The following is a 144,179-nucleotide window of genomic DNA, read 5'->3' on the forward strand; positions in this document are numbered from 1 at the left end:
TTCTTCTTCATCATATTCTTGTTTGTGTCAGGCATTCCTGTAGTTGTTATCTAGAAAAGTTAGAAGTTTACACCTTCCGTTCTGCCTGTCACAAAAGATTTACAACAGGATTTGTCCGCGTTCAGTTTGGCCTGCAGAAGCAGGCCTTTTCCAGGGGCACCACGAGGAGGAACGGACTCACCCCCATACACTGCTTAGTCTTCTTCTGCTTATAAATAAGATAATATCATTTGCTCAGAGTATTAGTCTTATGCTTAATGTTCTTCTGCTTTGTTTTTTTTATGCTTCTTTGTCTTCTCTCTCTTGTTGTTCTGCATCTTGGTGGTTGTCTTCCTGTTCTTTGTCCTCTTGAACCAGCTGACGGTACTGGCACCCGGAGGGGCAGCAGAAGGAACAAGAGCCAATGGCACTACCGAGGACCAGCTGACGGTGCTGGAACCCGGTTACTAAGCAGGAGGTACCTGTGCTACAAAGCACTACCAAGGACCAGCAGACGTTGCCGGAACTCGGATACCGAGATGGAGGCACCTAGGCCAAACGCTCTGACGAGAACCAGCTGACGGTGCTGGAACCCGGAGGGGTAGCATAAGCTGCAAGAGCAAATGGAAATAGCGAGGACCAGCTGACAGTGCTGGCACCCGGAGGGGCAGCAGAAGGAATAAGAGCCAATGGCACAACCGAGGACCAGCTGACGGTGCTGGAACCCGGTTACTAAGCAGGAGGTACCTGTGCTACAAAGCACTACCAAGGACCAGCAGACGTTGCCGGAACTCGGATACCGAGATGGAGGCACCTAGGCCAAAGGCTCTGACGAGAACCAGCTGACGGTGCTGGAACCCGGAGGGGTAGCATAAGCTGCAAGAGCAAATGGAAATAGCGAGGACCAGCTGACAGTGCTGGCACCCGGAGGGGCAGCAGAAGGAATAAGAGCCAATGGCACAACCGAGGACCAGCTGACGGTGCTGGAACCCGGTTACTAAGCAGGAGGTACCTGTGCTACAAAGCACTACCAAGGACCAGCAGACGTTGCTGGAACTCGGATACCGAGATGGAGGCACCTAGGCCAAAGGCTCTGATGAGAACCAGCTGACGGTGCTGGAACCCGGAGGGGTATCAGAAGTTACCCCTGAAAAGCAAAGTTGGCATGCCGCAAGCTGGCCGCAGTTACCGAATCACACAGTCCTACAGGGGGTGCTTGTCCTACTGGCACTATGGAACAAACCTTTCTTACCAGAACCCGCAGTCCACATAGGAAGCACCTAAACTGCTGGCACCCTAGCCTCGGCTAACCCAACCGCAACACGACATGGCAACTTGGGGTGGCAAACTGACATTGACACTTCCCGGAAACAGCAGGCAGGGCTGGAACCAAGCTGGGCAGGAGGGAGTACCCGTGCCAAAGTCAGTTATGAGCAGCAACTGGCGATGTTGGAGCCCAGGACAAGCACTTAGCAGGCTGAGGCCTGATGTGCTGTCAATTGGGAGGCAGCAGGACAGATTGCCATCAAAACAGCAGGGGAACAGCTGACGTTACTGAACCCCACAAACACAGGAGCTAGTGTTTTACTCTGTGAAGACGGCACTTCCGAGCAACAACTGGCTGTGTTGAAGCCCAGGGACAAGCACGGAGCAGGCTTAGGCTGCATTGAAGAAATTTTAAGATCGGTTGTAGACTACTAATTTGAACCAAGCTCCACTTAGGCCTGTGGATTCACTGATTTTCGTATTTCCCCTGTCCTCCAACCCCGCCAGTTACAGCTCCGAAGTGGCGTCTGCACAATCCACACTTGTTCCTGTGTTACAGGTGTTCAGTCCGGTCAGTTAATCCCCTGATGTGTGTCCGGCAATGTCGCCTGCTCTGTCCACATTCCGATAATGGGAATGTGGACAGAGCAGGCGACATTGCCGGACACACATCAGGGGATTAACTGATCGGACTGAACACCTGTAACACAGGAACAAGTGTGGATTGTGCAGACGCCACTTCGGAGCTGTAACTGGCAGGGTTGGAGGACAGGGGAAATACGAGAGACAGTGGAGCCACAGGCCTAATTGGAGCACGGTTAAAAATCAGTAGTGGTACGACTGTGTAGGCAGCAGGAGACTTTGCCATCCACACAGCAGGGGATCAGCTGACATTACTGAACCCCACTGAGACACGGGAGCAAGTATCTCTTTCCGTGTGGACGGCACTTCCGAACTACAACTGGCTGTGTTGAAGCCCAGGAAATAGGAGGGTGTAGGCAGAGGCCTACTGTATTTTGAATGAGTTTACAGCAGGAGAGACTGCCATCCACACAGCAGGGGATCAGCTGACGTTACTGAACCCCACTGAGACACGGGAGCAAGTATCTCTTTCCGTGTGGACGGCACTTCCGAACTACAACTGGCTGTGTTGAAGCCCAGGAAATAGGAGGGTGTAGGCAGAGGCCTACTGTATTTTGAATGAGTTTACAGCAGGAGAGACTGCCATCCACACAGCAGGGGATCAGCTGACGTTACTGAACCCCACTGAGACACGGGAGCAAGTGTCTCTTTCCGTGTGGACGGCACTTCCGAACTACAACTGGCTGTGTTGAAGCCCAGGAAATAGGAGGGTGTAGGCAGAGGCCTACTGTCTTTGTAATGCGGAGACAGCAGGAGAGACTGCCATCTCCACAGCAGGGGAACAGCTGGCAGTGCTGAACCCCACTAACACTTGAACGAACGTGTTTGGTTCTGTGGAGACGACACTTCTGAACACCAACTGACGCTGTTGGAGCCCAGGATTAGGCGAGGAGCAGGCTGGGGCCTACTGGATTTTGGCAGGTGAATGCAGCAGGAGACTTGCCATCTCCACAGCAGGGGAACAGCTGGCAGTGCTGAACCCCACTAACACTTGAACGAATGTGTTTGGTTCTGTGGAGACGACACTTCTGAACACCAACTGACGCTGTTGGAGCCCAGGATTAGGCGAGGAGCAGGCTGGGGCCTACTGGATTTTGGCAGGTGAATGCAGCAGGAGACTTGCCATCTCCACAGCAGGGGAACAGCTGGCAGTGCTGAACCCCACTAACACTTGAACGAACGTGTTTGGCTCTGTGGAGACGACACTTCTGAACACCAACTGACGCTGTTGGAGCCCAGGATTAGGCGAGGAGCAGGCTGGGGCCTACTGGATTTTGGCAGGTGAAGGCAGCAGGAGACTTGCCATCTCCACAGCAGGGGAACAGCTGGCAGTGCTGAACCCCACTAACACTTGAACGAATGTGTTTGGTTCTGTGGAGACGACACTTCTGAACACCAACTGACGCTGTTGGAGCCCAGGATTAGGTGAGGAGCAGGCTGGGGCCTACTGGATTTTGGCAGGTGAATGCAGCAGGAGACTTGCCATCTCCACAGCAGGGGAACAGCTGGCAGTGCTGAACCCCACTAACACTTGAACGAACGTGTTTGGCTCTGTGGAGACGACACTTCTGAACACCAACTGACGCTGTTGGAGCCCAGGATTAGGCGAGGAGCAGGCTGGGGCCTACTGGATTTTGGCAGGTGAAGGCAGCAGGAGACTTGCCATCTCCACAGCAGGGGAACAGCTGGCAGTGCTGAACCCCACTAACACTTGAACGAATGTGTTTGGCTCTGTGGAGACGACACTTCTGAACACCAACTGACGCTGTTGGTGCCCAGGATTACGCATGCCGCATGCAGAGGCCAATGGGCAGCGGTTTTTATGGAGGTTGTGGACTACTACTGATTCTAACCATGCTCCACTTAGGCCTCTGGCTCCACTGTCTCTACTATTTACCCTGGCCTCCAACCCCGCCAGCTACATCTCTGAAGTGGCGTCAGCACAATCTACACTTGTTCCTGTGTTACTGGTGCTCAGTCCCATCAGTTGATCCCCTGATGTTTGTCCGGCAAGTTCGCCAGCTCTGTCCTCATTCCCACTACTGGTTATGGGAATGTGGACAGAGCAGGAGACCTTGCCGGACACACATCAGGGGATAAACTGATGGGACTGAGCCACAGGAACACAGGAACAAGTGTAGATTGTGCTGACGCCACTTCAGAGATGTAGATGGCGGGGTTGGAGGTCAGGGGAAATAGTAGAGACAGTGGAGCCAGAGACCTAAGTTGGGCACGGTTAAAAATCAGTAGTGGTTTGAATGTTGATGGAGCTGGTGACTCTGCCGTCCACACAGCAGGGGATCAGCTGGCATTACTGAACCCCAGTAACACAGGAGCTAGTGTGTTTCTCTGTGCAGACGACACATCTGAGCGACAACTGGCTGTGTTGAAGCACAGGGATTATAGTTCAGGTGGTAGAAAAATGAACACACCAGCAGACCTGGATACAGTTGCCAACCACTAATTTAGTCTGTAAGAGGAATGGCAAAGTCTTTGGAGATCCAGGCCTTGTTCATTTTCAGAAAAGTCAGCCGGTCAACATTATCGGAAGATAGTCGCGTGCGACGGTCTGTTAGTACACCACCTGCGGCACTAAAGACACGTTCCGATAATACACTGGCAGCAGGGCAAGCCAGCACCTCCAATGCATACTGGCTAAGCTCTGGCCATGTATCCAGCTTAGAGACCCAAAACTTGAAGGGGGAAGAGCCATCTGGGAGTACAGCGACAGGGCAAGACATGTAGTCTGACACCATCTGACGGAAGCGTTGCCTCCTGCTGACTCGAGGCGTCGCTGATGGTGTAGACAATTGTGGTGGACACACAAAACTTTGCCACATTTGGGCCATAGTGGTCTTGCCTTGTGCTGCGGCACTGCCTCTGCTCCCTCTTTGTGCAGAGTTTCCTCCACTGCCTCGACGCACAGAGCTGCTTTGTAAAGCACTTGCAACAATGCTGTCGGGTGGAATGGAAAACATTATGGACTGCACCAGTGACTCTTCGTACTCCCGCATTTTACGCTCCCGGTTCAACGTTGGTATGAGCCTTTGTACGCTGTCCCGGTAGCGAGGATCTAGGAGGGTGTACACCCAATAATCAGCCGAGACGAGAATGTGGGCGATGCGGCGGTCGTTTCTCAGGCACTGCAGCATGAAATCAACCATGTGCTGCAGACTCCCAACTGCCAAAGAACCGCTGTCCCCTGTTTGAGGCGTGACCTCGACCTGCTCTGCATCACCCCACCCTCGCTGTACATACTGAGTAGAGGTTTGTGTACCTCCCTCCTCTGGAGAGATGTCTTCCTCCTCCATCGACTCCTCCTCATCCTCCTCACAAAGTGTCCCCTGCCTAGGCCTTTGTGAGGAAACACGTAGCGCAGACTGTCCAGAAGCAGATGGCATTTGGGACTCCTCATCCTCCACCTCTTCTGAAACCTCATCCCTTAGTGCTTGCAGTGTTTGTTGAAGCAGGCAGATAAGGGGGACAGTCATGCTGACTAGTGCATCATCTGCACTCGCCATCCGCGTGGATTCATCGAAGGCACGCAAAACGAGGCAGATGTCCTTCATAGAGGCCCACTCAATGGTGCTGAAGTGTGAACGGCGCACAGTGCGACTTGTTTGCGCCTGATGCAGCTGGTACTCCATGACTGCTGCCTGCTGCTCACACAACCGCTCCAACATATGTAACGTTGAATTCCACCGGGTGGGTAGGTCACATATGATGCGATGTTCTGGAAGGCCAAATCGTCGCTGCAGAGCAGCGAGGCGCGATCTTGCCGTGCTGGAACGTCGCAAGTGAGCGCACTCTATGCGGACCTTGTGCAACAGTGCATCAAGATCCGGATAGTCCCTCAGAAAGCTCTGCACGACCAAGTTAAGAACATGTGCCAGACATGGGATGTGTGTGAGGTTGCCTAGGCCAAGAGCTGCCACCAGATTTCGGCCATTGTCACACACTACCAAGCCCGGCTGGAGATTCGCTGGCCCAAACCACACATCGCTCTCCAGCTTGATAGCATTCCAGAGCTCCTGCGCTGTGTGGCTTCGATTCCCCAAAGAAATTAATTTGAGTACAGCCTGTTGACGTTTGGCCACGGCTGTGCTCATATCGGTCGTAACAGGCTCCTGCTCTGCTGTTTCTGAGGAACTTGAGTAGGAGGAGGAGTCTATGTGTACAGACTGGAGTCCTGCAATCCGTGGCGTTGGAAGAACACGTACAGCGCCACTCTCCAGATCCGTACCCGGCTCCACAACATTGACCCAGTGGGCAGTGAGGGAAAGGTATCGTCCCTGTCCATGGTTACTGGTCCACGCATCGGTGGTCAGGTGGACCTTGCTACTAACGGCGTTTAGTAGCGCATGTTTTATTTTGCCCTCAACATGTTTCTGCAGGGCAGGGACGGCTCGCCTGCTGAAATAAAAGCGGCTGGGCACGTTGTATTGGGGGACTGCCAATGCCATTAAGTCCCGGAAGGTGTCAGTGTCCACCAGCCTGAATGACAGCATTTCAACTGCCAGAAGTTTGGCAATGCCAGCATTCAGAGACTGTGCTCTGGGATGGTTTGCTGAGTAAGGGCGCCTTTTATCCCATGCCTGTGCTACCGATGGCTGTGATGGATGGGAACGTGCTGTTATGGGTGGAATCTGACAGGGTCTCCGGACAACAGTGGCAGAGGTTCTTCCTTGGCGATCCTGTGAGGAAGCCGAACCAGCAGTGTGTGAGCTGGAGGAAGAGGGCCCAACACGAACTGAAGAGGTGGTAGGTGGTGCTGTACGTTGGCCTACGTCTTGAGGGTGTCTCTGCAACTCCAACTCGTGCTTGGTGCGCACATGTTTCCACATATTTGTGGTATTGAGGTTGCTGACATTTCTCCCTCTTTTGACTCTCTGATGACACAGCTTGCATTTGACAAAGCAAATGTCATCTGCAACTGTGTCAAAAAAGGACCACGCACTGCAACTCTTGTGAGCGCCCGGTTTGCCTTTGGAAGGAGGAATGCTCCTAACGGGTGCCGAAGTGGAGGGTACAGGCAACCAAGTCTTCCCCCTCCCTCTGCCTCCTGTTTTGGCCGGTAGGGGAATCTCTTCCTCCGAGCTGCTCCCACCACCTTCCTGTTGCTCACGCCATGATGGGTCAAGGACCTCATCATCTTCCCTCCCCTCTTCAAACAGCTGCTTCTCCGGGGTTGTCTCGCCAGCACCGTACGCACCAGAAAGTGGCAACTGAGTCTCGTCATCATCTGATGCGTACTGAGGTGTGCTGACCATAGGCACTGGCCCACTCGCCTCTTCAGATTCAGAGGGACAAAGAAGTTGCGCATCACTGCATACTCCCTCTTCTTCACATTCAGGAATGCTGCTTGGCTGGCCCCCTCTTTCCAAGCCAACAGATTCCGAGAACAGAAGTAGAGATTGTGATGGCTCCTGTCCATGTCTCTCTGACTGCCTGGGCACTTTGGCAGGTGGTGAAGAGACAGATGGTTGCTCTTCGGTGCTCTGACCCTGAGAGGATGCGGAAGTAATTGAAGTCGATGCGTTAGCTGCCATCCATCCGACAACGGCTTCAATTTGTTCCTCCCGCAGCAGTGGGGTACGTTGAGGTCCTACAAAGCTGCGCATAAAGGACTGTTGCCTGCTAAAACTGGGGGATGCTGATCCACTGGTGCCCGCAGCAGGCCCAGAATCCCCACGTCCTCTACCTGTAGAATCCCCACGTCCTCTCCCTGCAGAATCCCCACGTCCTCTCCCTGCTGAAACTCCACGCCCACGCCCACGCCCCCGCGCCTTACTCCCTGCCTTCTTCATCTTGCAAGACTGCTTAAGATAGGCAAAAAAGGACAAAGGGGGGCCTTAGTGTGCTTATTCCTGAACAGCTGGTTACAGGTACAAGAAACACTAATTTTATGAAGTGTGTGTGTGTGGACTAGACTTTAATAGGAGCTGATGTGGCCTACACAAGTTCAAAATGTAGTGTTTGGTGAACTTTTTATGTGGTTTCTTTGTTTGAAACAAACTCAAAGTATGAGAACAAAGAATTGAAACTGATAGTATCACCAACTTTTTGGAGCTATTACAATGCAGGCAGGTAACCTACAATGCAAAAGATGAGGCTCCAAAAAAATTGGGTAATACTAATCTGGCTGCGCCGGCAGGGCACAAGCCAGAAAAAAAGGCTCCTCTATCTACTCCTATATAGTGTTTGCAACCAACCAATGTTGATGGATACGGATGGATGCACACTAATAGGAGAAGAAAAAATGAGCTGCACTCAGAGACAAATATGTGTGAGGCAGTGACGCACGTTGAGCGTCCTACAACCAGACGTAGCTGCAGGACACTCTACTCAGCGTGAGCTGCACTCACACACAGTCAGAGACCTCTCAGACAGCCGTCAACAGTGCAGCTAAGTGGGCACTGGCACTGACAGGCTGCAGAAAGGCTCCGCTGTGTACTCCTATATAGTGTTTGCAACCACCGTAGATGGAGACGGATGGATGCACACTAATAGAAGAAAAAATGAGCTGCACTCAAATAAAAATATGTGTGAGGCAGTGACGCACGCTGAGCGTCCTACAGCCAGACGTAGCTGCAGGACACACTACTCAGCGTGAGCTGCACTCACACACAGTCAGAGACCTCTCAGACAGCCGTGAACAGTGCAGCAAAGTGGACACTAGCACTGAAAGGCTGCAGAAAGGCTCCGCTGTCTACTACTAGTGTTTGCAACCAACGTATATGGATACGGATGGAAGCACACTAGATTGAAATTATTTAAAAAATGCAGCTCAAAAAATAAAAGATGTATGAGGCAGCAGTGATCACACTGGGTGGCCTACAGCCTGACGTGGCTGCAGGACCCACTCCACAGCGTGAGCTGCACTCACACAGCCCTTGCAGACAGCTGTGAAAACAGCGCTGCTAGGGAAAAGCAAGCTACAGTGGTGGTTTATGTAGCCTGGATAAAGCACAATATTGTTTTTAGAATCGCTATTTCTAACTGTCCCTCACAGTCTTCTACAGCAGCCTGTCCCTAACTGAATTCACAGCAGAGTGACCAGAAATGGCGGCTGCGGTGGCTTTTATAGTGCATCATGACATCATTTCGGCAGCCAATCACAGCCATGCCAATAGTTAACATGCCTACATGCCTAACAGGATGTGCCCACACTTCGGAGGATTCCCATTGGCTTAATCAAAGCAAGCAGGCTCATAGCATGATGGGAACTTCCTATTCCGATTCCGATCCCGGAATCCGATATGAAAAAAGTATCGGAATTAAGTATCGGAATTCCGATACCGCTGATATCGGCCGATACCCGATACTTGCGGTATCGGAATGCTCAACACTAGTGGTAAAGGAGGTCATTATGTTAACGTTTGCCCGGTACTACCTAAGAGGGTCACACCGGCGGAAAACTGTTAAGCTCAGAGGGTATGGAGGAGACCCAACTGAGCGTATGCATATCCTCCATGATGGTATCTCAATGTATGCTTCCTGCCAAGGTTATTATCGCCGGCAGAGAGCTACCTATATCAGTGTTTGTGGATAGCGGTTCCGCCACCAATCTCATAGATGAGGAGTTTGCACACACCGCCGGGTTTAAGATCGAAAAACTTCCTCACCCCATACAGGTGGTGACCATTAATGCTGTTCCCCTCCCTCAAGGGGAGATTACTGAGTTTGTGGCAGAGGTGAAACTCCACATTGGGGTCCTACATTCTGAGTCGGTTACATGTAGGGTCCTCCGTAATCTCCCAGCTCAAATGGTCCTGGGTTTTCCATGGCTGTCCAGGCACAACCCGGTAATTGATTGGAAAACTCAGGACATAGTACAATGGAGTGGTTTCTGCCAAGACAATTGCTTGGCCATATGTGTGTCCGCCGTGACGCCCAGCCTGCCGGAGGCTTTGCAGGATTTCGCGGATGTTTTCTCTGAGAAGGGTTGCTCAGAACTGCCTCCACATAGAGCCTATGACTGTGCTATTAGGTTAAAACCCGGGGCCAAATTACCTAAGGCCAGGATGTTTAATATTTCTGGTCCTGAGAGACAAGCTCTTAAAGACTACATCGCGGAGAGTCTGAGCAAAGGTCACATCCGGCCTTCGTCCTCGCCTGTAGCCGCGGGGTTTTTCTTCATTAAGAAGAAAGATGGGGGGTTACGCCCGTGTCTGGATTTCCGAGAGTTAAACCAGATTACGATCCGTGATCCCTACCCAATGCCGTTGATCCCGGATTTGTTCAACCAGGTAGCGGGGGCGAAATGGTTTTCCAAGCTGGACCTCAGGGGGGCGTATAACCTCATAAGGGTCCGTCAGGGGGATGAGTGGAAAACGGCGTTTAACACTCCTGAGGGTCATTTTGAGAGTCTGGTTATGCCGTTTGGGTTGACCACCGCGCCTGCCGTTTTCCAACATTTTATTAATGATGTATTTGCTCATGTCCTGGGGAGATTTGTGATTGTATACCTGGATGATATCCTCATTTATTCTAGCGATCGGGACACTCATTTGGAGCATGTTAGGCAGGTGTTACAGTTGCTCCGGGAGAACCAGCTCTATGCTAAGCTGGAAAAATGTTTATTTTTTGTCCAGGAGTTGCCCTTTTTGGGATATATTGTGTCCGCAGCCGGTTTTAAAATGGACACCGCTAAGGTGCAAGCGGTGTTGCAATGGGAGAGGCCGGAGAGTCTGAAAGCACTCCAGCGGTTCCTTGGGTTTGCAAATTATTATAGGAAATTTATAAAACACTTTTCGACTGTCGCCAAACCGCTCACGGACATGACAAAAAAGGGTGCCGATCTGGCGAACTGGCCTGAGGTGGCTATACGTGCATTTGAGCGTCTGAAGAATAGTTTTGCTTCAGCCCCCATTCTGGTGCAACCAGACGTGTCTAAACCTTTTGTGGTAGAGGTTGATGCGTCGGAGGTGGGAGTGGGGGCAGTACTGTCTCAAGGCTCGTCCTTGAGCGAGATGCATCCATGCGCCTACTTCTCCAAGAAGCTGTCGCCGGCCGAACGGAATTATGATATCGGCAACAGGGAGTTGTTGGCCATCAAACTGGCTTTTGAGGAATGGCGACACTTCTTGGAGGGGGCGGCTCACCAGGTCACAGTTATCACCGACCATAAGAATCTGCTCTATCTGGAGTCGGCCAAGCGTCTGTCTCCTAGGCAGGCTCGCTGGGCATTGTTTTTTACTCGTTTCAATTTTCTTGTGACGTACCGTTCCGGGGCTAAAAACACCAAGGCGGATGCTTTGTCTAGGTGTTTTCCGGGGGGAGAACCGCGGGAAGAGCCGGTACCCATCCTCCAGAAAGGGGTAGTGGTCTCGGCTCTCACGACTGAGGTAGAGGCGGAGATTGCCGAGGCCCAAGAGGAGGTACCACCAGGACTTCCCGCCAACAAATCATTTGTACCCCTGCATCTTCGGCCTAAGGTGTTGAAGGAACACCATGATTCGGTACTGGCTGGTCACCCAGGGGTGAAGGGCACCTTAGAGCTGGTATCGCGTCGTTTCTGGTGGCCCAAAATCCGGCAGGATGTGGTCTCGTACGTGGCAGCTTGCATCACGTGCGCTAGGGCTAAGTCACCCCGAACCCGTCCTGCTGGCACGCTACAGCCTCTGGGGGTACCCAATAGGCCATGGACAGAAATCTCCATGGATTTTATCACTGACTTGCCAGCCTCGGCAGGGAACACGGTCATCCTGGTGGTGGTTGACCGTTTTTCAAAGATGGCGCATTTTGTGGCGTTGTCCTCTTTGCCCAATGCTAAGACGTTGGCTCAGGTATTTGTGAAGGAGGTGGTCAGACTCCACGGAGTACCGTCTGACATAGTATCTGATAGGGGTATGCAATTTGTGGCGAGGTTTTGGAAAGCTTTTTGCTCAAGGTTGGGGATCAAGTTGTCACATTCATCGGCGTTTCATCCACAGTCTAATGGACAAACTGAGCGCATGAACCAAAATCTAGAACAGTATTTACGATGCTTTGTGTCCGACAACCAGGAGGAGTGGTCTACTTTCCTTCCTCTGGCCGAATTCGCATTAAATAATCACCGCCAAGAGTCATCAGGAGAGTCTCCATTCTTTTGTGTGTACGGTCAACATCCTCAGTTTTGTACCTTACGTCAGGGTGACTCCGGGGGTGTCCCGGAGGAGGATCAGCTAGGAGCCCAATTGTCATCAGTCTGGAGGCGGGTGAAACAGCGTTTGTTGAGCATGAGTGCCAGGTACAAACGGGTGGCTGACAGTAGACGCGTGCCAGGTCCGGACCTGTGTGTGGGTGAATGGGTGTGGTTAGCTACGAAGAACATAAAACTCAAAATCCCATCTTTAAAATTGGGTCCAAGGTTTATTGGGCCTTTTAGGATTTCTGCCATCATTAACTCAGTGGCTTATCGGTTGGAACTTCCTGCGGTGTACAGAATACATAACGTTTTTCACAGGGCTTTATTGAAAAAGGTGGTAGGCTTGGTGGACACGACGCCGATGCCACCTCCAGTCATGGTGGATGGCGAGTTAGAGTTCGAGGTCGCCAAGGTAGTGGACTCTCGAGTAGTACGCCGTACTCTTCAGTATTTGGTGCACTGGCGGGGGTATGGTCCAGAGGAGAGGTCTTGGGTTCCAGCCTCAGACATACATGCGGATCGGCTGGTCAGTTCTTTTCACCGTCGTCATCCGGACAAGCCAGGTCCTATGAGTCTTGAGGGCCCTGGGGTCCCTCGTAGAAGACGGGGTACTGTCATGTCGGACGCTGTTCACACCACAGCATCCGGCAGGCAGAGGTAGTTCCACCTCCAGCCACTATAGCCTCAGTGGCGCCGGTTTGATCTTCAGGCTCTCGGGGGTTAATCCTGCTGGAGACCAGGTTGGAAGGTTAGTCACGCCCACGGTCTTTAAATAGTCATACTGGCATATGGGCGTCGCCGATTATAGCTTGTGTTTCATACCAAGTGGTTCCGGTCTGGAGTGGAGGTGTTCAAGAGAGAGAGATTCATATCTGGTGTCGTATGATCCGTCGTTATCCTTTCTCCTTCCCATATTTGTGTTTAGTTGTGCCCTGTTCACATTACTGTTTATTCCTGTGTGTGTGCGGCGCAGTGCAGTTTAAGTTCTCCCTGTCTGTCATTATTTGTGTGGGAGCTTTGGTGGTGTGACTCCTCACTGGGTGGAGGGTTAAGTGCAGGGCTGAGCAGGAGATAAGGAAAGGTCGGAGGCTCAGGCATTTGCACCTTCAGCAAAAACCCTGGGTTGAGGGTCAGACAGGGTTTTCCCTAGTAAAAGGGACACCACAGGGGCCCCGGGTATTTCAGCCTTAGTTGAACTAAGCCCCCGTGACAATCGCTTCCTTAAAAACCCTCCCTAAGCATTTTAAGCATTTTATTGACACCATTATTAACCCAGGTTAATGTCACCTTTCAATAGCAAGGTGACATTAACCCATTATTATTAACCCATTAGCCACTGTTAAAGGCAATGGGAATAGAGAGGCTAAGTGCCAGAAAAGGCGCATCTTATAGATGCGCCTTTTCTGGAGTAGCTGGGGGCAGATTTTTTTTGTGAGGGGGGGCAAAAACAATGGTCCCTCTCTAGGCTATTAATATCTGCCCTCACTCACTGGCTTTCCCTCTCTGGTTGAGAAATTACCGCGGGAGCCCACGCAATTATTTTCAACGAATTAACCCCTTATTTTAACACCTACATGTCTCAAATTTTACACACAAACCCTAATCTAATTATTAGTCATAGACATATGAAAAACTAAATGAAATGGTTTACTGTATGTAACCATGTGTCATTTCATGTCGGGTTTTGTATTGATTTTACAGAAGCCGACAATTGATTTAGTGGCTATTCTGCTATGTAGAACTATATGAAATATATATATATATGTGTGTGTGTGTTTCAATGACATGTATGTATATATATATATATATATATGTATTCTATGTGTCTATATCTATTCTTTCATTTGTGTTTTAACCTGTCATTGGGATCCATTATATGTCCATTTTGCAAGCCGGCAAGAAAATCTCGTCATACGGATGCCATACGGATGTCACACGGATGCTTAGATGCGAGAAAATCGCATCCTTGCATTCCAGTCGGATGACATACAGATCACTGTTCACGAAACATATGTGCGATTCTGGTCCGTTAAAAACGGACCGATTTTTTTTATAGCTTGTGTGTGACTCCAGCCTAATGAAGACTTACAAAGCCATACGTTATCTGTCTCCTCCATATATCCCCAAACTAATCTCCCAATACCTCCCAACATGTCTGTGCCAGGTCGTCTCATTCGCACATTTTGCAGGCAGTGCACGGCGCCGCTAAGCCCCGCCCCCTGCCCGCCCCATCCGATCATCGCTTCCTACTATCACACATGGCTGCATGCGATCTGCGCACCCTATCTTTAGCATAGGGTGCACAGACCGTGCGCTGGCCGTGCGCTAGTAGGATTTTGGCGACATGGTGCGTTCGGTGCACACCGGCGCACCTTCAAAAGTGCCCTTCAAAAGGGATTTGCGGCGCCGTGCGCTGCATGTAAAATGCGCGAATGTGAAACCAGCCTAAGGATCAGCAGACAGTTTTAGTATTTACAAAGTCACCCAGGCTTTACAGAAATGCACTGTCCTTGCTTCTACTTTATGTGGCATCTCTTTCAGAGCTTAGAAGAATTTCGATGGAAAACTTCATTTGCATAAGTCTTGAAATGTAAAAATTGTGCAGAGACCTTAATTTTAAGAACACTACACTAGATATAACATGATGCACACATTTTTTTCTCAGAAAGCTGTTGCATGCTCGTGACTCAGAATATGAGGGCCATACAAAGGAAATATGAATTCTTTTTGGAATTCTGGGGAAATCTTACTCAGGGTGGATATTAATTATAATTCTTCATAGTAGAGGGGAGGTAACGGTTTACAGGCACACAGCTATGACACAGTTCTGAGCTGAAGTTGATCACAGGGGTTTTATTCAAGCTTCTTTTCATCACTTCTGTTCATGCAATGCTTCATCAACATTTATGAAAGTCTCTTTACAGATAATAACTTCTCTTCACACACAGTGTCTTAACCTAAGCAGAACTGTCCCTTGCTCGTGCAGTGAGGTGTAGGGAGCGGGGATGAGTCCAGTGCTGTAGCTCTCTCACTTCTATCTTGAGAAAATAAAAATGCCCCTGTCTGCCCTGACAATCACTTCCTAGGAAGAGCTGGTCTATACAGTCTGACAGGAGACTCTCTAGAACACGCCTTACTTTTGAATGTCCAGAACACAATGACAGCTTTCCATTTGCTATAATAAATTTAACCCCTATAGTTGTGGGATGATTCTAAATTAACAGTGCAGCTTATATCTGTCACAAATTCCCCTTTATTTCTACTAGGCTGAATATACATGTAAAAGTCACCAAATTGACTTTAGATCTCCTGCAAGCACCTGAGCGTCTCAAAGAACCCAGCTGTGACCTTGGCTTTTCTTCACGTCATGCGCCCGTCCTGTCATTGTCAGATGCACTTAACATAAGGTGAGGAAGTTACAGCAACATCAGCTCTTTAGGGAAAAACACAGAATCAATCTCTTCTTACAGATATAGTAGAGAAGACGGAGCCCAGCAATAACATTTGAGCAGATTTCGATCCTTAATATAATTAAAGTCCGATGAATGAAGCTTCTTATTATCAAGCCAGTAATTGTATGACCCAAATCTAGTGGAATGGAGTTAATTAGAAATTTCCTCTATGGAGATTATCAGGTTTATCTTTCTAGGTGCTACAGTGTCATATACACAGAGGCAACTCAGCCAGAGAATTATAAATCATCTCTGCTACCTATATCATGGCTCCATCTGGAAAATTGTATTCAGTCTTCTTTATAATCTGAGATTGTTGTCATTGCTGATGTCAGTCATAGTCAGAGACAAAGTTTCAGAGAAAATGGGGCACGTGTTACCCAAATACGATTCTTTTCTAACAATCTATACTCAGAATTATCATTCAGTGCCCAAATAATACTGCCATACTATGCATTATCCTCTACTAATGCTTCCATACACTTTCCAAATAATACCGCCTTATAACTAAACACTACACCTATACAATAAGTGCCTGTGCATATATTGAATATAAGTATGTGCATGTGTATAGATATGTGTGTATGTCCACATATATATATATATATATATATATATAGTGTCTGTGCCTCTGTGTATATAGTATACAGTATGTGTGTATGTGCCTATATAGGTGATGTATGTGTCTATGTATATATAGTATGTGTGCATGTGTATATAGAATGTGTATGTCCCTATAGATACAGTATGGTGTATGTGCTTGATTATATATAGTATATGGGTGTATGTGCCTATATACACACTGCTCTAAGAAATACAGGGAACACTTAAACAACAGAATCTAACTCCAAGTAAATCAAACTTCTGTGAAATGAAACTGTCCACTTAGGAAGCAACACTGACTGACAATCAATTTCACATGCTGTTGTGCAAATGGAATAGACAACAGATGGAAATTATTGGCAATTATCAAGACACCCTCAATAAAGGAGTGGTTCTGCAGGTGGGGACCACAGACCACATCTCAGTACCAATGCTTTCTGGCTGATGTTTTGGTCACTTTTGAATGTTGGTTGTGCTTTCACACTCGTGGTAGTGGGTCGCCCTCCCAGGGCCGTGGGGTACTCGGTACCGGGCCGGTATCAGTGGGATGTGTCACAGCAGCGGTGACCCAGACCGTGGCCCTTGGTGCCCAAGTAATAGGAAGATGTGAATGGTGGAATGTAGTTAGATGAATAGTTTGTGACGCCACCTGTGGTGTTCGGCAAGGGAGGTGTTAAGCCGACGCTGCAGACAGATCCTCCGGGACAGATGGTGTGGTGCAGCAATGATGTTATAGCCCTCCACAGGCAGGGCTGTTGTCCCAGGGCAGGATAGGTGAAGAGACACTTAGATGGTGTAGTGTCTGGCGCAGGGGATGTAGCAGTGCCAGGCGGACGGACGCAGGAAGGAATGGAGGACGCCAGGGCATGTAGTTCCAATGCTTTACTCACAGTCTGTAGTGCCCGCTTCTGTGCCATGTCCTCCGGGTCAGGGACTCAGTCAACCTCCAGGCAAGATGGAATGGTCCCTTCCAACACTCCGCCAACTTATGTGCCTTTTCTGAACGTCTCCTCTATAGCGCCTTTAATTGTGAAGATCTCCTAGTACTGAGTTACACTGGAGTTCCTCCTGACAGATGTTCCCAAGAACTCTACTTGTATGGCAATACAAAAAGGGTGGGGGAACAAGAGGTGCAATAGTGCCCTATCACTAGTGACACTACGATGTGAGTGGTGTAATGCAGTTCCACTCACCTATTCCGGTTGTGTGACCCACAACTGGCTTGAAGACATAACACAGTATCAGCTGCTGCAGGACCTCCACCGACCACTCCAAAGTGGAAAAACTGCCAGAGAATATGGGAAGCAAGATGTGCCACAGTCCGCGCTGCTGAATCCACAAAATCACCTGGGATGCAAGATGTAGTAACAAAGTACTGCTTTATTCCTTCCTACGCGTTTCGGCGCCCTTCCTGGCACCTTCCTCAGGGATATCCCTGAGGAAGGTGCCAGGAAGGGCGCCGAAACGCGTAGGAAGGAATAAAGCAGTACTTTGTTACTACATCTTGCATCCCAGGTGATTTTGTGGATTCAGCAGCGCGGACTGTGGCACATCTTGCTTCCCATATTCTCTACTTGTATGGCAGACAGCTGTAGCCTCCTTCGGGGACTCTCTACTCCTGAGTCCCGGCTCTCTATCCGTGTTGCTGTTGTGCCCTCAAGTCTTAGATGGGAGTAGTGCATTTACAGCCCACTACTCCACCGGTGTCTGCTGCAGAACCATTAGTGTCCATAAAACCTCGGGGACCGGGCCCCGGCCTTGCGCTTAGAACTTCTAGGCAGGGTTCTTCCTCTAACCCAAGTCCTCTGTGTTCCCTTTCTCTCCTACGTTCCGTACTTGTCTTTCCCTCCTATGGAAGCTCAGGCTTCGGTTCAAAGTCTTTCTCCTTCCTTCCTTTCCCGTGCCAGCTGGCTCAGATCACTGAGGCAGCTGAAGCACTCCTTCCTCCATCCCTCTTCCAGGGATCTCCACTCCTCACTCCTCTCTGAGTGACTTCCTCCCTCAGACTGACCTGTAATCCTAAACCATCCCGCTCTTTTATATGTATTCTCAACTCCACCCGCCTCCCAGCACGTCTAGTGTTCCAAGCAGGGAACCACCAAAGGTGCTCTGCTTCTCTCTAAGCAAGGAGCCGCAATGTGGTTTTACTGAACTACTCTATTGTGTGGGGTGCGAGTGTTGGAGTGTGGTCAGGAGCCTCCAACTTACCTGGATGGTGGGGCACCACACCTTAGGAGAAGGTGCAGTACCTCTGTGGCAACTGAGCCTCAGGGGCGCCACAGTAGCATGAGACGGACTCTACAACCCGCTCATCCAGGATGGCACATCAATGCGAGCTGTGGCAAGAAGGTTTGCTGTGTCTGTCAGAGTAGTGTCCAGAGGCTGTAGTCGCTATCAGGAGACAGGCCAGTACACCAGGAGACATGGAGGGGGCCGTAGGAGGTCAACAGCTCAGCAGCAGGACCACTACCTCCGCCTTTGTGCAAAGAGCAACAGGAGGAGCACTGCCAGAGCCCTGCAAAATGACCTCCAGCAGGCCACAAATGTGCATGTGTCTGCACAAACAGTTAGAAACCAACTCTATGAGGATGGTCTGAGGGCCCGACGTCCACAGATGGGGCTTGTGCTCACAGCCCAACACCATGCAGGATGCTTGGCATTTGCCACAGAACACCAGGATTGGCAGATTCGCTACTGGCGCCCAGTGCTCTTCATAGATGAAAGCAGGTTCACACTGAGGACACGTGACAGAGTCTGGAGATGCCGTGGAAAGCGATCTGCTGCCTGCAACATCCTTCAGCATGACCGGATTGGCAGTGGGTCAGTAATGGTGTGGGGTGGCATTTCTTTGGACGGTCGCATGATGTTGGGCTGTGAGCACAACCCCCATGTGTAGACGTCAGGCACTCAGACCATCCTCATGGAGTCAGATTCAGATGTGTAGAATGTGTGCGCTGTGCTTGTGTGATGTGTAGAATGTGTGCGCTGTGCTTGTGTGACGTGTAGAATGTATGCGCTGTGCTTGTATGATGTGTAGAATGTGTGCGCTGTGCTTGTGTGATGTGTAGAATGTGTGCGCTGTGCTTGTGTGATGTGTAGAATGTGTGCGCTGTGCTTGTGTGATGTGTAGAATGTGTGCGCTGTGCTTGTGTGATGTGTAGAATGTGTGCACTGTGCTTGTGTGATGTGTAGAATGTGTGCGCTGTGCTTGTGTGATGTGTAGAATGTGTGCACTGTGCTTGTGTGATGTGTAGAATGTATGCACTGTGCTTGTGTGATGTGTAGAATGTGTGCACTGTGCTTGTGTGATGTGTAGAATGTGTGCACTGTGCTTGTGTGATGTATAGAATGTGTGCACTGTGCTTGTGTGATGTGTAGAATGTATGCACTGTGCTTGTATGATGTGTAGAATGTGTGCACTGTGCTTGTGTGATGTGTAGAATGTATGCGCTGTGCTTGTATGATGTGTAGAATGTGTGCGCTGTGCTTGTGTGATGTGTAGAATGTGTGCCCTGTGCTTGTGTGATGTGTAGAATGTGTGCGCTGTGCTTGTGTGATGTGTAGAATGTGTGCACTGTGCTTGTGTGATGTGTAGTGTGATGTACAATGTCTGTGAGGTATGGGGTTTTGTCTACAAAATATGATGTTTTCTGTTGTAACTTTCCAGAAAGATCCGGCACATATGACAATCCAGGCTGCTAGCTCTGCAGCTTCACCCCTCCTCCCTTCACACACACACAGAGCAGTGCCACCCCCCTCCTCTACAGCCTGTGTTCGCACTAGTAATAGGAGACCCCCTGCTGTTACAACCATTTGTTTCCTCTCCACAGCTGAGAGAAAAAAGTGCGGGATGGTTCTTTGTTTGAAACAAAGAGGTTTGAATAAAACTATAAGAGCCTGCCCTGCGAAAACCGTACCAAGCAGAGATATAAAAATCATATTTCTGCGATCCGAGCAGACCCAGCTTCGCTGTGGTGCCTGTTGCAAAACTCTCGGATGTCCAGAACCTGAGATATGATTTGCGCCCAAATGGACGGTCATATCGCATAGATGTTTGATGTTTTCTTGATGGGCTCATTACGCTGGGAAACATGATACCACTGATGAGTCCATACCAGCTTCTCCCATAAAGTTATAGCTAATCTAAGTTTTGTAGCCAAAACATAACTTGGATAAGAGAGGTGGGATCAACCCAGAATGCACCTCTCTGTGATGTCACATAGGAAAGTCTATAAGGCATTCCCTGGCAGAACCAGCTCAGAACAGCTGCAGAGTCGGTGCTGACAAGAACTCCAGATGAATGGAGACGTGTGGCTCCTCCCCCCTTAAAGCCGCATGGTCTGCCTAAGGAACAATATGGAACTGTGAGTGTAATCTCTTTGTTTTCTCCACTTTTATTTTATACCTGTACTGTACATATTTTATGTCTCAATTTTATAGCAACTTTTATCTGTAATCACTGTCCTCTTTCGGAAAATAAATGAAATTATTTAGATCTGTCTCCATGCTCTAAGAATCGAACTATACGCCTTTGATAGATAATCGCTACTAATTCAAGGGGTTTGCCACGGACCCTCTTAATTTAACACTGTGAATTAAGTAACCGTGACTGGTGGCAGCGCGTTGTGTACGGCTATTACGGCTTGCTGGCAGTCTAGAAGGGTCTTATATTGCTGAGTAAGGGGCTTCAGCCACAGCATGGATAATTCCCTTACTGCAGAAGCCTAATTGCCGGTTCACAACAGGCAGCCCGTCCGGCGACTAATTATCCTAGGTGCAGTTCCCTGACTGACCTGAGGGTAAGGGGGGCGCCGGAGAGCTGCGAGTTCCAAAGTGGAACTGAGAAAGTGGGATATACATAAATCCCCGCAGAACTTGGAAGATTGATAGCAGTGGTGGGGCATCCAAATTAAACTCCCCCTGCGGCCAATTGTAGAGCGAGATTAGCTTGCTGGATATTTTTAGTCACATGGTGCCAGTGGTGGGATAACTAAGATAAGCCCCACTGCGCCTGTGATAGCCGTGTGCCGGCATTGTGTCACGTCCCTCCGTCCGCTGATACACCGGTGTCAGTGGTGGGATCGTGACATAGTGGTGACACAGGGTCCGCTGTCCGTCGCGTTTTGGTGGCAGCGGGACCCCCGTTAGTCGTCGCCCGTAAGTGGACGAACGGCCGTGGGCTGTTCGTCACATATTGGTGGCAGAGCGGTGGGATAATCCTAGAGCATTAGTGATTTGGTTTGAGCAATCATTCCTCTCACTAAAAACCTGCACGGTTCCTGCTGGAATCCTGCATCATAGGTTTTGGAGAACAGACTCAGTGGTTACTAGTTCTGAGACATTTGTGTGTACATACAAGTATTCCCTCCCATTTCTTCGTTTTTCTTTTTCTATCTTTTATTTGGCAACCATGGCGGCAAAAGGAGAACCTTGGTACAACCGGCAGACAAAGGAAGTTCTTGCTGGGTTATGCACGTACCAAGGCCTTGACGCCACGAACAAAAACAGAGCTCAAATGATCGCGGCTCTAGTGCAGCTGGACAACGACCAGAATCCAGCGAGCGCAGAAGTTGGCCCAAGTGGCAATGGGGCTGCAGCAGAGGCTCCACTCCTGAGCGCTGGCCCCACATTCAACCAGGACGGGGTGGACCCCTATCTGCAAATGGCCTTGGACGCACTCCCCGCCGAAGACAGTGATGGGCGGGTGAGGCTGATCCAGCAATATCGGCAGGAGGCCCAAGCCGAGCGTCAAGCCCAGGCTGAGAGAGCAGAGCAGCGAGCCGAGAGGGAGGCGCAGAGGGCCCATGAACTGGAGGTACTCCAGCGGGGATGGAATGCCCCCACAGCCCGAAGCCGTGAGCCCAGCAGCGTCCAGACTCCTAAACCCCGGCCAGAGCATTTTCCCGTGATGGAAAAGGATGGGGACTTGGACACGTTCCTGCGAGCCTTTGAGAAAGCCTGCAGACAGTACCAGCTGCCTAGAGACCAATGGGCAAGGTACTTGACCCCAGGGCTAAAAGGCAAAGCCCTGGAGGCATTTGCTTCTCTTCCGCCAGAAGCCGATGACGACTATGACGCCATAAAGCAGGCGCTGATCGCCAAATACCGGCTGACACCTGAGGTATACCGAAAGAAGTTCCGACACCTCCAACGTGGCCCACACGATAGCTACAGTGATGTGGTGCAAGGACTCAGGACCCACTTTGACCAGTGGATCCATGGACTGTCCGTTGAAACCTTTGAGCAGCTACGGGACCTGATGATCAAAGACCAGTTCCTGCATCTCTGCCCAGCTGAGGTCCGACAGTTCATCCTGGACCGCGAACCAACGAACGCGGACAAAGCGGCGCAGATCGCCGACAACCACGAGGCCAACCGGAAGCCCGAGACGCGGAGGCCAGTCGCCACCAGCTGGAAAGGGGGTAAGCCAGCAACCAACCCCAATGCCCCAGCTAGCCGTCCCTCCGGAGGCCCAGTCCCTGTTGCCAACAGCAGGCCGGCTACTGACAGTCGCCTGTGTCACCACTGCCAGCGGCCTGGTCACTTCTTTTACACCTGTCCGAATAGGCCGAAGAACCCCCCAGCCAAGGCCCCCGGGCCCAACGCCTCTGTTCTTTTGGTGGGAGGTGTGGTTGGGAGGGCTGACGACAACGTTCAACCTGTTCAGGTGGGGGCCCGTCTTGCTACAGGCCTCAAGGACACCGGGGCTGAACGAACCCTCATCCGTCCTGGACTGGCGGCCCCTGAAGAGTTTGTTGAGGGGAAAACCCTGACTGTCACCGGGATTGGAGGCACCCGTTGTCCCTTGCCAGTGGCACGAGTTTTTCTTGACTGGGGTGCCGGGAGCGGGTTGAGGGAGGTGGGAGTGTCTGAAAATTTGCCCACTGATGTTTTATTGGGGACTGACTTGGGGAGGATGGTTGCATACTATGTCCCTGACACCCTTCCCCAAACTGATAATAAGGGTAACGTTAACCCTGATGATGTTGATGATGGGAAACTGAATGTGTTACCTGCTAATGCCTTGATGAGTAATGATGCAACTAACAACCATTCTTTCCCCAGGTACGATGCTGATGCTGATGTGAATGTACCAAAGCAAACTGATAACCATTCTTCTCCTAGGAAGGATGATGATGATGTTGATGTATCTGTGCCGACTGAACCCGTTAACCCTTTCTTTGAAGCGGTAGATGTGTCCACAGGTACCGAAGTGCTCAGCCCCATCACTCTGCGGAGTGAGACGGCTGAGGAACCCCTGGCAGGAGTAAGCAACGGTGCTCAAGGAAATGGGGAGGTGCATGGGGACCACGAGGAAGGTAATGCCATGCAGCTGACCAGTGCCACCGAGGAAGGTAACTGGCCCATAAGTAGCACTGCTCCTGAAGTGTTGGGGGTGGATGGGGAGGTAGAGCCCAGGGCAGCACCAGCTGGTGGGTCTGCAGAAATCCCCAGGGAGACAGCATACATAGCAGCTGTCACACGCAGTCAGAGTGCCCAGATCGCAGGTAACGCACTGTCTTCTGGACCCTCTGCTGCTACAGGAGAGACTGAACCAGAGGTGAACCCAGAGCCGGTTCCAGAGGGTCCCAGTAAAGAGGGGACCCTGACGTCATTTCTGGCAGCCTCCAGCATGGAGTTCCAGGCTGCTCTGCACTCAGATGCCAGCCTGGAGAAATTGAGAGGTCTCGCCGAGACGCCCACCTCCGAGTCTGATAAGGAGAGGGTGTTCTGGGAACGAGGAAGGTTGTACCGGGAGACAGTACCCGGAGATCCTAAAAAGGAGTGGTTGAGGGAAAGACAGCTGGTCGTCCCCTATCAGTTCAGAACTGAGTTGTTGCGGATTGCCCATGAGATTCCACTCGCTGGACACTTGGGGATCAGCAAAACAAAGGCACGGCTGTCTCAACACTTCTATTGGCCCAAGATGGGGACAGATGTAACACACTACTGCCGCTCCTGTGCCACCTGTCAAAAAGTGGGTAAGGCGGGGCCTGCTCTTAAGGCTCCCCTTATTCCTTTGCCGGTGATAGAGGAGCCTTTCCAGAGAATCGCGGTGGACATTGTAGGACCGCTGTCCGTCCCCAGCAGCTCCGGAAAGCGATACATTCTCACCGTGGTAGACTACGCTACCCGGTACCCAGAGGCAGTAGCTCTGTCTTCAACCAGGGCAGATAAGGTGGCTGACGCACTGGTGACCATCTTTTCGAGAGTAGGATTTCCCAGGGAGATGCTTACCGATCAAGGGCCCCAATTCATGTCTCGCCTAATGGAGGCTCTCTGTGAGAAAATGCAGGTGACGCAGCTGGTATCGAGTCCGTATCACCCACAGACTAACGGTTTGTGTGAACGTTTCAACGGTACCCTCAAACAGATGCTCCGCATACTGGTTGAGACCCAAGGGCGCGACTGGGAGCGGTACCTCCCACACCTGCTGTTCGCTTACAGAGAAGTTCCGCAGGCTTCGACCGGGTTCTCCCCCTTCGAGCTCCTGTATGGCAGGCGAGTCCGGGGACCCCTTGGGTTGATAAGAGAATCCTGGGAAGATGAGCCAAACCCCACAGAAGTGTCCATCGTGGATTATGTCATGCGCTTCCGTGACAAGATGCAGACCTTGACGCAGTTGGTGCATGACAACATGACGCAGGCTCAGGCTGACCAGAAGCGCTGGTACGACCAGAACGCCCGGGAGCGGACCTACCAGGTGGGTCAAAAGGTGTGGGCGCTGGTCCCTGTACCAACGGATAAGCTTCAGGCAGCCTGGGAAGGCCCGTACGTCGTCCACCAACAGCTCAACCCGGTCACCTACGTGGTCACGCTTGACCATGCTCGGGGTAGGCGCAAGGCCTTTCACGTCAACATGCTGAAGGCGCACTACGAACGTGAAGCTTGCATCCTACCGGTCTGCAATCTGCCAGAGGATGGGGAGGAAGATTCCCTCCTGGACATGCTGGCCCAGGCCAAGGCCAATGGGTCCATTGAGGACATGGAGATAAGTGGTTCGCTCACCGTGTCCCAGCGGTTGCAGTTGATGGCCACCCTGGAACTCTTCCGGCCCGTGTTCACCAACCGTCCTGGGAGGACGGAGTTAGCGGTTCATGAGGTGGACACCGGGAATCACGCCCCATTACGGCGAACACCTTATCGGATCTCTGAAACGGTGCAACAAGTCATGCGCCGAGAGGTCGATGAGATGTTAAGGCTGGGAGTGATTCGACGGTCAAAAGGTGCGTGGGCTTCACCTGTAGTCCTCGTGCCTAAAAAGGATCGAACCACCCGGTTCTGCGTGGACTACAGGGGGCTCAACGCCATCACAACCTCTGATGCCCACCCGATGCCGCGCATCGAGGATCTGCTCGAGCGGTTGACAAACGCCAACTACATATCCATCATGGATTTGAGTCGGGGATACTGGCAGATTCCCCTGAGCCCTGAGGCGCAGGAGAAATCCGCCTTTATCACCCCCTTTGGACTGTACGAGTCCACGGTCATGCCCTTCGGCATGAAGAATGCCCCTGCCACTTTCCAGCGGATGGTCAACCACCTGCTTCGGGGACTGGAGGAGTACGCCGTGGCGTACTTAGACGATATTGCCGTCTTCAGTTCCACCTGGGAGGAACACCTTCAGCACCTAGGAGGTGCTCAAGCGTCTTCACCAGGCAGGCCTGACCATCAAGCCGGGGAAGTGCCAGATAGGCATGCGCAAGGTCCACTACCTGGGGCACCGGGTAGGCGGGGGTTCCATGAGTCCGGAGCCAGGAAAAGTGGACGCAATCGTGTCCTGGCCCACCCCCAGGACCAAGAAACAGGTGAAGTCCTTCTTGGGCACTGCAGGGTACTATAGGCGGTTCGTACAGGACTATAGCGCCCTTGCCAAACCCTTGACTGACCTCACCAAGCAGAGGCTACCCCAAACAGTCAACTGGACAGATGACTGTGAGGCGGCTTTCCAAGCTTTGAAAGCAGCCCTGTGCAACTCTCCAGTGTTGAGAGCAGTCGACAGCAGTCGCCCGTTTCTGGTACAGACCGACGCCAGCGAGTTTGGCCTCGGTGCTGTGCTTAGCCAGGTCGACTCGGGGGACCAAGAGCACCCCGTGTTGTACCTGAGCCGGAAACTTTTGCCGAGGGAAGTGGCATACTCGACCATCGAGAAGGAGTGTCTGGCCATGGTGTGGGCACTGCAGCGTTTGCAGCCCTACCTGTATGGGCGCGCCTTCACGGTGGTAACCGACCACAACCCACTGAGCTGGTTGCACACCGTGTCGGGAACCAATGGAAGATTGCTCCGCTGGAGCCTTGCCCTTCAACAGTACGATTTTACTGTAAAACACAGGAAGGGCAGTGAAAACGGCAATGCCGATGGGTTGTCCCGCCGGGGCGAACCCGCTGAGGTGCGCATGGCCGATTACCGAGAGGTAATGCCTCCTTAGCGCCCTCTTAAGGGGGGAGGTGTGATGTACAATGTCTGTGAGGTATGGGGTTTTGTCTACAAAATATGATGTTTTCTGTTGTAACTTTCCAGAAAGATCCGGCACATATGACAATCCAGGCTGCTAGCTCTGCAGCTTCACCCCTCCTCCCTTCACACACACACAGAGCAGTGCCACCCCCCTCCTCTACAGCCTGTGTTCGCACTAGTAATAGGAGACCCCCTGCTGTTACAACCATTTGTTTCCTCTCCACAGCTGAGAGAAAAAAGTGCGGGATGGTTCTTTGTTTGAAACAAAGAGGTTTGAATAAAACTATAAGAGCCTGCCCTGCGAAAACCGTACCAAGCAGAGATATAAAAATCATATTTCTGCGATCCGAGCAGACCCAGCTTCGCTGTGGTGCCTGTTGCAAAACTCTCGGATGTCCAGAACCTGAGATATGATTTGCGCCCAAATGGACGGTCATATCGCATAGATGTTTGATGTTTTCTTGATGGGCTCATTACGCTGGGAAACATGATACCACTGATGAGTCCATACCAGCTTCTCCCATAAAGTTATAGCTAATCTAAGTTTTGTAGCCAAAACATAACTTGGATAAGAGAGGTGGGATCAACCCAGAATGCACCTCTCTGTGATGTCACATAGGAAAGTCTATAAGGCATTCCCTGGCAGAACCAGCTCAGAACAGCTGCAGAGTCGGTGCTGACAAGAACTCCAGATGAATGGAGACGTGTGGCTCCTCCCCCCTTAAAGCCGCATGGTCTGCCTAAGGAACAATATGGAACTGTGAGTGTAATCTCTTTGTTTTCTCCACTTTTATTTTATACCTGTACTGTACATATTTTATGTCTCAATTTTATAGCAACTTTTATCTGTAATCACTGTCCTCTTTCGGAAAATAAATGAAATTATTTAGATCTGTCTCCATGCTCTAAGAATCGAACTATACGCCTTTGATAGATAATCGCTACTAATTCAAGGGGTTTGCCACGGACCCTCTTAATTTAACACTGTGAATTAAGTAACCGTGACTGGTGGCAGCGCGTTGTGTACGGCTATTACGGCTTGCTGGCAGTCTAGAAGGGTCTTATATTGCTGAGTAAGGGGCTTCAGCCACAGCATGGATAATTCCCTTACTGCAGAAGCCTAATTGCCGGTTCACAACAGGCAGCCCGTCCGGCGACTAATTATCCTAGGTGCAGTTCCCTGACTGACCTGAGGGTAAGGGGGGCGCCGGAGAGCTGCGAGTTCCAAAGTGGAACTGAGAAAGTGGGATATACATAAATCCCCGCAGAACTTGGAAGATTGATAGCAGTGGTGGGGCATCCAAATTAAACTCCCCCTGCGGCCAATTGTAGAGCGAGATTAGCTTGCTGGATATTTTTAGTCACATGGTGCCAGTGGTGGGATAACTAAGATAAGCCCCACTGCGCCTGTGATAGCCGTGTGCCGGCATTGTGTCACGTCCCTCCGTCCGCTGATACACCGGTGTCAGTGGTGGGATCGTGACATAGTGGTGACACAGGGTCCGCTGTCCGTCGCGTTTTGGTGGCAGCGGGACCCCCGTTAGTCGTCGCCCGTAAGTGGACGAACGGCCGTGGGCTGTTCGTCACATGTAGAATGTGTGCGCTGTGCTTGTGTGATGTGTAGAATGTGTGCACTGTGCTTGTGTGATGTGTAGAATGTGTGCGCTGTGCTTGTGTGATGTGTAGAATGTGTGCACTGTGCTTGTGTGATGTGTAGAATGTGTGCTCTGTGCTTGTGTGATGTGTAGAATGTATGCGCTGTGCTTGTGTGATGTGTAGAATGTGTGCACTGTGCTTGTGTGATGTGTAGAATGTGTGCACTGTGCTTGTGTGATGTGTAGAATGTGTGCGCTGTGCTTGTGTGATGTGTAGAATGTGCGCGCTGTGCTTGTGTGATGTGTAGAATGTGTGCACTGTGCTTGTGTGATGTGTAGAATGTATGCGCTGTGCTTGTGTGATGTGTAGAATGTGTGCGCTGTGCTTGTGTGATGTGTAGAATGTGCGCGCTGTGCTTGTGTGATATATAGAATGTGTGCGCTGTGCTTGTGTCATGTGTAGAATGTATGCGCTGTGCTTGTGTTCTTGTGTGATGTGTAGAATGTGTGCGCTGTGCTTGTGTGATGTGTAGAATGTATGCGCTGTGCTTGTGTGATGTGTAGAATGTGTGCGCTGTGCTTGTGTGATGTGTAGAATGTGTGCGCTGTGCTTGTGTGATGTGTAGAATGTATGCGCTGTGCTTGTGTGATGTGTAGAATGTGTGCGCTGTGCTTGTGTGATGTGTAGAATGTGTGCGCTGTGCTTGTGTGATGTGTAGAATGTGTGCGCTGTGCTTGTGTGATGTGTAGAATGTGTGTGCTGTGCTTGTGTGATGTGTAGAATGTATGCGCTGTGCTTGTGTGATGTGTAGAATGTATGCGCTATGCTTGTGTGATATATAGAATGTATGCGCTGTGCTTGTGTTCTTGTGTGATGTGTAGAATGTGTGCGCTGTGCTTGTGTGATGTGTAGAATGTGCGCGCTGTGTTTGTGTGATGTGTAGAATGTGTGCGCTGTGCTTGTGTGATGTGTAGAATGTGTGCGCTGTGCTTGTGTGATGTGTAGAATGTATGCGCTGTGCTTGTGTGATGTGTAGAATGTGTGCGCTGTGCTTGTGTGATGTATAGAATGTGTGCGCTGTGCTTGTGTGATGTGTAGAATGTGTGCGCTGTGCTTGTGTGATGTGTAGAATGTATGAGCTGTGCTTGTGTGATGTGTAGAATGTATGCGCTGTGCTTGTGTGATGTGTAGAATGTGTGCGCTGTGCTTGTGTGATGTGTAGAATGTGTGCACTGTGCTTGTGTGATGTGTAGAATGTGTGCGCTGTGCTTGTGTGATGTGTAGAATGTGTGCGCTGTGCTTGTGTGATGTGTAGAATGTGTGCACTGTGCTTGTGTGATGTGTAGAATGTGTGCACTGTGCTTGTGTGATGTGTAGAATGTATGCGCTGTGCTTGTGTGATGTGTAGAATGTATGCGCTGTGCTTGTGTGATGTGTAGAATGTATGCGCTGTGCTTGTGTGATGTGTAGAATGTATGCACTGTGCTTGTGTGATGTGTAGAATGTGTGTGCTGTGCTTGTGTGATGTGTAGAATGTATGCGCTGTGCTTGTGTGATGTGTAGAATGTGTGCACTGTGCTTGTGTGATGTGTAGAATGTATGCGCTGTGCTTGTGTGATGTGTAGAATGTATGCGCTGTGCTTGTGTGATGTGTAGAATGTATGCGCTGTGCTTGTGTGATGTGTAGAATGTGTGCGCTGTGCTTGTGTGATGTGTAGAATGTATGCGCTGTGCTTGTGTGATGTGTAGAATGTATGCGCTGTGCTTGTGTGATGTGTAGAATGTATGCGCTGTGCTTGTGTGATGTGTAGAATGTGTGCGCTGTGCTTGTGTGATGTGTAGAATGTGTGCGCTGTGCTTGTGTGATGTGTAGAATGTGTGCGCTGTGCTTGTGTGATGTGTAGAATGTGTGCGCTGTGCTTGTGTGATGTGTAGAATGTGTGCGCTGTGCTTGTGTGATGTGTAGAATGTGTGCGCTGTGCTTGTGTGATGTGTAGAATGTATGCGCTGTGCTTGTGTGATGTGTAGAATGTATGCGCTGTGCTTGTGTGATGTGTAGAATGTATGCGCTGTGCTTGTGTGATGTGTAGAATGTGTGCACTGTGCTTGTGTGATGTGTAGAATGTATGCGCTGTGCTTGTGTGATGTGTAGAATGTGTGCACTGTGCTTGTGTGATGTGTAGAATGTGTGCACTGTGCTTGTGTGATGTGTAGAATGTATGCGCTGTGCTTGTGTGATGTGTAGAATGTATGCGCTGTGCTTGTGTGATGTGTAGAATGTATGCGCTGTGCTTGTGTGATGTGTAGAATGTATGCACTGTGCTTGTGTGATGTGTAGAATGTGTGCGCTGTGCTTGTGTGATGTGTAGAATGTGTGTGCTGTGCTTGTGTGATGTATAGAATGTGTGCACTGTGCTTGTGTGATGTGTAGAATGTATGCGCTGTGCTTGTGTGATATATAGAATGTATGCGCTGTGCTTGTGTGATGTGTAGAATGTGCGCGCTGTGCTTGTGTGATGTGTAGAATGTGTGCGCTGTGCTTGTGTGATGTGTAGAATGTATGCGCTGTGCTTGTGTGATGTGTAGAATGTGTGCGCTGTGCTTGTGTGATGTGTAGAATGTATGCGCTGTGCTTGTGTGATGTGTAGAATGTGCGCGCTGTGCTTGTGTGATGTGTAGAATGTGTGCGCTGTGCTTGTGTGATGTGTAGAATGTATGCGCTGTGCTTGTGTGATGTGTAGAATGTGTGCGAAGTGCTTGTGTGATGTGTAGAATGTGTGCGCTGTGCTTGTGTGATGTGTAGAATGTGCACGCTGTGCTTGTGTGATGTGTAGAATGTGCGCGCTGTGCTTGTGTGATATATAGAATGTATGCGCTGTGCTTGTGTGATGTGTAGAATGTGTGCGCTGTGCTTGTGTGATGTGTAGAATGTATGCGCTGTGCTTGTGTGATGTGTAGAATGTGTGCGCTGTGCTTGTGTGATGTGTAGAATGTGTGCGCTGTGCTTGTGTGATGTGTAGAATGTATGCGCTGTGCTTGTGTGATGTGTAGAATGTGTGCGATGTGCTTGTGTGATGTGTAGAATGTGTGCGCTGTGCTTGTGTGATGTGTAGAATGTATGCGCTGTGCTTGTGTGATGTGTAGAATGTATGCGCTGTGCTTGTGTGATGTGTAGAATGTATGCGCTGTGCTTGTGTGATGTGTAGAATGTGCGCGCTGTGCTTGTGTGATGTGAAGAATGTGTGCGCTGTGCTTGTGTGATGTGTAGAATGTGTGCGCTGTGCTTGTGTGATGTGTAGAATGTATGCGCTGTGCTTGTGTGATGTGTAGAATGTGTGCGCTGTGCTTGTGTGATGTGTAGAATGTATGCGCTGTGCTTGTGTGATGTGTAGAATGTGTGCGCTGTGCTTGTGTGATGTGTAGAATGTGTGCGCTGTGCTTGTGTGATGTGTAGAATGTGTGCGCTGTGCTTGTGTGATGTGTAGAATGTGTGCGCTGTGCTTGTGTGATGTGTAGAATGTATGCGCTGTGCTTGTGTGATGTGTAGAATGTGTGCGCTGTGCTTGTGTGATGTGTAGAATGTGTGCGCTGTGCTTGTGTGATGTGAAGAATGTGTGCCCTGTGCTTGTGTGATGTGTAGAATGTATGCGCTGTGCTTGTGTGATGTGTAGAATGTGTGCTCTGTGCTTGTGTGATGTGTAGAATGTATGCGCTGTGCTTGTGTGATGTGTAGAATGTGTGCGCTGTGCTTGTGTGATGTGTAGAATGTGTGCGCTGTGCTTGTGTGATGTGTAGAATGTATGCGCTGTGCTTGTGTGATGTGTAGAATGTATGCGCTGTGCTTGTGTGATGTGTAGAATGTATGCGCTGTGCTTGTGTGATGTGTAGAATGTATGCGCTGTGCTTGTGTGATGTGTAGAATGTGTGCGCTGTGCTTGTGTGATGTGTAGAATGTATGCGCTGTGCTTGTGTGATGTGTAGAATGTATGCGCTGTGCTTGTGTGATGTGTAGAATGTATGCGCTGTGCTTGTGTGATGTGTAGAATGTATGCGCTGTGCTTGTGTGATGTGTAGAATGTGTGCGCTGTGCTTGTGTGATGTGTAGAATGTATGCGCTGTGCTTGTGTGATGTGTAGAATGTATGCACTGTGCTTGTGTGATGTGTAGAATGTGTGCGCTGTGCTTGTGTGATGTGTAGAATGTGTGCCCTGTGCTTGTGTGATGTGTAGAATGTATGCGCTGTGCTTGTGTGATGTGTAGAATGTGTGCCCTGTGCTTGTGTGATGTGTAGAATGTATGCGCTGTGCTTGTGTGATGTGTAGAATGTGTGCGCTGTGCTTGTGTGATGTGTAGAATGTGTGCGCTGTGCTTGTGTGATGTGTAGAATGTATGCGCTGTGCTTGTGTGATGTGTAGAATGTGTGCGCTGTGCTTGTGTGATGTGTAGAATGTGTGCCCTGTGCTTGTGTGATGTGTAGAATGTGTGCGCTGTGCTTGTGTGATGTGTAGAATGTGTGCGATGTGCTTGTGTGATGTGTAGAATGTGTGCGCTGTGCTTGTGTGATGTGTAGAATGTGTGCGCTGTGCTTGTGTGATATATAGAATATGTGCGCTGTGCTTGTGTGATGTGTAGAATGTATGCGCTGTGCTTGTTTGATGTGTAGAATGTATGCGCTGTGCTTGTGTGATGTGTAGAATGTATGCGCTGTGCTTGTGTGATGTGTAGAATGTGTGCACTGTGCTTGTGTGATATGTAGAATGTGTGCTCTGTGCTTGTGTGATGTGTAGAATGTGTGCTCTGTGCTTGTCTGATGTGTAGAATGTATGCGCTGTGCTTGTGTGATGTGTAGAATGTATGCGCTGTGCTTGTGTGATGTGTAGAATGTATGCGCTGTGCTTGTGTGATGTGTAGAATGTATGCGCTGTGCTTGTGTGATGTGTAGAATGTGTGCGCTGTGCTTGTGTGATGTGAAGAATGTATGCGCTGTGCTTGTGTGATGTGTAGAATGTGTGCGCTGTGCTTGTGTGATGTGAAGAATGTATGCGCTGTGCTTGTGTGATGTGTAGAATGTATGCGCTGTGCTTGTGTGATGTGTAGAATGTGTGCTCTGTGCTTGTGTGATGTGTAGAATGTGTGCTCTGTGCTTGTGTGATGTGTAGAATGTATGCGCTGTGCTTGTGTGATGTGTAGAATGTGTGCTCTGTGCTTGTGTGATGTGTAGAATGTGTGCGCTGTGCTTGTGTGATGTGTAGAATGTATGCGCTGTGCTTGTGTGATGTGTAGAATGTGTGCTCTGTGCTTGTGTGATGTGTAGAATGTGTGCTCTGTGCTTGTGTGATGTGTAGAATGTATGCGCTGTGCTTGTGTGATGTGTAGAATGTGCGCGCTGTGCTTGTGTGATGTGTAGAATGTATGCGCTGTGCTTGTGTGATGTGTAGAATGTATGCGCTGTGCTTGTGTGATGTGTAGAATGTATGCGCTGTGCTTGTGTGATGTGTAGAATGTATGCGCTGTGCTTGTGTGATGTGTAGAATGTATGCGCTGTGCTTGTGTGATGTGTAGAATGTATGCGCTGTGCTTGTGTGATGTGTAGAATGTATGCGCTGTGCTTGTGTGATGTGTAGAATGTATGCGCTGTGCTTGTGTGATGTGTAGAATGTATGCGCTGTGCTTGTGTGATGTATAGAATGTGTGCGCTGTGCTTGTGTGATGTGTAGAATGTGTGCGCTGTGCTTGTGTGATGTGTAGAATGTATGCGCTGTGCTTGTGTGATGTGTAGAATGTATGCGCTGTGCTTGTGTGATGTGTAGAATGTATGCGCTGTGCTTGTGTGATGTGTAGAATGTGTGCGCTGTGCTTGTGTGATGTGTAGAATGTATGCGCTGTGCTTGTGTGATGTGTAGAATGTATGCGCTGTGCTTGTGTGATATATAGAATGTATGCGCTGTGCTTGTGTGATGTGTAGAATGTGCGCGCTGTGCTTGTGTGATGTGTAGAATGTGTGCGCTGTGCTTGTGTGATATATAGAATGTATGCGCTGTGCTTGTGTGATGTGTAGAATGTGCGCGCTGTGCTTGTGTGATATATAGAATGTATGCGCTGTGCTTGTGTTCTTGTGTGATGTGTAGAATGTGTGATGTGTAGAATGTGCGCGCTGTGCTTGTGTGATGTGTAGAATGTGTGCGCTGTGCTTGTGTGATATATAGAATGTATGCGCTGTGCTTGTGTGATGTGTAGAATGTATGCGCTGTGCTTGTGTGATATATAGAATGTATGCGCTGTGCTTGTGTGATGTGTAGAATGTGTGATGTGTAGAATGTGTGCACTGTGCTTGTGTGATGTGTAGAATGTATGAGCTGTGCTTGTGTGATGTGTAGAATGTGTGCACTGTGCTTGTGTGATGTGTAGAATGTGTGCGCTGTGCTTGTATGATGTGTAGAATGTGTGCGCTGTGCTTGTGTGATGTGTAGAATGTGTGCGCTGTGCTTGTGTGATGTGTAGAATGTGTGCACTGTGCTTGTGTGATGTGTAGAATGTATGCGCTGTGCTTGTGTGATATATAGAATGTATGCGCTGTGCTTGTGTTCTTGTGTGATGTGTAGAATGTGTGCGCTGTGCTTGTGTGATGTGTAGAATGTGTGCGCTGTGCTTGTGTGATGTGTAGAATGTGTGCGCTGTGCTTGTGTGATGTGTAGAATGTGTGCGCTGTGCTTGTGTGATGTGTAGAATGTGTGCACTGTGCTTGTGTGATGTGTAGAATGTGTGCGCTGTGCTTGTATGATGTGTAGAATGTGTGCGCTGTGCTTGTGTGATGTGTAGAATGTGTGCGCTGTGCTTGTGTGATGTGTAGAATGTGTGCACTGTGCTTGTGTGATGTGTAGAATGTGCGCGCTGTGCTTGTATGATGTGTAGAATGTGTGCGCTGTGCTTGTGTGATGTGTAGAATGTATGCACTGTGCTTGTGTGATGTGTAGAATGTGTGCACTGTGCTTGTGTGATGTGTAGAATGTGTGCGCTGTGCTTGTGTGATGTGTAGAATGTATGAGCTGTGCTTGTGTGATGTGTAGAATGTGTGCACTGTGCTTGTGTGATGTGTAGAATGTGCGCGCTGTGCTTGTATGATGTGTAGAATGTGTGCGCTGTGCTTGTGTGATGTGTAGAATGTGTGCGCTGTGCTTGTGTGATGTGTAGAATGTGTGCACTGTGCTTGTGTGATGTGTAGAATGTGCGCGCTGTGCTTGTATGATGTGTAGAATGTGTGCGCTGTGCTTGTGTGATGTGTAGAATGTGTGCACTGTGCTTGTGTGATGTGTAGAATGTGTGCGCTGTGCTTGTGTGATGTGTAGAATGTGTGCGCTGTGCTTGTGTGATGTGTAGAATGTGTGCACTGTGCTTGTGTGATGTGTAGAATGTGTGCACTGTGCTTGTATGATGTGTAGAATGTGTGCGCTGTGCTTGTGTGATGTGTAGAATGTGTGCGCTGTGCTTGTGTGATGTGTAGAATGTGTGCGCTGTGCTTGTGTGATGTGTAGAATGTATGCTCTGTGCTTGTGTGATGTGTAGAATGTGTGCGCTGTGCTTGTATGATGTGTAGAATGTGTGCGCTGTGCTTGTGTGATGTGTAGAATGTGTGCGCTGTGCTTGTGTGATGTGTAGAATGTGTGCACTGTGCTTGTGTGATGTGTAGAATGTATGCACTGTGCTTGTGTGATGTGTAGAATGTATGCTCTGTGCTTGTGTGATGTGTAGAATGTGTGCACTGTGCTTGTGTGATGTGTAGAATGTATGCTCTGTGCTTGTGTGATGTGTAGAATGTGTGCACTGTGCTTGTGTGATGTGTAGAATGTGTGCGCTGTGCTTGTGTGATGTGTAGAATGTATGCTCTGTGCTTGTGTGATGTGTAGAATGTGTGCGCTGTGCTTGTATGATGTGTAGAATGTGTGCGCTGTGCTTGTGTGATGTGTAGAATGTGTGCGCTGTGCTTGTGTGATGTGTAGAATGTGTGCGCTGTGCTTGTATGATGTGTAGAATGTGTGCGCTGTGCTTGTGTGATGTGTAGAATGTGTGCGCTGTGCTTGTGTGATGTGTAGAATGTGTGCGCTGTGCTTGTGTGACGTGTAGAATGTGCGCGCTATGCTTGTGTGATGTGTAGAATGTATGCGCTGTGCTTGTGTGATGTGTAGAATGTGCGCGCTGTGCTTGTGTGATTTGTAGAATGTATGCGCTGTGCTTGTGTGATGTGTAGAATGTGTGCGCTGTGCTTGTGTGATGTGTAGAATGTGTGCACTGTGCTTGTGTGATGTGTAGAATGTGTGCACTGTGCTTGTGTGATGTGTAGAATGTGTGCACTGTGCTTGTGTGATGTGTAGAATGTGTGCGCTGTGCTTGTGTAATGTGTAGAATGTATGCTCTGTGCTTGTGTGATGTGGAGAATGTGCGCGCTGTGCTTGTGTGATGTATAGAATGTGTGCGCTGTGCTTGTGTGATATATAGAATGTGTGCACTGTGCTTGTGTGACGTGTAGAATGTGCGCGCTATGCTTGTGTGATGTGTAGAATGTGTGCGCTGTGCTTGTGTGATGTGTAGAATGTGTGCGCTGTGCTTGTGTGATGTGTAGAATGTGTGCGCTGTGCTTGTGTGATGTGTAGAATGTGTGCGCTGTGCTTGTGTGATATATAGAATGTGTGCACTGTGCTTGTGTGACGTGTAGAATGTGCGCGCTATGCTTGTGTGATGTGTAGAATGTGTGCGCTGTGCTTGTGTGATGTGTAGAATGTGTGCGCTGTGCTTGTGTGATGTGTAGAATGTGTGCACTGTGCTTGTGTGATGTGTAGAATGTGTGCGCTGTGCTTGTGTAATGTGTAGAATGTATGCTCTGTGCTTGTGTTATGTGTAGAATGTATGCGCTGTGCTTGTGTGATGTGTAGAATGTGTGCGCTGTGCTTGTGTGATGTGTAGAATGTGTGCACTGTGCTTGTGTGATGTGTAGAATGTGTGCGCTGTGCTTGTGTAATGTGTAGAATGTATGCTCTGTGCTTGTGTGATGTGTAGAATGTGCGCGCTGTGCTTGTGTGATGTATAGAATGTATGCGCTGTGCTTGTGTGATGTGTAGAATGTGTGCGCTGTGCTTGTGTGATGTGTAGAATGTATGCGCTGTGCTTGTGTGATGTGTAGAATGTGCGCGCTGTGCTTGTGTGATGTGTAGAATTTGTGCGCTGTGCTTGTGTGATGTGTAGAATGTGTGCGCTGTGCTTGTGTGATGTGTAGAATGTATGCGCTGTGCTTGTGTGATGTGTAGAATGTGCGCGCTGTGCTTGTGTGATGTGTAGAATTTGTGCGCTGTGCTTGTGTGATGTGTAGAATGTGTGCACTGTGCTTGTGTGATGTGTAGAATGTGTGCGCTGTGCTTGTGTGATGTGTAGAATGTGTGCACTGTGCTTGTGTGATGTGTAGAATGTGTGCACTGTGCTTGTGTGATGTGTAGAATGTGTGCGCTGTGCTTGTGTGATGTGTAGAATGTGTGCGCTGTGCTTGTGTGATGTGTAGAATGTATGCTCTGTGCTTGTGTGATGTGTAGAATGTGTGCACTGTGCTTGTGTGATGTGTAGAATGTATGCTCTGTGCTTGTGTGATGTGTAGAATGTGTGCGCTGTGCTTGTATGATGTGTAGAATGTGTGCGCTGTGCTTGTGTGATGTGTAGAATGTGTGCGCTGTGCTTGTGTGATGTGTAGAATGTGTGCACTGTGCTTGTGTGATGTGTAGAATGTATGCACTGTGCTTGTGTGATGTGTAGAATGTATGCTCTGTGCTTGTGTGATGTGTAGAATGTGTGCACTGTGCTTGTGTGATGTGTAGAATGTATGCTCTGTGCTTGTGTGATGTGTAGAATGTGTGCACTGTACTTGTGTGATGTGTAGAATGTGTGCGCTGTGCTTGTGTGATGTGTAGAATGTATGCTCTGTGCTTGTGTGATGTGTAGAATGTATGCGCTATGCTTGTGTGATGTGTAGAATGTGTGCGCTGTGCTTGTGTGATGTGTAGAATGTGTGCGCTGTGCTTGTGTGATGTGTAGAATGTGTGCGCTGTGCTTGTGTGATATATAGAATGTGTGCACTGTGCTTGTGTGACGTGTAGAATGTGCGCGCTATGCTTGTGTGATGTGTAGAATGTGTGCGCTGTGCTTGTGTAATGTGTAGAATGTATGCTCTGTGCTTGTGTGATGTGTAGAATGTGCGCGCTGTGCTTGTGTGATGTGTAGAATGTGTGCGCTGTGCTTGTGTGATGTGTAGAATGTGTGCGCTGTGCTTGTGTAATGTGTAGAATGTGTGCACTGTGCTTGTGTGATGTGTAGAATGTGTGCACTGTGCTTGTGTAATGTGTAGAATGTATGCTCTGTGCTTGTGTGATGTGTAGAATGTGCGCGCTGTGCTTGTGTGATGTATAGAATGTATGCGCTGTGCTTGTGTGATGTGTAGAATGTGTGCGCTGTGCTTGTGTGATGTGTAGAATGTGTGCGCTGTGCTTGTGTGATGTGTAGAATGTGCGCGCTGTGCTTGTGTGATGTGTAGAATTTGTGCGCTGTGCTTGTGTGATGTGTAGAATGTATGCGCTGTGCTTGTGTGATATATAGAATGTATGCGCTGTGCTTGTGTGATGTGTAGAATGTATGCGCTGTGCTTGTGTGATATATAGAATGTATGCGCTGTGCTTGTGTTCTTGTGTGATGTGTAGAATGTGTGATGTGTAGAATGTATGCGCTGTGCTTGTGTGATGTGTAGAATGTATGAGCTGTGCTTGTGTGATGTGTAGAATGTGTGCGCTGTGCTTGTGTGATATATAGAATGTATGCGCTGTGCTTGTGTTCTTGTGTGATGTGTAGAATGTGTGCGCTGTGCTTGTGTGATGTGTAGAATGTGTGCGCTGTGCTTGTGTGATGTGTAGAATGTGTGCACTGTGCTTGTGTGATGTGTAGAATGTGTGCGCTGTGCTTGTATGATGTGTAGAATGTGTGCGCTGTGCTTGTGTGATGTGTAGAATGTGTGCGCTGTGCTTGTGTGATGTGTAGAATGTATGCGCTGTGCTTGTGTGATGTGTAGAATGTGTGCGCTGTGCTTGTGTGATGTGTAGAATGTGTGCACTGTGCTTGTGTGATGTGTAGAATGTGCGCGCTGTGCTTGTATGATGTGTAGAATGTGTGCGCTGTGCTTGTGTGATGTGTAGAATGTGTGCGCTGTGCTTGTGTGATGTGTAGAATGTATGAGCTGTGCTTGTGTGATGTGTAGAATGTGTGCACTGTGCTTGTGTGATGTGTAGAATGTGCGCGCTGTGCTTGTATGATGTGTAGAATGTGTGCGCTGTGCTTGTGTGATGTGTAGAATGTGTGCGCTGTGCTTGTGTGATGTGTAGAATGTGTGCACTGTGCTTGTGTGATGTGTAGAATGTGCGCGCTGTGCTTGTATGATGTGTAGAATGTGTGCGCTGTGCTTGTGTGATGTGTAGAATGTGTGCACTGTGCTTGTGTGATGTGTAGAATGTGCGCGCTGTGCTTGTATGATGTGTAGAATGTGTGCGCTGTGCTTGTGTGATGTGTAGAATGTGTGCGCTGTGCTTGTGTGATGTGTAGAATGTATGAGCTGTGCTTGTGTGATGTGTAGAATGTGTGCACTGTGCTTGTGTGATGTGTAGAATGTGCGCGCTGTGCTTGTATGATGTGTAGAATGTGTGCGCTGTGCTTGTGTGATGTGTAGAATGTGTGCGCTGTGCTTGTGTGATGTGTAGAATGTGTGCACTGTGCTTGTGTGATGTGTAGAATGTGTGCGCTGTGCTTGTATGATGTGTAGAATGTGTGCTCTGTGCTTGTGTGATGTGTAGAATGTGTGCGCTGTGCTTGTGTGATGTGTAGAATGTATGCACTGTGCTTGTGTGATGTGTAGAATGTGTGCACTGTGCTTGTGTGATGTGTAGAATGTGTGCACTGTGCTTGAGTGATGTGTAGAATGTGTGCGCTGTGCTTGTGTGATGTGTAGAATGTGTGCACTGTGCTTGTGTGATGTGTAGAATGTGTGCACTGTGCTTGTGTGATGTGTAGAATGTGTGCACTGTGCTTGTGTGATGTGTAGAATGTGTGCACTGTGCTTGAGTGATGTGTAGAATGTGTGCGCTGTGCTTGTGTGATGTGTAGAATGTGTGCGCTGTGCTTATGTGATGTGTAGAATGTATGCTCTGTGCTTGTGTGATGTGTAGAATGTGTGCACTGTGCTTGTGTGATGTGTAGAATGTATGCTCTGTGCTTGTGTGATGTGTAGAATGTGTGCGCTGTGCTTGTATGATGTGTAGAATGTGTGCGCTGTGCTTGTGTGATGTGTAGAATGTGTGCGCTGTGCTTGTGTGATGTGTAGAATGTGTGCACTGTGCTTGTGTGATGTGTAGAATGTATGCTCTGTGCTTGTGTGATGTGTAGAATGTGTGCGCTGTGCTTGTATGATGTGTAGAATGTGTGCGCTGTGCTTGTGTGATGTGTAGAATGTATGCTCTGTGCTTGTGTGATGTGTAGAATGTGTGCACTGTACTTGTGTGATGTGTAGAATGTGTGCGCTGTGCTTGTGTGATGTGTAGAATGTATGCTCTGTGCTTGTGTGATGTGTAGAATGTATGCGCTATGCTTGTGTGATGTGTAGAATGTGTGCGCTGTGCTTGTGTGATGTGTAGAATGTGTGCGCTGTGCTTGTGTGATGTGTAGAATGTGTGCGCTGTGCTTGTGTGATATATAGAATGTGTGCACTGTGCTTGTGTGACGTGTAGAATGTGCGCGCTATGCTTGTGTGATGTGTAGAATGTGTGCGCTGTGCTTGTGTAATGTGTAGAATGTATGCTCTGTGCTTGTGTGATGTGTAGAATGTGCGCGCTGTGCTTGTGTGATGTGTAGAATGTGTGCGCTGTGCTTGTGTGATGTGTAGAATGTGTGCGCTGTGCTTGTGTAATGTGTAGAATGTGTGCGCTGTGCTTGTGTGATGTGTAGAATGTGTGCACTGTGCTTGTGTGATGTGTAGAATGTGTGCGCTGTGCTTGTGTGATGTGTAGAATGTATGCTCTGTGCTTGTGTGATGTGTAGAATGTGTGCACTGTGCTTGTGTGATGTGTAGAATGTGTGCGCTGTGCTTGTGTGATGTGTAGAATGTATGCTCTGTGCTTGTGTGATGTGTAGAATGTGCGCGCTGTGCTTGTGTGATGTATAGAATGTATGCGCTGTGCTTGTGTGATGTGTAGAATGTGTGCGCTGTGCTTGTGTGATGTGTAGAATGTGTGCCCTGTGCTTGTGTGATGTGTAGAATGTGTGCGCTGTGCTTGTGTGATGTGTAGAATGTGCGCGCTGTGCTTGTGTGATGTATAGAATGTATGCGCTGTGCTTGTGTGATGTGTAGAATGTATGCTCTGTGCTTGTGTGATGTGTAGAATGTGCGCGCTGTGCTTGTGTGATGTATAGAATGTATGCGCTGTGCTTGTGTGATGTGTAGAATGTGTGCACTGTGCTTGTGTGATGTGTAGAATGTGTGCGCTGTGCTTGTGTGATGTGTAGAATGTATGCTCTGTGCTTGTGTGATGTGTAGAATGTGCGCGCTGTGCTTGTGTGATGTATAGAATGTATGCGCTGTGCTTGTGTGATGTGTAGAATGTATGCTCTGTGCTTGTGTGATGTGTAGAATGTGCGCGCTGTGCTTGTGTGATGTATAGAATGTATGCGCTGTGCTTGTGTGATGTGTAGAATGTGTGCGCTGTGCTTGTGTGATGTGTAGAATGTGTGCGCTGTGCTTGTGTGATGTGTAGAATGTGCGCGCTGTGCTTGTGTGATGTATAGAATGTATGCGCTGTGCTTGTGTGATGTGTAGAATGTATGCTCTGTGCTTGTGTGATGTGTAGAATGTGCGCGCTGTGCTTGTGTGATGTATAGAATGTATGCGCTGTGCTTGTGTGATGTGTAGAATGTGTGCGCTGTGCTTGTGTGATGTGTAGAATGTGTGCGCTGTGCTTGTGTGATGTGTAGAATGTATGCTCTGTGCTTGTGTGATGTGTAGAATGTGTGCGCTGTGCTTGTGTGATGTGTAGAATGTATGCGCTGTGCTTGTGTGATGTGTAGAATGTATGCGCTGTGCTTGTGTGATGTGTAGAATGTGTGCGCTGTGCTTGTGTGATGTGTAGAATGTATGCGCTGTGCTTGTGTGATGTGTAGAATGTGTGCGCTGTGCTTGTGTGATGTGTAGAATGTGTGCGCTGTGCTTGTGTGATGTGTAGAATGTATGCGCTGTGCTTGTGTGATGTGTAGAATGTGTGCACTGTGCTTGTGTGATGTGTAGAATGTATGCTCTGTGCTTGTGTGATGTGTAGAATGTGTGCGCTGTGCTTGTGTGATGTGTAGAATGTGTGCGCTGTGCTTGTGTGATGTGTAGAATGTATGCTCTGTGCTTGTGTGATGTGTAGAATGTGTGCGCTGTGCTTGTGTGATGTGTAGAATGTATGCGCTGTGCTTGTGTGATGTGTAGAATGTGTGCGCTGTGCTTGTGTGATGTGTAGAATGTGTGCGCTGTGCTTGTGTGATGTATAGAATGTATGCGCTGTGCTTGTGTGATGTGTAGAATGTGTGCGCTGTGCTTGTGTGATGTGTAGAATGTATGCGCTGTGCTTGTGTGATGTGTAGAATGTGTGCGCTGTGCTTGTGTGATGTGTAGAATGTGTGCGCTGTGCTTGTGTGATGTGTAGAATGTGTGCGCTGTGCTTGTGTGATGTGTAGAATGTGTGCGCTGTGCTTGTGTGATGTATAGAATGTATGCGCTGTGCTTGTGTGATGTGTAGAATGTGTGCGCTGTGCTTGTGTGATGTGTAGAATGTATGCGCTGTGCTTGTGTGATGTGTAGAATGTGTGCGCTGTGCTTGTGTGATGTGTAGAATGTGTGCGCTGTGCTTGTGTGATGTGTAGAATGTGTGCGCTGTGCTTGTGTGATGTGTAGAATGTGTGCGCTGTGCTTGTGTGATGTGTAGAATGTGTGCGCTGTGCTTGTGTGATATATAGAATGTGTGCACTGTGCTTGTGTGACGTGTAGAATGTGCGCACTGTGCTTGTGTGACGTGTAGAATGTGCGCGCTGTGCTTGTGTGATGTGTAGAATGTGTGCATTGTGCTTGTGTGATGTGTAGAATGTGTGCACTGTGCTTGTGTGATGTGTAGAATGTGTGCGCTGTGCTTGTGTAATGTGTAGAATGTATGCTCTGTGCTTGTGTGATGTGTAGAATGTGTGCATTGTGCTTGTGTGATGTGTAGAATGTGTGCGCTGTGCTTGTGTGATGTGTAGAATGTGTGCTCTGTGCTTGTGTGATGTGTAGAATGTGTGCATTGTGCTTGTGTGATGTGTAGAATGTGCGCGCTGTGCTTGTGTAATGTGTAGAATGTGTGCACTGTGCTTGTGTGATGTGTAGAATGTGTGCACTGTGCTTGTGTGATGTGTAGAATGTGTGCGCTGTGCTTGTGTAATGTGTAGAATGTATGCTCTGTGCTTGTGTGATGTGTAGAATGTGTGCATTGTGCTTGTGTGATGTGTAGAATGTGTGCGCTGTGCTTGTGTGATGTGTAGAATGTATGCGCTGTGCTTGTGTGATGTGTAGAATGTGCGCGCTGTGCTTGTGTGATGTGTAGAATGTATGCTCTGTGCTTGTGTGATGTGTAGAATGTGCGCGCTGTGCTTGTGTGATGTATAGAATGTATGCGCTGTGCTTGTGTGATGTGTAGAATGTGTGCGCTGTGCTTGTGTGATGTGTAGAATGTATGCGCTGTGCTTGTGTGATGTGTAGAATGTGTGCGCTGTGCTTGTGTGATGTGTAGAATGTGTGCGCTGTGCTTGTGTGATGTATAGAATGTGTGCGCTGTGCTTGTGTGATGTGTAGAATGTGTGCGCTGTGCTTGTGTGATGTGTAGAATGTGTGCGCTGTGCTTGTGTGATGTGTAGAATGTATGCGCTGTGCTTGTGTGATGTGTAGAATGTGTGCGCTGTGCTTGTGTGATGTGTAGAATGTATGCTCTGTGCTTGTGTGATGTGTAGAATGTGTGCGCTGTGCTTGTGTGATGTGTAGAATGTATGCGCTGTGCTTGTGTGATGTGTAGAATGTGTGCGCTGTGCTTGTGTGATGTGTAGAATGTGTGCGCTGTGCTTGTGTGATGTATAGAATGTGTGCGCTGTGCTTGTGTGATGTGTAGAATGTGTGCGCTGTGCTTGTGTGATGTGTAGAATGTGTGCGCTGTGCTTGTGTGATGTGTAGAATGTATGCGCTGTGCTTGTGTGATGTGTAGAATGTGTGCGCTGTGCTTGTGTGATGTGTAGAATGTGTGCGCTGTGCTTGTGTGATGTATAGAATGTGTGCGCTGTGCTTGTGTGATGTGTAGAATGTATGCGCTGTGCTTGTGTGATGTGTAGAATGTGTGCGCTGTGCTTGTGTGATGTGTAGAATGTATGCTCTGTGCTTGTGTGATGTGTAGAATGTGTGCGCTGTGCTTGTGTGATGTGTAGAATGTATGCGCTGTGCTTGTGTGATGTGTAGAATGTGTGCGCTGTGCTTGTGTGATGTGTAGAATGTGTGCGCTGTGCTTGTGTGATGTGTAGAATGTATGCGCTGTGCTTGTGTGATGTGTAGAATGTATGCGCTGTGCTTGTGTGATGTGTAGAATGTGTGCGCTGTGCTTGTGTGATGTGTAGAATGTATGCGCTGTGCTTGTGTGATGTGTAGAATGTGTGCGCTGTGCTTGTGTGATGTGTAGAATGTGTGCGCTGTGCTTGTGTGATGTGTAGAATGTGTGCGCTGTGCTTGTGTGATGTATAGAATGTATGCGCTGTGCTTGTGTGATGTGTAGAATGTGTGCGCTGTGCTTGTGTGATATATAGAATGTGTGCGCTGTGCTTATGTGATGTGTAGAATGTGTGCGCTGTGCTTGTGTGATGTGTAGAATGTGTGCGCTGTGCTTATGTGATGTGTAGAATGTGTGCGCTGTGCTTGTGTGATGTGTAGAATGTGTGCGCTGTGCTTGTGTGATATATAGAATGTGTGCGCTGTGCTTATGTGATGTGTAGAATGTGTGCGCTGTGCTTATGTGATGTGTAGAATGTGTGCGCTGTGCTTGTGTGATGTGTAGAATGTGTGCGCTGTGCTTATGTGATGTGTAGAATGTGTGCGCTGTGCTTGTGTGATGTGTAGAATGTGTGCGCTGTGCTTGTGTGATATATAGAATGTGTGCGCTGTGCTTATGTGATGTGTAGAATGTGTGCGCTGTGCTTATGTGATGTGTAGAATGTGTGCGCTGTGCTTGTGTGATGTGTAGAATGTGTGCGCTGTGCTTGTGTGATGTGTAGAATGTGTGCGCTGTGCTTGTGTGATGTGTAGAATGTGTGCGCTGTGCTTGTGTGATGTGTAGAATGTGTGCGCTGTGCTTGTGTGATATATAGAATGTGTGCGCTGTGCTTATGTGATGTGTAGAATGTGTGCGCTGTGCTTGTGTGATATATAGAATGTGTGCGCTGTGCTTATGTGATGTGTAGAATGTGTGCGCTGTGCTTGTGTGATGTATAGAATGTGTGCGCTGTGCTTGTGTGATGTGTAGAATGTGTGCGCTGTGCTTGTGTGATGTGTAGAATGTGTGCGCTGTGCTTGTGTGATGTGTAGAATGTGTGCGCTGTGCTTGTGTGATGTATAGAATGTATGCGCTGTGCTTGTGTGATGTGTAGAATGTGTGCGCTGTGCTTGTGTGATGTGTAGAATGTGTGCGCTGTGCTTGTGTGATGTGTAGAATGTATGCGCTGTGCTTGTGTGATGTATAGAATGTATGCGCTGTGCTTGTGTGATGTATAGAATGTGTGCGCTGTGCTTGTGTGATGTGTAGAATGTGTGCGCTGTGCTTGTGTGATGTGTAGAATGTGTGCGCTGTGCTTGTGTGATATATAGAATGTGTGCGCTGTGCTTATGTGATATATAGAATGTGTGCGCTGTGCTTATGTGATGTGTAGAATGTGTGCGCTGTGCTTGTGTGATGTGTAGAATGTGTGCGCTGTGCTTATGTGATGTGTAGAATGTGTGCGCTGTGCTTGTGTGATGTGTAGAATGTGTGCGCTGTGCTTGTGTGATATATAGAATGTGTGCGCTGTGCTTATGTGATGTGTAGAATGTGTGCGCTGTGCTTATGTGATGTGTAGAATGTATGCTCTGTGCTTGTGTGATGTGTAGAATGTGTGCGCTGTGCTTGTGTGATATATAGAATGTGTGCGCTGTGCTTATGTGATGTGTAGAATGTGTGCGCTGTGCTTATGTGATGTGTAGAATGTGTGCGCTGTGCTTGTGTGATGTGTAGAATGTGTGCGCTGTGCTTGTGTGATGTGTAGAATGTGTGCGCTGTGCTTGTGTGATGTGTAGAATGTGTGCGCTGTGCTTGTGTGATGTGTAGAATGTGTGCGCTGTGCTTGTGTGATATATAGAATGTGTGCGCTGTGCTTATGTGATGTGTAGAATGTGTGCGCTGTGCTTGTGTGATGTGTAGAATGTGTGCGCTGTGCTTGTGTGATATATAGAATGTGTGCGCTGTGCTTATGTGATGTGTAGAATGTGTGCGCTGTGCTTGTGTGATGTATAGAATGTGTGCGCTGTGCTTGTGTGATGTGTAGAATGTGTGCGCTGTGCTTGTGTGATGTGTAGAATGTGTGCGCTGTGCTTGTGTGATGTGTAGAATGTGTGCGCTGTGCTTGTGTGATGTATAGAATGTATGCGCTGTGCTTGTGTGATGTGTAGAATGTGTGCGCTGTGCTTGTGTGATGTATAGAATGTGTGCGCTGTGCTTGTGTGATGTGTAGAATGTGTGCGCTGTGCTTGTGTGATGTATAGAATGTGTGCGCTGTGCTTGTGTGATGTGTAGAATGTGTGCGCTGTGCTTGTGTGATGTATAGAATGTGTGCCCTGTGCTTGTGTGATGTGTAGAATGTGTGCGCTGTGCTTGTGTGATGTGTAGAATGTGTGCGCTGTGCTTGTGTGATGTGTAGAATGTGTGCGCTGTGCTTGTGTGATGTATAGAATGTGTGCGCTGTGCTTGTGTGATGTGTAGAATGTGTGCGCTGTGCTTGTGTGATGTGTAGAATGTATGCGCTGTGCTTGTGTGATGTGTAGAATGTGTGCGCTGTGCTTGTGTGATGTATAGAATGTGTGCGCTGTGCTTGTGTGATGTGTAGAATGTGTGCGCTGTGCTTGTGTGATGTGTAGAATGTATGCGCTGTGCTTGTGTGATGTGTAGAATGTGTGCGCTGTGCTTGTGTGATGTATAGAATGTGTGCGCTGTGCTTGTGTGATGTGTAGAATGTGTGCGCTGTGCTTGTGTGATGTATAGAATGTGTGCGCTGTGCTTGTGTGATGTATAGAATGTGTGCGCTGTGCTTGTGTGATGTGTAGAATGTGTGCGCTGTGCTTGTGTGATGTGTAGAATGTGTGCGCTGTGCTTGTGTGATGTATAGAATGTATGCGCTGTGCTTGTGTGATGTGTAGAATGTGTGCGCTGTGCTTGTGTGATGTGTAGAATGTGTGCGCTGTGCTTGTGTGATGTATAGAATGTGTGCGCTGTGCTTGTGTGATGTGTAGAATGTGTGCGCTGTGCTTGTGTGATGTGTAGAATGTATGCGCTGTGCTTGTGTGATGTGTAGAATGTGTGCGCTGTGCTTGTGTGATGTGTAGAATGTGTGCGCTGTGCTTGTGTGATGTGTAGAATGTGTGCGCTGTGCTTGTGTGATGTGTAGAATGTGTGCGCTGTGCTTGTGTGATGTGTAGAATGTGTGCGCTGTGCTTGTGTGATGTATAGAATGTGTGCGCTGTGCTTGTGTGATGTGTAGAATGTGTGCGCTGTGCTTGTGTGATGTGTAGAATGTGTGCGCTGTGCTTGTGTGATGTGTAGAATGTGTGCGCTGTGCTTGTGTGATGTGTAGAATGTGTGCGCTGTGCTTGTGTGATGTGTAGAATGTGTGCGCTGTGCTTGTGTGATGTATAGAATGTGTGCGCTGTGCTTGTGTGATGTGTAGAATGTGTGCGCTGTGCTTGTGTGATGTATAGAATGTGTGCACTGTGCTTGTGTGATGTGTAGAATGTGTGCGCTGTGCTTGTGTGATGTGTAGAATGTGTGCGCTGTGCTTGTGTGATGTGTAGAATGTGTGCGCTGTGCTTGTGTGATGTATAGAATGTGTGCGCTGTGCTTGTGTGATGTATAGAATGTGTGCGATGTGCTTGTGTGATGTGTAGAATGTGTGCGCTGTGCTTGTGTGATGTGTAGAATGTGTGCGCTGTGCTTGTGTGATGTGTAGAATGTATGCCCTGTGCTTGTGTGACGTGTAGAATGTGCGCGCTATGCTTGTGTGATGTGTAGAATGTGTGCGCTGTGCTTGTGTGATGTGTAAAATGTGTGCGCTGTGCTTGTGTGATGTGTAGAATGTGTGCACTGTGCTTGTGTGATGTGTAGAATGTGTGCGCTGTGCTTGTGTGATGTGTAGAATGTGTGCGCTGTGCTTGTGTGATGTGTAGAATGTATGCGCTGTGCTTGTGTGACGTGTAGAATGTGCGCGCTGTGCTTGTGTGATGTGTAGAATGTGTGCGCTGTGCTTGTGTGATGTGTAGAATGTATGCGCTGTGCTTGTGTGATGTGTAGAATGTGTGCACTGTGCTTGTGTGATGTGTAGAATGTGTGCGCTGTGCTTGTGTGATGTGTAGAATGTGTGCGCTGTGCTTGTGTGATGTGTAGAATGTGCGCGCTATGCTTGTGTGATGTGTAGAATGTATGCGCTGTGCTTGTGTGATGTGTAGAATGTGTGCGATGTGCTTGTGTGATGTGTAGAATGTGTGCGCTGTGCTTGTGTGATGTGTAGAATGTGTGCGCTGTGCTTGTGTGATGTGTAGAATGTGTGCGCTGTGCTTGTGTGATGTGTAGAATGTGTGCGCTGTGCTTGTGTGATGTGTAGAATGTATGCCCTGTGCTTGTGTGACGTGTAGAATGTGCGCGCTGTGCTTGTGTGACGTGTAGAATGTGCGCGCTGTGCTTGTGTGACGTGTAGAATGTATGCGCTGTGCTTGTGTGATGTGTAAAATGTGTGCGCTGTGCTTGTGTGATGTGTAGAATGTGTGCGCTGTGCTTGTGTGATGTGTAGAATGTGTGCGCTGTGCTTGTGTGATGTGTAGAATGTATGCGCTGTGCTTGTGTGATGTGTAAAATGTGTGCGCTGTGCTTGTGTGATGTGTAGAATGTATGCGCTGTGCTTGTGTGATGTGTAAAATGTGTGCGCTGTGCTTGTGTGATGTGTAGAATGTGTGCACTGTGCTTGTGTGATGTGTAGAATGTGTGCGCTGTGCTTGTGTGATGTGTAGAATGTATGCGCTGTGCTTGTGTGATGTGTAGAATGTATGCCCTGTGCTTGTGTGACGTGTAGAATGTGCGCGCTATGCTTGTGTGATGTGTAGAATGTGTGCGCTGTGCTTGTGTGATGTGTAAAATGTGTGCGCTGTGCTTGTGTGATGTGTAGAATGTATGCGCTGTGCTTGTGTGATGTGTAAAATGTGTGCGCTGTGCTTGTGTGATGTGTAGAATGTGTGCACTGTGCTTGTGTGATGTGTAGAATGTGTGCGCTGTGCTTGTGTGATGTGTAGAATGTGTGCGCTGTGCTTGTGTGATGTGTAGAATGTATGCCCTGTGCTTGTGTGACGTGTAGAATGTGCGCGCTATGCTTGTGTGATGTGTAGAATGTATGCGCTGTGCTTGTGTGATGTGTAGAATGTGTGCGCTGTGCTTGTGTGATGTGTAGAATGTGTGCGCTGTGCTTGTGTGATGTGTAGAATGTGTGCGCTGTGCTTGTGTGATGTGTAGAATGTATGCGCTGTGCTTGTGTGATGTGTAAAATGTGTGCGCTGTGCTTGTGTGATGTGTAGAATGTGTGCGCTGTGCTTGTGTGACGTGTAGAATGTGTGCTCTGTGCTTGTGTGATGTGTAGAATGTGTGCGCTGTGCTTGTGTGATGTGTAGAATGTGTGCGCTGTGCTTGTGTGACGTGTAGAATGTGCGCGCTGTGCTTGTGTGACGTGTAGAATGTGCGCGCTATGCTTGTGTGATGTGTAGAATGTATGCGCTGTGCTTGTGTGATGTGTAAAATGTGTGCGCTGTGCTTGTGTGATGTGTAGAATGTGTGCGCTGTGCTTGTGTGATGTGTAGAATATGTGCGCTGTGCTTGTGTGATGTGTAGAATGTGTGCGCTGTGCTTGTGTGATGTGTAGAATGTATGCGCTGTGCTTGTGTGATGTGTAAAATGTGTGCGCTGTGCTTGTGTGATGTGTAGAATGTGTGCGCTGTGCTTGTGTGATATATAGAATGTGTGCGCTGTGCTTGTGTGATGTGTAGAATGTATGCGCTGTGCTTGTGTGATGTGTAGAATGTGTGCGCTGTGCTTGTGTGATGTGTAGAATGTGCGCGCTGTGCTTGTGTGATGTGTAGAATGTATGCACTGTGCTTGTTTGATGTGTAGAATATGTGCGCTGTGCTTGTGTGATGTGTAAAATGTGTGCGCTGTGCTTGTGTGATGTGTAGAATGTATGCGCTGTGCTTGTGTGATGTGTAGAATGTGTGCACTGTGCTTGTTTGATGTGTAGAATATGTGCGCTGTGCTTGTGTGATGTGTAGAATGTGTGCGCTGTGCTTGTGTGATGTGTAAAATGTGTGCGCTGTGCTTGTGTGATGTGTAGAATGTGTGCGCTGTGCTTGTGTGATGTGTAGAATGTGTGCGCTGTGCTTGTGTGATGTGTAGAATGTGTGCCCTGTGCTTGTGTGACGTGTAGAATGTGCGCGCTGTGCTTGTGTGATGTGTAAAATGTGTGCGCTGTGCTTGTGTGATGTGAAGAATGTGTGCGCTGTGCTTGTGTGATGTGTAGAATGTGTGCGCTGTGCTTGTGTGATGTGTAGAATGTGTGCGCTATGCTTGTGTGATGTGTAGAATGTGTGCTCTGTGCTTGTGTGATGTGTAAAATGTGTGCGCTGTGCTTGTGTGATGTGAAGAATGTGTGCGCTGTGCTTGTGTGATGTGTAGAATGTGTGCGCTGTGCTTGTGTGATGTGTAGAATGTGTGCCCTGTGCTTGTGTGATGTGTAGAATGTGTGCGCTGTGCTTGTGTGATGTGTAGAATGTGTGCGCTATGCTTGTGTGATGTGTAGAATGTGTGCTCTGTGCTTGTGTGATGTGTAAAATGTGTGCGCTGTGCTTGTGTGATGTGTAGAATGTGTGCACTGTGCTTGTTTGATGTGTAGAATATGTGCGCTGTGCTTGTGTGATGTGTAAAATGTGTGCGCTGTGCTTGTGTGATGTGTAGAATGTGTGCGCTGTGCTTGTGTGATGTGTAGAATATGTGCGCTGTGCTTGTGTGATGTGTAGAATGTGTGCGCTGTGCTTGTGTGATGTGTAGAATGTATGCCCTGTGCTTGTGTGACGTGTAGAATGTGTGCGCTGTCCTTGTGTGATGTGTAGAATGTATGCCCTGTGCTTGTGTGACGTGTAGAATATGTGCGCTGTGCTTGTGTGATGTGTAAAATGTGTGCGCTGTGCTTGTGTGATGTGTAGAATGTGTGCCCTGTGCTTGTGCGACGTGTAGAATATGTGCGCTGTGCTTGTGTGATGTGTAGAATGTGTGCGCTGTGCTTGTGTGATGTGTAGAATGTATGCCCTGTGCTTGTGTGACGTGTAGAATGTGTGCGCTGTCCTTGTGTGATGTGTAGAATGTATGCCCTGTGCTTGTGTGACGTGTAGAATATGTGCGCTGTGCTTGTGTGATGTGTAGAATGTGTGCGCTGTGCTTGTGTGATGTGTAGAATGTGTGCGCTGTGCTTGTGTGATGTGTAGAATGTGTGCGCTGTGCTTGTGTGATGTGTAGAATGTATGCCCTGTGCTTGTGTGACGTGTAGAATGTGTGCGCTGTGCTTGTGTGATGTGTAGAATGTATGCCCTGTGCTTGTGTGACGTGTAGAATATGTGCGCTGTGCTTGTGTGATGTGTAAAATGTGTGCGCTGTGCTTGTGTGATGTGTAGAATGTGTGCCCTGTGCTTGTGTGACGTGTAGAATATGTGCGCTGTGCTTGTGTGATGTGTAAAATGTGTGCGCTGTGCTTGTGTGATGTGTAGAATGTGTGCCCTGTGCTTGTGTGACGTGTAGAATATGTGCGCTGTGCTTGTGTGATGTGTAAAATGTGTGCGCTGTGCTTGTGTGATGTGTAGAATGTGTGCTCTGTGCTTGTGTGATGTGTAGAATGTGTGCGCTGTGCTTGTGTGATGTGTAGAATGTGTGCGCTGTGCTTGTGTGATGTGTAGAATATGTGCGCTGTGCTTGTGTGATGTGTAGAATGTGTGCGCTGTGCTTGTGTGATGTGTAGAATATGTGCGCTGTGCTTGTGTGATGTGTAGAATGTGTGCGCTGTGCTTGTGTGATGTGTAGAATGTATGCCCTGTGCTTGTGTGACGTGTAGAATGTGTGCGCTGTGCTTGTGTGATGTGTAGAATGTGTGCGCTGTGCTTGTGTGATGTGTAGAATGTGTGCGCTGTGCTTGTGTGATGTGTAGAATGTGTGCGCTGTGCTTGTGTGATGTGTAGAATGTGTGCGCTGTGCTTGTGTGATGTGTAGAATGTGTGCTCTGTGCTTGTGTGACGTGTAGAATGTGTGCGCTGTGCTTGTGTGATGTGTAGAATGTATGCCCTGTGCTTGTGTGACGTGTAGAATGTGTGCGCTGTGCTTGTGTGATGTGTAGAATATGTGCGCTGTGCTTGTGTGATGTGTAGAATGTGTGCGCTGTGCTTGTGTGATGTGTAGAATGTATGCCCTGTGCTTGTGTGACGTGTAGAATGTGTGCGCTGTGCTTGTGTGATGTGTAGAATGTGTGCGCTGTGCTTGTGTGATGTGTAGAATGTGTGCGCTGTGCTTGTGTGATGTGTAGAATGTATGCGCTGTGCTTGTGTGATGTGTAGAATGTGTGCGCTGTGCTTGTGTGACGTGTAGAATGTGTGCGCTGTGCTTGTGTGATGTGTAGAATGTATGCGCTGTGCTTGTGTGATGTGTAGAATGTGTGCGCTGTGCTTGTGTGACGTGTAGAATGTGTGCGCTGTGCTTGTGTGATGTGTAGAATGTATGCCCTGTGCTTGTGTGACGTGTAGAATATGTGCGCTGTGCTTGTGTGATGTGTAAAATGTGTGCGCTGTGCTTGTGTGATGTGTAGAATGTGTGCCCTGTGCTTGTGTGACGTGTAGAATGTGTGCGCTGTGCTTGTGTGATGTGTAAAATGTGTGCGCTGTGCTTGTGTGATGTGTAGAATGTGTGCGCTGTGCTTGTGTGATGTGTAGAATGTGTGCGCTGTGCTTGTGTGATGTGTAGAATGTATGCCCTGTGCTTGTGTGACGTGTAGAATGTGTGCCCTGTGCTTGTGTGACGTGTAGAATATGTGCGCTGTGCTTGTGTGATGTGTAAAATGTGTGCACTGTGCTTGTGTGATGTGTAGAATGTGTGCGCTGTGCTTGTGTGATGTGTAGAATGTGTGCGCTGTGCTTGTGTGATGTGTAGAATGTATGCTCTGTGCTTGTGTGATGTGTAAAATGTGTGCGCTGTGCTTGTGTGACGTGTAGAATGTGTGCGCTGTGCTTGTGTGATGTGTAGAATGTATGCTCTGTGCTTGTGTGATGTGTAAAATGTGTGCGCTGTGCTTGTGTGATGTGTAGAATGTGTGCACTGTGCTTGTTTGATGTGTAGAATATGTGCGCTGTGCTTGTGTGATGTGTAGAATGTGTGCGCTGTGCTTGTGTGATGTGTAGAATGTATGCGCTGTGCTTGTGTGATGTGTAGAATGTGTGCACTGTGCTTGTTTGATGTGTAGAATATGTGCGCTGTGCTTGTGTGATGTGTAGAATGTGTGCTCTGTGCTTGTGTGATGTGTAGAATGTGTGCGCTGTGCTTGTGTGATATATAGAATGTATGCACTGTGCTTGTGTGATGTGTAGAATGTGTGCACTGTGCTTGTTTGATGTGTAGAATATGTGCGCTGTGCTTGTGTGATGTGTAGAATGTGTGCGCTGTGCTTGTGTGATGTGTAGAATGTGTGCGCTGTGCTTGTGTGATGTGTAGAATGTGTGCGCTGTGCTTGTGTGATGTGTAGAATGTGTGCGCTGTGCTTGTGTGATGTGTAGAATGTGTGCACTGTGCTTGTGTGATGTGTAGAATGTATGCTCTGTGCTTGTGTGATGTGTAGAATGTGTGCGCTGTGCTTGTGTGATGTGTAGAATGTATGCGCTGTGCTTGTGTGATGTGTAGAATGTATGCGCTGTGCTTGTGTGATGTGTAGAATGTGTGCTCTGTGCTTGTGTGATGTGTAGAATGTGTGCGCTGTGCTTGTGTGATGTGTAGAATGTGTGCGCTGTGCTTGTGTAATGTGTAGAATGTGTGCGCTGTGCTTGTGTGATGTGTAGAATGTGTGCACTGTGCTTGTTTGATGTGTAGAATGTATGCGCTGTGCTTGTGTGATGTGTAGAATGTGTGCGCTGTGCTTGTGTGATGTGTAGAATATGTGCGCTGTGCTTGTGTGATGTGTAGAATGTGTGCGCTGTGCTTGTGTGATGTGTAGAATGTATGCGCTGTGCTTGTGTGATGTGTAGAATGTGTGCTCTGTGCTTGTGTGATGTGTAGAATGTGTGCGCTGTGCTTGTGTGATGTGTAGAATGTATGCACTGTGCTTGTGTGATGTGTAAAATGTGTGCTCTGTGCTTGTGTGATGTGTAGAATGTGTGCGCTGTGCTTGTGTGATGTGTAGAATGTGTGCGCTGTGCTTGTGTAATGTGTAGAATGTGTGCGCTGTGCTTGTGTGATGTGTAGAATGTGTGCACTGTGCTTGTTTGATGTGTAGAATGTATGCGCTTTGCTTGTGTGATGTGTAGAATGTGTGCGCTGTGCTTGTGTGATGTGTAGAATGTGTGCGCTGTGCTTGTGTAATGTGTAGAATGTGTGCGCTGTGCTTGTGTGATGTGTAGAATGTATGCGCTTTGCTTGTGTGATGTGTAAAATGTGTGCTCTGTGCTTGTGTGATGTGTAGAATGTGTGCGCTGTGCTTGTGTGATGTGTAGAATGTATGCGCTTTGCTTGTGTGATGTGTAAAATGTGTGCTCTGTGCTTGTGTGATGTGTAGAATGTGTGCGCTGTGCTTGTGTGATGTGTAAAATGTGTGCTCTGTGCTTGTGTAATGTGTAGAATGTGTGCTCTGTGCTTGTGTGATGTGTAGAATGTGTGCGCTGTGCTTGTGTGATGTGTAGAATGTATGCACTGTGCTTGTGTGATGTGTAAAATGTGTGCTCTGTGCTTGTGTGATGTGTAGAATGTGTGCGCTGTGCTTGTGTGATGTGTAGAATGTGTGCGCTGTGCTTGTGTAATGTGTAGAATGTGTGCGCTGTGCTTGTGTGATGTGTAGAATGTGTGCACTGTGCTTGTTTGATGTGTAGAATGTATGCGCTGTGCTTGTGTGATGTGTAGAATGTGTGCGCTGTGCTTGTTTGATGTGTAGAATGTGTGCGCTGTGCTTGTGTGATGTGTAGAATGTGTGCGCTGTGCTTGTGTGATGTGTAGAATGTATGCGCTTTGCTTGTGTGATGTGTAGAATGTGTGCGCTGTGCTTGTGTGATGTGTAGAATGTGTGCGCTGTGCTTGTGTGATGTGTAGAATGTATGCGCTGTGCTTGTGTGATGTGTAGAATGTGTGCGCTGTGCTTGTGTGATGTGTAGAATGTGTGCGCTGTGCTTGTGTGATGTGTAGAATGTGTGCGCTGTGCTTGTGTGATGTGTAGAATGTGCGCACTGTGCTTGTGTGATGTGTAGAATGTGTGCGCTGTGCTTGTGTGATGTGTAGAATGTGTGCGCTGTGCTTGTGTGATGTGTAGAATGTGTGCGCTGTGCTTGTGTGATGTGTAGAATGTGCGCGCTGTGCTTGTGTGATGTGTAGAATGTGTGCGCTGTGCTTGTGTGATGTGTAGAATGTGCGCGCTGTGCTTGTGTGATGTGTAGAATGTGTGCGCTGTGCTTGTGTGATGTGTAGAATGTGCGCGCTGTGCTTGTGTGATGTGTAGAATGTGTGCGCTGTGCTTGTGTGATGTGTAGAATGTGTGCGCTGTGCTTGTGTGATGTGTAGAATGTGCGCACTGTGCTTGTGTGATGTGTAGAATGTGCGCGCTGTGCTTGTGTGATGTGTAGAATGTGTGCGCTGTGCTTGTGTGATGTGTAGAATGTGTGCGCTGTGCTTGTGTGATGTGTAGAATGTGTGCGCTGTGCTTGTGTGATGTGTAGAATGTGTGCGCTGTGCTTGTGTGATGTGTAGAATGTGCGCACTGTGCTTGTGTGATGTGTAGAATGTGCGCGCTGTGCTTGTGTGATGTGTAGAATGTGTGCGCTGTGCTTGTGTGATGTGTAGAATGTGTGCGCTGTGCTTGTGTGATGTGTAGAATGTGTGCGCTGTGCTTGTGTGATGTGAAGAATGTGTGCGCTGTGCTTGTGTGATGTGTAGAATGTGTGCGCTGTGCTTGTATGATGTGTAGAATGTGTGCGCTGTGCTTGTGTGATGTGTAGAATGTGTGCACTGTGCTTGTATGATGTGTAGAATGTGTGCGCTGTGCTTGTGTGATGTGTAGAATGTGTGCGCTGTGCTTGTGTGATGTGTAGAATGTATGCCCTGTGCTTGTGTGATGTGTAGAATGTGCGCGCTGTGCTTGTGTGATGTGTAGAATGTGTGCGCTGTGCTTGTGTGATGTGTAGAATGTGCGCGCTGTGCTTGTGTGATGTGTAGAATGTGGGCACTGTGCTTGTGTGATGTGTAGAATGTGTGCGCTGTGCTTGTGTGATGTGTAGAATGTGCGCACTGTGCTTGTGTGATGTGTAGAATGTGCGCGCTGTGCTTGTGTGATGTGTAGAATGTGTGCGCTGTGCTTGTGTGATGTGTAGAATGTGTGCGCTGTGCTTGTGTGATGTGAAGAATGTGTGCGCTGTGCTTGTGTGATGTGTAGAATGTGTGCACTGTGCTTGTATGATGTGTAGAATGTGTGCACTCTGCTTGTGTGATGTGTAGAATGTGTGCGCTGTGCTTGTATGATGTGTAGAATGTGTGCGCTCTGCTTGTGTGATGTGTAGAATGTGTGCACTGTGCTTGTATGATGTGTAGAATGTGTGCGCTGTGCTTGTGTGATGTGTAGAATGTGTGCGCTGTGCTTGTGTGATGTGTAGAATGTATGCGCTGTGCTTGTGTGATGTGTAGAATGTGTGCGCTGTGCTTGTGTGATGTGTAGAATGTGTGCGCTGTGCTTGTGTGATGTGTAGAATGTGTGCGCTGTGCTTGTGTGATGTGTAGAATGTGTGCGCTGTGCTTGTGTGATGTGTAGAATGTGTGCGCTGTGCTTGTGTGATGTGTAGAATGTGTGTGCTGTGCTTGTGTGATGTGTAGAATGTGTGCGCTGTGCTTGTGTGATGTGTAGAATGTGTGCGCTGTGCTTGTGTGATGTGTAGAATGTGTGCTCTGTGCTTGTGTGATGTGTAGAATGTGTGCACTGTGCTTGTATGATGTGTAGAATGTGTGCGCTGTGCTTGTGTGATGTGTAGAATGTATGCGCTGTGCTTGTGTGATGTGTAGAATGTGTGCTCTGTGCTTGTGTGATGTGTAGAATGTGTGCGCTGTGCTTGTGTGATGTGTAGAATGTGTGCGCTGTGCTTGTGTGATGTGTAGAATGTGTGCGCTGTGCTTGTGTGATGTGTAGAATGTGTGCTCTGTGCTTGTGTGATGTGTAGAATGTGTGCGCTGTGCTTGTATGATGTGTAGAATGTGTGCGCTGTGCTTGTGTGATGTGTAGAATGTATGCGCTGTGCTTGTGTGATGTGTAGAATGTGTGCTCTGTGCTTGTGTGATGTGTAGAATGTATGCGCTGTGCTTGTGTGATGTGTAGAATGTATGCGCTGTGCTTGTGTGATGTGTAGAATGTGTGCGCTGTGCTTGTGTGATGTGTAGAATGTATGCGCTGTGCTTGTGTAATGTGTAGAATGTGTGCGCTGTGCTTGTGTGATGTGTAGAATGTGTGCGCTGTGCTTGTGTGATGTGTAGAATGTGTGCGCTGTGCTTGTGTGATGTGTAGAATGTGCGCGCTGTGCTTGTGTGATGTGTAGAATGTGTGCGCTGTGCTTGTGTGATGTGTAGAATGTGTGCGCTGTGCTTGTGTGATGTGTAGAATGTGTGCGCTGTGCTTGTGTGATGTGTAGAATGTGTGCGCTGTGCTTGTGTGATGTGAAGAATGTGTGCGCTGTGCTTGTGTGATGTGTAGAACGTGTGCGCTGTGCTTGTATGATGTGTAGAATGTGTGCACTGTGCTTGTGTGATGTGTAGAATGTGTGCACTGTGCTTGTATGATGTGTAGAATGTGTGCGCTGTGCTTGTGTGATGTGTAGAATGTGTGCGCTGTGCTTGTGTGATGTGAAGAATGTATGCGCTGTGCTTGTGTGATGTGTAGAATGTGTGCGCTGTGCTTGTGTGATGTGTAGAATGTATGCGCTGTGCTTGTGTGATGTGTAGAATGTGTGCGCTGTGCTTGTGTGATGTGTAGAATGTGTGCGCTGTGCTTGTGTGATGTGTAGAATGTGTGCGCTGTGCTTGTGTGATGTGTAGAATGTATGCGCTGTGCTTGTGTGATGTGTAGAATGTGTGCTCTGTGCTTGTGTGATGTGTAGAATGTATGCGCTGTGCTTGTGTAATGTGTAGAATGTGTGCGCTGTGCTTGTGTGATGTGTAGAATGTGTGCGCTGTGCTTGTGTGATGTGAAGAATGTATGCGCTGTGCTTGTGTGATGTATAGAATGTGTGCGCTGTGCTTGTGTGATGTGTAGAATGTGTGCGCTGTGCTTGTATGATGTGTAGAATGTGTGCGCTGTGCTTGTGTGATGTGTAGAATGTATGCGCTGTGCTTGTGTGATGTGTAGAATGTGTGCTCTGTGCTTGTGTGATGTGTAGAATGTATGCGCTGTGCTTGTGTAATGTGTAGAATGTGTGCGCTGTGCTTGTGTGATGTGTAGAATGTGTGCGCTGTGCTTGTGTGATGTGTAGAATGTATGCGCTGTGCTTGTGTGATGTGTAGAATGTATGCGCTGTGCTTGTGTGATGTGTAGAATGTATGCTCTGTGCTTGTGTGATGTGTAGAATGTGTGCGCTGTGCTTGTGTGATGTGTAGAATGTGTGCGCTGTGCTTGTATGATGTGTAGAATGTGTGCGCTGTGCTTGTGTGATGTGTAGAATGTGTGCGCTGTGCTTGTGTGATGTGTAGAATGTGTGCGCTGTGCTTGTATGATGTGTAGAATGTGTGCGCTGTGCTTGTATGATGTGTAGAATGTGTGCGCTGTGCTTGTGTGATGTGTAGAATGTATGCGCTGTGCTTGTGTGATGTGTAGAATGTGTGCTCTGTGCTTGTGTGATGTGTAGAATGTGTGCGCTGTGCTTGTATGATGTGAAGAATGTGTGCGCTGTGCTTGTGTGATGTGTAGAATGTGTGCGCTGTGCTTGTGTGATGTGTAGAATGTGTGCGCTGTGCTTGTGTGATGTGTAGAATGTGTGCGCTGTGCTTGTGTGATGTGTAGAATGTATGCGCTGTGCTTGTGTGATGTGTAGAATGTGTGCGCTGTGCTTGTGTGATGTGTAGAATGTATGCGCTGTGCTTGTGTGATGTGTAGAATGTGTGCTCTGTGCTTGTGTGATGTGTAGAATGTATGCGCTGTGCTTGTGTAATGTGTAGAATGTGTGCGCTGTGCTTGTGTGATGTGTAGAATGTGTGCTCTGTGCTTGTGTGATGTGTAGAATGTATGCGCTGTGCTTGTGTGATGTATAGAATGTGTGCTCTGTGCTTGTGTGATGTGTAGAATGTATGCGCTGTGCTTGTGTAATGTGTAGAATGTGTGCGCTGTGCTTGTGTGATGTGTAGAATGTGTGCTCTGTGCTTGTGTGATGTGTAGAATGTATGCGCTGTGCTTGTGTGATGTATAGAATGTGTGCTCTGTGCTTGTGTGATGTGTAGAATGTGTGCGCTGTGCTTGTGTAATGTGTAGAATGTGTGCGCTGTGCTTGTATGATGTGTAGAATGTGTGCGCTGTGCTTGTGTGATGTGTAGAATGTATGCGCTGTGCTTGTGTGATGTGTAGAATGTATGCGCTGTGCTTGTATGATGTGTAGAATGTGTGCGCTGTGCTTGTGTGATGTGTAGAATGTATGCGCTGTGCTTGTGTGATGTGTAGAATGTGTGCTCTGTGCTTGTGTGATGTGTAGAATGTATGCGCTGTGCTTGTGTAATGTGTAGAATGTGTGCGCTGTGCTTGTGTGATGTGTAGAATGTGTGCTCTGTGCTTGTGTGATGTGTAGAATGTATGCGCTGTGCTTGTGTGATGTATAGAATGTGTGCTCTGTGCTTGTGTGATGTGTAGAATGTATGCGCTGTGCTTGTGTAATGTGTAGAATGTGTGCGCTGTGCTTGTGTGATGTGTAGAATGTGTGCTCTGTGCTTGTGTGATGTGTAGAATGTATGCGCTGTGCTTGTGTGATGTATAGAATGTGTGCTCTGTGCTTGTGTGATGTGTAGAATGTGTGCGCTGTGCTTGTGTAATGTGTAGAATGTGTGCGCTGTGCTTGTATGATGTGTAGAATGTGTGCGCTGTGCTTGTGTGATGTGTAGAATGTATGCGCTGTGCTTGTGTAATGTGTAGAATGTGTGCGCTGTGCTTGTGTGATGTGTAGAATGTGTGCTCTGTGCTTGTGTGATGTGTAGAATGTATGCGCTGTGCTTGTGTGATGTATAGAATGTGTGCTCTGTGCTTGTGTGATGTGTAGAATGTGTGCGCTGTGCTTGTGTAATGTGTAGAATGTGTGCGCTGTGCTTGTATGATGTGTAGAATGTGTGCGCTGTGCTTGTGTGATGTGTAGAATGTATGCGCTGTGCTTGTGTAATGTGTAGAATGTGTGCGCTGTGCTTGTGTGATGTGAAGAATGTGTGCTCTGTGCTTGTGTGATGTGTAGAATGTGTGCACTGTGCTTGTGTGATGTGTAGAATGTGTGCGCTGTGCTTGTGTGATGTGTAGAATATGTGCTCTGTGCTTGTGTGATGTGTAGAATGTGTGCTCTGTGCTTGTGTGATGTGTAGAATGTGTGCACTGTGCTTGTATGATGTGTAGAATGTGTGCGCTGTGCTTGTGTGACGTGTAGAATGTGCGCGCTGTGCTTGTGTGATGTGTAGAATGTGTGCTCTGTGCTTGTGTGATGTGTAGAATGTATGCGCTGTGCTTGTGTAATGTGTAGAATGTGTGCGCTGTGCTTGTGTGATGTGTAGAATATGTGCTCTGTGCTTGTGTGATGTATAGAATGTGTGCTCTGTGCTTGTGTGATGTGTATAATGTGTGCGCTGTGCTTGTGTGATGTGAAGAATGTATGCGCTGTGCTTGTGTGATGTATAGAATGTGTGCGCTGTGCTTGTGTGATGTGTAGAATGTATGCGCTGTGCTTGTGTGATGTATAGAATGTATGCGCTGTGCTTGTGTGATGTGTAGAATGTGTGCGCTGTGCTAGTGTGATGTGTAGAATGTGTGCGCTGTGCTTGTGTGATGTGTAGAATGTGTGCTCTGTGCTTGTGTGATGTGTAGAATGTATGCGCTGTGCTTGTGTGATGTATAGAATGTGTGCACTGTGCTTGTGTGATGTGTAGAATGTGTGCGCTGTGCTTGTGTGATGTGTAGAATGTGTGCGCTGTGCTTGTGTGATGTGTAGAATGTGTGCGCTGTGCTTGTGTGATGTATAGAATGTGTGCGCTGTGCTTGTGTGATGTGTAGAATGTATGCGCTGTGCTTGTGTGATGTGTAGAATGTGTGCGCTGTGCTTGTGTGATGTGTAGAATGTGTGCTCTGTGCTTGTGTGATGTGTAGAATGTGTGCGCTGTGCTTGTATGATGTGTAGAATGTGTGCGCTGTGCTTGTGTGATGTGTAGAATGTATGCGCTGTGCTTGTGTGATGTGTAGAATGTGTGCGCTGTGCTTGTGTGATGTGTAGAATGTGTGCTCTGTGCTTGTGTGATGTGTAGAATGTATGCGCTGTGCTTGTGTGATGTGTAGAATGTGTGCGCTGTGCTTGTGTGATGTGTAGAATGTATGCGCTGTGCTTGTGTGATGTGTAGAATGTGTGCGCTGTGCTTGTGTGATGTGTAGAATGTGTGCGCTGTGCTTGTGTGATGTGTAGAATGTGTGCGCTGTGCTTGTGTGATGTGTAGAATGTATGCGCTGTGCTTGTGTGATGTGTAGAATGTGTGCGCTGTGCTTGTGTGATGTGTAGAATGTGTGCTCTGTGCTTGTGTGATGTGTAGAATGTGTGCACTGTGCTTGTGTGATGTGTAGAATGTGTGCGCTGTGCTTGTGTGATGTGTAGAATGTGTGCGCTGTGCTTGTGTGATGTGTAGAATGTATGCGCTGTGCTTGTGTGATGTATAGAATGTGTGCGCTGTGCTTGTGTGATGTGTAGAATGTGTGCGCTGTGCTTGTGTGATGTGTAGAATGTATGCGCTGTGCTTGTGTGATGTGTAGAATGTATGCGCTGTGCTTGTGTGATGTGTAGAATGTATGCGCTGTGCTTGTGTGATGTATAGAATGTGTGCGCTGTGCTTGTATGATGTGTAGAATGTGTGCGCTGTGCTTGTGTGATGTGTAGAATGTATGCGCTGTGCTTGTGTGATGTATAGAATGTGTGCGCTGTGCTTGTGTGATGTGTAGAATGTATGCGCTGTGCTTGTGTGATGTGTAGAATGTGTGCGCTGTGCTTGTGTGATGTGTAGAATGTGTGCTCTGTGCTTGTGTGATGTGTAGAATGTGTGCACTGTGCTTGTATGATGTGTAGAATGTGTGCGCTGTGCTTGTGTGATGTGTAGAATGTATGCGCTGTGCTTGTGTGATGTGTAGAATGTGTGCGCTGTGCTTGTGTGATGTATAGAATGTGTGCTCTGTGCTTGTGTGATGTGTAGAATGTATGCGCTGTGCTTGTGTGATGTGTAGAATGTGTGCGCTGTGCTTGTGTGATGTGTAGAATATGTGCTCTGTGCTTGTGTGATGTGTAGAATGTATGCGCTGTGCTTGTGTGATGTGTAGAATGTGTGCTCTGTGCTTGTGTGATGTGTAGAATGTGTGCGCTGTGCTTGTGTGATGTGAAGAATGTATGCGCTGTGCTTGTGTGATGTATAGAATGTGTGCGCTGTGCTTGTGTGATGTGTAGAATGTATGCGCTGTGCTTGTGTGATGTGTAGAATGTATGCGCTGTGCTTGTGTGATGTGTAGAATGTGTGCGCTGTGCTTGTGTGATGTGTAGAATGTGTGCGCTGTGCTTGTGTGATGTGTAGAATGTGTGCGCTGTGCTTGTGTGATGTGTAGAATGTGTGCGCTGTGCTTGTGTGATGTGTAGAATGTGTGCGCTGTGCTTGTGTGATGTGTAGAATGTGTGCTCTGTGCTTGTGTGATGTGTAGAATGTATGCGCTGTGCTTGTGTGATGTGTAGAATGTATGTGCTGTGCTTGTGTGATGTGTAGAATGTGTGCGCTGTGCTTGTGTGATGTGTAGAATGTGTGCGCTGTGCTTGTGTGATGTGTAGAATGTATGCGCTGTGCTTGAGTGATGTGTAGAATGTGTGCGCTGTGCTTGTGTGATGTGTAGAATGTATGCGCTGTGCTTGTGTGATGTATAGAATGTGTGCTCTGTGCTTGTGTGATGTGTAGAATGTGTGCGCTGTGCTTGTGTGATGTGTAGAATGTGTGCGCTGTGCTTGTGTGATGTATAGAATGTGTGCTCTGTGCTTGTGTGATGTGTAGAATGTATGCGCTGTGCTTGTATGATGTGTAGAATGTGTGCGCTGTGCTTGTGTGATGTGTAGAATGTATGCGCTGTGCTTGTGTGATGTGTAGAATGTATGCGCTGTGCTTGTGTGATGTGTAGAATGTATGCGCTGTGCTTGTATGATGTGTAGAATGTGTGCGCTGTGCTTGTGTGATGTGTAGAATGTGTGCGCTGTGCTTGTGTGATGTGTAGAATGTATGCGCTGTGCTTGTGTGATGTGTAGAATGTGTGCGCTGTGCTTGTGTGATGTGTAGAGTGTATGCGCTGTGCTTGTGTGATGTATAGAATGTGTGCTCTGTGCTTGTGTGATGTGTAGAATGTGTGCACTGTGCTTGTGTGATGTGTAGAATGTATGCGCTGTGCTTGTATGATGTGTAGAATGTGTGCGCTGTGCTTGTGTGATGTGTAGAATGTATGCGCTGTGCTTGTGTGATGTGTAGAATGTGTGCGCTGTGCTTGTATGATGTGTAGAATGTGTGCGCTGTGCTTGTGTGATGTGTAGAATGTGTGCACTGTGCTTGTGTGATGTGTAGAATGTATGCGCTGTGCTTGTGTGATGTGTAGAATGTGTGCGCTGTGCTTGTGTGATGTATAGAATGTGTGCTCTGTGCTTGTGTGATGTGTAGAATGTGTGCACTGTGCTTGTGTGATGTGTAGAATGTATGCGCTGTGCTTGTGTGATGTGAAGAATGTATGCGCTGTGCTTGTGTGATGTATAGAATGTGTGCTCTGTGCTTGTGTGATGTGTAGAATGTATGCGCTGTGCTTGTGTGATGTATAGAATGTATGCGCTGTGCTTGTGTGATGTGTAGAATGTGTGCGCTGTGCTTGTGTGATGTGTAGAATGTGTGCGCTGTGCTTGTGTGATGTGTAGAATGTATGCGCTGTGCTTGAGTGATGTGTAGAATGTGTGCGCTGTGCTTGTGTGATGTGTAGAATGTATGCGCTGTGCTTGTGTGATGTATAGAATGTGTGCGCTGTGCTTGTGTGATGTGTGGAATGTGTGCGCTGTGCTTGTGTGATGTGTAGAATGTGTGCGCTGTGCTTGTGTGATGTGTAGAATGTATGCGCTGTGCTTGTGTGATGTGTAGAATGTGTGCGCTGTGCTTGTGTGATGTGTAGAATGTGTGCGCTGTGCTTGTGTGATGTGTAGAATGTGTGCGCTGTGCTTGTGTGATGTGTAGAATGTATGCGCTGTGCTTGAGTGATGTGTAGAATGTGTGCGCTGTGCTTGTGTGATGTGTAGAATGTGTGCGCTGTGCTTGTGTGATGTATAGAATGTGTGCGCTGTGCTTGTGTGATGTGTAGAATGTATGAGCTGTGCTTGTGTGATGTGTAGAATGTATGCGGTGTGCTTGTGTGATGTGTAGAATGTGTGCGCTGTGCTTGTGTAATGTGTAGAATGTGTGCGCTGTGCTTGTGTGATGTGTAGAATGTGTGCGCTGTGCTTGTGTGATGTGTAGAATGTGTGCGCTGTGCTTGTGTGATGTGTAGAATGTATGCGCTGTGCTTGTGTGATGTGTAGAATGTGTGCGCTGTGCTTGTGTGATGTGTAGAATGTATGCGCTGTGCTTGTGTGATGTGTAGAATGTGCGCGCTGTGCTTGTGTGATGTGTAGAATGTATGCGCTGTGCTTGTGTGATGTGTAGAATGTATGCGCTGTGCTTGTGTGATGTGTAGAATGTGTGCGCTGTGCTTGTGTGATGTGTAGAATGTGTGCGCTGTGCTTGTGTGATGTGAAGAATGTATGCGCTGTGCTTGTGTGATGTGTAGAATGTGTGCGCTGTGCTTGTGTGATGTGTAGAATGTATGCGCTGTGCTTGTGTGATGTGTAGAATGTGCGCGCTGTGCTTGTGTGATGTGTAGAATGTATGCGCTGTGCTTGTGTGATGTGTAGAATGTGTGCGCTGTGCTTGTGTGATGTATAGAATGTGTGCGCTGTGCTTGTGTGATGTGTAGAATGTATGCGCTGTGCTTGTGTGATGTGTAGAATGTGCGCGCTGTGCTTGTGTGATGTGTAGAATGTATGCGCTGTGCTTGTGTGATGTGTAGAATGTGTGCGCTGTGCTTGTGTGATGTGTAGAATGTGTGCGCTGTGCTTGTGTGATGTATAGAATGTGTGCGCTGTGCTTGTGTGATGTGAAGAATGTATGCGCTGTGCTTGTGTGATGTGTAGAATGTATGCGCTGTGCTTGTGTGATGTGTAGAATGTGTGCGCTGTGCTTGTGTGATATGTAGAATGTGTGCGCTGTGCTTGTGTGATGTGTAGAATGTATGCGCTGTGCTTGTGTGATGTATAGAATGTGTGCGCTGTGCTTGTGTGATGTGTAGAATGTATGCGCTGTGCTTGTGTGATGTGTAGAATGTGTGCGCTGTGCTTGTGTGATGTATAGAATGTGTGCGCTGTGCTTGTGTGATGTGTAGAATGTATGCGCTGTGCTTGTGTAATGTGTAGAATGTGTGCGCTGTGCTTGTGTGATGTGTAGAATGTGTGCGCTGTGCTTGTGTGATGTGTAGAATGTGTGCGCTGTGCTTGTGTGATGTGTAGAATGTGTGCGCTGTGTTAGTGTTATATGTGCATTATGATTTTCTAATGAGTGTCCTACGTGTTGTTGTATGAAATAATTTCAGGGTTACAATCATTGTTACTCATCCTCCTCGGGGTCAGCAATTCCTTTTTGCTACTGCACTTGTCTTTGTATTCAGGCTGCAGCCGTGGCGTCGGGACTAAAACACGTGACTGCTAGAGCTAATAATAATAATAATAATAATAAATTTTATTTTTATAGCGCCGACATATTCTGCAGCACTTTACATTTCAGAGGGGATTTGTACAGACAATAGACATTACAGCATAACAATAATCACATACAGTAGATTATAACAAATACCAAGAGGAGTGAGGGCCCTGCTCGCAAGCTTACAGTCTATGAGGAAAGAGGTAGACACGAAAGGTGGGTGGTAACAGTTGCCCTGATTGTATGGACCAGCCATAATGTTAAGTGTGTAACAGTACAGACACAGAGGGCTAATGGATGCATAAAGCATGTGGGAACATGATGCTGGGAACCTGGTTATGGTAAAACTTTTGGCTCTGCCACACAGGGATAGATTAGGTTAATGTGTTGAGGCGATAGGCCAGTCTGAATAAATGCGTTTTCAGGACACGCTTAAAATTGTGGGGATTGGGGACTAATCGTATTGACCTGGGAAGTGCATTCCAAAGAATTGGCGCGGCACGTGTAAAGTCTTGGAGACGGGAGTGGGAGGTTCTGACTATTGAGGATACTAACCTCAGGTCATCAGCAGAACGGAGGGCGCGGGTAGGGTGGTATACTGAAACAAGGGAGGAGATGTAGGGTGGTGCTGAGCCATGGAGGGCTTTGTGGGTGAGGGTAATAAGTTTATACTGAATTCTGGAGTGGATGGGTAGCCAGTGTAATGACTGGCACAAGGTAGAGGCATCGGTGTAACGATTGGTGAGGAATATGATCCTGGCTGCAGCATTCAAGACAGATTGGAGAGGGGAGAGTTTGGTAAGAGGGAGACCGATTAGAAGAGAGTTACAATAGTCCAGACGAGAATGAATAAGAGAAACAGTAAGAGTTTTTGCAGAGTCAAAAGTAAGAAAAGGTCGAATTCTAGAAATGTTTTTGAGGTGCAGATGACAAGAGCGAGCCAGTGATCGAATGTGGGGGGCAAAGGAAAGCTCGGAATCAAGTATGACCCCAAGACAGCGGGCATGTTGCTGGGGAGTAATAGTGGAACCACACACAGAAATAGCAATGTCGGGTATAGGTACATTAGTAGAGGGAGGAAACACCAGGAGTTCAGTCTTTGACAGGTTCAGTTTCAGATATAGTGAGGACATGATATTAGACACAGCGTTTAGACAATCGCCAGTGTTTTCTAGAAAGGCTGGCGTGATGTCAGGAGAAGAAGCGTATAATTGGGTGTCATCAGCATAGAGATGGTACTGGAAACCAAATCTACTGATTGTTTGACCAATAGGGGCAGTGTACAAGGAGAAGAGGAGGGGGCCTAGAACCTATCCTTGAGGAACCCCAACAGTAAGGGGAAGGTGAGAGGAGGAGGAACCGGCAAAAGAAACAGTAAAGGAGCGGTCGGAGAGATAGGAGGAGAACCAGGAGAGAACGGTGTCCTTGAGGCCAATGGAATGGAGCATAGTGAGGAGGAGCTGATGATCCACAGTGTCGAATGCTGCAGAGAGATCCAAGAGAATTAGCATGGAGTAATGACCATTTGATTTAGCTGTTAGCAGATCATTAGAGACTTTAGTGAGGGCAGTTTCGGTGGAGTGTAAAGAGCGGAAACCGGATTGGAGAGGGTTGAGAACAGAGTTTTCTGAGAGATAGCGGATAAGACGGGAGTGGACCAGGCGTTCCAGGAGTTTAGAGATGAAGGGAAGATTAGAGACAGGTCTATAGTTAGCGGCACAGTTTTGGTCGAGGGATGGTTTTTTAAGTAGTGGATGTATGATGGCATGCTTAAATAAGGAGGGAAAAATACCAGAAGAGAGAGAGAGGTTAAATATTTTAGTTAGGTGAGGGGTGACAGCAGGGGAAAGGGACTGGAGGAGATGTGACGGAAATGGGTCACTGGTGCAAGTAGTTGGGCGAGAAGATGCAAGGAGCCTGCTTACTTCTCCTTCTGTGACTGGTTCAAAATCAGAGAGTGAGTTAGATGCAGTGGGGGAGGGAGGACAGTGCATGGTATGAGGGGATTTGGAGATAATTTCCTGTCGGATCTGGTCAATTTTTTCTTTGAAGTAATTGGCCAGATCGTCAGCTCGGAGCTCCGTGGTTGGGGCCTGTACTCTTGGATTGAGTAGAGAATGAAAAGTGTCAAAGAGACGTTTCGGGTTGTTGGACAGTGAGGTGATGAGGGTGTTGAAATAGGTTTGTTTGGAGAGGTGAAGGGCAGTGTTGTATGTTCTAAGCATAAACTTAAAATGGATGAAATCTTCGTGTAGATTGGATTTTCTCCACAGACGTTCGGCGCACCTGGAGCACCGCTGCAGGAAACGTGTTTGCACCGTGTGCCAGGGTTGTCGCCGTCTGTGTTGTGGTGTTCTATTTATAGGGGGTGCAAATTCATCCAGGGCACTTTGAAGTGTTTCATTGTAATGCTTCAATGCAGAATCAGGACATGAGAGGGAGGAGATAGGGGCCAATGAAGACTGCAAGTTCTTCAGAAGTTTCTGGGTGTTAATGGCCTGTATGTTTCTATAAGTCTGGACAGTGGGGGTGACCTGAGCAGCCTGGCAGTTCTTTATAGAGAATGAAAGAAGATTGTGGTCAGAGAGCGGGAGAGGGGAGTTTGCAAAATCATCCACTGCACAAAGCCGAGAGAAGACCAAGTCGAGGGAGTTTCCGTCTTCATGCGTTGGAGAATTAGTAAGCTGCGAAAGGCCAAATGAGGAGGTTAGAGATAAAAGGTGAGTAGCAGATGGGGAGAGGGGAAGAGCAATGGGGATGTTGAAATCTCCCATGATGAGGGTAGGGATGTCACAGGAGAGAAAATGTGGAAGCCAAGTGGCAAAATGATCCAGGAACTGATGGGAGGGGCCGGGAGGACGATACACCACCGCCACTCGCATGGAGAAAGGGGTGTAGAGTCTGACGGCATGGACCTCAAAAGAAGGGAAGACAAGTGAGGGTACTTGAGGGATAACCTGAAAGGTACATTTTGGTGATAGGAGCAGACCAACGCCTCCACCAGCTCTATTGTCTGATCTTGGGGTATGAGAGAAGTGTAGCCCCCCGTATGAAAGAGCAGCAGCAGCGGTAGTATCTGACTGCTGGATCCAGGTTTCAGTAAGAGCCAGGAGGTTAAGAGAATTAGAAAGGAAGAAGTCATGAATGAAGGAGAGTTTGTTACACACTGAGCGAGAATTCCAAAGTGCACAATTAAGAGAGACAGATGCTAATAACTGAGCTAATAACTGAGCTAACAGAGCTAATAACTGAGCTCAGTAGTCGTGAAAAGGTGGATGGCACAAGTTGCTGAAGCCCTGTGATTAGCGGAAGTGGTCCTCTATGACATGGCATCTGCAACCTCTAAACTTAAATGGAGCAGTAGCTGAAAGACATCACTGGACCAGGTGATGGCAAACTCAAATTTTTTTTCCGTAATTCAAGTCAATGAGCCAAATAAAAATTAAAACGGAAGACCCCTTTAAGAGGAGGGCCCATGCTCTCAGTGTTCGCCCCTGGGCCCACCATACTTTGTATAGAAGATGGGAAGCTCTGGGGGCTTTATACTGTGTAGAGGTGAGCTGTGGGCCCACCATACTATGTATAAAGGATGGGGAGTTATTGGGGTATTATACTGTGTAGAGGGGAGCTGAGGGACCACCATATTATGTATAGGAGAAGGGGAGCTGTGGGGGCATTATACTGTGTGGAGGTGAGCTGTGGGCCCACCATACTATGTATAGGAGAAGGGGAGCTGTGGGAACATTATACTGTGTAGAGGGGAGCTATGGGCCCACCATACTTTGTATACAGGATGGGGAGCTGTGGGGGCATTATACTGTGTGGAGGTGAGCTGTGGGCCCACCATATTATGTATAGGAGAAGGGGAGCTGTGAGAACATTATACTGTGTAGAGGGGAGCTATGGGCCCACCATACTATGTATAAAGGATGGGGAGCTGTGGGGGCATTATACTGTGTAGAGGTGAGCTGTGGGCCCACCATACTATGTATAAAGGATGGGGAGTTATTGGGGTATTATACTGTGTAGAGGGGAGCTGTGGGCCCACCATACTGTATAGGAGAAGGGGAGCTGTGGGGGCATTATACTGTATATAAGTGAGCTGTGGGACCACCATACTTTGTATACAGGATGGGAAGCTGTGGGGGCATTATACTGTGTGGAGGTGAGCTGTGGGCCCACCATACTATGTATAGGAGAAGGGGAGCTGTGGGAACATTATACTGTGTAGAGGGGAGCTATGGGCCCACCATACTTTGTATACAGGATGGGGAGCTGTGGGGGCATTATACTGTGTAGAGGTGAGCTGTGGGCCCACCATACTATGTATAAAGGATGGGGAGTTATTGGGGTATTATACTGTGTAGAGGGGAGCTGTGGGCCCACCATACTGTATAGGAGAAGGGGAGCTGTGGGGGCATTATACTGTATATAAGTGAGCTGTGGGACCACCATACTTTGTATACAGGATGGGGAGCTGTGGGGGCATTATACTGTGTGTAGGTGAACTGTGGGCCTTCCCTACTATGTATAGGGATTGAGGAATTTTGGGGGAATTATACTGTGTATAGGGGAGCTGTGGGACTATCATACTGTGTATAAGGGAGCCGTGGGGGCATTATACTGTGTATAGGGGAGATGTATATGGAGAAATTCAGGGGACATTATTAAATGTTAAGTGGGCAATTAGAAAGCTTTATTGTCATGGGGCTTTTGGTATTGTTACCGCAAAGGAGCAGACAAGGGGCATTAATATGTGTTCATTGTTTTCTAATGCACTTGCACAGGTCATTAGTATTTTCTAGGGGCAATTTTACCATATAAAGGACACAAAGGATGCATTTTACTTTGTAAGGTGCACAGTGGTGGCATTACTATGTGTGAGGACATAATGGGGGGCATTATTATGTGGGGCAGTAAGAGGAGTACTGTTTATGTTTTTGGGTCACATAGCAGGTGCAGTTATATGATGCAGTCCGTCCAGCCTCAGATTGAAGACTTCCATTGAAGGAGAACTCACCACCTCTCGTGGCAGCCTGTTCTACTCATTGATCACCCTCACTGTCAAAACGTTTTTTCTAATATCTAATCTGCAACTTCTCCCCTTCAATTTGTCGCTTTCACTACACTTGCTGGGTGCGGACCCCCATCTCTGACCCTTGTGTAGACCACTATAGTAATATTATGCTCTCTCACTGCCTATTACTCAGGCGCTAAGTGCCCTTCCCTCCATCCCCATTAATAATACATGGTAAAAAGTTTCCTTTTCTCATAAGGATTGACCTTGTTTAATAATTGAGCACAGGATTAGTGTATGGTCGTGATGATCCGTCTCGCCCACATCTGTTTGCCTTCCTGATAATTGGCGGTGTTATGTTTATGCCTGTAGTGGCGGCGTTTTACCGGACCCTCATTTACAAGTTATGGCTTCATAATTGGAGTTGAATTATTGGGCCAACAGCTGGACTGTAAGCAAATGTCAGATTGGCTGAGTGTAATAACATGAGCTGCTGACATCATCCGCACAGCGAGGTAGTCAGCACTGTATACTGTCTATCATACGGAAGTGACCGCGGTTCAGAGGGAATGTATGGATTTCTGGTCAATCATCCTTCACAATGACTCCACAGCTTGCAAGGAAGGCAGCCAGCAATATGCTCCAGAAATACTGTGCATTGTTTTATTAATTATTCTAAATTAGAGCATGAAATACGTCCCAGAGCTGTATTTACAGGTCTACATTCTCCAGAGCTGAAATCTTAAAGCAATATGATTCAGTGTCTCCATAAAGCTTCCATTGGTTATTTGCATCCTGAAAAGTGCCTTCATTGTACCAGCTGCTTGTACAGTAATATGACTTGTAATGTAAAATGTCTGTAAGGTAGAACTTTCTAGAATCCTCACTTCTTTCAAGAAAATTGCCTTGTCACACTGCAGCATCCCCCCTCATCAGCTATGTGTCCACACTGGTAATAGGACACTTCCTCTATAACATTTGGCCCCTCTCCACAGAAAGGAATGCTAATTAGTTAAGGGAAAAGATCTCTTTGTTCTGGCCGAGGCTGGATGCCAGTATATGGAAAGTATTAAAACAAGTCATATTGCAAAAACCATACAACTCAGAGATATAATAACCATATCACTGCGTAGGCAACGAAAGCAGCTTACCAATCTCTAATTTTCATAATCCTAATCCCACCAGAAACTGAGATATGGATTGCTCCCAAACGGAGTGTCCGAAGTATGGCATGCTTGGTGTCTTCGGATTCTATTCGGTAAATCACAAACAGTGTTGCCCGGCCTGCAAAGGCTGCGGCATGTGGGGGGGCGTGTCCTCCTCGGCCATAGTCCCACCCGCTACGTCCGCGTCACCCGGGGGCGTGGCCTCGCAAGGGGCCGCTACTCTGCCCGTGGTGGCTGTGCCTGGCGGGGGGGCATGGCCTCGGCGGTCGCGGCTCCGCCCACTGTGCTTGCATCACCCCGGGTGGGCGTGGCCTCGCAAGGGGTCACTGCCCGGCCTGGAGTGACTGTGACCGGCAGGGGGGCGTGGCCATGGCGGGCCCGCTGCCCTCTGTCCCACCCACCCTTCCCAGCAATGTAGCACGGCCCCCAGAAACTGGTGGGGAGTTGTCGGGGTCCCTGGCCCACCTACCGTCATCTGGGGTGCGGGGGCTCCGGCTCTTCCTGGGATGCCAGTGGCGGGGGTGGAGAAAGGAGATGCAGGGCAGGGAGCGGTGCCAGTGGCCGTCCCTGCCCAGAGAGTACAGACGGGAAAGGACGACTGTGGTGCTTTGGACAAAAGAAAAAAAAGTGAGCTGGAGAAACCAGGAGCTGCTGCTCCCAGGCCCAGCCAGAGTAACATGCAGGCTAACATGGAGGCCCTTAAAGGAGCAGCAGCACTCCTGGCCAGCAGCACTGTCCAGGCCAGACCAGGAGCACCGGGCAGCCAGAGAGGGCCCCCAGCAGGTGGGAGGGAGAACTGCGGGAAAAAAAGTGGCAATATTGTAAATACTAATGCTAAGGTAATTTCTGTAAATAATACTGTAAATAATGTAAGCATCATTTGTGTGAGTGATAGTGAGTATGAGAGTGGCGTGGATATTTTTGAAGAGATGTTTGCAGAGGTGAATGGAGATATGAGTGACATGGATGAGGGAGTGAGTGCGGGTGTGAATGAGTCTGAAAGTGCTGGAGTGAATGCCAATAATAAAAGAGTGAATGGGAGAGTGAGTGGGCGGATAAATGAGGGTGCAAGCACGAGTGGTGGTGGGCGGGCTGGCCCGTCTGCCCCCCCGGCCGCAAGACCCCAACATAGTTATGCGGGGGCAGCGGCTGGGGGTCGGGGTGGTCCTCGGGGTGGTCCTGGGGGGGGTCTCCTCGCCTCCGGGCTCCAGGGACGGCGCTTTGCACCACCGTTTCCTGGAGGCCCTCAAAAAAGGAGAAAGGTTGATAGTGGTAGAGGGGAGGACAGTGGACTTGTCTTTCTGGATAGAGAGACACGGCCTTGCTGCCTTCCAAAACCAAAGGGAGGGAGGGACTGTTTGGTCTCTCCCCACAGCCGGGCAGGGGCCGCAAAGGAGGAATGTGGTCCGTTTTAGGTGGGGGGGCAGTGAAGCTTGTCCACCCAGGAGCAAGGTGGTGGAGCTCCTCCTTAAGATGGGCTTCGGGGCGAATGACATCTTTGCCCTGATACATCCTTCGGCGTCCTGCTTCTTCGACGTCAGCTTTGTGCGGCCAGAGGGGCTTGAGCTCTTCTGGTCTAACTATGAGCTGGTGCGGGAAGAGCCCGGATGGCGAGACTTCGTTGTGCAAGCGGTGTCTCGCCAAAATTCCGTCAAGCGAGTGACCGTGGTCACTTGTAATGAGTCACTTGCCGGCGTGGACATTATGACGTGGCTTTCCTGTTACGGGGAAGTCACCGAGGTCCCCAAAAAGAACAGGGACGAATTCGGCATCTGGTCGGGGGGCTGGACCTTCATGGTTAAATTGAAGGTTTCCGGCGGCATGGTCACCCACATCCCTTCCTCGGCATTCCTGGGAAGGGATAGGATCCTGGTCTTCTACCAGGGGCAGCCGAAGGTCTGCCATAAGTGCGGCAACCCCACTCACTTCAGCGCTAGCTGCAAGGTACAGAAATGTGCCTTGTGTGGTGGGGTAGGTCATCTGGCCGCCTCGTGTAAAGACATTCGGTGTCACCTGTGTGGTGACCTAGGTCACCCTCTCAGCCGCTGCCCTCGCTCCTTTTCTAATGCCGCAGCAGGCACGGTGGGAGGAGTCTGTGAGGGAGAAACCTCTGGCGGCGCTCCTGCAGCTGTGGCAGGTGGTGGCGGAGGGGAAGGGGCTGAGGGACCGGTGAGGAAGGGCAATGCCAAGGTGAGGGGCACCGCGTACGTGCGGAGGCAAGAAAAACGCTATGGGGGTGGAGGGGCAGGTGAAGTCTCGGGCAACCGGGTCGATGCCTGCTCCTCCCTCCAGGCCCGTGGCAAAAGCCTCTGAGGTCCTGAGGGAGAGTGTGGTGAGAGAGGAGATCAGGAGGATGGAGAGGGAGGATAAAGCGGCTGACTCGGACGGGTCCTCACAGTATGAAAGTGTTGATGAGGAGGTCCAGGAGCAGCCTACAGCAGCGGGTGGCAAAAGCAAACGTGCCAATCATAACAAATCGGGGGGGAAGAAGGCTGGCACTGTCTAATTTTCTTTTCTCTGAATGTTGCAGAGACTCCTCGGATGGGAAGAGGGCTGTGGAAGCTCAATTCATCCCTGCTGGAAGAAGCAGAGGTGAGACAATCCTTCAAGGATTTTCTTCAGAGCTAGGAACCGCTGTTGGATCTCTGTAGTAGTAAGTCAGAGTTGTGGGAGATCTTCAAAAAGTGGGTGGCGGGGTTCTTCCGTCAGCTCTCGTACCTCAGAAGTCTGAACAGGCACCGCTTGTATCAGGCTCTGGGGAGGAAACTCGAGCAGCTTGTCTCGACTGGAGGTGACCGTGAGGAAATCTCCAGAGTGAAATCTTTACTCAAGAGGTGTCAGTATGATAGGCACACATCTTTAGTTTTTGAGAGGGACTTCGGGAAGTACCGCTCGCCCGACCCTTACAGAAACTGTAAGATGTCAGTGAATTGTAAGATGGTAACAGGACTGTTCGACAGTATGGGGTCCCTGAACAGATCCAAATCAGGGATCCTGGAGGTGGTCAGATCCTTCTATTCACACCTCTTGGAAAAGAAGGATCTGGATCGGGACAGGATGTCGGCTTTCCTGGCTGAAACCGTCCCTGAGCCAGGGGGTGATCCCTCTCTTGGTGTTTTGGCAGAAGAAATCAGGGAAGAGGAAGCGAGACTGGCCATTGATGGGCTTCGGCCCAAGAAATCGCCAGGTCCGGATGGCTTAACATCCGAGTTCTATAAGACTTTTAGGGACTCCTTGGTCCCCCTCTTGACAGGGGTATTTAATGAGTGTCTCTCCTCGGACTCAATGAGGAAGTCAGCCCTCATTATTCTGTCAAAGGGTAAGGATCCGTCCCGTATCGAGAATTGGTGTCCCATAGCGCTTCTCGATACGGACCGGAAGGTTCTGGCCAAGGTGCTGTTTAATCGGCTGGTGAAGTTTGCACCCCGGCTCCTTTCAGGGGCCCAGCATTGCTCTGTTCCAGGCCGCAGTACTTTTAGTGCTGTGCTTGGTGTCCGAGAGGCAGTGGAGCAGGGTAGGGCAGGTCACTGGAAGGGGTACTTGCTGTCATTAGATCAAGCGAAGGCCTTTGACCGGGTCAACCACTAGTACCTCTGGTCTGTCCTTTTGAGGTATGGTCTGCCTGGGAGGTTTGTAAAATGGTTAGGGATCTTGTACCAAGGGGCTGAGACTTTTCCGCTGGTGAACGGTTGGTCAGGTCGCCCTTTTGAGGTGGGTTCTGGGGTCCGTCAGGGCTGTCCGCTGAGCCCGCTTTTATACGCGTTCGCGATCGATCCCTTCCTAAGGAGGGTAGATCGTGGACCGTTGGCGGGAGTCGGGATGGACCAGGTGGGCTCTGGGTCCTCTCTGAGGGTTGTGGCATATGCCGATGATGTTTCCCTTTTCGTGTCCTCGAGAGGGGAGGCGGATTGGGTCATGTCGGAGGTAGCGCGCTACTCGGAGACATCCGGGTCCATGATCAATCGGGATAAGTGTGAAAGTCTCTGGCTGGGAGGGGGAGATCCCAGGTTTGATCTCCCGGACACCTTTCCAGGGCCCCAGGCCACCGCCAAAATTCTAGGCATCGAATTTGGCCCCGGGGATTACCCCCAGCAAAATTGGGAGGGCAGACTTAAGATTGCCGCCCAAAAGGTGGACCAATGGAAGGGTTGGTCTTTAAACCTGAGGGAAAGGGTTGCCCTGGCTAAAGGCTTTCTGCTACCTTTATTAATATACCTGGGCAGTGTGTGCATCTTGCCGGAACCTCTCTGGACACGGGTCTATAGCCTGTTCTTCCAATTGTTATGGGGGAATAGGCTTAACCTAATCAAGAGGGAGGTTACATACCGTACGAGGAGACTAGGCGGGTTGGGTATGGTCAACCCGGTGGTGTTTCTAGTAAACACCTTTCTTAAGACTAACATCTCCAACCTCTGGCTAGAGAGGGCTCCTCCGTGGGTAGTCTCTTGCAAGGGTTGGCTTTGGCCTTTCTTCCAGGAATGAGAGACAGGAGGACAGGTGAAGGACCTACGCACACCTCATGGGCATCTCCCGGCTTACGCTACCCCAGTTCTGAAGGTGATCCGCCGGTGGGGTCTGGGAATGTGGGAAATCAGGACCATGTCGAGGCAATGCCTTGACAGGAGGGTCCTGTTGACCCATTTCCAGAAGCCCCTGGCCCTTAAGGATTGCCCAGGCCGGGATCTGGAGGTCGGGCTGGGGCTTTTAAATTCTAAGCGGATCCCCATGAAATTTTGGGACTTGACCTGGCGTTGCTTCCATGGGAGGCTGTATGTAAAGGATAACTTGAAGTGCAGGAAATCTGATGATCGGGGTTGTCCCAAGTTGGGTGGGGGTTTCTTGCGGGGGGGAGGGGGTAAGTTTGGACCCTGGAAAGGACCCTGAGAAATCAAGGGCCGAAGATGAGAAGGAAGATGGCCTGGGAACTACACCAAGGACCATGTGAAATATAGGAAACGTAGAGATGGGCCATAAACTTTCTTGGACCCTGAAGTGCTGTTTTTTTTTCTGAGGCCATAAACTTTCATGGACCTAGGTGTGGAAAAGGCTACGAACTTGTGGACCTGTGGTGTGGGTGGTGGAAAGGGAAAAAAAAAATAAATAAATAATAAAAATAAAAAAAAATTTAAAAAAAAGGAAAAAAGGGGGGGGGTTTCTTGCTGTGTTGAGGGGAAGTAGTTGAGGGTCTGCCAAGATGGCTGTTTTTTTTTTGTTTAAGGCAGTGGGCCAGGAAAAGTGTTTACTTTCCTGTTTTAAATCCAGTATATAGGAATGAACGGGAGCATGAGTGAAGGTGTGAATGGGGTTGAATGTGAAGGAATGGATTTTTGTTTGTTTTCTTTGGGTTTTTTTTAGGAGGTTCCTGCTGGGGGTCCCTTAGGCTGCAAAGCCTGGAGACACTGCACTCTGTTCTTCAGAGACAGACTGTCGTAAGCTAGCATATTTGCACAAGTTTTTTTTTTTTTTGTATGTCGGTGTAGTTTATTTTAGTTCATGTATCATGGTTTTTGATTTCTGGAATGTTGTTTTTGTCTGTCTTATGTATTATGTATTGTGTTTTTGATATTATTATAATAAAAGAGATACAGGATGTAACTCAGGATCAGTGGCGGATTATAATGAGGTCAATCTGGGCGGTAGCCCAGGGCCCAGTGGTGTGGGGGGGCCCACCAGCCCAGGGTAAATTGCCCCATTATAATCCGCCACCATAGCGCCACGGCCCCCCACGTACTGATGCCATCCTCGCCCTCCCAGACAAGCCCACCGGCTACTGCAGCCACTGCCCCTCACTCATAAATCCCCGCTCTGTGAGCACAGGACCTGTGATGAGGTCACAGGAGGGGAGGAGACAGGGGACACATGTTCAGAGGCTTCAGTCCGAGATCCCTGATCATATGACCCCTGACTCCTCCCCTCCTGTGACCTCATCACAGGTCCTGTGGGCACAGCCCTCGATGTATTGTATGTAGGACTCTGCTGTGCAGGTTGTCATCATGCTGGATGAGGGAAGTATGTGTGGGGTCATGTGGGGTTTACAGGGTGGATGTAGCAGAGCTATATGTGCAAGGTGTACGGAGTGGAGCCGAGCGTGCGCGAGGTGTACGGAGCGGAGCCTCGTGTGTGCAAGTTGTGCAGAGCGGAGCATGTACAAGGTGTGCGGAGCCGTGCGTGTGTGACTTGAGCGGAGCGTGTGCAAGGTGTGCGGAGCGGAGCTGCGCGTGTACGAGATGTGCAGAACCGCATGTGTACGAGGTGTGTGGAGTGGAGCCGCACGTGTATGAGGTGTGCGGAGCCACACATGTACGAGGTGTACGAAGCGAAGCCGTGTGTATGAGGTGTGCGGAGCCGTGCATGTACGAGGTGTATGGAGCGGAGCTGCACGTGTACGAAGTGTACGGAACGGAGCCCTATGTGTACAAAGCATACGGAGCTGAGCCGTGTGTGTACGAGGTGTATGGAGCAAAGCCGCATGTGTACAAGATTTACGGAGCGGAGCCATGTGTGTACAAGGTGCACGGAGCAGAGCCGCATGTGTACGAGGTTTACAGAGCGGAGCAGTGTGTGTACGAGGCATACAAAGCGGAACCGTGTGTGTATGAGGTGTGCAGAGCCATGCTTGTATAAGGTGTATGATGGGGAGCATTCATACCTCCCAACCGTCCCAGATTTTGAGAGTCTGCCCCACTGCACTGACCAGGAGCTTACTTTTCCCGCAGACACAGGAGTACACGCTGTAGCCCTGAGGAGCACTTGAAAACTCACACGTGACCTTCCATTGGAAGTGTCGTACTGGAAGCTGACCGGAAATGAGGTAATTTCGGGAGGAGATTGTGACGGAACCATGGAGGCACTTCAGGGAATGCTTCAGATCCATCACCGTGTCCTCCGACAGCGTGGACAGCGGGATCGCCTTGGACTTGGGGATGTTGGCCATGTGAGTGGATCATGATATGTCCTGCACCAGGAGGCTCAGGTGGGCATTACAATGGGAGCCGGGCTGCTATAGTATCTTTATAGAATCTTTCTTTCTTTCTCTCTCTGTTCTTTCTTTCCCCTCTTTCTTTCTCTTTCTTTCTGTCTCTGTTCTTTCTTTCCCCTCTTTCTTATATTCTCCCTCTCTGTTCTTTCTTTCCCCTCTTTCTTTTTTCTCTCTTTCTCTGTTCTTTTTTTATGTCCCCTTTCTTACTCTCTTTTATTTCTTTCTATGTTTCTCTTTTTCTTTCTTTCTCTCTGTTCTTTCTTTTTCTACTTTCATTCCCTCTCCTTTCTTTCTCTCGCTGTTCTTTTTTCTCTCTCTCTGTTCTTTCTTTCTTTTCCTCAGTACCAGTGTGCCCACAGTACCAGCCACTGTGCCCACAATGCCAGCCACTGTGCCCATAATGCCAGCCACTGTGCCCTCAGTACCAGTGCGATCAGCAGTGCTAAATTGGTGTGGTTACACATGGGTGTAACTAGTTGTGAAATGGGTGTGGCTGGGGGCCGGTAACCAATCATCATAGTGCAAGTCGTCTGTTTCCATCAACTTTGTTATATGTGGGCAGTGGGCACCTCTAGTAAGGTGGGCATGAGATGGTGGGTCTTGTCACCTCTGCCTCACACATAAGTTACTACGAGGTGTACTTTATTCCTGCCACATTTCTTTCTTGGCCTACTGAGAGAAATGTTTTGACCAGTTGAAAGTTATACAACCTGAGGATTGTGCATGTGTGCGCTGCCCGCATGTAATAATAATAATCTTTAGTTTTATATAGCGCTAACATATTCCGCAGCACTTTACAGTTTGCACACATTATCATCACTGTCCCCAATGGGGCTCACAATCTAAATGTTTGGAATGTAGTAATGTGTGTGTGTGTGTGTATATATATATATATATATATATATATATATATATATATATATATTTTTTTTTTTTACTTACTCCAACCCCTATATAAACCCTGCGCCTATGACCGCCGTCCACTTTCCCATGCTCCTGTTCCAATCCTGGGGTCTTTTTTGTCCCCCCTTGGTCCTCCACATGCTGAACATCTGGGACATGTGCGCGTGTTCGTCGCCAGATGCAGCGTCGTGTCCAGTATGTGAGGTGACTGCGACTTGTCTGTGGCGTTAACCCCTCTGCTGCCATGTTGGACACAGCCTGTGATGAGGATCATCTCTTCCTGTATATCCGACCACAGGCTGCACATCGGAGGCTGCTTCTTCTATCTGGGGAAGTTCCTGAAGCAGAAGCTCCTGTGTGACTCATGTGAAGTAACTTGTCTGACAGGTCATGGGTCCAGTCCAGGTCAGCAGGTGATTGCAGACTATTAGCTGGTTTCAATGTTAGGTATAGGTGAGTTAGGACTAGATGTTGGGTGGAAGCCTTCCAGTATTTGTAAGGCCTCGTGAACACGCTGAGTATTTGGTCAGTTTTTATCGCAGTATTTATAAGGCCTCGTGCACACGCTGAGTATTTGGTGAGTTTTTACCTCAGTATTTATAAGGTCTCGTGCGCATGCTGAGTATTTGGTGAGTTTTTACCTCAGTATTTATAAGGCCTCGTGCACACGCTGAGTATTTGGTGTTTTTTACCTCAGTATTTGTGAGGCCTTGTGCACACGTTGTGTATTTGCTGAGTTTTTTACCTCAGTATTTAACCCCTTCCCGCCCCTTGACGCACCGTATGCGTCATGAAAACTAGTGACTTCCCGACCCCGTCACATGACCCCGTCACATGACCGGGGGACCCACAGAGTCTGAACAGCCCGGGGCCCTGGTTACCGTTAATCCACCCCTGCTCAGGATCAGTTCAGGATCAGTAATATAATGTATGTACACAGTGACTGCACCAGCAGAATAGTGAGTGCAGCTCTGGAGTATAATACAGGATGTAACTCAGGATTAGAGTTGAGCGATACCGTCCGATACTTCAAAATATCGGATCGGAATGGATCGGCCGATCTTTAAAAAAAGTATCGGTATCGCCGATGCCGATACCGGAAGTCCCATTCAAGTCTATGAGACTTCCGGTATCGGAATTGGAAAAACCCTTTCCTGCCCTTGTACAGCCTCTCGGGGGTCTGTACGGGCCTTCCGGGGGTCTCTGCCGGCCTGCAGGGGGTCTGTGCCGGCCTGCCGGTGGGCTGTGCGGACTGCCCGGGGTCTGTGCACCCTGTGGGGGTCTGTACCGGCCTGCCGGGGGGCTGTGCCGGCCTGCCGGGGGGCTGTGCTGATGTCCGGGGGTCTGTGCAGGCATCGTCCGATGGGACTACAAGTCCCATCGGGCGATGCCTGCTACCATGACAGTGATTGACACATTAGCCAATGATGGGACAGTAGTAGCCCCATCATCCGGCTAATGTGTTAAATGTAAAAAAAAAAAAAAAAAAAAAAATACTACATACATACATACTACATGCATGCTACATACATGCTACATGCTACATACATACTACATACATACTACCTACATACTACATATATGCATCATACATACTACATGCTACATACATACTACATACTACATACAGTGGGGAAAAAAGTATTTAGTCAGTCAGCAATAGTGCAAGTTCCACCACTTAAAAAGATGAGAGGCGTCTGTAATTTACATCATAGGTAGACCTCAACTATGGGAGACAAACTGAAAAAAAAAAATCCAGAAAATCACATTGTCTGTTTTTTTTTCATTTTATTTGCATATTATGGTGGAAAATAAGTATTTGGTCAGAAACAAGCAATCAAGATTTCTGGCTCTCACAGACCTGTAACTTCTTCTTTAAGAGTCTCCTCTTTCCTCCACTCATTACCTGTAGTAATGGCACCTGTTTAAACTTATCAGTATAAAAAGACACCTGTGCACACCCTCAAACAGTCTGACTCCAAACTCCACTATGGTGAAGACCAAAGAGCTGTCAAAGGACACCAGAAACAAAATTGTAGCCCTGCACCAGGCTGGGAAGACTGAATCTGCAATAGCCAACCAGCTTGGAGTGAAGAAATCAACTGTGGGAGCAATAATTAGAAAATGGAAGACATACAAGACCACTGATAATCTCCCTCGATCTGGTGCTCCATGCAAAATCCCACCCCGTGGAGTCAGAATGATCACAAGAACGGTGAGCAAAAATCCCAGAACCACGCGGGGGGACCTAGTGAATGAACTGCAGAGAGCTGGGACCAATGTAACAAGGCCTACCATAAGTAACACACTACGCCACCATGGACTCAGATCCTGCAGTGTCAGACGTGTCCCACTGCTTAAGCCTGTACATGTCCGGGCCCGTCTGAAGTTTGCTAGAGAGCATTTGGATGATCCAGAGGAGTTTTGGGAGAATGTCCTATGGTCTGATGAAACCAAACTGGAACTGTTTGGTAGAAACACAACTTGTCGTGTTTGGAGGAAAAAGAATACTGAGTTGCATCCATCAAACACCATACCTACTGTAAAGCATGGTGGTGGAAACATCATGCTTTGGGGCTGTTTCTCTGCAAAGGGGCCAGGACGACTGATCCGGGTACATGAAAGAATGAATGGGGCCATGTATCGTGAGATTTTGAGTGCAAACCTCCTTCCATCAGCAAGGGCATTGAAGATGAAACGTGGCTGGGTCTTTCAACATGACAATGATCCAAAGCACACCGCCAGGGCAACGAAGGAGTGGCTTCGTAAGAAGCATTTCAAGGTCCTGGAGTGGCCTAGCCAGTCTCCAGATCTCAACCCTATAGAAAACCTTTGGAGGGAGTTGAAAGTCCGTGTTGCCAAGCGAAAAGCCAAAAACATCACTGCTCTAGAGGAGATCTGCATGGAGGAATGGGCCAACATACCAACAACAGTGTGTGGCAACCTTGTGAAGACTTACAGAAAACGTTTGACCTCTGTCATTGCCAACAAAGGATATATCACAAAGTATTGAGATGAAATTTTGTTTCTGACCAAATACTTATTTTCCACCATAATATGCAAATAAAATGAAAAAAAAAACAGACAATGTGATTTTCTGGATTTTTTTTTCTCAGTTTGTCTCCCATAGTTGAGGTCTACATATGATGTAAATTACAGACGCCTCTCATCTTTTTAAGTGGTGGAACTTGCACTATTGCTGACTGACTAAATACTTTTTTTCCCCACTGTATATGCATCATACATACTACATGCTACATACATACTACATACATACTACATATATACTACATGCATGCTACATACATACTGCATGCATGCTACATACATACTACATGCATGCTACATACATACTACATACATACTACATGCATGCTACATACATACTACATGCTACATGTATACTACATACATACTACATATATACTACATGCATGCTACATACATACTACATGCTACATACATACTACATGCTACATACATGCTACATACATACTACATGCATGCTACATACATACTACATGCTACATATATACTACATACATACTACATATATACTACATGCATGCTACATACATACTACATGCTACATACATACTACATACATACTACATGCATGCTACATACATACTACATACATACTACATGCATGCTACATACATACTACATGCTACATATATACTACATACATACTACATACATACTACATATATACTACATGCATGCTACATACATACTACATGCATGCTACATACATACTACATGCATGCTACATACATACTACATGCTACATACATACTACATACATACTACATGCATGCTACATACAATACATTCATACAATACATACATAGACATACAGTACATATAACATAGAGTAACATACTTACCAATACTTGTCACATTGTTCCCCGAAGCCATTGTCGTCTACGGAATAAATATTAACATAACAAACCACAAAAATACTCACCCATGATCCGAAGCAGTCCACGAGTGTGTCCCACGACGATCTTGGGTAGAGAACTGCAGCATCAGCTGATGCTGCCGCTCTCTACGGGCTGCAGGAATCCAATGACGGAAGGTAGGTATCCTTCCGCACTGTATTCCTCCGCCACTTAAAAAAAAAAAGTCCCTAGTCTCACTTTATGGTAAAAGCTGTGTGGGAATTTGTATGTATTGTATGAATGTATTGTATGTAGCATGCATGTAGTATGTATGTAGCATGTATGTAGTATGTATGTAGTATATGTGGTATGTATGTAGCATGTATGTAGCATGCATGTAGTATGTATGTAGCATGTAGCATGTATGTAGCATGCATGTAGTATATATGTGGTATGTATGCAGCATGTAGCATGCATGTAGTATGTATGTAGTATGTATGTGGTATGTATGTAGCATGTAGCATGCATGTAGTATGTATGTAGCATGTAGTATATATGTGGTATGTATGTAGCATGTAGTATGTATGTAGCATGCATGTAGTATATATGTAGTATGTATGTAGCATGTAGCATGCATGTAGTATGTATGTAGTATATATGTGGTATGTATGTAGCATGTAGTATGTAGCATGCATGTAGTATGTATGTAGTATATATGTGGTATGTAGCATGCATGTAGTATGTATGTAGTATATATGTGGTATGTAGCATGCATGTAGTATGTATGTAGTATGTATGTAGCATGTAGTATGTATGTAGCATGTAGTATGTATGTAGTATATATGTGGTATGTATGTAGCATGTAGTATGTATGTAGCATGCATGTAGTATGTATGTAGCATGTAGTATGTATGTAGCATGCATGTAGTATGTATGTAGTATGTATGTAGTATGTATGTAGCATGTATGTAGCATGTAGTATGTATGTAGTATGTATGTAGCATGCATGTAGTATATATGTAGTATGTATGTAGCATGTAGTATGTATGTAGCATGCATGTAGTATGTATGTAGTATGTATGTAGCATGCATGTAGTATATATGTGGTATGTATGTAGCATGTAGTATGTATGTAGTATGTATGTAGTATTTTTTTTTATTTTTTTTTTTTAAAACATTTAACACATTAGCCGGATGATGGGACTACTACTGTCCCATCATTGGCTAATGTGTCAATCACTGTCATGTTAGCAGGCATCGCCAGATGGGACTTGTAGTCCCATCGGACGATGCCTGCACAGACCCCCGGACATCAGTACAGCCCCCCGGCAGGCCGGTACAGACCCCCACAGGGTGCACAGACCCCCGGACATCAGCACAGCCCCCCGGCAGGCCGGTACAGACCCCGGGCAGTCCACACAGCCTCCCGGCAGGCCGGCACAGCCCCCCGGCAGGCCGGCAGAGACCCCCGGAAGGCCCGAAATGACGGCGCATCATGATGCGCACACACCGCGCATCATGATGACGTCATTTCGGCTGTCAATCAACTTTGAACTTCCGATTCCGATGCCCGATATTGAAAAAATATCGGATGTCGGTATTGGAATTCCGATACAGCAAGTATCGGCCGATACCCGATACTTGCGGTATCGGAATGCTCAACACTACTCAGGATCAGTACAGGATAAGTATTTATGAAGTATATTATCTATAAACATTAGATTACAATGTTATACTATGATGTAGCTCAGATTTTTCTCATGTGATTGGCAGCGTATCTTGCATGGCACACATCCATTGATGTGAATGGGTGCATGCAAAATATCGTACTGCACTCCAATGTCATTCGAGTGCAGTGCTAGTATAGTGGATGCCAGTAATGGAGGAGCTAGAGAAATTATGATACTCGGCTCACGCTTGTAGCAGAGTTTGAGACAAGTGTCATTGGCATTTCACATCGGATGCTGATTAGAGATGAGTGAGCACTAAAATGCTCGGGTGCTCGTTGCTCAAACCAAGCAATTCCAATGCTCAGATGCTCGTTTTGAGTAATGAGTATAATGGGAGTCAATGGGAAGCCGAGTTCCTTTCTGACAGACCCTACAACGAGGTCTGGGGGGCAGTGAAAATGGATGGGAAAATGGCTAAATGGGAGGAGACCAGCATGGGGAAGACCTCTGGAAGCATCTCTGACCCCCCGATCGCTGCTGAGAACATTGGGGTCACACTTTTACTCCATTTTAGGGACTGGCAATAAAATATTCTTAACCGATTAGAAATTGGAGTTTACAGAAAAAAAATGTTAAGAAACATTCAATCCCGTATAATGACTTGTATATAAGGCAACACTTAAAAAGGATTTTAAAAAAATATATAATTTAAGGAATCCAAAATTGATTTTTTTATTGAAAAAATGGGAATTTCAGTTTAATTTATGAAGGAAGCAAGAACTGTCTAAATAAGGGCCTCAGCTATACCCTGTAGTAGACATAAAGGTGGTCTCATACACATCCTGCTTAAATTGTCACGTATTGGTCCTAAACTCATAAAGGTTGGGCACTTTGTGGATTATCTACCAAGGAAATGTACTCCAGACCATGGAATAGTCTACGGATAAGTAACATAATACCGATAAATTGTGAACCAGTTTTTGGGGGCTTATATTCAGTAGGGGAAATAAGTATTTGACCCTTGCTGATTGTGTAGGTTTGCCCACTGCTAAAGATATGAACAGTCTATAATTTTAAGGGTAGGTTAATTTTAACATTGAGAGATATTGTATAAATTATATAAATTTATTTGCATTTTGCAGTGAGAAATAAGTATTTGATCCCCTACCAACCAATAAGCGTTCTGGCTCCTACAGACCAGTTAGAAGCTCCTAATCAACTCGTTACCTGCATTAAAGACAGCTGTCTTACATAGTCACCTTTATAAAAGACTCCTGTCCACAGACTCAATAAGTCAGACTCTAACATTTACAACATGGGCAAGACCAAAGAGCTTTCTAAGGATATCAGGGACAATATCATAGACCTGCACAAAGCTGGTATGGGCTACAAAACCATAAGTAATACACTAGGTGAGAAGGAGACAACTGTTGATGAAAAAGTAAGAAAATGAAAGAAATACAAAATAACTGTCAATCGACATTGATCTGGGGCACCATGCAAAATCTCACCTCATGGGGTATCCTTGATCATGAGGAAGGTGAGAGATCGGCCTAAAACTACACTCAGGGGACTCGCTAGAACACACAATACTGTATAGCTGAGAAATGTAACCCAGCAAAATTTTTAACCTTTTTTTGAGTCTTGTATATCACAAAAATGTACCCTAGAACATGGAATACTGTTGGATAGTGGGTAAGAAATGTGAAGAAACAAGTAACATATTCAAATGCTTTTTTCTACTGTTATATACCACCAAAATGTGACAGAAAGCACATAATACTGTATGGATGAGTAATCTAATCCTAAATTATTTTTTTGCACTATTCGTATATTTTACATACCACTGTAAGGCAACTGTAAGAAGATGAGCCAGAACAGAGTCCGCTGTTCTCTATGCACTTTGGGGCTGGAACTATCGGGACTGTCACCACTCTTGCCGGGGGACGATTTATCTGAGTGGGGAGAACCATTGCACTGACAGTAGGGGGCGTGGGGGAGATAAAAAGAATGGAGTGCAGAACAGGAGAGATTTGGCAGTAAGGCGACACGAGTACAAGGAGAAGGTTGACTCCCTCCCCCACTGCTCCAACTGCGAAAGCCGCATACTCTATTTCCCTGCAGCCTGACATACCATCGGTGCCCGTCCTAACTGAGCTGCCCCTGGATGTTTCTCTACCGGTTCCATCTTCATCGCTCGCTGTGAAAGATAATTTTACTCGCTCTGAACATAGCGAGTCCGTTAGAGTTTCACATGCTGCCATGGCCTGCGAGCTTGTATGCTGCTCGTGTTCTGTGACATCCCAGAGGAACCAGCAAAAGAGACTGTCTCTACCTACCAATTCACCCAAGCCAAGCAAGCTTGGATACATCGGCACAGTCGGGAGACAGTGCATTTCTTTCCTTTGCAACAGAGCCAGAAACATTGTCCAAGATCTATGACGCCGGCAGGAGAAATTCCAGCCTCACCCCAACAAGAACTTAAAGTGATAAGTTACCTCTTTCGTACATTCACTCTTCCCCCAAATATTGTGTTTTTGTGCAAATTCTGTTGTTGCGCTCAGTGTTCCTGTGCCATTTTGTTATTGATTTCATCTTCCTGTGCGGAGTATCCCTTGTACCTTAATAACCTGTTCAAAATAAACTTTATTAACCCCTTCTCTGCCTCCTGCTCTTCACTGCTTCCAACGAACTTCACTTCCAGTACCTTTACCCAATAACCATGTTAAATTGTATGGATGAGTCATTGAATCCATAACAACTTTTTGAAAGAAAACATTATGAAAGTGTAGTTGATGTACTTATACAGCCATAAAGGCTTTGCAGAAAGTGCATAGTCAAAAAGAAATTATGAGAAGGGTCATCTATAGACCCCTGAAAGTCGCTAACTGGTTGGCCTTATTAAAATATTGAATATTACAAACACTTTATGTACTGCTGTCACATGGTGGTGTGGAAAAGTTGGGGTTAATCCAGGCTTTGTTCATTTTTAAGAGAGTGAAAATGCAATCCCCGCATGCCTACTGGCTGCATAACAGGCGCCCAAGATGCGGGGCCAGGATTCGAGTTTGACCTCAAGCACCGCCCATTACTCTCCAAGTAACAAGTACATCTGAGCACCGAGTATCACCGAGCGCGTTCGCGCATCCCTAATGCTATTGTGACTCCGGCCTAAAGGTTGACATACTATTAGATACCTAAAAACACAGCGCACATTGGTTGCAGCTTCGCCAGTAAATAAACCCTCCAGCCCCAGAGCGCTGATGTTCCTTATGTATATCTGATAAATATAATGTGCTGCATTGTTCGGTCTCCGTGTAGAAAAGGCCAGCGTTTCTTCTAGTGGGGTCGTCTCATCCACTGACAGTGTATAATATATAGCACATCCCCGGGATTAGTCCTATGTGACCTATGCATAAAGAGAACTGTAGGAAGAATTTGCATAAATTTTACATTTGCACTTTGTTTGTCGAAGAAAAAACCCTTACCGGGATCGATATAAAATCCTGATAATGTTACTGCACAGAAATGCCACTGAAGGTCACAGCAATTGTTCCTAGAAGTAGATAAGGGCTAATATATTCCTAGAGAATAGGACTCGCACATTGTCAGCGCTTTGTATATTATCCACGTCTGAAATTCGGGAGGCACAATGTGATTTTACGCTCCTCAATATTAATATTGCAGCACCAAGAAGGAAAAATGGTGGAATGACAGAAATCACAGGACTGATTGACTTTTCAATGATATGCGAAGTGTGAAAAACTGGAAATAACCATTTAAAATTATCTTGATTTATTCAGTTTGGAGTATGAGCCATGTGCAGAAATCCCGGTATTTCCAGCCTCGGCTGCTATCACTGAGGTTATTAATAGTCATCTGTTGCGGTGAGGGTGTGACGAACAGCGCGGCCGGTGCCACCAATACGTCACAATCCCACCACTGACACGGGTTTGTCAGCGGACGGAGGGACGCGACGCACTGCCGGCACACGGCTATCACAGGCACAGTGGGGGGCTTATCTTAGTTATCCCACCACTGGCACCGTGTGACCAAAACACAGCAAGCTAATCTTGCTCTAACAATTTACCGCAGGGGGGTATTTTGGATGCCCCACCACTGCTAACAACCTTCCAAGAACTGCGGGGATTTATGTATATCCCACTTTCTCAGTTCCACTTTGGAACTCGCAGCTCTCCGGGGCCCCCTTACCCTCAGGTCAGTCAGGGAACTGTACCTAGGATAATTAGTTGCCGGATGGGCTGCTTGCTGTGCGCGGCCAATTAGACTACTGCTGTAAGGGAATTATCAATGCTGTGGCCTCAACCACTCATCCAGCAAAATAAGACCCTTCCGGACTGCGAACCAGCCTAACCAACCGCACACACCACGCTGCCACCAGCCATACTTTACTTAATCAGAGAGTTAATTAAGAGGGTCCATGGCAAACCCCCAAATTAGTAGCGATTATCTAAAAAAGGTGCATAGTTCGTTTCTTAGAGCATGGAGACAGAGCTAATAGATTTTATCATTTATTCGCAAAAAGGGCAGTGATTACATAGATAAAAGTTGCTATAAAGTTGAGACATTAAGTATGTACAGTTGCAAATATGAAAACAACAAGGATTAAAAGGCAGAAAGTAACACTTACATGTGCTTAGGTTGTATTAGGCAGACCATGTGGCTGGGGGATGGGCCTCTTAGCCAAACATCCCCACTCATCTGGGGTTCTTGTCAGCATGGACTCTGCAGCTCCAACTGACTGGAATTTGGTAGGGAATACCTTATAGCCTTTCTCTAAGTTATGATTTGGCTACAAAACTTAGAATAACTATATCTAAACGAGAAAAGCCCATACAAACACACATAGGGCATCATTGTTTGTGATTTATCGAATAGAATCCAACAACATCAAGCATGCCATAATTAAGACACTCCATTTGGGAGCAATCCGTATCTCAGTTTCTGGAGGGATTAGGATCATGAAAATTAGGGATTGGTAAGCTGGCTTTGTTGCCTACGCAGTGATATGATTATTATATCTCTGAAGGGTATGGTTTTTGCAATACGACTTGTTCTAATACTTCCCATATACTTGCATCCAGCTCGTGGCCAGAACAAAGAGATCTTTTCCCTTTAGCTGTGCAGGGGGGGAGGAGAAGGCTTCGAGAGGAAATGCCCGGTATCAGGTTTCAGATGCAGGCAGAGAGCTGTACACACACACACAGCTGCTAAGGGGGCAAAAGGAGGGGACTGCAAAAGCTGACAGGCTACTTTCTCATAGAATGGAGGATTCTAGAAGATTACAGAAAACATCATACTTTATAAACATTTTACATTACAGAGGGCACTTCGGAAAATCATCAAGAACCGCTGCTGGCAGCTGCTGTGTAATCTCCAACCAATCAGGTCTCAGATGTGGTCAATTGGAGACAAGTGTGGAGATGCTGTAGCCATGAGAGCACATTTACATCATCCAGACTGCTCACAGTAGCATGAGAAAAATGCTGCCTGCAGTTTTCCACTATAGAAAAAAAGTTAGCAAGGCACCAAATGAAATGGTTGGAAATTTTTGAAAGATCACTTACAATTTTTTTTCTCTGAACTCGCATAGTAAAAATTGACATTAAAATCTTTAAGACCTAGAAATTAGGGTAAATTATTCATAGTACAAAAATGTCACATGGATGATGAATTTACGGTAATAATTTAATTAAATGTCAAATTTTTTCAACTAGAATATGTTCTGGTATTTGTGGTATCAGCCACTTAGTGATAGTGAAGAAGCAGCGACCTACAAAAAACAAGTGACAAAGCTTGCGGTTGCTACAAATGTGAGAAAGTAGAAAGATCACACAGTATTATGAAGATTATTAAAAAAAGCTGTACTAAAACACAACTAAAAAACAGGGAAAAATTAAGGGGATTAAACCTGAAATCCACCATACCTACTTTCTAGATTTCAAGAATATAACTACTATAATACTGCCCCATATACAAGAATATAACTACTATAATACTGCCCCTATGTACAAGAATATAACTACTATAATGCTGCCCCTATGTACAAGAATATAACTACTATAATACTGCCCCTATGTACAAGAATATAACTACTATAATACTATCCCTATGTACCAGAATATCACTACTATAATACTGCCCCTATGTACAAGAATATAACTACTATAATACTGCCCCCTATGTACAAGAATATAACTACTATAATACTGCCCCTATGTACAAGAATATAACTACTATAATGCTGCCCCTATGTACAAGAATATAACTACTATAATACTGTCCCCTATGTGCAAGAATATAACTACTATAATACTGCTCCTATGTACAAGAATATAACTACTATAATGCTGCCCCTATGTACAAGAATATAACTACTATAATACTGCCCCCTATGTACAAGATTATAACTACTATAATACTGCTCCTACGTACAAGAATATAACTACTATAATACTGCCCCCTATGTACAAGAATATAACTACTATAATACTGCTCCTATGTACAAGAATATAACTACTATAATACTGCCCCTATGTACAAGAATGTAACTACTATAATACTGTCCTATGTGCAAGAATATAACTACTATAATACTGCCCCTATGTACAAGAATATAACTACTATAATACTGCTCCTATGTACAAGAATATAACTACTATAATACTGTCCCTATGTACAATAATATAACTATTATAATACTGTCCTATTTTCAAGAATATAACTACCATAATACTGCCCCTATGTACAAGACTATAACTACTATAATACTGCCCATATATACAAGAATATAACTGATATAATAATGCCTCTATGCACAAGAATATAACTACTATAATACTGCCTCTATGTACAACAAAATAACTACTGTAATACTGCTCCTATATACAAGAATATAACTACTATAATACTGCTCCTATGTACAAGAATATAACTACTATAATACTGCCCCCATGTACAAGAATATAACTACTATAATACTGCCCCCATGTACAAGAATATAACTACTATAATATGGCCCCAATGTACAAGAATATAACTACTATAATACTGCCCCCTATGTACAAGATTATAACTACTATAATACTGCTCCTACGTACAAGAATATATCTACTATAATACTGCCCCCTATGTACAAGAATATAACTACTATAATACTGCTCCTATGTACAAGAATATAACTACTATAATACTGCCCCTATGTACAAGAATGTAACTACTATAATACTGTCCTATGTGCAAGAATATAACTACTATAATACTGCCCCTATGTACAAGAATATAACTACTATAATACTGCTCCTATGTACAAGAATATAACTATTATAATACTGTCCTATTTTCAAGAATATAACTATCATAATACTGCCCCTATGTACAAGACTATAACTACTATAATACTGCCCATATATACAAGAATATAACTGATAGAATAATGCCTCTATGCACAAGAATATAACTACTATAATACTGCCTCTATGTACAACAAAATAACTACTGTAATACTGCTCCTATATACAAGAATATAACTACTATAATACTGCTCCTATGTACAAGAATATAACTACTATAATACTGCTCCTATGTACAAGAATATAACTACTATAATACTGCCCCTATGTACAAGAATATAACTACTATAATACTGCTCTATGTACAAGAATATAACTACTATAATACTGCCCCTATGTACAAGAATATAACTACTATAATACTGCCCCTATACACAAGTCCTATACATAAGAATATAACTACTGTAATACTGCTCCTATGTACAAGAATATAACTACTATAATACTGCCCCTATGTACAAGAATATAACTACTATAATACTGCCCCTATGTACAAGAATATAACTACTATAATACTGCCCCTATGTACAAGAATATAACTACTATAATACTGCCCCTATGTACAAGAATATAACTATTATAATACTGCCCCTATGTACAAGAATATACCTACTATAATACTGCTCCTATGTACAAGAATATAACTACTATAATACTGCCCCTATGTACAAGAATATAACTACTATAATACTGCCCCTATGTACAAGAATATAACTACTATAATACTGTCCCTATGTACAAGAATATAACTACTATAATACTGCCCCTATGTACAAGAATATAACTACTATAATACTGTCCCTATGTACAAGAATATAACTGCTATAATACTGCTCCTATGCACAAGAAAATAACTACTATAATACTGTCTCTATGTACAAGAATATAACTACTATAATACTGCCCCTTTGTACAAGAATATAACTACTATAATACTGCCCCTATGTACAAGAATATAACTACTATAATACTGCCCCTATGTACAAGAATATAACTACTATAATACTGCCCCTATGTACAAGAATATAACTACTATAATACTGCTCCTATGTACAAGAATATAACTACTATAATACTGCCCCTATGTACAAGAATATAACTACTATAATACTGTCCCTATGTACAAGAGTATAACTACTATAATACTGCCCTTATGTACAAGAATATAACTACTATAATACTGCCCCTATGTACAAGAATATAACTACTATAATACTGCCCCTATGTACAAGAATATAACTACTATAATACTGTCCCTATGTACAAGAATATAACTACTATAATACTGCCCCTATGTACAAGAATATAACTACTATAATACTGTCCCTATGTACAAGAATATAACTGATATAATACTGCTCCTATGCACAAGAAAATAACTACTATAATACTGTCTCTATGTACAAGAATATAACTACTATAATACTGCCCCTTTGTACAAGAATATAACTACTATAATACTGCCCCTATGTACAAGAATATAACTACTATAATACTGCCCCTATGTACAAGAATATAACTACTATAATACTGCCCCTATGTACAAGAATATAACTACTATAATACTGCCCCTATGTACAAGAATATAACTACTATAATACTGCTCCTATGTACAAGAATATAACTACTATAATACTGCCCCTATGTACAAGAATATAACTAATATAATACTGTCCCTATGTACAAGAGTATAACTACTATAATACTGCTCCTATGTACAAGAATATAACTACTATAATACTGCCCCTATGTACAAGAATATAACTACTATAATACTGTCCCTATGTACAAGAGTATAACTACTATCATACTGCCCTTATGTACAAGAATATAACTACTATAATACTGCCCCTATGTACAAGAATATAACTACTATAATACTGCCCCTATGTACAAGAATATAACTACTATAATACTGTCCCTATGTACAAGAATATAACTACTATAATACTGCCCCTATGTACAAGAATATAACTACTATAATACTGTCCCTATGTACAAGAATATAACTGATATAATACTGCTCCTATGCACAAGAAAATAACTACTATAATACTGTCTCTATGTACAAGAATATAACTACTATAATACTGCCCCTTTGTACAAGAGTATAACTACTATAATACTGCCCTTATGTACAAGAATATAACTACTATAATACTGCCCCTATGTACAAGAATATAACTACTATAATACTATCCCTATGTACAAGAATATAACTGCTATAATACTGCTCCTATGTACAAGAATATAACTACTATAATACTGCCCCTATGTACAAGAATATAACTACTATAATACTGTCCCTATGTACAAGAGTATAACTACTATAATACTGCTCCTATGTACAAGAATATAACTACTATAATACTGCCCCTATGTACAAGAATATAACTACTATAATACTGTCCCTATGTACAAGAGTATAACCACTATAATACTGCCCTTATGTACAAGAATATAACTACTATAATACTGTCCCTATGTACAAGAATATAACTACTATAATACTGCCCCTATGTACAAGAATATAACTACTATAATACTGTCCCTATGTACAAGAATATAACTACTATAATACTGCCCCTATGTACAAGAATATAACTACTATAATACTGTCCCTATGTACAAGAATATAACTGATATAATACTGCTCCTATGCACAAGAAAATAACTACTATAATACTGTCTCTATGTACAAAAATATAACTACTATAATACTGCCCCTTTGTACAAGAATATACCTACTATAATACTGCCCCTATGTACAAGAATATAACTACTATACTGCCCCTATGTACAAGAATATAACTACTATAATACTGCTCCTATGTACAAGAATATAACTACTATAATACTGCCCCTATGTACAAGAATATAACTACTATAATACTGTCCCTATGTACAAGAGTATAACTACTATAATACTGCCCTTATGTACAAGAATATAACTACTATAATACTGCCCCTATGTACAAGAATATAACTACTATAATACTATCCCTATGTACAAGAATATAACTGCTATAATACTGCTCCTATGTACAAGAACATAACTACTATAATACTGCCCCTATGTACAAGAATATAACTACTATAATACTGCCCCTATGTACAAGAATATAACTACTATAATACTGTCCCTATGTACAAGAATATAACTACTATAATACTGCCCCTATGTACAAGAATATAACTACTATAATACTGTCCCTATGTACAAGAATATAACTGCTATAATACTGCTCCTATGTACAAGAACATAACTACTATAATACTGCACCTATGTACAAGAATATAACTACTATAATACTGCCCCTATGTACAAGAATATAACTACTATAATACTGTCCCTATGTACAAGAATATAACTACTATAATACTGCCCCTATGTACAAGAATATAACTACTATAATACTGCTCCTATGTACAAGAATATAACTACTATAATACTGCTCCTATGTACAAGAATATAACTGCTATAATACTGCCCCTATGTACAAGAATATAACTACTATAATACTGTCCCTATGTACAAGAATATAACTACTATAATACTGCCCCTATGTACAAGAATATAACTACTATAATACTGTCCCTATGTACAAGAATATAACTGATATAATACTGCTCCTATGCACAAGAAAATAACTACTATAATACTGTCTCTATGTACAAGAATATAACTACTATAATACTGCCCCTTTGTACAAGAGTATAACTACTATAATACTGCCCTTATGTACAAGAATATAACTACTATAATACTGCCCCTATGTACAAGAATATAACTACTATAATACTATCCCTATGTACAAGAATATAACTGCTATAATACTGCTCCTATGTACAAGAATATAACTACTATAATACTGCCCCTATGTACAAGAATATAACTACTATAATACTGTCCCTATGTACAAGAGTATAACTACTATAATACTGCTCCTATGTACAAGAATATAACTACTATAATACTGCCCCTATGTACAAGAATATAACTACTATAATACTGTCCCTATGTACAAGAGTATAACCACTATAATACTGCCCTTATGTACAAGAATATAACTACTATAATACTGTCCCTATGTACAAGAATATAACTACTATAATACTGCCCCTATGTACAAGAATATAACTACTATAATACTGCCCCTATGTACAAGAATATAACTACTATAATACTGCCCCTTATGCTAGTATATAAATACTGTAGTAGTTTTTTATAATTATAGTGGAAAACTAAAACTAGACTTCTGGTAAACTTGCATCTATATAAAGCTTTTGATTTTGTCGTTGTGTTTTCCCCTTTTGTAGTAACCACACACTAGGTGCCTCTCGTTTCTCTAGATCTTTGCTCTGTGTGATCACTTACGGGAAGACATGACCTAACAGGACAAATGAACATTGTACACCGCTGAGTTTAGAGAAATACTTAGTGACCCTTTCATAGTGAGAATAGATCCACCATCACAATGTTGTTACACATGGCAGATATTTCTTATCATCAAAAATGTGTGAGGGTGAGGGAATCCGCAGTGAGGGAACTAACTGTATCTACACGATGGGAAGCTAGAGTGATGGGATTATTTTGATAAGAAAAAATACATAAATGTTGTCTGGGGTCTCAGATGATTCTGGAGCATCACTTAGGGGTTATAGCATATGTATACAGATAGCAATAGGTACAAGAGGAAGGAAGGGAGGAAGAAAAGAAGAAGGAAGGGAGGAAGGAAGGAAGAAAGAAAAGAAAGAAAGAAAGGAAAGAAAGAAAGAAAGAAAGAAAGAAAGAAAGAAAGAAAGAAAGAAAGAAAGAAAGAAAGAGAGAAAGAGGAAGGAAGGGAGGAAGGAAGGAAGGACAATAACTCTTGCAAAGTTTACAAAAAAAATCCCAAAGTGTAGGCAGCACTTTAAAATCAGATGATGAAAACCTGCATGGTCTATTTAAAATGCAGATTTTATCATCTAATTTTTGAGAGCTACCCCCATTTATTTTATTTAACTAGATAATTGTTTTATGGATGACTGGATGTATTGATAGATGGATATGCATGGATGAATGAATGGAAAGACCGATTAATAGATATTAGATGGATAATAGATAGATAGATAGATAGATAGATAGATAGATAGATAGATAGATAGATAGATAGATAGATAGATAAAACAGACAGCAGCACAAACTTGAGCAGATTTTGGGTGCAATACTTCCTGAGTAATACAGTTGTCCAACGCAAAAATATAAATGGAAAAAAATCAGGCAGCACTCCAGTTAAAGGAAAAATGTGGACATTCATCCAGCACCAAGTGGTGCAACGTTTCGGCCTCACAGCACAGTCTTTGTCAAGATGGGTAGATAGATAGATGATAGATAATAGATGGATAATAGATAGATAGATGATAGAAAGATAATAGATAATAGATGATAGATAGATAGATGATAGATAATAGATAGATAATAGATGATAGATACATAGATATATTATTATTTATTTCTATAACTCCATTGATTCCATGGTGCTGTACATGAGAAGGGGTTACATACAAATTACAGATATCACTTACAGTAAACAAACTAACAATGACAGACTGATACAGAGGGGAGAGGACCCTGCCCTTTTGGGCTTACATGGTACAGGATGGTGGGGAAGAGACAGTAGGTTGGGGGGTTTCAGCAGCTCCAGTGATAGTGAGGTGATATCTTCGGTAGAGGTGAGGAAGTAGCGGGGTCATTGCAGCCTGTAGGCTTTCCTAAAGAGGTGGGTTTTCAGGTTCCGTCTGAAGGATCCGAGTGTGGTTGATAGCCGGATGTGTTGGGTCAAAGAATTCCAGAGGATGGGGGCTATTCGGAAGAAGTCTTGGAGGCAGTTGGGTGAGGAGCGAATAAGTGTGGAGGAGAGAAGGAGGTCTTGGGAGGACCGGAGATTACGTGAGGGAAGATATCGGGAGATTAGTTCAGAGACATATGGGGGAGACAGGTTATAGATGGCCTTGTAGGTCAGTATTAGTAATTTGAACTGGATACGCTGAGGGAATGGGAGCCAGTGAAGAGATTTGCAGAGGGGAGAAGCGGAGGAGTAGCGAGGAGAGAGATGGATTAGTCGGGCAGCAGAGTTAAGGATGGACTTGAGAGGTGCAAGGGTGTTAGCAGGGAGACCACAGAAAAGGATGTTGCAATAGTCGAGGCGGGAGATGAGGGTGTGCACAAGCATTTTAGTAGAGTGAGGGTTGAGGAAAGGACGGATTCTGGAAATATTTTTGAGCTGGAGGCGAAAGGAGGTTTAAAGAGCTTGGATGTGCAGTTTGAAGTACAGGGCAGAGTCAAGGGTTACTCCGAGGCAGTGGACTTCCGGTACAGGGGAAAGCTTGATGTCATCTATTATTATAGATAGGTCAGGTAAGGAAGATCTGTGAGATAGATAATAGATGATATATAGATAGATTATGTGGCGCCCCCAGGAGTGTGGCCGCCACAATGGCATTGCCTTCCTCCAGGGAGGGTGATGTCATGCTTGGAAGTAAGGAAGAGTCTATCTAGCAGTTAATCATTTACATGCAACACAGTTCCCACTCCAGGCCAGCAGAGGGAGCTCTGAACCAGGATTGGGGGAGGAGCGCGCTCTGAGGGCCAGGAGGGGAAATAGTTAGTGTGTGGAGGGCAATGTGTGTAGATGTGTGGGGAGAAGCTGGAGGTTGAGCTGAGTACGGAGTGCTCCCTCCCAATGAGAGCGCATGATCTGGAGCCTGGTCTCCACGGTTGTATGGATACTGAAGGTCCAGCAACAGACACCAGAGGAATAGGAAGCTGTAAATGCTCTATTCCCACCTAAGACTCGGAGGTACAACAGCGACTGGTGATCCAAGAGAGATAGAGGGCTACAGCTGTCTGCCATATGAGGTAGTTCTAAGAGAAGATAAGAAGGAGGAACGTCAGTGTAACACTGTACTGCATGTACCTCAAGTCAGCGCTAGGAAGGAGACTACACAACCCATCTGATAGAGAGATACCTGAGTTGCTTCCAGGCTAGCCTACTCCTGTGCCATCTGTAACCAAGACCCTGGACTGTGTTTGCCAAGTAAAGGTAAAGAAACTGCACCCTGTTGTGTCCTTGCCTACTTTGTTGTGAGTTCATTTTCCCCTTCGTCACTGAGGTCTGGTGAACTCCCTATTCTGGTAAAGGAAGGTAATGAGCCTGATTATCAGGCACGTGAGCCTAATGAGGATGACTGGCTGAGTGGAGTCACGGACTGGATATAAGGCTGCCGACGCCCTTCTGCCCTGCGGGTGATTTCTCTGTGGACTTCTAGGACACCAGTCTGATTCCTGCTCCTCTAAAGCTAAGTTTTCTGTTTTGCCTGTTAGCATTTTTGTTTTGTTTTTTGTTTTCCTTGCTTTTCAGTATTCTGCCATTCCCTGCTGGGGTGAGCTGAATCTCCTTTTGCCTGTAGCTCTGTCTTCAGAATATTCCTGAGTACTGACATAGCTTTTTTGAAGCCTAGCGTCTTCAGGGCCTTTTTCACTGTCAGTCTGTTGGCTCTTATTTTCATAGGGTTTTTCACGGATTGCAGACAGCAGCCTTCCTGTCCTTTTCTATCTAGTTAGCTTGGGCCCCATCTTTGCTCAGTCTATCTTTCTGTCTGTGTTAGTATTTTCATCTTGCTTCACCATCATTATATGTTGGGGGCTGCCTATTGCTTTGGGGTCTGCTCTGGGGCAGTTTATATTTCCCCTTTCTTTCTTTAGGCCTATTTAATTCTCCGGCTGTGATCGAGGGGTCTAGGGCATTGTAGGAACCCCCCACGGCTACTGCTAGTTGTGTTGATAGGTTCAGGGGTCTGCAATCCGATAGCTGCCAACTTCTCTGGTTTTCTGGACTTCCTAGCATTTCTGTTTTTGCCTCCTACGGTGACTCAATCATAACACTCCTTCCTGCAACATCCTCAGCACTGCTACATCTCTGTGCCAAACACTGCACCCTCTTCCTAACCCCTTTATCTACACTGCCCTGGGACTACAGCCCTGCCTGTGGAGGGCTACAACATCATTGCTGCACTACACCACCAGTCCCAGAGCATCTGTCTGCAGCGTCGGCTTAACACCTCCCTTGCCGAACACCACAGGTGGCGCCACGAATCACTTATAAACTTTATTCCCAACTCAACCTCTTTTACATGGGCGCCCAGGGCCACGGACCGGGTCACCGCTGCTGTGACAATTCCCTCTGAGAGACCGGCCCGGTACCGAGTACCCCACAACCCTCAGAGGGCGTCCCAATTACACATTTTGGTGCTGTGTGGTACTGAAGGTTTTCCCTTGGATTTCTGCACTTGTGTATAAATGTCTCCTGAGCAATAACTTGCCTTACAGTCCCACAGGGAGCGAGTGATAGAGATTCTACCTTGTAAATCTCTATATGTTATATAAATAATGACAAATCAATCACGTTTTTCCATCTCCTTCTTAGTCATCTGTACAGAATGTTTCACAAATCTACAGATTTCGTTCTTATTGCAGCAGAATTGCTGTAACGCTCTGAGACACAGATTCTCTGCTCGGCTGCCTCCATCACCAAGAAAGGGCACAGTCAGCTGGGGAGAATGGTGGAGCGGAGGCCTCACCAGCTGCATGTCTGCCCAGAACAGTCTTCCATAAAACAGCCACACTGTAGTCAGGAGGTCCACGGTGCGTCTACAACAGGTTACAGGGAATTGCTGCGACATGTGTGAGGGCTTGTGACGGAGCCGGGAATGCTTTGCGGAGTCGATACTACTTGGCATTGCTTTATGATTTTGCAAATCCTGCGATTCTGCAAGAAATGTAAATTATGTCTGGAATTTGCAGCCAGTTACAGCAGAAGCATACAAAACAGACACCTATACTACTAATACTGGAGCATAAGAAGGATAACACCAAAAGATACATATAAGGTGAAAGTATGGAAATTAGCTCTCCTCTAGTAGCAAGAAAACTGTCTCACTACTGCCACCTATTGGAGGTAGTGAGCCTTGTAACGTGACTAAGCCTCTCCTCTAAAAGAAAAAGACACCTATCAGTAGACAGCTGTTTCTCTATCTCTGCCCCTCATCAGTGCTATGCAATGTACTATTTGGACTGATGAGAGGCCTTTGATATAGAACTACTGTTTCCCTGTGTAGGGACTGAGTTCAGTCTCATTGGATAGACGATGTTTCTTGGGTACAAAAAAAAAAGGGGGATAGAAATGTGTTCTCCTCCAGGAGGAAGCTATATCTATTAACTATTGGAGGTACCTAATCTAATGGTCAATCTCCAACACTTTAGCAAGTATTGTAAAATGACTAAAACCAAAGTTTTCTCTAAAAGAAAGAGGCACTCATCTATAGATTGCTGTTTTAAGGTCCATGCCCCTCATCAGCGCCAAGCAAGATATCGGTTGGCTGAGTTTGAAGCCTTTGATTTGGGTTTAGGAGTTTATTGTTTCTCCTTATGGAAACTGCCAAATATTGAAAAGAGTCTTAAAAGAGTCAAAGAGAAGAGAAGAGAGTCAAATAGTAAATTCTGACCGTTGCATCTTGTAACATAACTAAGTACCAAACCAGAGTCTTCTCCAACAGAAGGAGATAGCCACCTGTAGACAGCTGTTTCGGAGTTCCTCACCTTTGTCTGTGCAGAGCAGGGTCCTAGTTGGATTGGTGGTTTGGATCTAAGTATCATACGTAGTCTTATAGGGCCTGCAATGCTCCCTGGGAAGACAAACATGTTAATTAGGTCTCCTCTAGAAGAAAGACAGAAAGTTGTATCTCTAGTGCCACCTGGTGGAGGTAGCTCCCAAATAGCCCTATGCACATTTTTTTGTTTTTTAGCATGAGAAATGATATAAAGAAAACTTCCAAAATGAGGAGACATCTGCTTTGAGGTTCTTGCCCGTCATCAGTGGTCTCATACTCAGCCAACCTCTACTTTGCTCTGCACTAACGTTTTTTCTTGGGGAGCACTGTCCATCCTGTTCCTGTAAGACCCCCGATTTCAGCTGGTGGTCTCCACAAGAGGAACATTATCCCCTTAGACATTTTAGGAGAAAGACACCGATCAAGATGCTATACAAAAAGACTAACTCATTCCTCCCGGTGTGTTTTCCAATATATGTATGGCCAAGCATGACTTGCACCCTGCCGTCTGCCAGAATCTCATAGACTAAGATACTCAGACGACAAAAACACTTTTCATGGAGTAAAAATGCTTTAGTGCAGCAGATTGGCACAACATCAATGGAAAGTCAGGCCGGTTACTACCGTGTGACTCATCCTCATTCTCAGCGATTCCTTTTGTCTATTCAGATTTGTATCTTTTTATATCTTGGTTTTCTTGATGTAAACTAATAGTGATCACCCACTGTGACAGATATGAAGTTCCCCTTAAAGGGTAACTCCACCTACAAAACTCCCATATCTGTATAGTCTCATATTTACTCCACCATGCTTTAGTGCTTTCTTCTCTTGTTGGTCATAGCCATTGTGAAGCAGTGGGTAGAGATTTTTCAGTGTGTGTGCAGTGCATGGTCACCTGGCCAGTCATCTGGGATGGCTCAGGTTTCTACATTATTTCCTAGCAGCAGTGGCAATACTGGCATCCATGCATGCCTCAGCTCCTCCCTCCAGGCAGTGACACCAACTTACCCACCAGCCAGGCCGCCCTGTCATGTCCCCAGCTCTGGCTACTGCATCCCAATCTCAGCACGTGCTGCACAGCTCCCCTGGCAGCGTGCCTAGGTCGTGTACACTGTTGTGTAGTGACCACTGTGTCCGCTAGGGGGCGCTGTGTGGGTGTCCCAGGACAGGCGTATAAGCATTTCCAGTGTCCTGATAGGTGTAGGATGCTGAATGATTGTAATGTATCTCAAGGTGGGTGGCCTTGAGATGAAGACTTGTGTATATGTTGATATCAGCAGTGATACTGCTGAGGTTTCATGCCAATGGGTTAGGGAGAGCTACCTACAAATCCACCCAGGGGTGTGGCTAGAATGCCATAGTAAAGAATGTATGAATGCTTGTAGGACCTGTGATGAGGTCATAGCCATGTGACCCAGTGGGCGTGGCTACGGACCATATAAGGTGGTCAGGGTAGGTCAAGAGTGAATGCTCGGACTCGGTTGGTCCGTTGTGGAAGGTCCTGCCTGACAGCACGTGAATGCTGTAGTAAAGGCTGCATGTGTGTGAGAGTTCCCTGGAAGGAAGGAATGTCTGCACTGAGAAGCAGCCATGAGGTAAACCCTGACGGGGTGAGATATCTGTGAGGCTGAACACCCTGTGTACTGGACACACCCTGTGTACTGGACATTGCACAACCTATGTGACCACAGGCTTAGCAGAGTGAAGCTCTGTCATGGACGTTATGCTGTTTATATGAACTTTGTTGCTGTTCCTGGTTTATGATGCCTAATAAACCGCATGGACTGTTGGAGTTATGTTAAGAAACCTGTGCCGGATGTGATTTATTGGCTGCCAAGTGAGTGAGCCCTATCTGAATGACAGCGCTACCTTACAAAGCGCGGACTCCTGGTCTCTTAAAACAACAGCATGCACAATGCTAATGTGTCCCCAGACAATAGCTGGGAGGCACTTAGTACTTAAGGCACCTCCACCTGTAGGGAGGTGCCTGAGCAACAGTTGAGTTTTGGTAGTCTGCTGTCTGCAAGCCCGTTCTCAGGTCCCTGAACTTGTATCTGTTCTAGTACTTGTTCCAGTTTGTTCAGTATCTGTACTTCATGCTTGAAACCTATCAGGCAGTACCTGAACCAGAAATTGCTTCGGTGGTACCTGAACCCTGAAACTGCACCTGCGGTACCTGTGCATGAAATTGCTCTGGCAGTACCTGAACCTGAAACCACACCTGCAGTACCTGAGCCTGAAACTGATCCAGCGGTACCTGAACCCAAAACTGCACCTGCAGTAACTGTGCCTGAAACTGCTCCTTCGGTACCAGAACATGAAAATGCAACTCCAATACCTGAGTCCAAAACTGCTCCAGTGGTACGTGAACCTGAAATCACTCTGGCACTACCTGAACCCAAAACCACTCTGACGGTGCCTGAACCTCAAACCATTCTGGTGGTACGTGAATCTAAAACTGCACCTGCGGTTCTGGAGCATGGAACTGCTCCGGTGGCACCTCATCCAGTACCCGTGTTTTCCACCCTGTCCTGTCTGTATTAGCACTAATATACGTTCTACTGGTATCCGGTCCCACATTGGACTTTGAGTTTGTGTCTACTGTCCTGACCCTTTGGGTCGCCTAATTATGCTCCTCCAGGATTTCCCCGGCCCATGGTACAGTGGGTCCACCATACACGTACGTTACACAGTTCTGCTGCAATTCTCTATTCTCAGAGTAGCTTCCCTTCAAGCTTTTGACCTGATTTTAATCTGACCAAGTTTTTGTGTGAACCCTTGAGCTGCATTTATATACAGTAGCTCTTGCTGACACTGGTCCATCTGGCAACCCCATTTATCGGTACCTCTGTCACTTCTTGTTCTTGACTTTGCCACCTGTCTATACTTTTGTAAATTATACCTGGTACTTGTGGTTCTACTCACTGCTTCCTCTAGACTGCACTCTTCTCATTTCTCATGGTTATGCTCATTCTGATTCATGGGTGACTGCATTGTTCTTGTGCCCGACCACAATTTACTATTGGAAATCAGCCACTATTCTGGGGACCGTGAATAGCCAAATCCAACCTTCCTTGTGCCACCGAGTACTGAGGCCAAAGGGCAGAAAAATCACCAATGTTCTGCTGGCTCCATAACTGCAGACTCCAGACCTTCTCTGGCACAACATCTGCACAAACACTGCGCCCCCTCTGGGAGCTTCATGACTGATCAGCTATATGCAGCCTTACATCACCAAGCACAATGCTGAGCGTCAGATGGAGCGGAAAAGGAAAGGCTGCCTATGCACAGTGCATCAGTCTGGATGAGTTTGCTGCTGTGCTCTGCATAGGCAGCATCTCAGCTGACAAAGCTCACTTTACCACACTAAGAGCTTTGTTGTCTCAGTCGCTATTTATACAGAGCACATCAGCGGAAAAAAAAACCTCATCTTGTCTGTTCCGCTTTGCATAGGCAAATTTAGGGGGTGTGTGTGGGGAGGAGGACTCCCCTACAGTGGAGGACCCCCATAGAGTGACTGGGCCGCAACCAAGGGGACCGCCATCAGGGTTCCCGAAGGAACGATACCGGGAGGGCAACAAAGGGAAACAGACGACTGAGGGTGACAGGGCAGCAGGAGGCGGGGTGAGGATAAAAGGAGCAGGGAGCGCGCTGAGTTGTCAGTTGGCAGAGAGGCTGACAGGAGACAAGAAACCGTGTGGTATAGAGAGAGATGGTGTAACAGGCGTGGTGTTGAGAGACCGTCAGGGCCCTGTAAGGGGTAAGCGATTTATTCACCGAGAAGGATTACTCCAGGGCCTGTTCCACCCCATCGGCACAGATCCTCCCGGGCCTGCTGTGCCCCCAGCTTCAGGATTACTTCAGGGCCTGTTGCGCCCCAATGGCACAGATTCTTCAGGGCCTGTTGCGCCCCAACAGCACAGATCCTTCAGGGCCTGTTGCACCCCAACAGCACAGATACTTCAGGGCCTGTTGCGCCCCAACGGCACAGATCCTTCTGGGCCTATTGTGCCCTAGCTTCAGGGCTACTTCAGGGCCTATCGTGTTATGAATGAGTCACCGTAGGAGGCAAAAACAGAAAAACTAGCTAAGTCCAGAAAACCAGAGAAGTTGGCAGCTATCGGATTGCAGACCCCTGAACCTATCAACAACAACTAGCAGTAGCCGTGGGTGGTGCCTAAGGTGCCCTAGACCCCTCGATCACAGCCGGAGAACTAAATAGCCTAAAGACAGAAAGGGAAATCTAAACTGCCCCAGAGCAGACCACAAAGCAATAGGCAGCCCCCAACATATAATGACGGTGAAGCAAGATGAAAAACAGTCACACAGATAGAAAGATAGGCTGAGCAAATGATGGGGCCCAAGCTAACTAAATAGGACAGGATAGAAAAGCTGCTGTCTGCAATCCGCCAAAACCCTATCAAAACAAGAGCCAACAGACTGATAGGGGAAAAAGCCCTGAAGACGCTAGGCTTCAAAAAGACTATATCAGTACTAAGGTTTTTCTGAAGACAGAGCAAAAAGGAATTCAGCTCACCCCAGCAGGGAATGGAAGAAATCCAGAAAAACAAGGCAAAACAAAACCAAAACACAAATGCAAAAAGCAGAGCAGAAAACTTAGCTTTTGAGGAGCAGGAATCAGACTGGTCTCCTAGAATCCCTCTGAGAAATCACCAGCAAGGCAGAAGGGCGTCAGCTGCCTTATATCCAGTCAGCAATTCCAGTCACCCAGTCATCATCATGCTGCTCAGGTGCTTGGTAATCAGCCTCACTACCTTCCTTCACCAGAAGAGGGAGTTCATCAGACCTCAATGGTGAAGGGGAAAATGAACTCACAACAGTACCTCCCCCTTGAGGAGGGGTCACCGAACCCTCATCCACGCCACCAGGGCGATCAGGGTGAGCCCGATGAAAGGCACGCACCACTCTTTTGGCATGAATATCAGAGGCAGAGACCCAGGAATTATCCTCCTGACCATAACCCTTTCACTTAACCAAATACTGGAGTCTACGTCTAGCCAGACGGGAATCCAGTATCTTCTCTACCTCATATTCCATGTTACCTTCAACCAATACAGGGTCCGGAGGTGCCACCCCAGGAACAACTGGTTCAACAAACCTCTTCAACAAGGACTTACGAAACACATTATGGATTTTAAATGTGACAGGAAGAGCCAAATGAAAAGAGACCGGATTAATAATCTCCAAAATCTTGTAAGGTCCAATAAATCTAGGCCTAAACTTAGGAGAAGCCACCTTCATAGCGATATTTTTTGATGATAACCAAACCATATCACCAACCTTAAACTGGGGACCAATGGTCCTATGTCGGTTGGAAAACCGCTGGGCCTTTTCCTGGGAGAGAGATAACTTATCCACCACTTGGTCCCAGATCTGGTGCATTCTCTCCACCACAGTGTCAACACCTGGGCAGGCAGAAGGCTCCACCTGCCCTGAAGAAAATCGAGGATGAAACCCAAAGTTACAAAAAAAAGGTGACATCAAAGTGGCAGAACTAGCTCTATTATTTAAAGCAAATTCGGCCAAGGGCAAGAATGAAACCCAATCATCCTGATCAGCGGAAATAAAACATCTCAAATACGACTCCAAGGTCTGGTTTGTTCTCTCCGTCTGCCCATTGGTCTGAGGGTGAAAAGCAGAGGAGAAGGACAACTGAATTCCCAGCTTGGAACAGAAAGTCCTCCAAAATCTAGACACAAACTGAACTCCTCTGTCAGATACAATGTTCTCAGGAATCCCGTGCAAGCGAACCACCTGTTGCAAAAATAGGGGCACCAACTCAGAGGAAGATGGCAACTTAGGGAGTGGTACAAGATGAACCATCTTAGAGAACCTATCACAAATCACCCAAATAACAGTCATTCTCCAAGAGACAGGCATATCAGAGATGAAATCCATTGAAATATGGGTCCATGGCCTCCTGGGGACCGGCAAAGGCATCAACAACCCACTAGAGCGAGAACAAGGTTTAGACCGGGAGCAAGTCCCACAGGACTGCACAAAATTCCTGAAATCACGAGACAAGGCGGGCCACCAAAAAGAGCGACTCACCAGATCTCTAGTACCAAAAATACCTGGATGACCAGCCAATGCAGAGCAATGAACTTCAGACATCACTCTCTTTTTCCACTGGTCAGGAACATACAACTTTCCACTGGGACAACGCTCAAGTTTGTCTTCCTGGAACTCTTCCAGAGCACGTCTCAAATCGGGCGAGATGGCAGAACGAACTACCCCTTCGCCTAAGATGGTAGCAGGCTTGGTCACCACAGGGGAATCAGCAAAGAAGCTCCTAGAGAGAGTGTCAGCCTTGACATTCTTAGTGCCAGGAAGAAAAGAGACCACAAAATCAAAACGTGTAAAAAACAAGGCCCACCTAGCCTGTCTAGGGTTCAAGCGTTTGGCCGACTCCAGGTAAATCAAATTCTTGTGGTCAGTGAGGACCACGACTTGATGTTTAGCTCCCTCCAACCAATGTCTCCACTCCTCAAATGCCCATTTCATGGCTAACAGTTCCCGATTCCCCACATCATAGTTAGGTTCAGATGGAGAGAACTTTCGGGAAAAGAAAGCACAGGGATTTATTTTAGATGTTACAGGATCCTTTTGGGACAAAACAGCTCCTGCACCAATCTCAGAAGCATCCACCTCTACCTGGAACGGGAGTGAGACATCAGGTTGCCGCAAAACCGGGGCAGAAGTGAATCTTCGCTTCAGCTCCTGAAAGGAAGAAACAGCCTCCGGAGACCAATTCAATACATCAGCACCCTTCTTAGTCAGATCAGTCAATGGTTTGGCAATACTAGAAAATTTTGCTATAAATTTCCGATAAAAATTAGCATAACCCAAAAACTTCTGTAGGGCCTTCAAATAAGTGGGCTGAACCCAATCATAAATGGCCTGTACCTTGGCCCGGTCCATTTCAATAGTTGACGGAGACAAAATAAATCCCAAAAATGAAATCCTCTGTACCCCAAAAAGGCATTTCGATCCTTTGACATATAGGGAATTCTCCTTCAAGATCCGGAACACAGTCCGAACATGTTCCACATGAGAATCCCAATCTTTGGAGAAGATCAAAATATCATCCAGATAGATAATCAAAAATTTATCCACAAAGTCCCGGAAAATGTCGTTCATAAAGCACTGGAAGACAGAAGGGGCATTAGTGAGCCCAAAAGGCATCACCAGGTACTCAAAATGTCCCTCCGGAGTATTAAACGCCATCTTCCATTCATCCCCATGCTTATTGCGGATAAGATTATACGCCCCCCTGAGGTCAAGCTTGGTAAACCAGCAAGCAACACTAGAACTACTGATGGAGTCATTTTGACTCCTTTTGTTTTTTATTTCTCTTCTGTGACTACATTTTTCAGAATTCCGGCTTGAAACTCAGTGACTTTTCCTCAAATATGATGTGAAAAAAGATTTTGTGAGAATAAATAATTTTGGTGAAAAATTTGCGCGTTTTTTCAAAATTTACTAAGAACTACTGAAGGGAGTCATTTTGACTCCCTACTATATTTTGAGGTCCTTTTGTCACTAAATGTTGCTATAAAGTTTTGTGCATAATTTTTTCACTCTGTCTTATTTACCCTGATGTTCATATAGATGTAGTTCAATTTACATGTCAACTTTTCACATTTTCCTTGTGTTTTACCTGCTTGTATTACTGTGTAATACTGAACAAAATAGCTTGTTTACTCTAGGCTCTTATCTTATCAGATTTGATGAGAAATCTACTCGATCGGAGAGACTGCAAACGGACAAGTTTGCTCTATTTTCTACTGTGTGGGACAGGTTTATTGAAAATTGTATTGCGTGTTACAAACCTGGCCCATACATAACGGTGGATGAGCAACTTTTCCCAAGCAAATCAAGGTGTCCATTCATGCAGTACATGCCTTCCAAACCAGATAAATATGGCCACAAATATTGGCTAGCTGTTGATAAGGAGAGCAAATATCTGGCAAATGGCTTCCCTTATCTAGGCAAAAGATGACACACGCCGTGCTGAGGACCGTTTAGCTGACCATGTGGTAATGAAGTTATTGGACCCGTTTTTGAAAAAAGGTCGCAATGTTACAACCGATAATTATTTTACTTCAGTAAAATTAGCTAAAAAGCAAAGGAACAACCATCGTGGGAACACTGAACAAGATAAGGCGAGAAGTGCCTAAAGAAATAAAATCCATGAAAGAGGAATTGTACAACACTAAAGTGTTTAGAAATGAAGACAATTTTACACTTACAGTATATCAAGGAAAGCCCAACAAAAATGTTGTCATTTTGAGTTCCGTCCATCCAGATGTTGTTGTTGCGTCTGATTCCGCTAAAAAAAATCCAGAAACGGTAAAGTTTTACAATGAAACAAAATATGGAGTAGATGTAGTGGGTCGGATGGCACGAAAATATACCACACGAACATGCACAAGGAGATGGCCTGTTCATGCATTTGAAAATGCCTTAGACTTTGCGGGTATAAATGCATGGATAATATTCAAGGAGATTACCCACCAAAAAATGTCACGCAAGGCATTTTTGCAAACGCTTGTGAGAGAGTTGAGTGGTCCTTATGTCACAGATAGGGAAAAGGGTTCCACGTCCCAAGTTTCTACATGCTCAGAAGTGATGGTTCAAACAAAATTTTGCCAGATCAAAGAAAAGTGCAAGAAAAATAGATCTGTCGGCAATTGTAAGACTTGTGGTAAGTCTTTGTGTGGGCAATGTACTGCCATAAATCAAAGGCAATGCCTAAAATGCGAAACACCAAATGCTTAGAAGGTGAATTCTGCGCCATATTTTCATTTTTATGCTCCTCCACCTACATTTTCTCTGCTTTTTGTTCTTCAGTTGTTGTTTATATTTGTGCACTTGAATAAAAAAAAATGTTTGAAAAACGTCTATTATAATTATTGTTATTTTCTGTAGAAAAATAAGAAAAGCAGAAAAAAAACAATCAAAAGCATTACTGTTGGATCTCACAATAATAATACATTACAAAAAATATAATTATTAATAAATAACCACAAATGAAACTCTAAAAATAAACGAAAACAAGCAAGGAGTCAAAATGACTCCTTTCAGTAGTTCTAGGCGGGGTCACGAGTCCAGTAGTCCTAGTGTTAACTCTGGAGAATAGATACGAAATCAGGGGTAACGGATACTGATATTTAATAGTAATTTTGTTGAGGGCACGATAATCAATACAAGGCCTTGAACCATCCTTTTTGGCCACGAAAAAAAAACGGCACCTAAGGGTGAAGAGGATGGTCTAATATGACCCTTCTCCAATGCCTCCTTAATATAGGATCGCATAGCCTCATGCTCGGGTACAGATAAATTGAAGAGCCGACCCTTGGGAAATTTACACCCCCGGGCTCAGCTCAATTGCACAGTCATAACTCCTATGAGGAGGCAAAGACGCAGACTCATTCTCACTAAATACAACATAAAAGTCCGCCAAATAGTCAGGAGCATCATGCGACTGAGGAGAGGTAGAAAAATCCGGAGCCTCACTAAGGGCACACCGACAACCGTAACTCACCACAGACACAGATTTCCAATCCGAAACTGGATTATGAATTTGCAACCAGGGAAACCCCAGAACAATGGTATCATGCAAATTATGCAACACCAAAAATCTGCAACTTTCTTGATGGTCTGGGGCGACCCGCATTACCACCTGGGTCCAAAACTGAGGTTTATTTTTCGCCAAAGGAGTAGCATCAATCCGCCTCAAAGGGATAGGCGTCCGCAGAGGTGTCATCGGAAATCCACAACGTTTAGCAAAATCCAAGTCCATTAGGTTCAGGGCTGCTCCCGAATCCACAAAAGCCTTGGCGGAAAATGTGGACAGGGAGCAGATCAGAATAATTGCCAGAAGAAACTTAGGTTGAACACCACCCACAGAAAACGTGTGTGCAAAACGTTTCTCTCGTTTAGGACAGACAGAAATAATATGCGAGGCATCTCCACAAAAAAACACAGCTTATTACGCCTTCTGAACTCCTGATGTTGCTCCCTGGACAAAACTCTATCACATTGCATAGGTTCAGACACTTGTTCAACAGGTGGCAACACCTCTCGTGCAGTCCTGCGTTCACGTAAACGCCGATCAACCTGAATGGCTAATGACATAGAATCGTCCAGACCAGAGGGAACAGGAAATCCCACCATAGTATCTTTTATGGCTTCTGACAAACCCTTCCGAAAGAGAGCTGCCAAGGCATTATCATTCCAGTTAGTAAGGACCGCCCACTTTCGGAATTTTTGACAGTACAATTCTGCAGAATCTCGACCCTGGCTCAATGCCAACAGGGTCTTTTCAGCCTGATCAATAGCATTAGGTTCGTCATACAACAACCCCAAGGCTTGAAAACATGCGTTCACATTAGTCAGAATAGAATCATCTGGTTTCAAAGAAAACGCCCAATCCTGGGGATCGCCACGCAGCAAAGAGATCACAATTTTAACCCGCTGCGCGGAGCTCCCTGACGAGTTAGGCTTTAAGGCAAAAAATAATTTACAATTATTTTTGAAATTCAAAAATTTAGACCGATCCCCAAAAAACACATCAGGAGTAGGGATCTTTGGTTCAGCAGCATATGAATGAGCAAGATAGGCAGAAATTCCCTGCACTTCCGCAGCGAGCTGTTCCACACGATCAGACAATTGCTTTATCTCCATTGGTCCAGAAAACCAGAGAAGTTGGCAGCTATCGGATTGCAGACCCCTGAACCTATCAACAATAACTAGCAGTAGCCGTGGGGGGTTCCTAAGGTGCCCTAGACCCCTCGATCACAGCAGGAGAACTAAATAGCCTAAAGACAGAAAGGGAAATCTAAACTGCCCCAGAGCAGACCCCAAAGCAAAAGGCAGCCCCCAACATATAATGACGGTGAAGCAAGATGAAAAACAGTCACACAGATAGAAAGATAGGCTGAGCAAATGATGGGGCCCAAGCTAACTAAATAGGACAGGATAGAAAAGCTGCTGTCTGCAATCCGCCAAAACCCTATCAAAACAAGAGCCAACAGACTGATAGGGAAAAAAGCCCTGAAGAGGCTAGGCTTCAAAAAGACTATATCAGTACTAAGGTATTTTCTGAAGACAGAGCAAAAAGGAATTCAGCTCACCCCAGCAGGGAATGGCAGAAATCCAGAAAAACAAGGCAAAACAAAACCAAAACACAAATGCAAAAAGCAGAGCAGAAAACTTAGCTTTTGAGGAGCAGGAATCAGACTGGTCTCCTTGAATCCCTCTGAGAAATCACCAGCAAGGCAGAAGGGCGTCAGCTGCCTTATATCCAGTCAGCAATTCCAGTCACCCAGTCATCATCATCCTGCTCAGGTGCTTGGTAATCAGCCTCACTACCTTCCTTCACCAGAAGAGGGAGTTCATTAGACCTCAATGGTGAAGGGGAAAATGAACTCACAACACTATCGAGCCCCAGCTATCCCTGGATATCGGGGCGCCAGAACAGCCGCATCAGCGTCCTCGTAGCAGCCACGCCTGTGACCCTGGAGGATGCTCGGAAGGATAAGTTGACTGTAGGAAATAAGGACCCATAGTTGGCTGTACGTGGCCCATAACACCCAGTCTAGCCGGATTAGTCCTGCTCTCGTTAAGAAAAGTGTTGCTATTGTTGTTGAGTCCCTGCATGGACAGATTGGTGTTATCCCTTTTGTTTGTTCAGCATAGCCCAGCGGCTCCAATTCATAAACGTTGATTTAAAAAACCACACTCTGTCTCGTGTCTCGTCACCGCATCCTGAGAACCTGCTGTACTCTACACTTGGTGTAGTCGGCAGGATGCAGTCTCCGAGCACGGACAGTGGTGCCCCAGATCAGGGCAGAGCTGTGAACTCTACAAATAATGAGGGTCCCCGGTCCAGCATTTCATTGGGGGCCATGCTGAACAACCTGCTTAGATTTTCTGGCTCCAATACTATGCTATGGAGCTGGACAGAGCGGATGCGGGAGCTGTTTCGGATGCACCCAATGACTCCTGATTTACAAGCCAAAGTAGCTCTCGTGGCTTTAGATGGGGAGGTACGGAGGTCAGTGATGCTGAAACCTCCGGGGCACCGCAACACTTTTGATAAAGTTTTACAGATAGTAGAACAGACCCATGGGGACCCAACTAATGTGGGGGAGCTAAGGACCCGTTTGTTCAGTCGAATGCAGGGAGAGGGGGAGACGATCACTCAGTATATGAATGTCCTCCAAGAATTGCATACGGCCTTTGAAAGAAAAGACGGGGTAGGGGTAGGACCTATTGACATTACCCTACGCCAGGGTTCCCCAACTCCAATCCTCAAGGCCCACCAACAGATCATGTTTTCAGGATTTCCTTTATATTGCACAGGTGAAGCAATTATCCCCTGAGCAAATACTAAGGAAATCCTGAAAACATGATCTGTTGGTGGGCCTTGAGGACTGGAGTTGGGGAACCCTGCCCTACGCGACCTACTGGTGACTGGACTGCGAGATCCATTAATAAAGCAGGCATTACGGGAACAGATCAGAATGAATCCCCGAATAGACTTTTCAGAGGTGGGAAGTCAGGCACGAGCTCGAGAGCAAGAACAGGGGATGGCGGTCCCCATGGGAAAGGTCCGAGGTGTGGAGGCATTCGAGGAGCCTCTGTGGGTGGAGGAGATGAAACAAGAGTTGAAGAATATTAAGGGCGAGTTGGCCGAAGTAAAGAGAAGAACCGAGACCGGGACTGGACGACCTAGTTTTAACTCCGGCCCCAGGGGGTCACGCCCCCCGCGGGGCGGTCAGTCTGCACAGGCCCGGTGTTATGAGTGCGGAGAACCAGGCCACTTCGCCCGAGAGTGTCTGCGGCATGGGAGATACCCACCCCGGCGGCCATTAAACTAAAGGGCTCTGGGCTGGGGGGACGCCGCTCAGAGCCGAAAACCACAACTAGGGGTGGTGGAAGTCCTGAAGATTTGGTAGCAAAATGTCCGGTGGTTTGGGCAGAAGTGGAGGACCGGGCCATCCGGTGCCTGGTGGACACGGGGTCACAAGTAACCACTATGCCCGCAACGTACTTTCAACAAAATTTCCCAGAGGCAGCAAGACCTCAGTGGGGGCCCATGATCAGACTAATAGCCGCCAACCAACTGCCGGTCCTGGTTGCCGGGGTGGTGTGGGTGCAGGTGACGTTGTGCTGTAAATCCCTTGGTTGCAGAGGGGTGGTGCTGATTCAAGGAGAAACTGATAAGCAGCATCCCGTCACCCTAGGCATGAATATTTTACGGGAGTTCGGTATCCTACTGCTCAATGATCCTACACAGAAGATTCTGAAGCAGTGGGGTTCTCGCACCGCTCAAGGACAGGTATTCCAGCAGCTGGTTCGGGAAACACGGGTACATCAGGACTGCCAGGAAGGCGAGGCTCTGGGCAAGGTCATCGCGCCAACGGCTCCCCTGCTTGTGCTACCTCCTGGGCAGACTGTGGTGGCCCTGCCAATTCGAGCCCCGATACCCTTGTAGGGCGTGGAAGTGCAGGTGGAGTCGTGCCAATCGGAGCGCTTACCTTCTGGCATATTGGTGGCCCGTTTCCTGGCTACCGTGCAAAAAGGGACCATTCTGGTGCGCTGCGTCAACCTTGAAGACCGAGACATCATTCTGAAAGCACGGGCTGAACTGGCCAAACTAGTAAGACCTTTAAAGGTAGTGCTGCCAGCTCCTGCGGTTCAATTGCGAGTACAATCCGAGGATTCTTGGGAAGTAATGATTCGAACCCTACAGGCCACCGAAGTCTCGGCTCAGGAGAAGGGTCGAAATATTCTGGAGCAGATGCGGGCTGTTGTGAGTTCATTTTCCCCTTCATCACTGAGGTCTGGTGAACTCCCTATTCTGGTAAAGGAAGGTAATGAGCCTGATTATCAGGCACCTGAGCCTGATGATGATGACTGGCTGAGTGGAGTCACGGACTGGATATAAGGCTGCCGACGCCCTTCTGCCCTGCGGGTGATTTCTCTGTGGACTTCTAGGAGACCAGTCTGATTCCTGCTCCTCTAAAGCTAAGTTTTCTGCTTTGCCTGTTAGCTTTTGTGTTTTGTTTTTTTTTTTGCCTTGCTTTTCTGGATTCTGCCATTCCCTGCTGGGGTGAGCTGAATCTCCTTTTGCCGGTTGCTCTGTCTTCAGAATATTCCTGAGTACTGACATAGTTTTTTTGAAGCCTAGCGTCTTCAGGGCATTTTTCACTGTCAGTTTGTTGGCTCTTATTTTCATAGGGTTTTTCACGGATTGCAGACAGCAGCCTTCCTGTCCTTTCCTATCTAGTTAGCTTGGGCCCCGTCTTTGCTCAGTCTATCTTTCTGTCTGTGTTAGTGTTCTTTCTTCTTGCTTCACCGTCATTATATGTTGGGGGCTGCCTTTTGCTTTGGGGTCTGCTCTGGGGCAGTTTAGATTTCCCTTTCTGTCTTTAGGCTATATAGTCCTCCGGCTGTGATCGAGGGGTCTAGGGCATCGTAGGAACCCCCCATGGCTACTGCTAGTTGTGTTGATAGGTTCAGGGGTCTGCAATCCGATAGCTGCCAACTTCTCTGGTTTTCTGGACTTAGCTAGCATTTCTGTTTTTGCCTCCTACAGTGACTCATTCATAACAGAATCACCCGCCCTACCGCAGATCCTAGGGTACTCAATAGCAGGAAAGAATTGTGTTTAAAAAAAAAAAAAAAGAGTGTGTATATTCTTTCCTCTATATCTCTGAGGCCGTAGGGGGAATTTTTTTTCTCTCAATGGAGATAAAGCAATTGTCTGATCATGTGGAGCAGCTCGCTGCGGAAGTGCGGGGAATTTCCACCTACCTTGCTCGTTCGCATGCTGTTGAACCAAAGATCCCTACACCTGATGTATTTTTTGGGGATCGATCTAAATTTTTGAGTTTCAAAAATAATTGTAAATTATTTTTTGCCTTGAAGCCTAACTCGTCAGGGAGCTCCTCTCAGCAGGTTAAAATTGTCATCTCTTTGCTGCGTGGCGATCCCCAGGATTGGGCGTTTTCTTTGAAACCAGATGATCCTATTCTGACTAATGTGAACGCATTCTTTCAAGCCTTGGGGTTGTTGTATGACGAACCTAATGCTATTGATCAGGCTGAAAAGACGCTGTTGGCATTGAACCAGGGTCGAGATTCTGCAGAGTTGTACTGTCAAAAGTTCCGAAAGTGGGCGGTCCTTACTACCTGGAATGATAATGCATTGGCTGCTCTCTTTCGGAAGGGTTTGTCAGAAGCCATAAAAGATACTATGGTGGGATTTCCTGTTCCCTCTGGTCTGGACGATTCTATGTCATTAGTAGTGTTGAGCATTCCGATACCACAAGTATTGGGTATCGGCCGATATTAGCGGTATCGGAATTCCGATACTGACTTCCGATACTTTTGTCATATCGGATTCCGGAATCGGAATCGGAAGTTCCCATCATGCTATGAGCCTGCTTGCTTTGATTAAGCCAATGGGAATCCTCCGAAGTGTGGGCACATCCTGTTAGGCATGTAGGCATGTTAACTATTGGCATGGCTGTGATTGGCTGCCGAAATGATGTCATGATGCACTATAAAAGCCACCGCAGCCGCCATTTCTGGTCACTCTGCTGTGAATTCAGTTAGGGACAGGCTGCTGTAGAAGACTGTGAGGGACAGTTAGAAATAGCGATTCCACCAAACATCTAGTGCTTTACCCAGGCTACATAAACCACCACTGTAGCCTTCTTTGCCCTAGCAGCAGTGTTCACAGCTGTCTGCAAGGGCTGTGTGAGTGCAGCTCACGCTGTGGAGTGGGTCCTGCAGCCACGTCAGGTTGTAGGCTGCCCAGTGTGATCACTGCTGCCTCATACATCTTTTATTTTTTGAGCTGCATTTTTTACATAATTTCAATCTAGTGTGCTTCCATCCGTATCCATATACGTTGGTTGCAAACACTAGTAGTAGACAGCGGAGCCTTTCTGCAGCCTTTCAGTGCTAGTGTCCACTTTGCTGCACTGTTCACGGCTGTCTGAGAGGTCTCTGACTGTGTGTGAGTGCAGCTCACGCTGAATAGTGTGTCCTGCAGCTACGTCTGGCTGTAGGATGCTCAGCGTGCGTCAGTGCCTCACACAGATTTTTATTTGAGTGCAGCTCATTTTTTCTTCTATTAGTGTGCATCCATCCGTCTCCATCTACGGTGGTTGCAAACATTATATAGGAGTACACAGCGGAGCCTTTCTGCAGCCTGTCAGTGCCAGTGCCCACTTAGCTGCACTGTTGACGGCTGTCTGAGAGGCCTCTGACTGTGTGTGAGTGCAGCTCACGCTGAGTAGAGTGTCCTGCAGCTACGTCTGGTTGTAGGACGCTCAACGTGCGTCACTGCCTCACACATATTTGTCTTTGAGTGCAGCTCATTTTTTCTTCTCCTATCAGTGTGCATCCATCCGTATCCATCAACATTGGTTGGTTGCAAACACTATATAGGAGTAGATAGAGGAGCCTTTTTTTCTGGCTTGTGCCCTGCCGGCGCAGCCAGATTAGTATTACCCAATTTTTTTGGAGCCTTATCTTTTGCATTGTAGGTTGCCTGCCTGCATTGTAATAGCTCCAAAAAGTTGGTGATACTATCAGTTTCAATTCTTTGTTCACATACTTTGAGTTTGTTTCCAACAAAGAAACCACAAAAAAAGTTCACCAAACACTACATTTGGAACTTGTGTAGGCCACATCAGCTCCTATTAAAGTGTAGTCCACACACACACACTTCATAAAATTAGTGTTTCTTGTACCTGTAACCAGCTGTTCAGGAATAAGCACACTAAGGCCCCCCTTTGTACTTTTCTGCCTATCTTAAGCAGTCTGGCAAGATGAAGAAGGCAGGGAGTAAGGCGCGTGGGCGTGGGCGTGGAGTTTCAGCAGGGAGAGGACGTGGGGATTCTGCAGGGAGAGGACGTGGGGATTCTGCAGGTAGAGGACGTGGGGATTCTGGGCCTGCTGCGGGCACCAGTGGATCAGCATCCCCCAGTTTTAGCAGGCAACAGTCCTTTATGCGCAGCTTTGTAGGACCTCAACGTACCCCACTGCTGCGGGAGGAACAAATTGAAGCCGTTGTCGGATGGATGGCAGCTAACGCATCGACTTCAATTACTTCCGCATCCTCTCAGGATCAGAGCACCGAAGAGCAACCATCTGTCTCTTCACCACCTGCCAAAGTGCCCAGGCAGTCAGAGAGACATGGACAGGAGCCATCACAGTCTCTACTTCTGTTCTCGGAATCTGTTGGCTTGGAAAGAGGGGGCCAGCCAAGCAGCATTCCTGAATGTGAAGAAGAGGGAGTATGCAGTGATGCGCAACTTCTTTGTCCCTCTGAATCTGAAGAGGCGAGTGGGCCAGTGCCTATGGTCAGCACACCTCAGTACGCATCAGATGATGACGAGACTCAGTTGCCACTTTCTGGTGCATACGGTGCTGGCGAGACAACCCCGGAGAAGCAGCTGTTTGAAGAGGGGAGGGAAGATGATGAGGTCCTTGACCCATCATGGCGTGAGGAACAGGAAGGTGGTGGGAGCAGCTCGGAGGAAGAGATTCCCCTACCGGCCAAAACAGGAGGCAGAGGGAGGGGGAAGACTTGGTTGCCTGTACCCTCCACTTCGGCACCCGTTAGGAGCATTCCTCATTCCAAAGGCAAACCGGGCGCTCCCAAGAGTTGCAGTGCGTGGTCCTTTTTTTACACAGTTGCAGATGACATTTGCTTTGTCAAATGCAAGCTATGTCATCAGATAGTCAAAAGAGGGAGAAATGTCAGCAACCTCAATACCACAAATATGTGGAAACATGTGCGCACCAAGCACGAGTTGGAGTTGCAGAGACACCCTGAAGACGTAGGCCAACGTACAGCACCACCTACCACCTCTTCAGTTCGTGTTGGGGCCTCTTCCTCCAGCTCACACACTGCTGGTTCGGCTTCCTCACAGGATCGCCAAGGAAGAACCTCTGCCACTGTTGTCCGGAGACCCTGTCAGATTCCACCCATAGCAGCACGTTCCCATCCATCACAGCCATCGGTAGCACAGGCATGGGATAAAAGGCGCCCTTACTCGGCAAACCATCCCCGAGCACAGTCTCTGAATGCTGGCATTGCCAAACTTCTGGCAGTTGAAATGCTGTCATTCAGGCTAGTGGACACTGACACCTTCCAGGACTTAATAGCATTGGCAGTCCCCCAATACAACGTGCCCAGCCGCTTTTATTTCAGCAGGCGAGCCGTCCCTGCCCTGCAGAAACATGTTGAGGGCAAAATAAAATGCCGTTAGTAGCAAGGTCCACCTGACCACCGATGCGTGGACCAGTAACCATGGACAGGGACGATACCTTTCCCTCACTGCCCACTGGGTCAATGTTGTGGAGCCGGGTACAGATCTGGAGAGTGGCGCTGTACGTGTTCTTCCAACGCCACGGATTGCAGGACTCCAGTCTGTACACATAGACTCCTCCTCCTACTCAAGTTCCTCAGAAACAGCAGAGCAGGAGCCTGTTACGACCGATATGAGCACAGCCGTGGCCAAACGTCAACAGGCTGTACTCAAATTAATTTCTTTGGGGAATCGAAGCCACACAGCGCAGGAGCTCTGGAATGCTATCAAGCTGGAGAGCGATGTGTGGTTTGGGCCAGCGAATCTCCAGCCGGGCTTGGTAGTGTGTGACAATGGCCGAAATCTGGTGGCAGCTCTTGGCCTAGGCAACCTCACACACATCCCATGTCTGGCACATGTGCTTAACTTGGTCGTGCAGAGCTTTCTGAGGGACTATCCGGATCTTGATGCACTGTTGCACAAGGTCCGCATAGAGTGCGCTCACTTGCGACGTTCCAGCACGGCAAGATCGCGCCTCGCTGCTCTGCAGCGACGATTTGGCCTTCCGGAACATCGCATCATATGTGACCTACCCACCCGGTGGAATTCAATGTTACATATGTTGGAGCGGTTGTGTGAGCAGCAGGCAGCAGTCATGGAGTACCAGCTGCATCAGGCGCAAACAAGTCGCACTGTGCGCCGTTCACACTTCAGCACCATTGAGTGGGCCTCTATGAAGGACATCTGCCTCGTTTTGCGTGCCTTCGATGAATCCACGCGGATGGCGAGTGCAGATGATGCACTAGTCAGCATGACTGTCCCCCTTATCTGCCTGCTTCAACAAACACTGCAAGCACTAAGGGATGAGGTTTCGGAAGAGGTGGAGGATGAGGAGTCCCAAATGCCATCTGCTTCTGGACAGTCTGCGCTACGTGTTTCCTCACAAAGGCCTAGGCAGGGGACACTTTGTGAGGAGGATGAGGAGGAGTCGATGGAGGAGGAAGACATCTCTCCAGAGGAGGGAGGTACACAAACCTCTACTCAGTATGTACAGCGAGGGTGGGGTGATGCAGAGCAGGCCGAGGTCACGCCTCAAACAGGGGACAGCGGTTCTTTGGCAGTTGGGAGTCTGCAGCACATGGTTGATTTCATGCTGCAGTGCCTGAGAAACGACCGCCGCATCGCCCACATTCTCGTCTCGGCTGATTATTGGGTGTACACCCTCCTAGATCCTCGCTACCGGGACAGCGTACAAAGGCTCATACCAACGTTGAACCGGGAGCGTAAACTGCGGGAGTACGAAGAGTCACTGGTTTAGTCCATAATGTTTTCCATTCCACCCGACAGTATTGTTGCTAGTGCTTTACAAAGCAGCTCTGTGCGTCGAGGCAGTGGAGGAAACTCTGCACAAAGAGGGAGCAGAGGCAGTGCCGCAGCACAAGGCAAGACCACTATGGCCCAAATGTGGCAAAGTTTTGTGTGTCCACCACAATTGTCTACACCATCAGCGACGCCTCGAGTCAGCAGGAGGCAACGCTTCCGTCAGATGGTGTCAGACTACATGTCTTGCCCTGTCGCTGTACTCCCAGATGGCTCTTCCCCCTTCAAGTTTTGGGTCTCTAAGCTGGATACATGGCCAGAGCTTAGCCAGTATGCATTGGAGGTGCTGGCTTGCCCTGCTGCCAGTGTATTATCGGAACGTGTCTTTAGTGCGCAGGTGGTGTACTAACAGACCGTCGCACGCGACTATCTTCCGATAATGTTGACCGGCTGACTTTTCTGAAAATGAACAAGGCCTGGATCTCCAAAGACTTTGCCATTCCTCTTACAGACTAAATTAGTGGTTGGCAACTGTATCCAGGTCTGCTGGTGTGTTCATTTTTCTACCACCTGAACTATAATCCCTGTGCTTCAACACAGCCAGTTGTCGCTCAGATGTGTCGTCTGCACAGAGAAACACACTAGCTCCTGTGTTAGTGGGGTTCAGTAACGCCAGCTGATCCCCTGCTGTGTGGACGGCAAAGTCACCAGCTCCATCAACATTCAAACCACTACTGATTTTTAACCGTGCCCAACTTAGGTCTCTGGCTCCACTGTCTCTACTATTTCCCCTGACCTCCAACCCCGCCATCTACATCTCTGAAGTGGCGTCAGCACAATCTACACTTGTTCCTGTGTTCCTGTGGCTCAGTCCCATCAGTTTATCCCCTGATGTGTGTCCGGCAAGGTCTCCTGCTCTGTCCACATTCCCATAACCAGTAATGGGAATGAGGACAGAGCTGGCGAACTTGCCGGACAAACATCAGGGGATCAACTGACGGGACTGAGCACCAGTAACACAGGAACAAGTGTAGATTGTGCTGACGCCACTTCAGAGATGTAGCTGGCGGGGTTGGAGGCCAGGGTAAATAGTAGAGACAGTGGAGCCAGAGGCCTAAGTGGAGCATGGTTAGAATCAGTAGTAGTCAACAACCTCCATAAAAACCGCTGCCCATTGGCCTCTGCATGCGGCATGCGTAATCCTGGGCTCCAACAGTGTCAGCTGGTGTTCAGAAGTGTCGTCTCCACAGAGCCAAACACATTCGTTCAAGTGTTAGTGGGGTTCAGCACTGCCAGCTGTTCCCCTGCTGTGGAGATGGCAAGTCTCCTGCTGCCTTCACCTGCCAAAAGCAACAGGCCCCAGCCTGCTCCTCGCCTAATCCTGGGCTCCAACAGCGTCAGTTGGTGTTCAGAAGTGTCGTCTCCACAGAGCCAAACACATTCGTTCGAGTGTTAGTGGGGTTCAGCACTGCCAGCTGTTCCCCTGCTGTGGAGATGGCAAGTCTCCTGCTGCCTTCACCTGCCAAAAGCAACAGGCCCCAGCCTGCTCCTCGCCTAATCCTGGGCTCCAACAGCGTCAGTTGGTGTTCAGAAGTGTCGTCTCCACAGAGCCAAACACATTCGTTCAAGTGTTAGTGGGGTTCAGCACTGCCAGCTGTTCCCCTGCTGTGGAGATGGCAAGTCTCCTGCTGCCTTCACCTGCCAAAATCCAGTAGGCCCCAGCCTGCTCCACGCCTAATCCGGGGCTCCAACAGCGTCAGTTGGTGTTCAGAAGTGTCGTCTCCACAGAGCCAAACACATTCGTTCGAGTGTTAGTGGGTTTCAGCACTGCCAGCTGTTCCCCTGCTGTGGAGATGGCAAGTCTCCTGCTGCCTACACCTGCCAAAATCCAGTAGGCCCCAGCCTGCTCCACGCCTAATCCTGGGCTCCAACAGCGTCAGTTGGTGTTCAGAAGTGTCATCTCCACAGAGCCAAACACATTAGTTCAAGTGTTAGTGGGTTTCAGCACTGCCAGCTGTTCCCCTGCTGTGGAGATGGCAAGTCTCCTGCTGCCTTCACCTGCCAAAAGCAACAGGCCCCAGCCTGCTCCTCGCCTAATCCTGGGCTCCAACAGCGTCAGTTGGTGTTCAGAAGTGTCGTCTCCACAGAGCCAAACACATTCGTTGGAGTGTTAGTGGGTTTCAGCACTGCCAGCTGTTCCCCTGCTGTGGAGATGGCAAGTCTCCTGCTGCCTTCACCTGCCAAAAGCAACAGGCCCCAGCCTGCTCCTCGCCTAATCCTGGGCTCCAACAGCGTCAGTTGGTGTTCAGAAGTGTCGTCTCCACAGAGCCAAACACATTCGTTCGAGTGTTAGTGGGTTTCAGCACTGCCAGCTGTTCCCCTGCTGTGGAGATGGCAAGTCTCCTGCTGCCTTCACCTGCCAAAAGCAACAGGCCCCAGCCTGCTCCTCGCCTAATCCTGGGCTCTAACAGCGTCAGTTGGTGTTCAGAAGTGTCGTCTCCACAGAGCCAAACACATTCGTTCGAGTGTTAGTGGGTTTCAGCACTGCCAGCTGTTCCCCTGCTGTGGAGATGGCAAGTCTCCTGCTGCCTACACCTGCCAAAATCCAGTAGGCCCCAGCCTGCTCCATGCCTAATCCTGGGCTCCAACAGCGTCAGTTGGTGTTCAGAAGTGTCATCTCCACAGAGCCAAACACATTCTTTCAAGTGTTAGTGGGTTTCAGCACTGCCAGCTGTTCCCCTGCTGTGGAGATGGCAAGTCTCCTGCTGCCTTCACCTGCCAAAAGCAACAGGCCCCAGCCTGCTCCTCGCCTAATCCTGGGCTCCAACAGCGTCAGTTGGTGTTCAGAAGTGTCGTCTCCACAGAGCCAAACACATTCGTTCGAGTGTTAGTGGGTTTCAGCACTGCCAGCTCTTCCCCTGCTGTGGAGATGGCAAGTCTCCTGCTGCCTTCACCTGCCAAAAGCAACAGGCCCCAGCCTGCTCCTCGCCTAATCCTGGGCTCCAACAGCGTCAGTTGGTGTTCAGAAGTGTCGTCTCCACAGAGCCAAACACATTCGTTCGAGTGTTAGTGGGTTTCAGCACTGCCAGCTGTTTCCCTGCTGTGGAGATGGCAAGTCTCCTGCTGCCTTCACCTGCCAAAAGCAACAGGCCCCAGCCTGCTCCTCGCCTAATCCTGGGCTCCAACAGCTTCAGTTGGTGTTCAGAAGTGTCGTCTCCACAGAGCCAAACACATTCGTTCGAGTGTTAGTGGGTTTCAGCACTGCCAGCTGTTCCCCTGCTGTGGAGATGGCAAGTCTCCTGCTGCCTACACCTGCCAAAATCCAGTAGGACCCAGCCTGCTCCACGCCTAATCCTGGGCTCCAACAGCGTCAGTTGGTGTTCAGAAGTGTCATCTCCACAGAGCCAAACACATTCGTTCAAGTGTTAGTGGGTTTCAGCACTGCCAGCTGTTCCCCTGCTGTGGAGATGGCAAGTCTCCTGCTGCCTTCGCCTGCCAAAAGCAACAGGCCCCAGCCTGCTCCTCGCCTAATCCTGGGCTCCAACAGCGTCAGTTGGTGTTCAGAAGTGTCGTCTCCACAGAGCCAAACACATTCGTTCGAGTGTTAGTGGGTTTCAGCACTGCCAGCTGTTCCCCTGCTGTGGAGATGGCAAGTCTCCTGCTGCCTTCACCTGCCAAAAGCAACAGGCCCCAGCCTGCTCCTCGCCTAATCCTGGGCTCCAACAGCGTCAGTTGGTGTTCAGAAGTGTCGTCTCCACAGAGCCAAACACATTCGTTCGAGTGTTAGTGGGGTTCATCACTGCCAGCTGTTCCCCTGCTGTGGAGATGGCAAGTCTCCTGCTGCCTTCACCTGCCAAAAGCAACAGGCCCCAGCCTGCTCCTCGCCTAATCCTGGGCTCCAACAGCGTCAGTTGGTGTTCAGAAGTGTCGTCTCCACAGAGCCAAACACATTCGTTCGAGTGTTAGTGGGTTTCAGCACTGCCAGCTGTTCCCCTGCTGTGGAGATGGCAAGTCTCCTGCTGCCTACACCTGCCAAAATCCAGTAGGCCCCAGCCTGCTCCACGCCTAATCCTGGGCTCCAACAGCGTCAGTTGGTTTTCAGAAGTGTCATCTCCACAGAGCCAAACACATTCGTTCAAGTGTTAGTGGGGTTCAGCACTGCCAGCTGTTCCCCTGCTGTGGAGATGGCAGTCTCTCCTGCTGTCACCTCATTCCAAATACAGTAGGCCTCTGCCTACACCCTCCTATTTCCTGGGCTTCAACACAGCCAGTTATAGCTCGGAAGTGCCGTCCACACGGAAAGAGACACTTGTTCCCGTGTCTCAGTGGGGTTCAGTAACGTCAGCTGATCCCCTGCTGTGTGGATGGCAGTCTCTCCTGCTGTCACCTCATTCCAAATACAGTAGGCCTCTGCCTACACCCTCCTATTTCCTGGGCTTCAACACAGCCAGTTGTAGCTCGGAAGTGCCGTCCACACGGAAAGAGACACTTACTCCCGTGTCTCAGTGGGGTTCAGTAACGTCAGCTGATCCCCTGCTGTGTGGATGGCAGTCTCTCCTGCTGTCACCTCATTCCAAATACAGTAGGCCTCTGCCTACACCCTCCTATTTCCTGGGCTTCAACACAGCCAGTTGTAGCTCGGAAGTGCCGTCCACACGGAAAGAGATACTTGCTCCCGTGTCTCAGTGGGGTTCAGTAACGTCAGCTGATCCCCTGCTGTGTGGATGGCAGTCTCTCCTGCTGTCACCTCATTCCAAATACAGTAGGCCTCTGCCTACACCCTCCTATTTCCTGGGCTTCAACACAGCCAGTTGTAGCTCGGAAGTGCCGTCCACACGGAAAGAGACACTTGCTCCCGTGTCTCAGTGGGGTTCAGTAACGTCAGCTGATCCCCTGCTGTGTGGATGGCAGTCTCTCCTGCTGTCACCACATTCCAAATACAGTAGGCCTCTGCCTACACCCTCCTATTTCCTGGGCTTCAACACAGCCAGTTGTAGCTCGGAAGTGCTGTCCACACGGAAAGAGATACTTGCTCCCGTGTCTCAGTGGGGTTCAGTAACGTCAGCTGATCCCCTGCTGTGTGGATGGCAGTCTTTCCTGCTGTCACCACATTCCAAATACAGTAGGCCTCTGCCTACACCCTCCTATTTCCTGGGCTTCAACACAGCCAGTTGTAGCTCGGAAGTGCCGTCCACACGGAAAGAGATACTTGCTCCCGTGTCTCAGTGGGGTTCAGTAACGTCAGCTGATCCTCTGCTGTGTGGATGGCAGTCTCTCCTGCTGTCACCACATTCCAAATACAGTAGGCCTCTGCCTACACCCTCCTATTTCCTGGGCTTCAACACAGCCAGTTGTAGCTCGGAAGTGCCGTCCACACGGAAAGAGACACTTGCTCCCGTGTCTCAGTGGGGTTCAGTAACGTCAGCTGATCCCCTGCTGTGTGGATGGCAAAGTCTCCTGCTGCCTACACAGTCGTACCACTACTTATTTTTAACCGTGCTCCAATTAGGCCTGTGGCTCCACTGTCTCTCGTATTTCCCCTGTCCTCCAACCCTGCCAGTTACAGCTCCGAAGTGGCGTCTGCACAATCCACACTTGTTCCTGTGTTACAGGTGTTCAGTCCGGTCAGTTAATCCCCTGATGTGTGTCCGGCAATGTCGCCTGCTCTGTCCACATTCCCATAACTAGTTATGTAGTTATGGCCTTCCCTGTAGGACTGTGTGATTCGGTAACTGCGGCCAGCTTGCGGCATGCCAACTTTGCTTTTCAGGGGTAACTTCTGCTACACCTCCGGGTTCCAGCACCGTCAGCTGGTTCTCGTCAGAGCCTTTGGCCTAGGTGCCTCCATCTCGGTATCCGAGTTCCGGCAACGTCTGCTGGTCCTTGGTAGTGCTTTGTAGCACAGGTACCTCCTGCTTAGTAACCGGGTTCCAGCACCGTCAGCTGGTCCTCGGTTGTGCCATTGGCTCTTATTCCTTCTGCTGCCCCTCCGGGTGCCAGCACTGTCAGCTGGTCCTCGCTATTTCCATTTGCTCTTGCAGCTTATGCTACCCCTCCGGGTTCCAGCACCGTCAGCTGGTTCTCGTCAGAGCCTTTGGCCTAGGTGCCTCCATCTCGGTATTCGAGTTCCGGCAACGTCTGCTGGTCCTTGGTAGTGCTTTGTAGCACAGGTACCTCCTGCTTAGTAACCGGGTTCCAGCACCGTCAGCTGGTCCTCGGTTGTGCCATTGGCTCTTATTCCTTCTGCTGCCCCTCCGGGTGCCAGCACTGTCAGCTGGTCCTCGCTATTTCCATTTGCTCTTGCAGCTTATGCTACCCCTCCGGGTTCCAGCACCGTCAGCTGGTTCTCGTCAGAGCCTTTGGCCTAGGTGCCTCCATCTCGGTATCCGAGTTCCGGCAACGTCTGCTGGTCCTTGGTAGTGCTTTGTAGCACAGGTACCTCCTGCTTAGTAACCGGGTTCCAGCACCGTCAGCTGGTCCTCGGTTGTGCCATTGGCTCTTATTCCTTCTGCTGCCCCTCCGGGTGCCAGCACTGTCAGCTGGTCCTCGCTATTTCCATTTGCTCTTGCAGCTTATGCTACCCCTCCGGGTTCCAGCACCGTCAGCTGGTTCTCGTCAGAGCCTTTGGCCTAGGTGCCTCCATCTCGGTATCCGAGTTCCGGCAACGTCTGCTGGTCCTTGGTAGTGCTTTGTAGCACAGGTACCTCCTGCTTAGTAACCGGGTTCCAGCACCGTCAGCTGGTCCTCGGTAGTGCCATTGGCTCTTGTTCCTTCTGCTGCCCCTCCGGGTGCCAGTACCGTCAGCTGGTTCAAGAGGACAAAGAACAGGAAGACAACCACCAAGATGCAGAACAACAAGAGAGAGAAGACAAAGAAGCATAAAAAAACAAAGCAGAAGAACATTAAGCATAAGACTAATACTCTGAGCAAATGATATTATCTTATTTATAAGCAGAAGAAGACTAAGCAGTGTATGGGGGTGAGTCCGTTCCTCCTCGTGGTGCCCCTGGAAAAGGCCTGCTACTGCAGGCCAAACTGAACGCGGACAAATCCTGTTGTAAATCTTTTGTGACAGGCAGAACGGAAGGTGTAAACTTCTAACTTTTGTAGATAACAACTACAGGAATGCCTGACACAAACAAGAATATGATGAAGAAGAATAGGAAGAAGATGAAGAAGTTGAATATGTAGAATAATAATTGTTGAATAAGAAGAATATGAAGAATGTAAGAAAAGGAAGAAGAAGAAGAATGTAAAAAAAGGAAGTAGAAGAATTTAAAAAAAGGAAGAAGAAGAAGAATTTAAAAAAAGGAAGTAGAAGAATGTAAAAAAAGGAAGAAGAAGAAGAAGAAGAATGTAAAAAAAGGAATAAGAAAAAGAAGAAGGTAAAAAAAGGAAGAAGAATAAGAAAGAAGAAGAAAGAAGAAAGAAGAAGAAGACATACATGTCTGGCAAAATATAAATGAGGCTAACATAGTCAATATCTTTGTAACTCCTAACGTCTTTAAAAAAAAAGTTTAATTCCTGCTATTCCATTTGATTGGGCTAAACCTCTATGGCTTTAATGTCTCCTCCACCTCCCACAATACATTCTACATTATTCTTAGTTGTTTTTCTTCATGTAGAATTAACCTACAAGGAAAGAAAGGGTTTTTTTTAATTCCGATATTTTGGCCCCATTGACTTGCATTGGTTCCCGGTATCGGAATCGGCGATACTGATACTTTTTTATAAGATCGGCCGATCCATTCCGATCCGATATTTTCAAGTATCGGCTGGTATCGCTCAACTCTAGTGATTAGCCATTCAGGTTGATCGGCATTTACGTGAACGCAGGATTGCACGAGAGGTGTTGCCACTGGTTGAACAGACGTCTGAACCTATGCAATGTGATAGAGTTTTGTCTAGGGCGCAACGTCAGGAGTTCAGAAGGCGTAATAAGCTGTGTTTTTTCTGTGGAGATGCCTCGCATATTATTTCTGTTTGTCCTAAACGAGAGAAACGCTTTGCACACACGTTTTCTGTTGGTGGTGTTCAACCTAAGTTTCTTCTGGCAATTACTCTGATCTGCTCCCTGTCCACATTTTCCGCCAAGGCTTTTGTGGATTCAGGAGCAGCGCTAAACCTAATGGACTTGGATTTTGCTAAATGTTGTGGATTTCCGATGACACCTCTGCAGACGCCTATCCCTTTGAGGGGGATTGATGCTACTCCTTTGGCGAAAAATAAACCTCAGTTTTGGACCCAGGTGGTCATGCGGGTCGCCCCAGACCATCAAGAAAATTGCAGATTTTTGGTGTTGCATGGTCTGCATGATGCCGTTGTTCTGGGGTTTCCCTGGTTGCAAATTCATAATCCAGTTTTGGATTGGAAATCTGTGTCTGTGGTGAGTTGGGGTTGTCGGTGTGCCTTTAGTGAGGCTCCAGTTTTTTCCACCTCTCCTCAGTCGCATGATGTTCCTGACTATTTGGCGGACTTTTATGATGTATTTAGTGAGAATGAGTCTGCATCTTTGCCTGCTCATAGGAGTTATGACTGTGCTATTGAACTGAGCCCGGGGTGTAAATTTCCCAAGGGTCGGTTCTTCAATTTATCTGTACCTGAGCACGAGGCTATGCGATCCTATATTAAGGAGGCGTTGGAGAAGGGTCATATTAGACCATCCTCTTCACCCTTAGCTGCCGTTTTTTTTTTGTGGCCAAAAAGGATGGTTCTTTAAGACCTTGTATTGATTATCGTGCCCTCAACAAAATTACTATTAAATATCAGTATCCATTACCCCTGATTTCGGATCTATTCTCTAGAGTTAGAGGTGCTTGCTGGTTTACCAAGCTTGACCTCAGGGGGGCGTATAATCTTATCCGCATTAAGCATGGGGATGAATGGAAGACGGCGTTTAATACTCCGGAGGGACATTTTGAGTACCTGGTGATGCCTTTTGGGCTCACTAATGCCCCTTCTGTCTTCCAGTGCTTCATGAACGATATTTTCCGAGACTTTGTCGATAGATTTTTGATTATCTATCTGGATGATATTTTGATCTTCTCCAAGGATTGGGATTCTCATGTGGAACATGTTCGGACTGTGTTCCGGATCTTGAGGGAGAATTCCCTGTATGTCAAAGGATCGAAATGCCTTTTTGGAGTACAGAGGATTTCATTTTTGGGATTTATTTTGTCTCCGTCAACTATTGAAATGGACCCGGCCAAGGTACAGGCCATTTATGATTGGGTTCAGCCCACTTCTTTGAAGGCCCTCCAGAAGTTTTTGGGTTTTGCTAATTTTTATCAGAAATTTATAGCAAAATTTTCTAGTATTGCCAAGCCATTGACTGATCTGACTAAGAAGTGTGCTGATGTGTTGCATTGGTCTCCGGAGGCTGTTGCTTCCTATCAGGAGCTGAAGCGAAGATTTACCCCGGTTTTGCGGCAACCTGATGTCTCACTCTTGTTCCAGGTAGAGGTGGATGCTTCTGATATTGGTGCAGGAGCTGTTTTGTCCCAAAAGGATCCTGTAACATCTAAAATGAATCCCTGTGCTTTCTTTTCCCGAAAGTTCTCTCCATCTGAACGTAACTATGCTGTGGGGAATCTGGAACTGTTGGCCATGAAATGGGCATTTGAGGAGTGGATACATTGGTTGGAAGGAGCTAAACAACAAGTTGTGGTCCTCACTGACCACAAGAATTTGATTTACCTAGAGTCGGCTAAACGCTTGAACCCTAGACAGGCTAGGTGGGCCTTGTTTTTTACACGTTTTGATTTTGTGGTCTCTTTTCTTCCTGGAACTAAGAATGTCAAGGCAGACACCCTCTCTAGGAGCTTCTTTGCTGATTCTCCTGTGGTGACCAAGCCTGCTACCATCTTAGGTGAAGGGGTAGTTCTTTCTGCCATCTCGCCCGATTTGAGACTTGCTCTGCAAGAGTTCCAGGAGGACAAGCCTGAGCGTTGTCCCAGTGGAAAGTTGTGTGTTCCTGACCAGTGGAAGAAGAGAGTGATGTCTGAAGTTCATTGCTCTGCATTGGCTGGTCATCCAGGTATTTTTGGTACTAGAGATCTGATGAGTCGCTCTTTTTGGTGGCCCACTTTGTCTCATGATGTCAGGAATTTTGTGCAATCCTGTGGGACATGCTCCCGGTCTAAATCTTGTTCTCGCTCTAGTGGGTTGTTGATGCCTTTGCCGGTCCCCAGGAGGCCATGGACCCATATTTCTATGGATTTCATCTCTGATATGTCTGTCTCTCAGAGAATGACTGTTATTTGGGTGATTTGTGATAGGTTCTCTAAGATGGTTCATCTTGTACCACTCCCTAAGTTGCCATCTTCCTCTGAGTTGGTGCCCCTGTTTTTGCAACAGGTGGTTCGCTTGCACGGGATTCCTGAGAACATTGTATCTGACAGAGGAGTTCAGTTTGTGTCTATATTTTGGAGGACTTTCTGTTCCAAGCTGGGAATTCAGTTGTCCTTCTCCTCTGCTTTTCACCCTCAGACCAATGGGCAGACAGAGAGAACAAACCAGACCTTGGAGTCGTATTTGAGATGTTTTATTTCCGCTGATCAGGATGATTGGGTTTCATTTTTGCCCTTGGCCGAATTTGCTTTAAATAATAGAGCTAGTTCTGCCACTTTGATGTCACCTTTTTTTTGTAACTTTGGGTTTCATCCTCGATTTTCCTCAGGGCAGGTGGAGCCTTCTGCCTGCCCAGGTGTTGACACTGTGGTGGAGAGAATGCACCAGATCTGGGACCAAGTGGTGGATAAGTTATCTCTCTCCCAGGAAAAGGCCCAGCGGTTTTCCAATCGACATAGGACCATTGGTCCCCAGTTTAAGATTGGTGATATGGTGTGGTTATCATCAAAAAATATTGCTATGAAGGTGGCTTCTCCTAAGTTTAAGCCTAGATTTATTGGACCTTACAAGATTTTGGAGATTATTAATCCGGTCTCTTTTCGTTTTTTCTCTTCCTGTCACATTTAAGATCCATAATGTGTTCCATAAGTCCTTGTTGAAGAGGTTTGTTGAACCAGTTGTTCCTGGGGTGGCACCTCCGGACCCTGTATTGGTTGAAGGTAACATGGAATATGAGGTAGAGAAAATACTGGATTCCCGTCTGGCTAGACGGAGACTCCAGTATTTGGTTAAGTGGAAGGGTTATGGTCAGGAGGATAATTCCTGGGTCTCTGCCTCTGATATTCATGCCAAAAGATTGGTGCGTGCCTTTCATCGGGCTCACCCTGATCGCCCTGGTGGCGTGGTTGAGGGTTCAGTGACCCCTCCTCAAGGGGGAGGTACTGTTGTGAGTTCATTTTCCCCTTCATCACTGAGGTCTGGTGAACTCCCTATTCTGGTAAAGGAAGGTAATGAGCCTGATTATCAGGCACCTGAGCCTGATGATGATGATGACTGGCTGAGTGGAGTCACGGACTGGATATAAGGCTGCCGACGCCCTTCTGCCCTGCGGGTGATTTCTCTGTGGACTTCTAGGAGACCAGTCTGATTCCTGCTCCTCTAAAGCTAAGTTTTCTGCTTTGCCTGTTAGCTTTTGTGTTTTGTTTTTTTTTTGCCTTGCTTTTCTGGATTCTGCCATTCCCTGCTGGGGTGAGCTGAATCTCCTTTTGCCGGTTGCTCTGTCTTCAGAATATTCCTGAGTACTGACATAGCTTTTTGAAGCCTAGCGTCTTCAGGGCCTTTTTCACTGTCAGTTTGTTGGCTCTTATTTTCATAGGGTTTTTCATGGATTGCAGACAGCAGCCTTCCTGTCCTTTCCTATCTAGTTAGCTTGGGCCCCGTCTTTGCTCAGTCTATCTTTCTGTCTGTGTTAGTGTTCTTTCTTATTGCTTCACCGTCATTATATGTTGGGGGCTGCCTTTTGCTTTGGGGTCTGCTCTGGGGCAGTTTAGATTTCCCTTTCTGTCTTTAGGCTATATAGTCCTCCGGCTGTGATCGAGGGGGTCTAGGGCATCGTAGGAACCCCCCACGGCTACTGCTAGTTGTGTTGATAGGTTCAGGGGTCTGCAATCCGATAGCTGCCAACTTCTCTGGTTTTCTGGACTTAGCTAGCATTTCTGTTTTTGCCTCCTACGGTGACTCATTCATAATAGCGGGCCGAGCTTTCTGGGTTAACTTCAGCCCAGCTCTCACAGAAAAAAACATTGCTTGGACAGTACCATGAAGTATTTGCTAGTCATGAGGAAGAATTTAGGTGTACCACCGCCATCACTCATGAAATCCTCACGGCAGGAGCGGCCCCCATCCGGGAACGATATCGACAGATCCCTCCACAACTCTACCAAGAGGTGAAAACTTTGTTGGCACAGATGCTGCGAAAAGGGTTGATACGGGAAAGCCAAAGCCCCTGGGCGGCCCCAATCGTGTTGGTCCGAAAAAAAGATGGTACATTACGATTCTGTGTGGATTATCGGAAACTGAATGCTTGCACTATTAAAGACTCATACCCACTGCCCCGCATAGAGGAATCCTTGTCCGCCTTGGGGAAGGCAACATATTTTTCGACCCTGGACTTGGCCAGTGGGTACTGGCAGGTGCCCATGTCAGAAGAAGATAGAGCCAAGATGGCGTTCATATTGCCTATGGGACTGTTCGAGTTCAATCGAATGCCGTTTGGACTGGCCAACGCCCGAGGGACCTTTCAGCGGTCGATGGAGCGGTGTCTGGGAGATCTCAATTTTGAGGCCACGTTGATCTACCTGGACGACATCATCGTCTATGCTGCCACCTTCGAGGAGCACCTAAAGTGGTTGGGGCAGGTACTCAGCCGGTTGCAAAAGTACGGGTTGAAGGTAAAGCCTCAGAAATGCCACCTATTTCGCTCCCAGATTGAGTATCTGGGTCATGTCGTTTCAGCTGAGGGTGTGAGGCCATCCCGGGAGAAGGTTGCTGCTATCCAGGGGTGGCCTACCCCCCGAGATGGTAAAAGACGTGTGGGCTTTCCTGGGGCTGGCCGGATATTATCGGCGTTTCGTAAAGAATTTTGCATGTCGAGCTCGAGCCCTCCACGACCTGCTAAAGGGGGCTCCCGCTAGGGAAAATGGACGAAGAATCCCGTGGCAACACACTCAAGAAGAGGCCTTCCGAGACCTCAAGGCTGCACTCTCGGATGCCCCGGTGTGGGCTTATGCGGATTTTCTCACAACCGTTCATCCTGCACACTGACGGGAGTCTTCACGGGCTGGGGGCTGTGTTGTCACAAGTTCAAGACGGCCGGAAGAGGGTGATCGCATGTGGAAGCCGCTCACTCCATGGCTCCGAGCGCAACCCTGACAATTACAGCTCCTTCAAGCTCGAGCTCCTCACAGTGATGTGGGCCATGACGGAGAGATTCTCAGAGTATCTAGCGGGCTCTGAGGTAGTGGTGCGGACCGACAACAACCCGCTGGCTCATTTGGAAAACACCAAATTGGGGGCTCTGGAACAGCAATGGGTGGCCTGGATGGCGAAGTTCAATTATAAAATCATCTACAAAAGAGGGTCCGAGAACGCCCATGCTGACGCCCTCTCCAGGATTCGACATACGACTCCAGGGAATAATCGAGACGAAGAATTAGAAGGAGAGGAAATACCATTCGCCCTCACCGCTGCTATGCTCACAACTGCCAATCAAAAAGTACCTACCCTCGAGACCCCAAGGGGCATACTGGAACAATCTCGGGATGAGTGGGTACAACAGCAACAAGAGGACGAAGAAGTTGGACTCCTCCGGACGTGGGTCGCCGCTGGCAAATTAGCCACTGATTCCCAACGACAAACTTTGACTCAAGACCTGTTGCTGATGTTGCAACAATGGGAGAGGCTGGTTATACGAAAGGGACTATTGTACCGTAAGATAATATCGCAGACAACCTCAATGACGGTTTGTCAGGTGGTTACACCCGGAGCCCAACTCCACGAACTGGCTCGAGAGGCTCACAAAAAAGGCGCCCACTTCGGAGCTAAAAAGACCTTGCAATGGTTACAACAGAAAGCTTACCACCCACACTTGTCGGCTGTTGTGGACGAAATTTGCCGGACCTGCCGCTTATGCGAATTAGCCAAGCCGCCCCCTCAGCGGGCCTCAACACAGAAAATTGTGTCCTCAGCGCCCCTTGAGCTCCTGACGGTGGATTACCTGACCATTGGCCGCGCATTCCAGGGATATGAACACTGTCTCGTCATGGTGGATCATTTCACCAAGTTCGGTGTGGTCACCCCTACTCGAGATCAGGCCGCACAGTCGGCTGCCTCCACAATTTGCAGAGACTTCGTACAAGTATACGGCTGTCCCCAACGAATACATTCTTATCAGGGAGCATGTTTTTTGTGAAAAGTTATGGAGGAACTGCATCGTCTCTATGGGATTGACAAATCCCAGACCACACCGTATCACCCGCAAGGGAATGGGGCTTGTGAACGATTTAATCGGACATTGATTCAAATGTTGCGTACTCTGGAGAGTGACAAGAAGCCCCGTTGGCCCGAATATGTTTCTGAATTAGTATGGATTTATAACAACCGGGTACATCGAGTGACCGGCTATACCCCTTACTCCCTGTTGTTCAGATGAGAGGGCAAATGGATCACGGAGGTGGAATTGGACCCCGAAGAGCCTCAACCCTGGACCGGAGTGTCATCCTGGGTCCGAAATCATGGTCACCGGCTACAAACCCTTCACCGAATCGTACACACAATGCTCCGGGATTGGGAACACCCAGGAAAGAATACAACTCCACCTCCTCACCTCCAAAGCGGGGACCCTGTGCTTGTACTAGATCAACGCCCCCAGAACAAACTGGAGCCGCGTTGGGAAGAGAGTCCTTATCGGGTTCTACGCCGTATCCACCCGGAAGGACCTGTGTACGAAATACGACCCGAGGAGGATGAAACACTGCCCACCCGCATTGTGCATCGTAATATGCTACGCCCGTGTATTTCCACCGACCCGAAGCAACCGGAGCCTGCTCCTTCGACCTCTAAACCGTCACCCATGTTTTGGGACCCGGACGACGACGAAGATTTTCCTCCAGAACCCAGAGGCCCTCCACTCGATAATGAGCCAGCTGACACAATTTGCCCGCTTGCACCAATCAGCCCACCACTGTCCACCACCCCAAAGGACCCCACCCCAGTCGAACTAAGACGCTCCGAGCGGTCAACAGCCGGCAAACCCCCTCGAACGATATGAACAGGATCAGTTCGTATGGCAACGAACATTGATACCACTACAGATCAAACCCAATAGACTGAGACCATCGCCCGAGGACTGGCGAGCTTACAGGGTGGGGGAATGTGCGGAGGAGGACTCCCCTAGAGAGGAGAACCCCATAGATTGACTGGGCCGGAACCAAGGGGACCGCCATCAGGGTTCCCGAAGGAACGATACTGGGAGGGCAACAGAGGGAAACAGATGACTGAGGGTGACAGGGCAGCAGGGGGCAGGGCGAGGATAAAAGGAGCAGGGAGCGCGCTGAGTTGTCAGTTGGCAGAGAGGCTGACAGGAGACAAGAAACCGTGTGGTATAGAGAGAGACGGTGTAACGGGCGTTGTGGTGTTGAGAGACCATCAGGGCCCTGTGAGGGGTAAGCGATTTATTCACCAAGAAGTGACGCGTGATATACCCCTAACAAGGCCTTCTCCGCCCACGGTCGGCCACAGCCGTGCCCGCTGTTCCTTGCTCTGTTGTGGCTGATCCGCTAACCCTAGCCGCCGCTGGCACCTCCCACCAACCCGCTGCAGCGGCCTGGACGCTTCCTCCCTGCCTTCGCCCACGGCTGCGGCCCTGCCATCACCGCCTCAGTGGACGTCATCTCGCCATAGGCGGCAGTAGAGGTCTACGTCCCATCTCCAGGGGGACCCTGCGCAGAGGTCGGTCAACCGTCATTTTAGAAACTGCGACTTAACTGCGTTTTGAGACGGTAGCCGGCTAAGACGTACTGAGAGGCCTACCCCGCTCTGTTTTCAGGGGGTTGCCTACAACAAGGATTACTCCAGGGCCTGTTGCGCCCCATCGGCACAGATCCTCCCGGGCCTGCTGTGCCCCAGCTTCAGGATTACTTCAGGGCCTGTTGCGCCCCAACGGCACAGATTCTTCAGGGCCTGTTGTGCCCCAACAGCACAGATCCTTCAGGGCCTGTTATGCCCCAACGGCATAGATCCTTCTGGGCCTATTGTGCCCTAGCTTCAGGGCTACTTCAGAGCCTGTTGTGCCCCAATGGCCAAGATCCTTCAGGGCCTGTCGAGCCCCAGCTACCCCTGGATATCGGGGCACCAGAACAGCCGCATCAGCAACCTCGTAGCAGCCACGCCTGTGACCCTGAAGGACGCCAGGAAGGATAAGTTGACTGTAGGAAATAAGGACCCATAGTTGGCCGTACGTGGCCCATAACACCCGATCTAGCCGGATTAGTCCTGTTCTTATTAAGAAAAGTGTTGTTGTTGTTGTTGTTGAGTCCCTGCGTGGACAGATTGGTGTTATCCCTTTTGTTTGTTCAGCATAGCCCAGCGCCTCCAATTCATAAACATTAATTTCAAAAACCACACTCTGTCTCGTGTCTCGTCACTGCATCCCGAGAACCTGTTGTACTCTACATGTGCACACGTTGCGGATTCTACTGCGGATCCGCAGCGGTTTTGGCTCTGCGGATCCGCAGCAGTTTCTTCTACGGTGTACAGTACCATTTAAGTCAATGAAAAATGAAATCTGCAGTGCACCCTTTGAGGAATTTTCCGCGCGGATTTGCTGCGGTTTTAAAACCGCAGCATGTCACTTCTTTGTGCGGATTCCGCAGTGGTTTGGCACCTGCTCCATGATCAGGTGTCAAACCGCAGAGGAAACCGCAGGCTTATCCGCAGGTAAAACCACAGGTCTTTTGACCTGCGGATTTTCCTGCGGTTTTAGACAAATCCACAGCAGATTCCGCAGTGTGTGCACATGGCCTTATGAGGACATTGCCCTGGAGTCTTCTGCTCCTCTGATTTCCTTGGGTTTTATTGATGGAGGGTAAAACAGGGAGAAAGATGAAGTACATTATCACTGGGCATGATCTGTATCTCTCCCTGGTCACACTTAGTTACACATTATTCAGCATGATGAAACTTCAGGGAAAGCCCAGGATTTGTTGATTTCATAAAAAAGTCATTAATGAGAAGCCGGCAGTGAAGTGTGAAATGTTTCAGTATCCTTTTTTACATTAAGAACGCTGGTGTAATGCCAATACTCTGTCTGAAAATTCGTACAGAGAAGGACAAATAGTCTGGTCCTGTTTCATAACCAAACAATACGGCTAGTCTCTAGTCCAGCCCCAAAAAGAAATGTTATAGGTAGAGATGAGCAAATCATGTGCAATTAGTGTTTTAAGGCTTTCTCTTCCTAACTCTGTTGCTGAGCTGTGACATTTTCTCACTATCCAGATTCAATGCAAAGCGGCTGCTACATTCCCTGCTTCAGATTTTATACAGGCTGCAATAATCCACCCCGATTGATGTGATGTGATAGCTGAATGGCCTTATGGGGAAGACCGCCCGAGGCCATGTGATTTGTCTGGCCAATGCAAATGTACAGTAATTATCTGCAATGTATGAAATGGGGCTGCTTTTGACCAGTCACCAGTCTACCAAAAAATTTTTTGGAGTAAATAGCCCCAGATTTACAAATCTATTAATAGTCAAAAGCCTCTTGATTACATTGGCACATTTTGGTCTACACTAAAGTCAGAGAATAAAATGAACAAATGAAATCTATCATTTCCCTCTATTCTTCTGGGCATCAAAAAGTTGCAAAGTTTGGTGATTAATCCAAAATTATGCAACTTTTTGCCCTTTTAGAACCAGTATCAACCACCCCACAAGTTTACTATAATGCACTTCAGAAAACTGGTGTGAATTGTAGCTGCAATGTATGCCAGATTTAGTTTCACAGTAGATTTGTGCCAAAATTTGCACAATTTTCGAGTTAAGGTTTAATGTATCCATCTAAATGTGTTGACCTTGGCCCCTACCGATACACAATGCGCAGTTTTTCACTTTTTGGTAAGCAAAATGCAAACCACAATTTATTTTTGCAACTTTTGTGCAGATTGCATCTTTTGGGGGACTAATTCATGCTAAAAAATAGAAAAAGACTTGATGTGATAAATGAGGTCCAATATATTTTTACCTGTAGGCTAGTGTCCGTCAGTCATACTTCTGACTTGGTCCCTGTTCAGCTTCAACACATACAGTTGTGCTCAAAAGTTTACATACCCCGGCAGAATTTTTGCTTTCTTGGCATTTTTTCAGAGAATATGAGTGATTACACAAAAACTTTTTCTCCACTCATGGTTAGCGGTTGGGTGAAGCCATTTAATGTCAAACTAATTTTTTTTTCTCTTTTTAAATCATAATGACAACCCAAAACATCCAAATGACCCCGATCAAAAGTTCACATACCGCATTTCTTAATACCATGTATTGCCCCCTCTAACATCAATGACAGCTTGAAGTCTTTTGTGGTAGTTGTGGATGAGGTTCTTTATTTTCTCAGATGGTAAAGCTGCCCACTCTTCTTGGTAAAAAGCCTCCAGTTCCTGTAAATTCCTGGGCTGTCTAGCATGAACTGCATGCTTGAGATCTCCCCAGAGTGGCTCAATGATATTGAGATCAGGAGACTGAGATGGCCACTCCAGAACCTTAACTTTTCTCTGCTGTAGCCAATGACAGGTCGACTTGGCCTTGTGTTTCGGATCATTGTCATTTTGAACATCCAAGTCCCATGCGCAGCTTCTGGGCTGATGATTCCAAATTTGCCTCCAGTATTTGCTGATAACGTGCTGCATTCATCTGTCCTTCAACTTTGACTAAGTTTCCTATGCCTTTATAGCTCACACATTCCCAAAACATCAGCGATCCACCTCCATGCTTTACAGTAGGAATGGTGTTCCTTTCATTATAGGCCTTGTTGACCTTTTTCCAAATATAACGTTTATGGTTGTGGCCAAAAAGTTCCATTTTGGTTTCATCACTCCATATTAACATGTTCCAGAAGTTTTGAGGCATGTCTCTGTGTTTTGCATATTAGATACTTTGTGGTATTTGCGCAGTAATGGCTTTCTTCTGGTAAATCGACCATGCAACCCATTTTCCTCAAAAATGTGCATCTTGAAACAGCCACACCCGCTAGTTTTCAGAGAGTCCTGTATTTCAGCTGCTGTTATTTGTGGGTTTTTCTTTGCATCCCGAACAATTTTTTTGGCAGTTGTGGACAAAATTTTTATTGGTCTACCTGACCATAGTTTTGCTATTACAGAGCCCCTGATTTTCCATTTGTTAATTACAGTTTGCATGCTGCTGACTGGCATTACCAATTCCTTGGATATCTTTTTGTATCTCTTTCCTGTTTTATACAGTTCAACTACATTTTCCCGTAGAGCCAATGACAATTCTTTGCTATCCACATGACTCACAATCCAAAAATGTTAGTAGCTGGTTGAAAGATGCAAAAGTCTGTCTGATCCCAGAAACTCACTCAGTTTTTATGCGCACACACTGATTACAAGCAAGCAAACAGGTCACAGGTGAGGATGTTACCTTTAGTAGCCATTCAAACCCATTGGTGTCAACTTCTGTGCATGTTATCAGGCCAAAATCACCAGGGTATGTAAACTTTTGATCAGGGTCATTTGGATGTTTTGGGTTGTCATTATGATTTAAAAAGAGAAAACACAGTAGTTTGACAATAAATGGCTTCACCCAACCACTAACCATGAGTGGAGAAAAAGTTTTGGTGTTATCATTCATATTCTATGGAAAAAAAAGGCCAAGAAAGCAAAAATTCTGCCTGGGTATGTAAACTTTTGAGCACAACTGTAATCCAATTTTTGCTCAAACGTTTGACAAACTTTTTAGTTTAGCCCTTTTTTAGCAACAGAGTGAGAACTTCAAACATGTGATGCAATTTTTTTTTTTCTTACTTTTACAATATTTGACACCAGAGTTCACAGACGGAGTCTTCTCAGCCTGTTTGAGGAAAGAATTTCTGCAGAAACAGCATTGAGCAGTTCTGAAAACCTTTCTAAACACTAGTGTCAGTGCTATGTCAATGTTGAAACCGGCCAAATATCTAATGAATTAACTCTGCCACTAATGTGTTTGCTTTTTGTTTTTTTTGTATTTTCTTTGCTTTTATCCAAACTACAGAGTTAGACATCGGGATTAGGAGAATGGGATCCTAAAACATGTGGACATTGGACTTGTTCGGTGCCATTTTCATTAGCCGCCACACTTGACATGTTTGATCTGAAATGCCCTCTTGAAAGAAGTCTGAGAATTTTTTGTTTGAATTCTTTCTAATTTGAGTAACGATACTTTTAACAACTTATTAGCCTCCAATATGCCTTTTACAATATTCTTTAAGAGGGTATTCCATTTTCACGCAACCTAATTGGCCTCGTAATAAAAGGAATTATTAACTCTAGAGAAGAGTGAATCCATTCAATGTGAATCGAATTTGTGTGGGACTTTTAGAAATTTTTGGCAAATTTTAACAATATGCACAAATGACTTCAAATACCATTTTATACACTGCCGAAGACTGCATCATTCAGAGAAGGATCACATTACCACAGGTGTAGTCAGGCTTCCCCTTAATGCCTTGCAGCTATTTCATCACATGGTGTAGTATAGCCAGGGGTGAGATTCAAGGTGGTTCTCTCCGGTTCTGGGGGAACCCATGGTTCAGATTGCAGACAGTTTCCCGAACCGGCAATAAGTGCCCTCATTCAGTTCCCTGGCCCGCAGATTTCAAATGTACTGTATGTGTGTCCTCACGTGCAAATTCAGTTGAAATATGTTGTGGTACAGAAAGCCACCAGCTTCCTGTGCTGCAATAGTTAATAGCCAGTCAATCATACGCCGGCAGCTGACATCAGCGCGCACATCGCCAAGGTATGACTTCACTGCCATACGGTGGCCAGTCCATGCTGCATATGAAGAAGGAAGAGGACTGCTACCAGGTAAGAAGAAACATTTTTCTTTACTGAA

Source organism: Dendrobates tinctorius, unplaced genomic scaffold, assembly GCF_039654945.1.
Source record: "Dendrobates tinctorius isolate UK_male_01 unplaced genomic scaffold, ASM3965494v1 ptg000116l, whole genome shotgun sequence".
NCBI classification, from domain to species: Eukaryota; Metazoa; Chordata; class Amphibia; order Anura; family Dendrobatidae; genus Dendrobates; species Dendrobates tinctorius.